This window comes from Cheilinus undulatus, linkage group 21 (genome assembly GCF_018320785.1).
Source record: "Cheilinus undulatus linkage group 21, ASM1832078v1, whole genome shotgun sequence".
Lineage (NCBI taxonomy): Eukaryota > Metazoa > Chordata > Actinopteri > Labriformes > Labridae > Cheilinus > Cheilinus undulatus.
This window is the reverse complement of record NC_054885.1, coordinates 28,767,597-28,911,775: the sequence shown is the minus strand read 5'-3', so window position 1 is coordinate 28,911,775 and position 144,179 is coordinate 28,767,597. Positions and strand designations below refer to the sequence as shown.

Genomic DNA, 144,179 nt, shown 5'->3' with positions numbered 1-144,179 from the left:
TTGTGTTCACATCCTGCCTCCTTCTACAAATCATCCAAATTGCCTCACTTGACAGTCTTGGTGATGAGTTGGATCCCTAAGTTTTTACATAGACTCTCAAAATTAACGACAAATAATCAATCAAAATAATGTTTGGGGTATAAAGATATTAAAAAGATACATTTTACAGCCCAAAGTCAAATCAGCCATCACACTGACACACCCATCCCCAGATGTAAGGTGCATCAAACCACTAGATGGCAGTAGATGACAAGCTTTCTGCAGAATCTCAGTGCCTCACCAACAGCACCAGCCCCATATATAATTCAGTGGACAAAATAAAAGCCTTTTTTCCATACAAAAGCACAAAGTGGTGACTAGAGAAGATTTAGTCTTTTCTTCTCCAGGAAACAAACAAGAAAAAACCCAACAATCTGTAAAAAGAAAAATGACTTTATACAGACAGAGAACAGTGAGATCAATAACCCCACTGGTTTGTATTGACTACAGCGATCAATATAAATGGCCTGTTTTTACCACAAGTGTAAGAATAATGACTTTTCCTCGCCCTCTGGCAGATTGGACGCTGGTCTAATGTGACTGTGAAAAACTAGAAGTGGAAGGAGATTAAACATGTCCCGGAGAGCGGATGAAAGATGGGATTAAAAATAAAAAAGATAGGAAAAGAAGAATGGAGACGTTATTTTGGCACACGGGGAGAGACCTTGTACTGTCTGCTGACTAAGCAGAGAGCAATGAACTTTGAGCCTGCAGTGAGGGGAGGGGGATGACCGGGGCTCCGAAAACAAAAAGTTTAATGGAAAAATCAAAGAGGGCAAGCAGATAAATGGGTGACAGGAATTAAGCTGTAACATAGATCATCTTATATGTAAGTAAGGGCTCTTAGCATTAATGCATCAATTAACATTTATGACGCAGCAATATTTCTAATTGCATTAACTGCATGCTTTATTGGCCCTTTTGGTGCACTGTGATTGAGCCCCTGCAGCATCTCCCTGCAGCCACAGTGATATAAAGTAAGTCCACCACTGCTTCTAAATGTCTCATTTCACTTTAAAAAAAACCTCAGAGACAGCTCAGTGGGTGGTCTTGGTGGTTATGTTCAAGCTTGGACCCTCTACCAGAGGCCTGGGAGTCTGAGGGTTCTGCATGGTATCTTAGCTGTCCCTGGGATGGCTCTTTTCTGGACAGATATCTCAGAGGTTGTTCCACCTGCTGGAGTTTTTTTCTCAGGTTAAGGGTTATGGTCCTGACTGCTCTGTTCACTACTATCCTGTTCCCTGTTGCCTACTTGTCATCAGGTTGTCCTGGTTCCCCAATATTTGATGCAAGCCTTGTGTGATTTCCAAGCCGGTATAGCTCTTGCTTTGATTGCACTCATACCAAAGCTATAAACTGGTACAGGGAGTTTTAAGGACCTGGCCTAGGGAACCACACTGGATACTGACTGTGCCCTCAAAACCCTGGTCTCCTGCATAACATTTGACGCACAACTACGGGCGAAGGGGGGTTGGATTCTTGAGAAGCCTGGAATTAAAAGTTTGTTTTGATTTTTTATTGTTTTTTTTTCTTTTTTTTTTTTTTGTAATTATTGTCAATAGAAAATCAAGGGCACCAAAATATCAGTGGGCATGAGAAAACAAAAAAAGAAAAAGAAAACCAAACAGTTGGTATCTTGTTCAAACAGGAAAAAGCCCAGCTTATTGTTTTATAAAGCAGATGAATGTAAGGTGGATAAAGTTATTGGTGGCAAGATACATTATGCAGTATTTTATGCATTTTTCCAATACATTCTCATACTTTGGGAATAGGCTAATAAACACATTAGTAGTACAAGTACATTGAATTTAACCAAAGTAAAAATAAATATAGAGGAAAAAAGTATTTAAATTCATCAATATTCATATAACGGTGAAACATTTTTTGCTCGGCTGGCCAATTAAGGGGGACCCTGTGCAATTTTCTTTCCTGGGGCCCAAAATCCCCAGCTTTGCCCTTGCACACAACCATCTCTAGAGTTTACAGAGAATGGTCCAATTAAGTTAAAGTGAACAGCATTTATCTGTATCAAAATGCCTTGTTAATGGCAGAAGTCAAAGGAGAATAACCAGACTGGTTCATGGTGATATAAAAGTAGAAATAACTCATATAGCTACTAGTTACAACATAGGGATGTAGGAGCACATCTCTGAACACATAAGATGTCAAAACTTGAAGCAGATAGGCTATAGCAGAACCACAGCAGCTGCCATTCATGTCAATGTCACAACCTGGCTTAAGGGCCATGACAACTTCGGGAGACATGAGTTGATGGCAAATTAAAAACATACCAGCTCAAAAGTTTACCAGTACAGGCAATCAAAAGACCAAATGGACCTGAATGCATGAAGTGAAATTCCATCTTTACATGTCCAAAATCTACAATGTTTCAAGCACCAAAGCACAATCACCACTAAAGTTATTTAAATTGATCACAAATTGCCCCAAACAAACCACAAACAAGACCATGTAACTAAGTTTCAAACCACGCAATGTAGACCAGAACTTTCTTACCTAGAACCCACGGACAAGCCCCCACAACCTGGCTGAAGGGCCATGACAAATTCGGGATGGACACAAGTTGATGGCAAATTAAAAAATATTCATTACAAAAAAATATACAATCAATGAACAAAAGACAAGATGTGCATGTGCCAGCTGGAATCAGTCTGGCCAAGTGGAGAGAGACCAAGCATCAGGGGGACTGGGCTCTTAGATGTATTGAGTCAGAGTGGCCGATTGTAATTGGAGCAAGGGACACAAAGGGTGTCAGAGCCCATCTTCAAAGATAAGGCAGTGGCCATCACATCAACTCAAGCATGAAACTTTGGCTACAATTCACACAGGCTCGCCAAAATTGAGCAATACAGAAACAGCTGCCTTATCTGGTTAGTCCCGATGTCTGCTGCTGTTTAAAGTCACCTAAATCACTTTTTCCCCATTCCAGTCTCAGTTTGAACTCTTGCATGGGAGCCATGCTATTGGCTGATTGGATAATTGCATTAATGGGCAGTTGAAAAGGTATGCCTAATGAAGTGACTGATGAGTGTGTGTGTGTTTGTGTGTATATATACATATATATATATATATATATATATATATATGTAGTCGAATTGACTTCAACTAGTCATTGATGACATCATGAATAAATCCACAGGAGAAGGGAATAGTTTACAATAATCAACAATATACACATTATTTAAGCAAATCCTAATAATCTACTGACAACAGGCTACTTAGAAAACTTTTTCCGGAACACATGTGAACAACAGATTAATATCAATCAATCAATCAATCTTTGTTTCTATGGGGCCAATTGATAATTTAAGTTATCTCAAGACACTTTACAATGGTATATAATATAGTACATCTACACACCTATTGCATGGCTACTGATTTTCTGCAGTGGCACATCAAACACCTCACCTGTTGTCTTCTTGGTGTCCATAATGTAAATGCCCAATCACATGTGTTACTAGTTGACTTCAAGCACAAAGGGCCATCACACAGTAGTAAAGTAGACTAGCCGACTAGTCTATGCAATCCCTATTCTATGTATGTACATGAAAAACTAAAACAAAACAGTCATGTGCAAAAGTTTATCCATGTAGGGTGTTAATGATTGTCTCAGTGTGCCAAACCAGGGAATGGGAAGGGGGCAAAGTCAGTAGATATTTTTTTTTTTTCACTTCAATAAAAATAAAACAAATAGAAAGAAAAATAAAATGAAATTTTGTAAATAATTTTGGTCACATCTTACCCAGGCATAACTTAAAGTGCATAAAAACTAAATTTTCACAGTTGTAGCTACAGTTCAAAAGGACGGTTTATTCTCTGAATCTTTGGGCTACTTCTGTCAGCATCACTAGCCACAGAGTGTTGCATTCATGGTCTGAAATACTGTGGGAATTTATGAAAACTTGCAAAACAGGTTGCCCTCTGCATCTCTGGCATGACCACAGGCAGGGCCACTTGGGGGTTGGTTCTGGGCTGCATGTGGCCCCAGGCCGCTAACTGAATAGGCCTGCCCTAGGCCATGCTTACTTGCCACATCCTCCCCTTAATCCACCCTAAAGGTGTGGAATTCTAATTTTTTCCATCAGATTATTTTCCTCTGGTAATATGCAAGAACATCCAGAGTACAACTTGGATTGTGTCAGTCCATCTTCCCACCTGATGGCGCTCTCACTCGCTACAGCTACGCCTTACTTCAGCCTTAATTTTCAACTAGAGCATGCCTAAAAGTTCTGCACAGTACTACAGACCTCTATAAGGCATAAAACAGCTGTATAGAGCTACAAAGTCTTGTCTTTGACTTGGTTGCATTAAGGTCACATTAAACATTAGTATTATTTGGTCTGTATTACTAACTAAACTCCAGACAGGAGCTTTCTTTATGGAGCTTTTATCGAAATTTAACTTCAAAGAACCAAATAAAGGAAATATGCTACATTGGAACAAAAATAAAGCTACTGCTGTCTATCCACCATGACCAAAAAGTTAATTTTTAACACAAATCCTGCATCTTATTTGTAAAACAACTTTTAGTGTTTAGGATTAGGGGGTCAACTTGGGTGAGCAATCAGATCTCTGAGGTGGTCCTACAACCCCTGCTAGGCATCTAATCTGATTTCTTGTTTGAATCACCAAATATTGCATGCCAACTCCGGTACACCATCTAAAATTCACTACTGAAACATTAATAAAATTAGACTGTGCTTTCTTTTTAAGTTGCCGTAGCTTTTGGTTGAAAATATGCCTGAAGATCAAGGGATTCTTTGAAGTTATTGATAATATAAATCATTAAAGAATGGAGAGTGCACTGCATGATACCGATGTATCTACATTTTTGAAAACCTCAGTGTTGAAGCATGCAGTTAAGCTGCTCTGTGAGGGAATAATGTTAAACTTAGCCTTTACACATTTACCCCCCCTCTCCCTCCCTCTTGCATGCACAGACACACAAACATTAAGCCATGAGTCATCCCATCAGCTTGTATGGCTTTTAATACTTAAGAGACGTATCCAACTTGTTCTCGATTGCTTCCTTCCTTCCTCCTGTGGGAGAACCAAAGAACAGTGACAGGAAACAGAATCGGCACTCAAGGAATTCCTTTGTTAGGGCCGCTGATTGAGTAGCACTTCGTCTGCGTTATCCGCTGATGCAATGAGACAAAACAGCAATAAAATATGCAGCAGCAGAGACGTTAAGGATTTCTTTTTATTGAAAAATAGAGGTTATTTTGGATAATACAGAAAATAAGAAAGAGAGAAAGAAAAGTAAGGCGTAATATTCGACATTATACACAAAGGGCGACACGTAGACAATTCCCATTTGCACAAAATAGTTCACCCAGAAATTACCTGAATATATTATGTAGTGTTTGAGTGACTGGGAATATAAATATCCAGTTATGCAATTTTATTCTTTTTGCTTTATTCCTGCATGATATGACATCTTAAAACAGCTTTTATTTTTTTTTTTTTAACTTAGAAGCAGACGCTCATATTCAACAGTGATTACCCATACACAGGAGGACGTGACTGACAGATTTGACAGGCTCTCCCAAAAGTCAGCCGCATAAATGAGAATTATTTTTGGCTAGAAAATTACAATTTGGCACAACTTGTCAGAGTCATTTAAGGCAGTGAAATCAATCAGAGCAACTAAGCCTCCATACTTCTGGCCATGGTTTTTTAATGATGCAAGAGATACAGTGGAGCTGCAATGACTATGCAACTTGCATAAAAATAGATTATCCCAATGCTCTTGCATCTATTGCTGGCTGCGTCTTTCCTTTTCATCCACTTTTCAAACAGATACAACACAAACATAGCAAAGATTTTTTCTTTTTTTTCTTTCAAAGATTAAAACAACAGGTATTAAACACCAAATACTAGTAGTGTCTGGTTTAATTGTGCCTGCTGGTGCACTCAAATTTCAATAACACACACCCTGAAGCCCTCTTCATGAGCAGTAGTGGAATCTGTTTGATGCATTAAGGCAGCCTCTACACTAATGAGGATGAACATCCTTTTTTTTTGTGAATTTGCAGTGCTGCAGCTGCTCGGATGTAGCAAAACAAGGAAGGAAGTGGTTATCAAACGGTTTTCAGTTTCAGCTCTAATGACAGATTAAGAGGAGAAGGATGGATGATTTATGTCAGAATCAAAGAAATCTGCAAAATCATCGTTATGGAGTCAAGTTGGATCTGCTTTTTTGGAGAAAAAAGATGACAAAAACTGGGCCACAACCTACTCCCACCCCTCTGGTTTCCTGTAGTAACACCCAAGATAGCAGTAACTGCAGGCTAATGTGTCTCCGCTTGCTTCTCTCAAATTTACATTGAGGCTCAGCCTGTGTGGCGCTCAGGGGGAATCAAAAACAGAACAGAATTTTGGTTTGGGGCTTTGTGGTCCGGCTCTTTTACTGCAGGAAATGGCAGCCTTTGAGCAGCGCAACAAGGATCCTGAGTTACATAAGGGAGAGAACTCTGATAGATGTATGGCACTTTGCTGTAATGTTTTCAGATGACAGAGGCTTAAGGCAAGGCTTCAAACTCCAGTGTCAAACACAGCCCTCTTTTTGTTGTGACAAGATACCTACTAGTGATTGTGCGGTGACAGAGGCCTCTTCAGCTCAGCTCAGGCCTCTTTATGTCCCAGAGGCAAAGAGAGAAAGAGAGAGAGAGAAAACAAGAAGAAGTGGCGAGGGGAACATAATGAAAAAAGCACATGTGACATGAAATAAGAGGAGAGAGAGAGAGAGAAAGTGTGAACCAAGCTTTAGTTATGGAAAGTGTTTTTTTCCTACAAAAGTTTCTTTCTAACCCATCCTCCTTGCTTACTTTTGGAATGTTCCAGAGTCAAAAAGCGGCTGTTCTTCCACGTCAGTTCCCTCAGTGTTCAAAAAGTGAAAGTCAGATTGACAGACAAACATAAAGAATGGAGGGTGAGTCTCCCTGACAGACAGTTTGGGCTCTTCCTAAAGGAGCAGTCACTCTCTCCGCACAGAGAGTCCTCCGTCTTCTTCACTTCTCCAGTCTCACAGCACTCGACAGCAGCATCTTATTTCCGTTCAAGTGCAAATCCACACTGTCAAGGACTTGCTAGTCTCGCATAAACTCCTTCCAGATCTTGGCGCTATTCTCATACACGGATCTCATCATCTTCATCCTCAAGGAAAGATGAGAAGTTGCTCTCCTCCTCTGGCGGGGCGCTGAAAGTGGCGCTGTCTGTGTCTCCTGCATACGTCTGACTGTTTGGTTTCTCGTCCAGGGCAGCGGAGCCAGAGCTGGACATGGAACAGCTGTCTAGGTGCTGCAAATGTTTGGGCCGAGTCTCTGGTGTATACTCTGGCGTGTAAGGGCCCTCGATCTCAGGTTCCAGTTCAGCTGGATGCATAGAGGCATCCTGCAGCTCTGTCTCCTCTACCTCTTCCTCCATCTGTTCCTCTGTAGCCTCCTCTATAGCTTCTTCTTTCTCTCCCTCAACGCTGTCATCCTCCTCCTCACCATGGGCACTGAGAGGGGGAGAGGCCCGACCCTCACTGCTCTTGCCCTCCTCATAGCCGAGATCATCATCCTCTTTCTCCATCACCCCGAGGATGTCACCCAGCATTGAGGGCCCGAGATCTACATGGAAAGACATGACAGAGTCTGCTCGCTTCATGCCGGCTCCATAGTGATGGGAAGTCTCCGGTAGCTCAGTCAGCTCGCCAAAGCTTCTCTCCTCCAGTTCTAAGAAGTGAGCAGCTGTAGCTGCAGCTGCACCTTTGCCATCCACCTCACCAGGCTGCTTTAAAGGACTCGAAGACAGACTTTTAGCCACCATGCTGTCTCCCCTGCTTTCATCATACAGAAAAGGCAAAGACATGGCGTTCTTCACATAAGTGGGTGACCCACCAGGGACCACCAGGGTGCTCTCTTTCTGCTGGTCCACTCTGGTCACCGACTGGGAGCGCTTGCTGCTCCTGAAGGTGCGAGAAAGCAAGCCGGGCCGGGGAGAGCTAGGGTAGGAGGTGGTTTCTGGGGGAGGTTCCCCTGAGCGGCTGCTGAGAAAGGAGGTGTCTCCGAATGCATCCCCACTCCGGCCTACATGCATAGTGTGGCGGAAGTCGCCCAGAGGGGCGCTGATCATCTCCCTGGTCAGGTCCATGCGGGAGCGGCGCTTGGTTTGGGAGGAGCCGGACACTAGTTGTTTCAGGATCGGCATGGCAGCTGATGTTTCTTGCTTTCTTGTAAAAAAAAGGTAGTCCAAGATGCAAGAGGTCTGTGTAAGGGGATTCAAAGTCTTAAGTACAATCTCTGTTTGTGGCTTTGGATTGAAACCTCAGTTCCTCTTTAACTGCAGTCAGCCTGGGAACCTGGAATAAGAAAACAGAGTTAAATATTTAATACTTTAAATTAGGGCAGCAAGATCTCAGTAAAAACTGACACTGCAAATACAATGTATGCCGATGGAACTCTTTCAAATAAATACAGTGCCTTCTTATTAATTTAAAACCTAAATATGAAATTAGCATTCAGAATTTGGGTCTGTTTTCTTGTAACACAACAACCTCCTACTTATTTAATGCAAATGTGGTGAGACACAGGATGACAACTGTGAAAATTGGGGCTGCCAATTGTCATTCTGACATTATTGTTTTCCTCATTGGATCTTTTGGTCTAAGTCCCCTGCATGCCATCATTTCCTTTACATGGCTGGCCAAGGCCAAGCATGGACACTGTGGAGCATGTGTAGGACCTAGTCCAATCTGGGTCTGAGTGAGATGAATGCATTCAAGAGTAAGTTGACCTCTAACAGGGTTATCTAGGCTTTTTAAGCCATGGTCAATCTACATGCTTTTAGCATGGTTACAGCCGAATCTGACAGTCGTAGGATGTCGAGACCCGTTGTTTCATCTTGTGTAGAGTCATAGTGAAGAACAATCAAGAAAATGCCTGAGACGACTCCTAACAAAGTGCTCTGCAATCTCAGCAGTCCCAGATGTAAACTAAGCAAATGACAATGCAAAAGAAGAATGATAATGGTGTTCTGAGATGCAACTCCGAGACAGAGGGAAATTGACAATGACATCCCTGCCTTTTAGTTTCAGAGACAACCAGGACAGACTGAAATAAGAGGAATTTTGGAGAGGAATAATAGATGCATTTCTGCAACCCAGTAAGAAAATGCCATAGCATTAGCTTCAAGCTAAGCATTCATAATTTTTGGATAGATAGACAAACAAATACGGTATAGTACAGTGAATGCAGTACATTTGTGTAAAGTCTAGTCCAACCCCGCTTCTTTCCAACATCATTACATCAGCTGCAATGATTGATCACATCCTTCACACAGTGACACAGTTGTATCAGACAAAAAAGTCATGTGGTCTGACCTCGTTTTTAGTCAGACTTTGAGAGGCAAGACAATTTCAGCTGGATTAACATGCTGACACATGTTTTGACTAACCAGTGAATCAGCTTTATAAACGTCAGGGGACCAAACTGAATGATGTAGTTTTCTTATAAATTCATTTAATATTACAGTAACTATAAGCAGCATGAACATTATAAAGGGGGAAAACCTAGAAGCTCTTGGTTCTAGTTTGAAATTTAGCTGTGCTAATAAGCCTTACTATTCTCATTGAACCACTACAATTGGTTAGTCAATGTGCAAGCTAACCATGATTGGTTGTTTGATTCCTGATGTGTTTTTAGAAAAAATGCATGAAAAGTTGGGTGCTGTCTAGGGCTGCCAACCATTCTGTTTTAGCTGGAACATCCTGGCTAAAGAAACACCCTTTGTCCTGTATATATCAACATCACTCTCTGTTTGCCAGATGATGCTTTACTGACCTTCTATCACAGCCCCTCGTGCCTTGAACACATCATTCTATCATCTAATCCTAGCCCTCCTCATATGCATCAGATCTACAGCTTAAAAATCCCATTGAAATAAGTTACTCTCTACAATAGTGTTGTTCAGTTGTGCAGTGTGAATAAAAGTACTTCTACAGCAGCGATAAAGAACAGGCTTTGCAACTACAAAAAAGCAATAGGAGGCCAGTTAGCAGCTCAATGAAAGCCTCCTGCACTTTATACTGTCAGGAAGTAATAGCCAGCAGAGGTGACCTAAATACAGCATGCTGCTTCAGAGATGTACAAGAGAGACACAAAAGGAGCAAACAGTATGAGCAGACAGCTTCACAGTGTGAGTGGAGTAATCTATTTCCACTGTAGTAATTTCAACTGTGAGTAAAACAGAGACAGAATGTGAAACTGTTGGTCATGGTTTAATGCATTCTATGTAAAATGTAAACCAGGGCTGTGAAATGATGCCATTAATCCAGTATTTTCTAGTTACTTGCATACTTTGTATCACATTTTAAAACTCCACTGTTTGCATTTGACACTGCTTTTGTCATGTTGGATTACTGTACTGTCAAAATGTTTGAATAGAGATCTGCTTTTATAGGTTGATCAGAGATTCAGACATGAACTTAACCACAGGAAAGGAAATAAGTGAACAGAAAAAGAAGTGTTTGATAACACAAGGTGCAGATGACTTCTGACTTGTCTACTGAGCTGTCTGTAAGGATTTAAAGTGAAATGAGACATTAAAGAGCAATGGTGGACTTATTTTACATCAGTGTGGCTGCAGAGAGACACAGTGGCTTAGCCAAAGTGTGCTGAAAGGGACAATAGAAGTAAGAAATTAATTGCAATTTAAAAAAAGGATCTTAATAATCTAGTTTAATGTGATTTATCCTGATTCTTGGCAGCACCTAACATATCAGCACTCAAATAGGGCCTCTTGTCACAGCCACAAGATGACATGTGGTGACGTTTCCTGTCACGTATGCAGCCTTCCAGCCATTAACTTTCCCTGATCTAGGGCCGGGCTGTGGTGGCTACAGGCAAACAAGTCAAACCAGGCATCCCTTTCCAGGTATTCAATTATCCAGTAGGGGTGTTAAAAAATCTCAATACATTAAAATATTAATATATTTCCCGGTGTGATACTCTATCAACATTTCAAAATGCTGTATTGATATTTCATTACTTCATAATTTACTTTGCTGTGTGGGTAGTTTTGTGATGTAAATTTCACCTCAGACTGCTGGTTAGTAGTACTCCGTTTAGACAGATCACGCGAGCCTTCTGGTCTGAGCAAGCTGGTCACTCGTGTTTATCCAGCAGAGCTGCTTCTGCTGCATTCAAAGCAGGCTTATTTCGGCTTCCAAAATATTAAAGTAGACTTACTAATGCAGACTTAGACAGGAGCCTGTTGAAGCTACTGCCAGTCTCTACTCGTGCAACTTTAACCCTTAGAGCTCACAGTTATTTTTTTCACCATCATGTCTCGACTGGACTTTTTTCTTAAAAAGCTTGTAAAACATCAGCCCTGTGGTGTACAGTCAAGTTCTACACATCTTTTTTTCAGGACAACCTGGGCTTTAAGAATATATCTACAACAGTAATGTCACTAAACAATAGTGAAAAAGCATTTTCTCTGCATAGATTTGTTCTCCCATCTCTTGGGGACAAAACAGTGAAAAAATAAACATTCTGTGGCTAAAGGTTTTGAAAATATCTAAATAAATACAAGAGAAAGTCCAAGCGCTTTCTTGCAGTTATATTCATTTGCCATTCCTTTAAGCAGTAGAGAATAAACTGGTCGACCACAACTCCCACAATGCTTTGCAACTAAATTGTGCCCTCAACAAATATGGCTCTGCCCACCGAAGAAAGCCAAAGTACTTGACCGAAAATGGATTAAAAATGGACAAAAAGACGTTATTATTGGATCTAACGCCGTGGATTTAATATTTAAAGACTCTGAAAAGTCACTGAAGTTTTGGGCTCGCTAGAACGGCTGCCCTAAGGGCTATGGAGACATCGGGTAGCAAATGAACAGCAAAATGGTCAGCTTTCAGAGGAAAAAAAAGAGTAGGTGTCCATGACGCATGGTTCGAAAGTTATTAACGTTTTTCTAAACTGTGTCGCTTCTGGTTGTATACGACAACCCTGTCTTCAGAGACCCAGGAAGTCAGCCAAGTTCTGAGCTCACTAGAAAATGTTCGGTAGGAGCTACGAATGCATGAAGAACATATATAGAGAGGCACAAAACACAGCTTTCACAGGAAAAAACAAGTAAGTGCCTCTGACTTACGGTTCAAAAGGTACCAAGCAATTTACAACGGGGTGTGCCTCCGGCACGGATCCGTGCCGCTGGAGCTCTACATGCTGTCAATACTTCTTTGATTTCTAAGGACCTGAACCGTCTTAAGGCCGGCTCAGACTACATGAATTCAGCCAGATTTAATCCCGACTGTGACGTCGCAGTGTGTCGTCAAAACTCAGGCCTGATTTTGAGAGTCGGGAACGTCAAACCGTCTTGTAGTGTGACATTATTAACGACACGTTCAAGACTCCTTCCTTCCTAGCATGTCAGAATTTTTCGTACATCATCGTCTAGTTTGACACCCTGACCTGATGTCAATGACGTGAATCTTGACGTCTACATTTGCTCTTCATCTTTGCATCATCATTTACAAGATTTACCACTTTTGTCCCCTTTTATTTCCTAAAACTATGTGAGTTATGTTTTTTTTCACGCTATCACATGCATAGGCTACCTTAAGTTCTATCTGAAGGAGAGCCAGGCCATATTGTCCTCCTCTTGATACATCCATACTTATTATCCATAATCTAATCCATCATTGCTTCTTATTTTAATTTTTTGAGCAAAAAACCGCTACAATCACACGGAGCACTCCTGTTGTAGAGTGGCTGACACTCTTTGGCCCGCCCCCCGACAACCTGTGAACTCGCACTCAGTTGCGGAGACAGTGGTAACGTCAGCATACGCTGAGCTGTCTGGATCGGTCTGGATCACTCTTGTAGTGTGGCCAGGCTGTCGGCCAAGATGGGACAAGATTTTGGTCGCATAGTCTGACATGGTGCTGTCATGAACGACCAAAAAAAAACGTGTAGTCTGAGCCGGCCTTTAGTGTTGTGAAGAATGATGCTTCTGTAAAATGATAGAAACACTGTAGCCTTTAAGGTTATGTCTTCCCCACAACACAGTCCAACAGTCCATAAAAGCTGGACATGAGGACCAGCTTGTCTCTAATCTCCCTCCCCAATAACCTTGGCATTACATACAAACTGATACAACAAAAAAGACTGGAGTACATTCAGTCTCTATTGATTTCTTTGTTTCCCTTCCCTGTCAAAGAATTTATCACAGCAAATGAGAAAAATCCTCATCTTCATATCGCATAAAGATAGTTAGAATGCTTGTTGATAGAGGACTAAAATATTGCATTATATCCCAATATATCACATCGGCACCCCTGTATTGCAATACATATAGTTTTTTCCAGATCTTATATATATATATGTATTTTTTATTGATGAGAAATTACAAGACAGACAAATGGTATTCAAGTAGTACATGTGGGACAGTGAGAGATGAAGAGGGAGAGGAAATGAAAAATAAATTTTAAAATGTTTATAACAATATATATCAATGATACTGAAATATAATAATAAATTAATGTATATAAAATAATAATAATATGAATAATAATACAAAAAAAGGCAGATTCTTGCCAATACATAGCCCTATTTTCCAGCTTCTCCTGAGGGATACCCAGTCAATCCCAGGCCAGATGGGATATATAATCCCTCTGGTGAGTTCTGGGTTTCTCAGGGTCTCCTCAGTGCCCGAAAGCCCCCCAAAGAGAGAGGACCAAGGGGCATCCTCATCAGATGTCTTAACCATCTCAGCTGTCTCCTTTTGATGCAACGGAGTGCAGCTCTACTCTTAAAAACCTCACCAGGTGTCTAAGCTCTCCACCCCATCCCTAAGGCTGAACCCTGCCACCCTGCTTAGACAGCTCATCTCGACTGCTATGAGTGATCTCATTGTTTTGGTCATTACCCAAAGCTCAATGCCATAGGTGAGGGCTGGAGCTAAGATCAATCTGCAAATAGAGAGCTTTGCCTTCTGACTCAGCCCCTCTTAAACACGATGGTCCAGTACCATGCCTGCAATACAGCTGATGCTGCATCAATGCACCTGTGCAAGTGAAAGAAGAAATGCAATGCAACTACAAACACAAACGTTAACTACAAATATATTTATTTTGTCTGCATGTTACTTGTATTAATGCATACACTATGTGTACACACTTTGATGTTATTTTTGTGAATGCATATTGTGTTTCTTTTATTTAATCCTCTACACCAACAAGTCAGCTGCAATCTTATTGCCAAATCCTGCAGGAAGCATGACAAACAAACAATACTGTATATATATTTAGGAAGATTAATTAAAGATAACAACATCTTACACTGTTTAAGAGCACAACTTCCTCATTACATACTGTGTAATATTTGTTTTTGTCTGTTTAATCTCATAATGTAAACAAGAAAATCTCCAGGAATTCAAAATGTTCCACTAATGAGAGCTGAGGCTATCAATTATGCATACCAATAATGATAAGCTCCACACTACTAACATCTCTGTGAGATGACCTATGAAATGTTGGAACAAAAAATGGAGAGAACCACAGGACCATGCTTTCAAACTGAATTTTAATTGAAAGCAAAAAGCCAACCACAGAGCATCATGAATGGACGGTTACAGTTGAGTCCTGGCTGGGGATTTTCTGGTGCAAAAGTCAACTTTGACAGCACAGCAGAGAGTAAATGTCCAAAAAGTAATCTACAAGGCACAGGGAAATTCAATTATAGAAACTGCAGAGAACAAAAACTGCCCCATCAAGCGGGGAAGCTATTCAGCAGAGTTTTGACAAATGTATAAGACATTGTGATCAGGGAAAAAGGAAGCTATATATCTCAAGCTTCTCCTCAGACACAGGGTTTTAAAACCCCTAGAGGTTTTGTTTTGACTGACAGGTGATAGAAAACGTGCTTCTGCATTATTGAAACACACAACCCAGACAGGAAACTTCACCACACGCCGCCATGCCTCTTCCTCAGGTGCCACACCGAAGTAAAGAAGCAGGACGTCTCATTAGCGATACACCCCCACATTTAATGCACATCAAAAGAGTGCTGCCATGGTGGTCTGCGAGTCAAGTGCAAGCGTTTTCAGAGCCGACAGACATCATAAACACAGGAACACCTCTGACGTGGGTGGAAAAGCTCTACGGTTTCATGTGAGGAAAACGCTTACCTTGCCGTATCCAGCATTCACCTCACATAGTGCCTCTTTCTTTGTTTACTCACGCTTAACATGAAGAGTATCATCCAAACAGTCAGCAGCTTAACCTTGACTTTGGATTTCTTGCAGGCGAGCTTTCAAAAGACGTTTAAGTCAGAGTTGTTTTCAGTGGAAATGCCAGCGGGAGAATTTGGCTGTTTCATGTGGCAGTCTTTTTAGTGCATTGACCTCGTTCTTCTGTCTCCACCCCCACCTCATCTTCGCCAGCTGAGCTTCTACTCCTCTTCCTGTTAATGCCCTCACCTGCTTTGGTTTCTATGGAAACACCCTCCTGCAAGCAAAGCAGCAGCATTTCCTGTCTGAGCGCTTCAGGCTTCATACTAGCGTGTAACACATGGCCTCCTTCTGTGTCCACACAATACGGCCTTTTATGTCTGCTGTTTTCTCTCAGTCACTCCATCCATGTTGTGTGTATTTTTGCGGAGAAAATGGGCATACATTAAAATACACACGTTACGCCGCTGGTGGAGAATCTATATGGAGGGGAACCAGATTAGGAATATTTGTATGAGGCAGAGACACGGTGTGAAAACTTTCCATGAACTCTCAGCACTTTTCTGCCAAAACACACAAACAGTCAATTTTTTTTGCACAACATGCTTATTATTGAAGCCGCATGCTCTAATCTGTTTTCTGAGGATATAATGAGGGGGACACAATTCACACCCAGCTTGTTGTTTCTGCCTTGTTGCTTCTGGGTGGCATAAACAGATAAAGAAAAACAACCAGCAGATGGAACAAGGGGAGATGGTGAAAGCCCGCCTCCCACTCCTCCATCTCACCCCCCAGGCCAAGATCAAGCTGAAAAGCTCAATAGTGCCCCATTGCAGGGATACGGGCTCTTCATCTGCCGAATCTAAATCAGATCCAAAAAGCTAAGCACAAACACAGGCCTTTAGCAACTACATCAAACCGGATCGCTGTATTTATAGCTTTGTGCGGCTCTGCACAAGTGTGTGTGCATGCACGTGTGGGTGTACACGTGAAATGACAAAGTGGAAAAGGGCCTGAGAAGCAGCCGTTAGCGTGGGAACTACGGGGTCCCAGCAGGAGGGGGGATTGACTTTATAAACAGACTTTCACAACACTCGAGGTCTGGCTGCAAGAGAGATGCAGAATGTGGGACAGAAACAGACAGGAAGAGAAAGGGAAGCGCATCTGTGTCATTTCATTTCGACAGCGGCGTCTGAAACCATTTACAAGCTTTTCAAAACACTGCACACTTCTGTCTGACCTACAGACCTCCAAGCTCTCGCAGGGATATGTGATTTTTAAGGGGACTGACCGGTCCTGATGCGGTATTTCTCAAGTCATGCAGTGCATGCATGGATGTTTGCACACAGTGATAAACTTGAGCACAGTGGGAACATTCCCAAACCGAATGCTCTTACTACTCTAATCTTTTTTACATCTGTTTGGGTAAATGATATTCCAACCCATTTCTCCCACATGTATTTATGTCATGGGAATGTAAAGTGAGCTCTGTTTATAGATCACATAACCCAATTATCAGTGTAAATACCTAGCCTGCCGGGGCTAGGGAGGATTCTAAGTCTGCTAAAATATCTTATGGTTGTAGCCACCACTTTGTGGGAAGAAAATACACACCCAATCCCTCAGAGGGAGAAGCACAGAAATAACGTAGGAGGAAGATAAATAGAAATGAGTTCTTTTACAGGAAAGGGTGAGAAAGGGAGCGCTAAATCAGACGGTAACCTGGGAGAATTCACCTGGGAGAATTTTGTATTGCTACAGTCATTCTTTAACAACATAAGAGGAAATGAAGTTAGCTGAAGCTGCAATTCAAAAAACCCTCAGTGCTACAAAACTGAATTTATGTGCTTAACAAAATGGTTGGTAAACATTTATAAAAATATTGACCTCTTTGATAATTAGTGCTGGGAGGAGCATAACTTTTCACCTCTCTTGCACTCACCCAGTCAACACTAAACACACTCACATAGGACTAATGGTCCATTTCCCTAATTGAGTATTGATGCAGCGTCTTTGTGCTTAATTCGTCCTGTGTGTATTCTCGTGTCTGGGAGAGGGCTACTGCTGCCATGTCGGGGGGGGGGGGGGTCTGTCTGCTTCATTTGAAGTCACTGACCTGGATGGACAGCTGAATGACCCGAGGGTGAAATGACATTTAGGGGGAGTGAGGTCACATGCAACCCAAAAACTGTGACTGCAAATTGCTGGTTTCCTTTCTACCATAAATGCCCAGGTCAGACTACACAGCCTTGTTGTCTATTATGATGCTGACTGAGTCAGATTAGACAATCACTGAGCCTTGAATTTATGCTATGACTTGACCAACAGACATAACAGATAACACAGTGAAACCAAACTAAAATTCACAGCAGCGTTATGACATTGAAGGAAGAGGGCATGGGCTAGATGACACCCAAATAAGACTGTAAGCAAACATCCCATATGTCACTGTTAACCATGGTTTTAAAAAGTCACCCAGTGCCGATCATTATTTTTGGCGCAAGCTGCACAGAAACATTAGCTTGATTTGACAGGTGAACCAGTAAGAAAATGCTTGCATGAAACCATCACAGTCACTTTGTATCAATGACCACAGAGTCATTCAAGATGACACATGCAAAACTGGACAGAAAATTGCAACTAAAGTGTCAAATCAGTATTACACAATGACTGAGGGATACTACATCAGCAAAAAGTTATTAAGTGAAACATCAAGTTTGTTAGAAATGGTGCACTAGTGTGAATCCCTATTGCTAGCTCCATGCTAATGCTAATGGCACTTGCCATTACTCTAGGATGCTGAGGTGCATCTGTGTTAGGAGTGATCAGCAGCATAAGTTCCTTATATTTTCATATGGAACATAAAGAATGGGCTTGATCTGTGTTGAAATGGCATTGGGTTGTTAAAAAGTCTTAAATGCACCATTCCTGAGGTACATGCAAAGTAGGTGACAACACCAGACCAAGGTGAATGGCTCTGCTGAGAGGACGCGAGCTTGCAGAATTGACCATTCTTGTAGGAAAAGTCATAATTGCTCTTATAATTTAAGGCCCAAACTAGCGTTGTTCAAAGTGATACAAACGGTTTATTATACTCCAGAGAAACTCTGTTGGCATTGTAAGAAACATAAAGGAAGTTTATTTTTTTATTCATTTATTTTTTTGGATATGTGACTTACTCCTGTCATTTTGGATCTCTGTTATCAAGTCGACATCTCAGTGTTTATATGTCTCCATTCCCCTTTTACCCTGTTTATGTCTCCTGGGAACAAATATGTCAGACAAGTGTTATAAGCATGAATGTAGGTACTTGGATCTTGCCTTATAGCAGCAGTGAAGTGCATAGCTTTAAAGTGGAAGGAATCCAAACCTCTAGCAATAGCCCACTGGTGGAATGAACTTTCAAGCTGCCTTGTCTTAGACAAAATGTATTATAAAGGCAGAATAAAGGCAGAACCTCAGACTTTTAGAATATATGGCAACCTCATATGGACTATGACTTTAAAAAAAAATCTTACGTCAATGTTAGGGATTACAACAACAGTGGGATCTAAATGCATTCATCATGTTGTTCTATTGGCTTGACTATGTTTTTGTTGGTGTTGTATAATTGTTGCTATTTTGTCCTTCATCTTGTTTTCTGTCTCTGTGTGTTCTGTATTTTGTTTTGTCGGTGCTTAGCTCACATTTTATTTTTGCAAAATATTGACACAATATTTTTTAAAGGAGTTGCCATGCTCAAAGCTGACCCACACCCATGAACTTAAATAAAATTATTCTCTTTTTTTTTGTTGAAACTTAGACTGAACTCAGACACAGCCTGGGCTCACTGCTCACTTCAACATCATCCAGAGTCCAGCTCACCTCCATGCAGGTGAGCTCACCCAGCTTGTGTTTCCTGCCATAAAACCCAGTCCCTTCTTTAAACTGTCTCTGTCTTTTCTTTAATTGACACATCAAGTCAGGACAGTCAGTATTGAATTTTTATCTATGTGGCTTGATTACATCTTGTCATGGTTGGGCATGTGCATCACATCATAAAGGCAGGGATGCTGTTGCCATTTGGTTCGTTTACATTTGTGTCTTCAGCACATGAAGAGTTCTCTGTGCTCTCATTGGTTACTGTCACTGACTTCACTGAACAAATCTGGAGCAGAAAGAAAAATCAAACATGCTAGACATTCTTCCAACTAGTTTGTGAGGCAGCCCAGATGTAGTCTTCATTGTTGTGCACTATGGCATGCTAGCCAGGATGAAACAATAGGTTCTGTGAGCTGATTGGTCCTGAAACTCTAGAACTAGATCAGACAGGTTTGATATCATCACAATGCCAAGACTGAAGAAAGACCACCTTAAAACTGCTAAAATCGAGTCTTATGACCACCTTACACCTAACGAGTGACAATGAGAGCAAGCTGCGACTTTAGCAAGACTCCCATGATTTTACTCCAACTTTGGAATTTTGTCTGCAACTTTAAAATCAGAGGAAAAGTCGTTAGGTTTAAGGCCGCCTTTAGTTGCAAAGTGCGGTACCTTTACAACATTTGGTACCAAAGCACTGTTTAGACAGCATCATCACATTTGAAACCTTTAAGAAATTAAACCCTGGGTCACATTTTGGCACTGAAACACTGCCAGTGTTTATATGAAGTTCATACAGTGGCAGAAGTTTGCCTGCAGTTTTTGGTCATTAATTAAAACAGGAAGTTCAATATTGTTGCCTAAGGCTTCTATTTTGTTGCTGTGGTATCAAAACAGGTATTAAGGATTGTTTTATTTCTACAGTATCATACTGCAGTTTAAAGCATCTGGTATAGTGACAACTCTATTCCTACCATTTGCAGACATTTGTTAGTGGAGAGGCATTCACTTTTATGTTCAAGCACACTCCCACACACTCACATGTTGCAGTAATTAAGAAGACAAATGGCCTCTGCGAGATAGGTATCTGCCATGCAACTCAGTTAGCTCAGCTTAATATCTCATTTAGGAAGGAGCAGCCCAAGGACAAACAGCGGAAATCACATTATCTCTCAATCACACAGACGGGGAGCAACAGACATCAAGCTGACACTGCCCTTTGAGATAAATACAGCAAAGGGAAAACACAGTGCTCCAATAAAAAAATTACACATAAAGCTCTCCTACTCGCATAAAAAGGAGGGCTGAGCAGTTTGCCTGAAAAGGCCCATTTAGGGCACAGGGAGCAGCGTGCCATTTGCTTGTGGTGTTGTGGATTCAGATCAAGTTGTTTTGGACCCACAGGGTGTCTCCGGTGAACCTCCTGCCCCGCCACGCATTTCCCACGCCTTTCTTCACAACTCCGCGCCGATACGGTGAGAACGGAGAGAAGGCCGAGGGCCTCTTTCGGATCAAAGTGTAAATCCGCTGTGGTCTAAAGAGCCAGGCAAATCCCAAATCTGTTACAGTGAAATGCTGGAAATGATTGAGAAATGCAGGGCTTGGTAACAGAGACACCATTAATTTTGACTTGTGAGTGTCTGAGTAGTTTTAGTGACCCACACTTTAATAGACTTAGAGCTGAATCAGTAGTTTATTGATTACGGAAGCTCAGAAAGGTCAAATACGGGGGATTCAGTTCATCAAATTGAAAGATTTGCTGCTTTTCTCTGATTTATTTTAACATTGTCACTGGTATAACTTTAGTTTTTCTACAGTTAAGCACACAAAACAAGAATGCTGAATCTGCACCATGGCTTAAGACATTCTATAATGGCCATTTTTCATGATTTCCTGCCCTCAAAGACTCAAAAAATGTTGAATTAATCAACAAAATAAAGGCAAATAGTGTGTTGTCGCACCCTTGTAAGGACACTAGGCCCCCATAGACACAAGTATTTCCAAAATAAAACAAAAACAGAGAGCTGTCCCTAATCAGAGGGAAATAAAACACCTCACACGTCGCTTTATTTGCAGTCCCCACTCCTACCTGGCATGTTGGTGTGAGGCAGTCTGTTATGCTAATATCACACCTCTCCCCAGCAGGGCGTCTTGCTCGGTAAGGATCAAAGCATGGCTGACTTTTAAAGCTTTCCTGCTAATAAAAGGGCCTGTGGGCTTTTGAATTGGCATTCATATCAACCAACTACTAAACCTGTGGCAATCCTTAGATCAGTAAGCAGCTTGGGCTGGGGGAACAAGCTTACAAGAACTCAGCAGTGTTTAAAAATAACATTTAGTACACTTGGAAATGGAGTGAAAGACTGTGGTTGCTGTATAATCAGAATGGCACTGTGGCTAGATAAATGAGGCAACATCTAAAAAATTGAAAGCAGCATCATAATTATCGACATGCCGGCCATGAAATGAGCTACACGAGCAGACGAGACAAGCTCGAGGGGAGGAGTAGAAGCGATAGACGGACGATGACCAGGTCAGCAAGGGGCAGCAGACACTGTGGCTTTAAAATGAGCTCCGACAGCCAATGAAAAGCTTCCCGGCAGAGAAAAGGCCCGCAGCCAGCAGTCAGCTCGACGTGTACCAGCTGACCTCTGCTACCCGAGAGGAGATGACTTGTCTCTTTCACATTTACTGCCAACACAGCCTCCAGACACGACACTCCATCTCTTTCCCTCACTGTCGTCCACTTTGATGGATCCGGCAGCTTTTATTGTTGCAGACTTGAGTGGTGGAGGGAGCCTGTGGCAGAGGAAAATAATGTCCACCAATTGGACACATTGAAGAATGGAAAGTATTCAGTGGGCTTGAATACTATCTGATACCACAAGTTTTATATCAATATAATCTCCATGACTTTAATGAGTGATAGTACTGAAAACAGGGATGGCAACAATACATTAGAGAGCTCATTGAGAAATAAGAATTACTCCAGCACAGGTGTTTGTTTAGGCTAGAGGAAGCAGCCCTGTCTGCAAAATTGGCTGGGTCCCTAAAGCCAGAACATGGGCTGTCTACAGTGGTGATTTATTGACGATATCAGTGTGAGCTGGATCAGTAGCACTGGTGCTAGCGTCCTGGCCAACAGCGACCTCGTTTTGGAGAGTATCAAGCTATTATTGGGTTCTGATGTTTGAATATTTTTTTCTGCTATTCTCTAACCACTTTCGGCCTTTTTTTGTCCACTTTTTAAACTCTTTGCATGATTTTTCTGCCTTTTAATTACAATTTCAACCAATTTTTTGCAAATTTAAAAATCTCATTTCATCATCTTTACTGCCCATTTCTGCCACTTTTCCCCATATTTGACACTATTTAACAACTTTTCACCACCTTTTCTGCCTGTTCTTGCCACATTTAACCCATTAAGCCATTTTACATCTTTTTTTTCCTCTATTAATCCATTTTGCCGCATTTAACCAATTTTATTACTTTGAAATCATTTTAACACTTTAAACTTATTCTTTTGCCACTTTTAAACCTCCATGCACTATTTTTTTGGCAGATTTTTGCCACATTACATCTATTTTTGTCTCTGGTTACCCATTTTTGCTACTTCTAACTGCTTTCCCTATTTGTTATCCATTAAAGCCTATTTTTGCCACTTGTTACCCATTTTCACCACCTTTAGAGCCCATTTCCTGCCTGTTTTTGCCACTTTTACCCACATTTGCCACTTTTTAACAACTTATTAACACTTTTCTTTCCTGTTTTGCCAATTTATGTCTGTTTTTTTCCCTCTGTCAACCCAATTTGCCACATTTAACCCATTCTGTCACTTCAAACCAATTTTCAACATTGTTAACATATTTTTTGCCAATTCGTAGACTTCTTTTTATTGTGTTTCACTACTTGTTATGTCCATTTTTCCTATCTCAAGCCTATTTTTGCCATTTCTAATCCATTGTCACAACTTTTTAGGGCCCATTTTTGCCACTCTTGTTCACACTATTAACCAAGTTTTGCATTTTTTGCCCAATTTTGCTTTTTGTCTCATGTCTATTCAATATTTTCCCCAAAAACTTGTCTCAGCTTCACATTATTTTCTGGCATTCTGATGATCATCATGGCTTAGCTATGAAGTCTGTTATTCTTTCCAAATGTTTTAGTTTAAGACAGGTAATTCTGGTCCAAGAAAATTAGTTTACACTTTGAAAAATGCTAAATACTTTGGCAAAAATACATTTTCAAAAGATGTTGCTTTAAAAAAGGTGGTTATTATTAAGGAGAAAAAATAAATATGGTTATCACAGCTTAACATTACAATGGACTCTTTTCCTGAGGTGCAGAACTGTAACTGAGACGACGACCGGTGAAACAAATCCAGCTACCTTGCTAGCACCTACAGCGAACGGAACTCTTGTTCAAAGGTAAAAGGTCACCACAGCTTGTGTGAGATTACAGTCGCTGAGCCAGAGCATGGCAGAAATGGCTATGAAAACAAGCAGCAATCAATGAACAGATCTCTAATGTTAAAACCAGTCCAAAGACCGGTTCGTGCCGCATTTTTGCCGGTCCAGGGCTCCGCGGACTGATGCACTCAGACCGCTGACATCAAGATCGGTTTATCTTTACACCACTAGTAGGATCAGTCCAGGAGGATCTTAAATAAATGATCGATGAAAATAATGTGTTTCTTCAAATATTGAAATTACTGAAATTTCTGTCTGTAATTCAAAAGTACTGAGACTTAAAAGAATTTCATATTTTCTGTCATATTTTTCACAAAAGCTGCTAGACAGAAAGACCACTATGGCTTTACTACAAAAAAAATAAATAAATAAATAAAAAAATCATCACATGCTCTGTACAAATTTGTGCAGAGGGCCACTGCATGCTTGTCCCAGCCTGCAATGAGTGATGCTTTCAAGTCAAAGTTTCCCTCAACATCTAACCAGGCTAAAAAGAACACAAGAGCACTTTTATGCTTTATTTGTAAAGTCTTGCACCCTTAGAGCTTGTTTGATAATGAAAGCTCCAGGCAGCTGCTTAATGAGTGTGAGTCATGCCGTTTAATCCTCACTCATGGGTTCAGAACAGAAACTCTGGTAACTAAGTTTCTATGTAGATGTAAAGCAAAAAGACAGCCTTGTAATAGAAAGGGATGTATGGTTAAGTGAAAAAATAAAATCATATAAAAAAAGGAACAAGACAGACAGCACAGAGGACTATTTTAAGTTAAAAAAACAGAGCAATTGCAATTAGCGTCCATGGACACTATCAAAAATGTATGTGTATCATGATACATATTATATCATGACCTTTGTAGGGATGTTCTTATGCATCTATTTCCCCATTCGGCCAAACATCAAGTCAGAATGTGTTTAAGTGGGTGTGATGTGTGCCTGATATACTGTGAAGAGTGTAGCTAACATTAGCAGCTAGCTCTGCAAGCCTTTGTTCCCCTTTACAGACTAATTTGATATTTGGCCTCTATTCACTTTGGTTGAGTTGTTAAACATGCGCTCAACCTTCGACAGCCTACATACCACTTTATTTCCATTTATTACTTAAAAAACTGTCATATTGCGCTGTTTCTGCTACACGCTAACTGCTGAGCTTCTCATATTTACGTCAGGTGAAGTGCCGGGGTAAAGCTCAGACAGGAAAGCAGCGGGTATTAACCGAAGCTACAGCGGCCTCTAGTGGTGGGAGGTTCATCACACTTTGAAAGAGCATAATAGACCGGAATTTAAAGCCTGTGTATATCAAAGGTAATAGCTAATAAGTCTACCCAAATCATAAATCTTGTGACGGCTAATTTGACAAGCGAATTTCACTGTTTTACCACGTGCACGCCCCAGTAAACACCTTACCATGGTCTCTGTATCGAGGTAAGTATCAAGTCATGGTCTGGGACAATACATGCCCTTTCATTACCTGTGCATCACAGCATGTGCCTTTGAATCAAAAAAATTAAAATTAAAATTAAATGGTATCTGCGTCACAGTACATGTTGTATTGTGTACTCTGTATCAGGATGCCTTATTATTATCTCTGTATCACAATGCATACCATATCATGATCTCTTTATTATGACTAGCATTATAGCATGGTCTCTGTATCACATTATGTGCCATATCGTTATCTCTAGCCTATATAACAATCTGTGCTATATCCTCATCTCTGCATACTATTTTCATAGCCTCTATTTCACAATATGTGCTGTATAATGGTCTCAGTATCACAATATGTGCCGTATGATGATTACTTTAGGACAATATGTGCCTTATCATAGCCTCTGTATCACAATATATTCAATGTATCATGATCTCTTTATCACAAAATGTATCATATCATGATATCTGTATCACTATATATGGTATAATGGTCTTTGTATCATGATAAACATCATATCATAGTCTCTCTCTCACATTACATACTGTATCATGGTAGGCCTCTTTTAAGGAGCTCAGTATTGTGCTATAAATAGTATCATGGCCTCTAGATTTTGACATCTATTGTATCATGACCTCTATCATAATACACATTGCTTCATGAGGTTGCGGGAAACACCCAGCCCTAGAGACCACTGCTGTAACTGCAGGGATACATTAGCTGTGTTATGAAATGTGGTCGACAAATTTGTGCAAATTAGGCAACTTGCTCTCTCTTTAGACTGTGCACAGGAATTTGCTTGCAATCTTTGGCAATTAAAAAAAAATGACCCCAGAAGGTGTGCCTAGTGCTTCTGTTATTGTTGCCCTGTTACTCAAAGGTATTAATATTGCTTGAATTATGCTAGAATGGTATCAAAGATTAAAATCCAATATTGCAGCAAGCTGCTGATGGCTACAAATAAGACTGACTGATATTATTTCTAGGAGATCTACAAATACCTCCACACATAAACACTACAAACATTCCTGCTTTTTGCTATCGCCTCTGATCTGAAGAAAAGCTACAAACATGCAACAGAAATTCACAGCCAGCATGGCTCTGCATCAACGTCAGCACTGTGCTGGGCCTGGCATCTAAATACAAATGCATGATGGGAGAAAATGGCACAGTGCCAGCATTTAGAGTGTCTTATAATCACAGAGAATGAGCAGAAAGTGAGTTGACACTGGCAATATCAACATGAGAGTGTGCCAGAAATAACCACTTAGCATTATTTTTCAATGTTTTTTGTGGTAATGAGACATGGCAGGAACCTTTTCCCAGCCATTTTTTCATTCTCATTTAGCTGGACATGCGAGGTCAATGACCAACTCAGGGTCATTATTGACTCCCTAAGATGTTTGAGTAAACTACGAACCCACAGAATCACAAGAATGTGACTAATTAGCAGAAGTGGGATAAGTGGCACACCAGTAAGCAATTACTGCTCCTCAAAAGTAACACAAGCATGGCCACACATGATGCACATAGAGAAACACTTTATCGTGTCCGGGGGTACGTCCACAGGAAGGGCCAGGAGAAAATAATGCAGCAAACCCTCCCATCTCTCCGGAAATCTACTCAGCCTGCCCTTCCTGGCCGCTCGTAATGTAAACAAGGCTGTCCTCCATCATACTGTATTACTGGTGGGCTCGGCAAACAAACACAGCTCATATCTCCATCAACACACAGCTTTAATAACCTTCAGGGGCTGCGGGGCCAGAGCTGGGACTGTGCGCTCAACAACAGCCCTGAACAGAACATGTATCAGGACACAGAGGGCCTCAGGTTCGGTGACATTCGTTATTTTCAAACCTGATCCTGCAGAGAGCTGCAGCTGGCAGACTGGAGCAGATTGGTGGGGTCAGTCTTTAAACTACAGAAGAAGAGGAGCAAGGGTACATTTTTAAAAACCCTCGAGTGGAATCCTGCGCTCTTCAATGGAAAGAATGCAAGGAAAATTATGGGATGCAAAGAATCTTGCTTTAAAGTGCGAGAGTGCTATAATTATAGGGTCAGAAGAGCAGAAAAGCAACAAAATTTCACAGGCTGGAGGGAAGCCAAAGCAGCAGCTATCAAACAGACGAGGGCTCTTAACGTCAGAGGTTTTTATTCCTTTCAAAATAAAACAAACCACTTAACTTGTGTTTGGCAAGAGTCTGGTTCTTAAGTGGATATTAAGTGCACTTTGCATTAGAAAATAATTAAAACAAATAAAGAGAACATACGACTTTTATGAGTCTTCCAGATCAGTGGATCTCAGCTTGTGGATCAGGACTCGGGACCCAAAAGTGGGTTGTTTTCAGTGGGTCGTGTATGTGCAAAAAATGTGGCAAAAAGTAAAGTCAAGTGAATGTAGTTTTTACTCCAAGATTTCAACTTTTTGATCTGCTTTTCTAGGATGGTGAGGCAGTCAATATAAAGAGGTTCTTCCTAAATTGTGCAACTTCATGGGAAACTGGAGTAATTTGTCCTTTCCCTTTGCTCAGTGATGTTTTTTTATCCCAGGTGTAAACTGCAAACTTTGTATTGACTGAATTTAAATGCTTGAAAGATGATCAAAAAATATGGGTCACAATTCTCATCAAAAAGGTAGCTGTGAGTCCTGTATCTCAACCTGTTGAGTGCCACTGCACTAGACAGCATTTGAGCACTTAAAATTCTAAACTTGTCTTCCTCTCTGATGTCAACACCATCTAATATTTACATCCATTGACAAGGAAACAGGATGGTTGAGAAGAATAAACATTTCCTCCAGCTCACAGCACCAACCCCGGCCTGCAGAGTCACAATGCAGCACTCTGGAAAACAATGCCACCAAACAAGAGATGCAGGAACAAACACGGCATTCACAAAACGACACATGAGACGCCCTTAGAAAGAGATGTCAGGACAACAAGGTCATAAAAAAGGAGGGTGGAATTCAGCGTACAAATGTACTGATGCTTGAACTCCTAAGAAACACTCACAAATCACACCGTGCTGTGAAAAAGTATTTGCCCCTTCCTCGTTTCTTATGTTTTTTGCATGTTTCAGATCATCAAACAAATTTTAATATTAGACCTAGATAAGCCAAGTAAATACATAATGCAGTTTTTAAATGATGATTTCATTCATTAAGGGGGAAAAAAAAACATTCTAACCCACCTGGCCCTATGTAAAAAAGTAATTGCCCCCTAAACCTAATTCAGTCATCTCACATTTGTAACTCGTTCAAGCATTTGTTATGGCAGCTTAGCATAGTCAGGCTCCAACTTTATCACTCCTGCACATTTATCTTATATAAAGAACTGGGGAGTGATAAGATAACATCTTAACCCCCCAGTTGGCACCCATGGGTGGATGCTGCGGTGTAGGTGGGTTGAAAGTGAGAGCTCAGTGCTGATCGATGGCTGGGAATTCTAGAGCAGAGGAAGAGACCGGAAATCTTGCAGCTTAAGTAGACAACTGAATAAGGAGGATGTGAGTCATGAGATTTGATTAAGATGCCTGTCAGGTCAGGTATGAATCATTAGCTTGAGAGGGCGCCTAAACAAACTTGCGGACTTTGTTACATTATGTGCTGGTTCCACCCTTGGTTGCAACTGATGCTAGCAAGCATTTGCGATAACTGACAGTGAGTCTTTCACATCGCTGTGGAGGAATTTTGGCCCACTCTTTTTTGCAGAGTTGTTCAATTCAGATGCTTTGGTCATGCCAAAGCATCTGAACTAGATTCAAGTCCAGACTTTGACTAGATGTAGTCCCAGGACTTGAGGGATTATATTTCTCATCTGGCCTGGGAATGCCTCAAAATCCCCCAGGAAGAGCTGGAAAATGTTGCTGGGGCGCGAGATGTCTGAGTGGACTTGCCTGGCCTGCTGCCACCACGACCAGGCCCCGGATAAGCAGAAGAAAATGGATGAAAGAACTTTGATGAGGCCACTCCAAAACCTTCTATTTATTTTTGTTAAGCCACTCAGAGTTTGACTTGCTGGTGTATTTAAGATCATTGTCCTGCTGTATAACCCAAGTGCACTTGAACTTGAGGTCATGAGCTGATGGTCGGTAATTCTCCTTAAGGATTTTCTGGTAGAGAGCAGAATGTATGATTCCATCAGTTAGAACAAGTCATCCAGGTTCCAAAGTAGCAAAGCAGCCCCAGACCATCACCCTACTACCACCATGTTGGACTGTTGATATGATGTTTTTTTTTTTTTTGCTGTGTTAGTTTTAAGGCACATGTAACAGAATGCTTTCTAAAAAGTTCAACTTCTGCCTCATCAGTCCACTGAATACTTTCCTAAAAGGGGATCATCAAGATGTTTTTTGGCAATTGTGAGATGAGCCTTTGTGTTCTTTTTGGTCAGCAGTGGTTTTGGCCTGGAACTGCTCCATGGAATCCATTTTTTCCCAGTCTCTTTCTTATTGTTGAAACATGAACACTGACTTTAACTGAGTCAAGTGAGGCCTGCAATTCTTCAGATGTTGATCTGGGTTATTTTGTGACTTTCTGGATGATTCATCTGAGTAATTTTGGTAGGCTGGCAACTCCTGAGAAGGTTCACCTCTGTTCCAAGATTTTCTCCATTTGTGGATAAAGGTGCTCACCATGGTTTGCTTGAGTTCCAAAGCCATGCAATGGTGTGGTACCACTTTTCAGGCTGATAAAAAAAAAACTATTTCACATCTGTTCTTGATTATTTTTTTTTTTTAGATTGCATGATGTGTTGCTTTTTGAGATCATGTAGCGTACTTCACTTTGTCAGGTTTTATTTAAGGGATTTCTTGATTCAGAAGGTCTGGTGGTAAACAGGCTTGGATTAATTGAACTTAACAAAAATGTGGTTAATCACAGTTGATTCATGATTTAACAAGTTACCTTTTCACAGGTTTGGATGGCTTTTTCCCTTGATAAATGAAATTATCATTCAAAAAAATTACATTTTTATTGATATCTTTGTCTACTATTTAATATATTTGATCATCACAAAACCTTTATTTCCAAAGTCTGGGTCATGGGAAATTTTTTGGGTCACTGAATGAGTTTTCAGAATTTCTTGGTACAGTATTCGATGGGACATTTATGTCTGCGGTACACATTATAGCCATAATAGGGAGCTCCACCCTAACACACCTCCTCGCTCCACCAAAATAAAAACACATATCAAGGCTCACTGGATGGGGGTAGAGTGACAGTCATAGTCATGGATGCCTAGCCAATAATAAAGAAATGTATTGTTCCAGACCAGACAGCCACTGAAAGCCCAAGGGGAGAAAAGCCATGGAAAGAAAGCCTATGAGACAGAGGTTAAGTGGTCCCTTCCAGGTTTATAAAATGGAAAATGCCAGGTCAAGACCAGATTCAATCTGGAATTAATGTTATCCAAGATAGCACTGGCCATCAGCTCAAGCAACCAGCCAAGGATGGAGCAAAATTGTTGGGTCAAAATGGATTTTACCTTCTTAAATGAGAGTTACCAGGAAAAGAAAGTTAGGGAAACACTGATCTAACACATTAAAGTGTCACAAATATGCAAAAAATAAGTAGCCAGGAAGGGCCAAATACTTGTTCACAGCACTGTATCCTTAAATAAGAGAAAGCTTTACTACCAAGGTTAGCATTTGCAGGCCTGTGGTAAGAGCAATAACAACATGCTACTTAAGCTGTACATCCCTCAAAATGAGCTGTCATGTCCCCTATAATAATCCCACAGTTTACTATCCTGCTTCTCACAGGCATTCCAGGAAAAAAGTGACTGTTTATATCGGTATTTCCTGGAATGTGAGGGGGCCGGACAGGACGCACACATCGCCTAAAGTGAGCACACAGACATGTTCAAACACAGAGCTACTGACCACAAATAACACATTAAAGCTGTGCAGCATAACAGGAGGTTTATGAGACGCTGATTGTCTACAAATTGAAAGTAAGGTGCACAAACTGTCCTCTCACTTTTGGAATCCCAGTTCTAAGCAGGCAGCGTTTCCTGGGCTACGCGCCAGAAATTGCTGTCTGTCTTCGAAGTGCTGTGCCCAATAACAGAGTGTTTGGCACAGTGTTGAACACCACACTGAGGATGGATAACTTTCACCTTCAGGCACTAAACACATGTCTGCTGTAGGCAATTAGAAGCTTTGTAATTTAAGAATTAGAAGAAAAGTAGAGCCTGTGCAGGCTGCTTTGAAAACATGTCGCCTGCTTTGAGAGGCACTTCTGCTTGAAAAAGTCAACACGCTAATATGACATAAATCTGGGCGATGAGGCTAGCTTGTTTGCTGTGTCATCAACATAAATCCATCACCGCGGCCAGGCAGAGTGAGCTGACATCTCACAAAGCCCTTCTGCGTGTTTCTGGATAAGGCAGGTCAAATGTCACATTGAAACAGGCCAAAACAAAGAAAAACCACCCAATTTGCCTCCCGAGGAGAGACTGCAGATAACATTATCTCCTCAAACAATTGCTGAAGAGTTCTTATCAGCATGGGGATGATGGAGCGATGACCTGGGGTCCATCACCTTATTATTATCCCGCTCAGTGAGCTCATCTGAAGCCAGCGTGACACCAATGCCAAGCAAACTGTGCAGGACTGCCAAGTCAACAGACCCTGGGAATAATGGGTAATGAAGTGGACAAACAGGGCAGGCGTGCAGTGCATGCTGGGGCAGAAAGAGGATTTTGTTTAGTCATCTGATCATGTCTAGCTTCAAGTAAATATGCAATTTAAGTTTCTCTCCTGCTCAAATAACATTTTTTTCCTCTTTCTTTCATTAATTTAGAGTTATTTTAATAATGCATAGAAAAAATGCATCATGCAAGTCAACATTTTCAGAATTTTTAGCATTACTGGAATATTCTGACGACTTTATTTTTGCTCTCATGAGGCCAATAGAAATTTAAAGTAGAAAAAAGTGAATGCTCTCTTAAACTGCACCCATTCCAGGTTAAAGCATGCCCAAATAAGCTTATATTAGCTCATGTGAGGGCAGGATTTATGTGCAGACAAATTAGCTCAATTCTCGCGACACCTCGACTCCATAAAGAAACGCCCCAAAGAGTGAATATACAGCTTTCTAAAGGTCAATTTAACAGCACTTAATCCACCTTAGCATTTATCACTGTCTGCTGACTCGATCACACTACAATAAAGCTGTGATTCTGGGTGGGTCAATGGCAGGAGAACAATAAGTAGCCTGACCACAAAAGAGTCAGCTGCCTGCCTTGCGCACGGTGCGCCCTGGCTGATCCGCTGAATAAAGACATTCTGGTCATTAAATACATATTTGTGCTGTATGATCAAATGCAATTGCTGCAGTTTTGATGAAGTTAAAGAGAGAGTACACACACTGAAGCGTTCATACACTTACCGAGCATCCCCATTCATAAAGCCGGGTGCTGCTTCACTTTAAGGCCCCCAGCAGGTTGACAATGAGGGTGCATTCATCAAACGGAAGGAAGCGTAGAGCGCTCAGATCGACTCTCGGATATCCAAACGGCACGGTCAGACGCACAGGTCTCTCCTTTTTTTTAAGCGTAGAAACGTCGCTGCTGCTGTCACCGCATCCTCATAAGCGGTGCTGCTGCTCTGAGCGCAATAAGTCACTACAATGCCTCCTGCCTCGGTAGTGTGTTTGAACACGCCCTCTTTACATGGCTCCTTAAAGACACAGGCTGCCAGCATGGGGCCCCTCAGATAGCCTCAGTGTTGCTGTTAGAGGCGGAGTTTGAGGCAAAATGGCACAGCATGAGCAGAAAAAGACCTTTAATACTGAATCATCATAATGCTTACATCAGAGAACCAATGATACAGACCAGTTTAATATGAAAACAGAGTAGAAAGGCAGATTGGGTGAATTCAGGTACGGGGCAGTTTTTGTAATCCTAATTATTGTCATGAATTAAAAACTCCCAGAACAACATATGATATTAATTTTTAAAGGTTTCTTCTTTTTACTAAAAATGTGTGTCCAACATGTTAGAAGTCTGGCTCAACCTTTTGCCCCTTTGATCACAAAATAATTTTCAGTGACATGTTTGTTTTTCATAGTAAAAAGTATGGCTATCAAAAAGAAATGAGAATTATGCTGTAATACAACTGTTGCACAAAAACATTTTTCAGTGTGTTTCTCCACACAGCTGCATTCAGTGCTAGATCAGGTGAATAGGACGGGTGATCAACCACTGTGATTTATTTTTAGGCTAAAGCTGTTTAACCAAGGGCACAGTGTGAGCTGGCACGTTGTCTGAAACCATTTTTTCCACAATTGTGCTCTCTCTCTTCAGACTTTCTCACAGTTTTTTTTATAGAACCTGTTTGTAATGGTGTTGATTCATCCTGGAATCCACTTCTCCAAAATTATACCCTGTCAAAGAAAACAACCAACCTTGGTGCAGATGGTGTTTTCCAATGCACTGACTGTCGTTTTGTCTCAGGATCATATTGCAAGATTCAAGTTTCATCACATGTAATCACTCCTTCTAAAAAAATTTTGGTTTCCTTAAATTTGTTCCGAAATGTCTCCACAAATTTGCATGCATTTTGTCTTTTGATCAGGAGTTGGAAGTTTTGGCTCACATTTTTGTTATGTTCAAATTTTACTACAAAATTTGACGGACTGTCTATCAGTGGAGATGATTTCTGCTATCATTCTTATACTAAGTCATTGATCATTGAAGAATTTATTCATGTTGAATGTTTTTAGAGGTTTCTAATGTGCATGGGCCCCCAGATTGTCATTGTCTTGGACATCCTCTCTGCCTTCACAAAATCTTAAATCAGAATCAAAATCAGTCTGTTAGTCTGTCAGATGTTATAGAAAATGGCTGTTTTTCACAGCAGTAGAATTATATGAATAAAAATCATAAATTAAACAGGATAAGTTTCTATTCAACACAACACAAACTAAGGAAAAACCAAAGAGGGTTAGGTTTCTGGTAAATGGACTTGAGCTTGTATAGCGCTTTTCTAGTCATCCGACTACTCAATGTGCTTTCACTGCAGGTGACACCTGCCCATTCATACCCATTCACTCACATTCTCTCACTAATGGCTGAGGTTGCTATGGAGAAATCAGTATTAGCTTCCATACCCATTTGCACACCACTGACGCAGCAATGGGAGCATATTGGGGTTGTGTCTTGCCCAAGGACACATTGATATGTGACATCAGGAACTGGGGATCAAACCCACAACCTTATGATTGTGAGAGGACCAACTTTACCAACTGAGCCATAGTCGCCCAGGTTTGGGCCAGACCATAAAGGTTAGGGTAGGGTAAGGGAGAGGGGGACAAAATTAGAAAAACACCACAAACTACGGCAAAACCCAACACGGGTTAGTACGTCACCCCCCACTTCACGGTCGAGGCCGCCCCATTATAGACGTTTGCAACAGGTGACCCCAAAACATCCCACCATTGAGGTTTGCAGCCAGATGCCTCTCCATTTCTCTGAACTCATCAATACTGTTGCTCCCTGCTGCCTTTCCCCATTCTTCTTCTTTTTGGTTGTCCTTGTTTTTCCACTCCCCTATGCAATTTCTCCCCCCATTGATATTTTGACAAAAACATTAAATCATTAAACCAGCAGTGTTTGATATCTGGGGCTCAGCCTAGACATAAGAGGGTCCTGGGACATGTTTCTCCAGCAACTGTTAGCTCATCTGACTGTTAAATACACTATTTTCAAGCAATTTCTAATACAAATGGTCAAAGTTATGCAGTTCCATCTTTAAAACGAGATACTTTTACAACAACATCATTACTTTTAAATGCTACTGTTCTCAAGTGTACTCATTATTCTACAAACACACTGCACTGTGATGAAGATCATTCATTTTTACTTTTTCTACTTGAACAAACTGCCTAATATTTAATCTTTTAGATTTACAAAACATGGTAACAGTGTAAATTCAGTACAAAAGTTTACAATTGGAAATATTCATTAAAAAAATACCATAAAAAGCAAAATGGTGGGTTTCACATTTTCAAACATGTGGAAAATGTGCATTTCTGATATGATATACTTGCAGAATGTGTTTAAGCTTTTAGAAGTAAAATAACAAAGTTATTTGCCTACAAGAATGAGATTTCCATGCTTTGATCAGTAAGGTCCATTTGGTTGTTTTGATGGATTTCTTTCTGCATTTATCAATCTAAAGCCTCAGCAGAAACAAACTTTTAACCAGTCTAGAGGATTAGGGGCTTTTGAGAAAACTTTTGGGACTGATGCCCTGTAAGCCTAACCTGACACGCCAGATGGATGTGTGAAACACAAGGCTTAAACACAGAGCTTCATAGACAGCGCTTGGGAAAGGGCAGAGCCTTTGAAAAAAACTTGGAGGGTGATTGGATGAATGTTCTGTCTGTCACGTCTTTACAGGCAGATCAGATCAACAAAACACGTGACGTCATCGCCGCTACCGAGATGCGCGTGTGCAGCTACTGAGGGATAAACTCCATAGAGAGCTGTATATTGTTAAACATGGTGACTATATCAGTACATGACTATGTCGTTTTTGGAAAGAAACAACTCACTGCTGTTCTTTGTTGTTCTTTTAACAAAGAAATGTTGTCAAGTTCTGATAAAACTGACACTTTAGTAGCATCCACGCTAATGTCTTCCGCCGTAACAGCATCAGCCTCTTGGTGCTGCTTGCTTACGTCACGACTCCACCGTGCCTGAAAGTACTGCCCCTCGTCGCTGATTGGTCCTGTCACTTTCTAACCGGGCCCAGATGGTTCAGATGGGAGCTTTGCAAGATGGATTCGCCAGTGAGAAACAAGGAAACGGGCATATCCATCTGCTTTCCAAGATTACTCTAAGCCACCATCTCACTCCATCTATGACCTTAAGCATGGGTTAGATAAAATGATCCAGAGACATACTGGAAAAACCTGCTCTGAGTGTCCAATGTTGTCATTTGGTGTGATTCTATTTGTAGTGATAACATACTAGTCCATCTTTGGTAAAACTTTTTTTTAACCATTTAAAAAAAACAAACAAAAACAGCCTTTTAGAAAGGCTGATGTGTCCATACTGTAGGATCTGCTATTACATGGAACTTTTGAGATCAACATCAACTTTAAGACTATTCATAAACACATGAAAATCAATTATATGTACTTTAAAGGGGCTTGCATCTCTGTGGTTTGTGCTCATAAACATGTGATCTTATTTTTAGTGGGATACATTAATATCACAGTGTTGCACATTGATTTATTTGGATGTTAACACTGTTTCAAATAGCTGTATGTCAAACAATGTTTGGTAAACAGGGACGCCCTGAAAATGTCCTGATCTTAAACATATGACTCTTTCAAACTGATATGTTTACTTAGTTTCTGGTTTTTCGGGGTCACACTCTTGTTTGATGCTGGCCACATTCACTGATGTGATATCAAATAAAGTTTGTGAGGCTTTTTATTGGGAGGTCTGAGCCCTTCTGAATCATGTCAAATCAATTTAATTTACCACAGGTGGACTCCAGTCAAGATGTAGAAACATCTCAGCATCGATGAAGGGGAATGGCAGGCAATGGGTCTGAATACTTGTGTCAATGTGATGTTTCAGTTTTCTATTTTCAATTCATTTGCAAAAATGTCTAAAATTCCATTTTCACTTTGTCATGATGGTGTACTGAGTGTAGATTTATGTGAATAAAACTTTTTTTTTTTTCCACTGATACATAAAGCTGCAAAAGTGAAAGGGGTCTGCATATTTTCTGACAGGACTGCACCTGAAATCAACCTGTGGAATGTGCTGTTCTTCAAGCTATGGAAGCCCAGAGTGGACATGCATAGCACATTTACTTTAATCAGGTTTTTCTGTGTTAACTTCTAAGTTTTGTAGCTTTCTTGAGCTCTATGCATGTTCCTCTTGTTTCCTAAGATAATAATGCGTGTTTATGCTCAAGACTTTATTCTCCAGATATTGAGGAAATAACTAAATAAACATGTTATCAGGTGACGACTGGTGCAGTTATCTTAAAATTTAGAAAGAAATGTGTAAACAAATGTTGTTATCACAGGAAAATTTGAAAGAAAATATATGGATGCATGTCCATTAAGGGCTTCCATAGCTCTTAAACCACCTTTGCAAACATTAGTTGAAATATTCAGCTTTAAAGCTGCGTTTATAATGCTGACAACAGCGTCATTCCTTGCTGCGCTGAGCTTTAAATGTCACAGAATTAGATTTTTGCCTTGGTATGATAATATATGCCGGCAGTAGGACTCTGGGGTATTGAGCTAAAGAAAGCAATGGCTGCTAAAAAAAACATGAAACTGTAAATAATGTATCAACTTGCTGTATATTACTGTTGGGGAGGCATATGGCAGCATTTGTGCTTGCCCCAGCATCCATAGATCTGTGGAGATATTAAAACTAAAGGCTTCTTTCTCATGGGAGTATAAAGCATACGAGTGTAGTCAATGTTTGAAAGGTACAAAGTAAAAAAAGTTGAATGTTTCCTTCAGTTCCAACATTTTTAGATAGACAGTTTTAAATGTACCTCATTTGTAAAACAGATAATATATTATATGAGCTTATTAGGCTAATAGGAAGCCATTATCTCTGTGTTCTGACAGTTCTTTAAAACTTCAGGATGGAATCAGGATGTTATCAAATGAGCTTAGAGGGACTGAAGGCAAAGTTTAAACTAAAGTGTTCATTAAATTTAATTACAACCTACTACTTGTATTAAAATATTCCAGTTTAAGGAAAAAAGCCCAAAAGCTATCATTGATTTCTTTTACTCTTGGTTGCTGCAGACTTTTCTGAATTTGTGAAGCGCTTTCTTTCTCTCCTTTCTTCCTTGTGTATTCCAGTTTGATCAGCTGCCCTCCGCTGATGACCGCTCATTAGTACCTTTTGCCATGGAAATGAGAGGGAAGCAGCTACGGTGCACCCCAAGGCTGTGCGTGCTCATCGTGAGCTCAGGAGAAAGGAATGTGTGAACGGTTGATAATTATCAAAGGGCAAAAGTCATTGGTCTAAACTACCTGGATGGAATAAGCATTCACTTTATTCTCAGTTTTTAGTCAGAGCCTGTCTATCCCTGCTATCCTTTAAAGCCTCAGAATGTAAAGAGCTGCTGGAAACCGTCCATCACACATTTTCTAAAGTTATTTCCTGCCTTTGGCTACATTCCCAGTATGTTCTGTCCCACCAGCTGATGGGAGAACAAAGTTCTTTATGGTGAGAATGTGACTGCAGTGGCCTTTTGTCCCACATCAAGCTGCGTTCAAATGCTATAAGTTACTTTTTCACATCCTCTTATCCAGAACTGTCAGGAACTCTTTGCCGTGGCCATACAGATATAAAACTACCACTAATTGCATGTTTTTACTCATTTTTTCTCAATACACTGTTTATTTCCCTCTATCTTACTCTTTCTTGCTGATTCAGGCAGAATATCAAAGCATGCAGACACGTATTTATTTATCTAAACCATGTGTTTGACTGCTCATTCATCCAGTTTTTCTCCTGCATGGCTTATCTGACATAAATGCATTCAGTACATGTGACGTTTGCTACTGCAGGAAGCTCTAAAGCGCTAGAAAAGTTCAATGTTAAGTAGAAAAATGTTGATCAGTGCAGTAGAAGTCTTTGCTGGCTGATGGAGGGCTGCTCAGTTTTCTGTGCTGTTGTTGAAACAACACAACAATCTCCCATTGTTGCAGCACTGCGTTGGCAGCTTTGACAGCTCTGTTCAGCTGAGAAGAGGCTGTTTGTTTAGACGGGTCTTTGCCTTTGACTTTCTCCTCGCTGCTCTGTTAATGTTTTTGAATTGTCAAAAACTTCTCCTGGTTCTGGCGTGGTGGGCTTTCTACAAAATGTCTGAGACTATTTCCTGGATCTGCTTTCACTCTTATGTGGTCAGTGCTGACACTTCTCCAAAAATGAAGAGTTGTACCAAGGGATGGCTGGTGTAAACGGGCAAGGAGAGCTTTCTTAGACTGGTGGTTTCCAACCTTTTTCTCCCTCCTACTTGCTTCTAAGTAAGCTGAGACCTCCCAAGACCAGTATGATAAAAAAATAAATAAATAAAAGCACAGCAGTCAAAAAGATCCATGATTCATTGATTAGAGCTTAAAGGTACAGCCCTGTGGAGGGGTAGGCTTCACTCACCTCTGTCACTTACACAAGAAATTTACCTGAGTCAATTTAACTTCTTTTAAATAAAACTTTAATCTTAAATATATAATATTTGGTCCTCGTCAACATTAATAGAACAGAATTTACTCTGCTTTTACAGTTATTATTTTTACTATAAAAGGTGTTTTTATTAACTCCAAATGATGATTATGTCCTCCATGACAGTAAGCCTTTAAGCTCTGGAGCTGGTTATTATAAATCCCTCTGGGGTCCCCCAGAAAAGCACACACCAAGGACCCTTGGGACTCAAATGGGCCCCTTCACAAAAAGTGCCTTAAAAATCATCCTTTTTTTTTTTTTTTTTTTTAATATTATTGTTAACATTTTCTGGCTTTTTTTCATAATGGCACCTCCTACTATAACAACAACAACAACAAAAAAAAAAAACAACAACACATAATATTGAATATTTTCTGACTATAAATTGCAGAGTTGAATGTTTGGGGCAAACTTATTAGAGTCTTGTATATGTCAATAAATTATAACAAAATTGATTTTTTGCATTATTATTTTTTGATCAGTACAGGTTTATTTAAAAAATTAGACTCAGGACCCCAGGGACCCAAATGGGTCCCTACAGAAAAAGTGTTAAAAAAAATCATGTAAATGATTTTTTTTTTCCAGTTTCAAAGCTTAGATCTTTTAATAAGCTTCAGCACTATTCAGAACTTAACATTTTTGATTATTTTTTAAAATATTATTTACATTTTCTGGCACCTCTTACTATAACAACCCAGGGACTTCACATTGGTCCCTACAAAAAAAGTGTATAAATCTCTTTTTTCCACTTTCAAAGCGTGAATCTTTTAATCAGAAAACCACATAATATGCCTTTGTCAGTGTCATTTCTCAAGAAGACACAAGAAGAGGTGGGACTTCTGACAGCGACAGAGTGGAAACAAATATGACTTTTCTTTTCAAGGGTAGTTTTCAGGTCGACAGCTGCTACTTGAGTCAGGACAGGATATTGTCTTCATGTTTCTGTTTGATATGTCCTTGAATTACAGAAACATGAAGCACACAGCTATTCTAAAACAGTTCTAACTGAGGAAAAGTGGGGGTTATTTTTTGGATAACATAGCAACAAGGAATGCTTGTTAGAAGTGCTCTAAAACTGAGGTTGTGGGGCTGCTAGTGTGTGTGCACTGGCCCTTATACACAGCAGCTAACCTTTCAGAATGTTTTAGTGTTTAGTTCTGAGTTTTCCTTTTTGGTTTTCACAACATAACCAAGCTCCGCCATCATTACCACATTTCTATTAATGCCGTTTCAGCGCAACATTGGTGTTCATGTCTACTGTATGAATTCTCATTGTGTTACAGCATTGGAGGATGACCCACAGATGCACACAGAGCTGTTTCTACTTCTGGAGTTCTCCCTTGCCTCAGCAACATTCATATTAAAAGTGAGATGTCACAGAGTTGTTCATATCCAGCCTTGAAAGTGCAGTCTGAATCAGCCAAATCTTAGCAGTCTAACCCAGACAAACTTAAAATGTTGCTTTTTTTTTCATGGCCAGAGTTGGGTCGCTGCACAAGTTGCCAGAAGGAGTGTGATGTTTGTGTAGCCACATGAGGAAATGAGACTGCATCTAATTATTTTAACTAAAGATTTTCTCAGTCTCAGTGCTCCATGTCAAGTCTTCTTTGGTGTAGTCTGGTGATGTTTTGCAAATTTTGGGTAAAACTGACAGTAAATCAGTGTGCTTCAGGGCATGATTATCCAGATCAAAGATGCAATCAGCAACCTGTAAACCAGGACAGGAATTTATAATGAGCATCCAGCCTGCAAGCAAAATGTGGACACTTCAGGCTCCAAAAAACAAATGATGATGGCGTAAATGGCTAACTCAAGGATTGAAAATAATGGCCCACCAGCCAATGATTGATGTCACTGATGTCACAGGGGCTATGTTTACTTTTTATATATGGCCCATGGTAAAATTATCACAACATCATATGACAGCAGATCAGACAAGGAGCTGTGTAATGAGACATCTCTCCTGGAATGGATTGGAAGACAGCTCAGATGTTGCTTGCACATTTCCAGCTTCTGCTATGTTATCTTATGTCAGAGGGCTTAAAATAAAAATGGCCAAGCTGGAGGGAGAGAAAAGCTTTAAACTGCTCCAATCAAAATGTCTGTCACTCTGTGGACAGCAATTTAGGAGCCGATGGCCTTCTACTTTTTTATTAGGATGAATATCAAAGGTGCAGGCGGCACTGATTGGTGGAACGGGTTCATGCAAATTTCAGCAGGGTGCCTCACAGAGGACAGTGGGGAATTATCCAGCACAATTGAGGGCTTTGATAGTGCATACAAAACTGGGTTTATAATGCGTGCACTTTATCTAACTGACTGTCCTGACTGTTCTGGAGAACTTAGTGCACAGTGATGGATCTGTGATCCATTAACACAACAAGCAGAGGACAGCTGCATGCTGACAAAATCTTTGTTCATCAAAACTTTTCAAAAGCAGATTTGTCCTTTTTCCACCCTTGTCATACTTTGTGGATTCGTCCTATTTTAGAGTTTCCAGTCAGGATAATTTATCGGAGTTGTAGATGGGCTCTGATGCACCACAACAAGCAGAGTCAGAATTAGGACGTATTCTGCATTAGTCGCTCCCGTGAGGTGATAATGACCTAAAATGCAAAAATGTAACAGATTTGGTGATGTAAGATTGTCACTGCATTGTCGCTTCCTGCAGGGAACTGTTAGCAAGTGAAAAATCCTTATGTAAGCACTGAGCTGGTAAAAATTCTGTTATTTAAATTCAATAACAGAATAATCTTAAATGTGACAAAGCATTGTGCTGTGTTTTTTCAATAAATGATGTCGAGTTTGTTGGACATAAAAACTCACCTCTCAAGTGATTCTCATGATTTCTCTTCTGCAAATGCAGACTCTAACTTAAAGAAAACATGCAAGTGTGACTTCTCCTCACTGTGATGCACTTTAATGAGCAACATCCTGACCAAGGATCAGTGCTGCTCAGAGGAGAAGTTCAGGAAAAAGCCAATCACTACATTAAGCATGCTAAGACCCCAGAGACACAGAGTTGATTTGAACACCCTCTTACTCAAAAACTATTTTTATTCACTGAACTTTCTCAAAACTTTTCCAATTAAACCTCCAAGGCATGAATTGTAAAATAATAAAAATTAGACTTAACATGTTGTGTTTCCTTCTTGGAGCATGCAAATTGATCTTGATTTTTCTTGTCAAAATAATCATAATTTTGAGCAAGTAATGGAAGTGTACACAACAGTGGAAATCACACAGTGCCACAAAGCAACACCAACTTTTATACTTTGTTTAATGCATAAACAAAATAATTGATTTTTTCCTTTTAACAAACATTTTCGGTTTGTTACATGCTCACAGAAGTGGATAAAATCAATTCCGAGTTCTTGAATGTGAGGTTTGAAGGTTTGCTATCTGTGAGTTTGAAGTTTTCATGCCTTTTACTGAAAGAAAGACACTTTATTAGGACAAACTACCTCCACAGATTTTGCCTGGAGGCTGCCTGAATGGCACAATAGCAGACATTTAATGGGAGAGCAAATATTACAGGAGAGCATGGATTTGAATTAGATTTTGTCCATGTAAACACACTGAATGAAATGATTTAAAAACATTTTTTTCCTAAAGATATCTTTTGAAGAGAGATGGGAAATATAGGGAGAGAGAGGGGGGTGGGAAATGTAAGAACCAAACATGCAGAACCTGTCCATCAAGGACTACAGCCTCTATAAATGAGCGCCTGAGCTACCAACTGAGCTAAATCAGAGGAAAGATGAGGAAAGACCCACTGAGACTGAGGTCTCTTTTTCAGGGGTGCCCTGCAGATCATGCCAGAGGTCAGAGGAGAATGAGCAGACTGGTTCGAGATGATAGAAAGGCGATAGGAACTCAAAAAAACACTTGGTACAACCAAGATATGCAGATTACCATGTCTGAATGCACAACACACATTGAACCTTGAGGTAGAAGGGCTACAGCAGAGGAAGACCACACAGAGTGCTACTCCTGTCATCTAAGATCAGAAAACTGAGTCTACAATTCACACAGGCTCACCAAAATTTGACGACAGAAGATTGGAAAAATGCCACCTGGTCTGACGAGTCTTGATTTCAGCTGCAACATTCAGATGGTACGGTCAGAATTTGGTGTAAACAATATGAAAGCATGGATCCATCCTGCCTTGTATCAATGGTTCAGGCTGCTGGTGGTGTAATGGCGTGGGGGATATTTTCTTGGCACACTTCGGACCCCTTAGTACCTTGAGCAACGTTTAAACACCACAGCCACATCCTGAGTATTGTTGTTGACCATAGTCATCCCTTTATGACCACAGTGTACCCATTTTCTGATGTCTACTTCCAGCAGGATAATGCACCATGTCACAAATCATCTCAGACTAGTTTCTTGACCATGCCAGTGTGCTCCCCACAGTCACCAGATCTCAATCCAATAGAATACCTTTGGGATGTGGTGGAATGGGAGATTTACATCATGGAAGTGCAGCTGACAAATCTGCTGTAACTGTGGGATGTTATCTCTCCAACACCTTGTTGAAGACCATTGGTGCCTGTCCTGTGCTGATCCACTGTAGTAAAGAAGGAGCTGAAACGGAAGGCAGAGTTTGATTTACCAGGCGATCTACCTCCTAACTATTACCCATGGTCATGATATCTGGAAAGAATGAGCTCACAGATACAAGTGGCTGAGTGGCTTTTGTCTGGAGGGTGTCTGGGCTCAGCCTTAGAAGTAGAGTGAGGAATTCTGATTTTCTGAGGGAACTAAGAGTAGAGCTGCTTCTCCTTTGCATCAAAAGGAACCAGTTGAGGTGGTTCGGGCATCTGATCAGGATCCTGGGTGCCTCCCTTTCTTCCAGGCATGTCCAGCTAGGTGGTGACCTCAGGAAAGACCGAGAATGCGCTGTAGGGATTAGATATCCTGTTTGGTATATCCCCAGAAAGTGTCGCTGGGAAGATGGATGTCTGGGCTGACTTGCTAGGCCTGCTGCCACCATGACCTAACCCAGGATAAGTGTAAGAAGATGTATGGATGGATTTTTTGGTCACAAACACACACAGAAATTGTATAGAGCTTCTTATTGCACCGTTACATGTTCTGATATAAAGAATTTTAAAAATCTACAGATTTTTTTTATGTTGCCAGCATAAACACAGCCAAAATGTTAACTAAAAGAAAATAAAAAACAACCAATGATTGAACAAAATGACTTCAACTCCCTCTAAGGGTTAAACTTCCATGGTTTTTAAATGGACTTGCACTTATATAGTGCTTTTCTAGTCATCTGACGATTCTAGTCATCCCACAGCTCCAAGCGTCCGATCTGTAAATTAGCCATCTGTATTAACTTATCCCATTTGTACGTGCTCGTACGTCACTGATGCAGCAGTGGGAGTGATTTGGGGTCAACTATCTTGCCCAAGGACACGTCAACATGTGGCTGCAGGAGCTGGGGATTGAACCCTCATCTTTCCATCAAAAGGACAGCCAATAATATACTGAGCCAGCTGCCCCATTAAGGAAGTGTGCAGGCTTGTCCTCTTTTTCTTGCTAATGTAACTTAATAACCCATGACCAATTCAATTTGTATAATCAATCAAATATCCATGAATGATAATCCATCCACTTTTGCTTAAGTGATCAGGGCACTTAAAAATGTTCCAACACCAACTATCCGTACCCTTGACATGACTTTCTTTCTTTTTTTCCCCCCTAAAACCTTGCAGCCTGATCCGTCTGTTCCTCCCCCTTTGCTTCGGTTGAGATCGATGTTTTCCAGCCTGAAATAAGGAGATTACCCAGGCACACTCTTCCACCCTCCCCCAGCTTTTCAGCATGCTTGCGCTGGATCAGGTTCTTCTCCAAATTCTTGCCTGTAACTCATGCTCTTCTGCATCTAAATTATGTCTCTATAGCAGCTGAGGGAATCAGGTCATTTCTACACCTTGGGATCAAGTGTCACCTATACTCCCTTTGTCTGCAGACCATGCAAATATGCCTACTTTGGAGTGTCTGCAGGGCCTGACATGGTCTCGGTTTTCTCTTAAACCCCTTATTTAAAGCCCATTCTCACTCTTTAAATACATACATGCATACTATTCCTACTATCATCTGTTGAGGCATGAAGAAAAAGTCATTGCAAAATAGAATAATTTATTCAGAGAGCTACCATGAATAGGTCCATAGTGTTTCCTTCAAGATGTATACAGTGAAGTTCACATTGTAAATCTGACAGATGATATTTTCTGACCGACTGTCTAAGCTTTATACACTATGGGTCCACCTCCAGCACAGCAAAGTCCCATTCAACTTTATGTAAAGATCCAGCATATTCAAAAGTGTCATAGAAAACATCTTATGTAACATATGACTGAGCATAAAACACATTTTTCAGTCATCATATCAATGCCATGTTACACTGTAACATGTTGAACACATAATCACACACGACGGTCCTCGGTGATGCATGTACAATACCTGTGTCCTGTCATCGCAGACCATTAAATAAAGTTTTTTCTTCATAAATACACAAGCAAGCTGAGCCTTTTCTCCACAAGTATGGAGAAGAAAATCAAACAATATCAGTGCTCATATTTAGATTTTTAAGTGAAAGAGTAGCCAATTTTATGTCATTTTTAGCAGAAAGTACCAAGACAGTTTGGATTTCTTGCACTTGCAAACCTAGTTAGCCTAATTTGCTAAGTCATCACACCTTTTACAGCTGCTACTGATGTTTTTAGTAAGCTCTTCAAAGATAAAGGCAGCTATTATATCAAAAAATGTTCAATGCATGTGTTTTGATTTGAACCAAGAAGATTTGTGCATTTGGTCCTCAGTCATAATCAGTGAAAAACATAAAAGCGAACAGGTGCACGTTAAGAAAGTTGTCTTAGCTTGTTTATCTACTGACATGAGCACCAGCACACGATCAACACATTCCCCAGACTACTATAAAAGGTGCCACAATGCTTTAATGTGATTCATAACATTGTCACTAGCGATGTTCTGAAAATGTCTGAGCTTGAAGCTGATTGATATAAATATCTGGTAAACAATAAGAGACAAGTACGTATAGTAAACACATTATGCAGTTCCAACGATTAGGCAGAGTGAAAAACTCAAAGGCAGCTGAGGGCTATGTCGACCTCATGGCGCCTCTTTCTCTCATTCAGAGTCTGTTTCTCACTTTGTCCTTTGTCCAAACATCACATAATTCCGTTAGAGTTTGGTTTTCCATTGTACAGTCTCAGCAAGCCAAGTGGTCCATTCTCTATCTGCTTCTAACGTGGTTGTTTTTCCATAAAGCTCTCATTGAAACAATAATACAGTGGTTTTAAAACAAGGATTTCTTTTTTCAGAACCTCAGGTTCTCCCTTGTTTACATACCTTCAAATGAGTGTTCTCAAGCTACGCATAAAACTTTCAAATGATTGTCTTTCAATAAAATACATATCACATGAATTCACCAACCATACGCTCAACACACAGTCGTACACTCTTCACAGAGGAGAAAACGCTTTTCAAGATGCCTGCAATGCTTAATAATGAGCAACAACTCTGTCAAATAGACAGAAAAAAGGAGAAATTAAAAAGAGCAAAATACAAATAAACCAACAACAACAAAGTGAAAGATTCGTCCCCAGGGTCCTGTTGTTATTGGAAAGGGAGCTGTGTGTCAAACAAAAGAGGAGAAGCCAGCGGTAGGTGCCTGTGCGGCACAGCCCATGCTGCTGGGGGGCCTGTACAAGGTGCCGTGCTGGCTGGGGGGGTCGGAGGACAGCAGGGAAGGGGTGGGAGTCCGGCTTCCCTTCGACCTAAACAGGGTGCCCTGGCCCTGGCCCTGGGGCTGCGGGGATGGGGCGTTCTGGGGGAGGAGAGGGGGCAGTGGGGGTACGGGTGGCGGGTGCTGCCGTGACTCCTGTTCGACCAAAGGCTCGGGCTGGGCGTAGCCATACGCTGGCGGACGGGAGACGCCCTTCTGCTGTCGCCGCCAGGAGTTGTAGTAGGTGGGGTCGCTGATGTAGTGGTTGACGAAGGAGTGCGTCTTTTGTCGGCTCTGATCCATCTCATATTCGCTGTCGCTGCCCTGGAGAAGGGAAGAAGGATTAGAAGACATGTCAGAAATGAAAACATCAGAGTTATTACAAAGAAATGTTTAGGATACTACACTATTATGCTGCAAATGAGGGCTGATTCTAGCACAGCATCTTCATTGTTAAACTGCACAACGCTGAGTCACAGAAAAAAGGGGTTTATCTACTGAGAGACGACTGGAGCTCTTCTAGTCCACATACAATATTAATAAGAGATGTTCCAATACCATTTATTTTACCAATACAGGTTGTATCTGATATAACACACTCAAAACTAATTTACTCAGTGTGCAACCCCAATTCCAAAAAAGTTCAAACAAGCTGCAAAATATAAATAAAATCAGAATGCAATAATTGGCAAATCTCAGAAACCCATATTTTATTCACAAGATAACAAAAACAACATATCAGATACTGAAACTGAGACATTTTACCATTTCCTGTAAGTTTGAGTTCATTTTGAATTTAATGGCATCAACACATCTCAAAAGAATTGGGACAGGGCAACAAAAGGCTGGAAAAGTAAGTGGTACTAATGAAAAGCTGCTGTAGGTGTATTTTGCAGCTAATTAAGTTAATAAACAACTGGTCAATAATATGACTGGGTATAAAAGAAGCATTTTATAGAATTATAGTCCCTCAGAATAAAGATAGGCTAAGGTTCAGCAATCTGCAAAACTAAAACTTGTGGAACATTTTCAGAAAAATGTTTCTCCATGTAAAATAGCAAAGACTCCCTCCATTTGGATGTGGCACTGCATTAAAAACAGGCATGATTGTGCATGGGCTCAGGAACACTTCCAGGAATCACTGCCTGTCAGCAGTTCACTGTGCCATCCAATTACAAGTTTAAGCTGTATCATGCAAACAAGAAGTCATATGTGAACACAATCCAGAAATGCTGCCATCCTCTCTGGGCCAAAGCTGATTTAAAATGGACTGAAGCACAGTGAAAAACTGTTCTGTGGTCAGATGAATCAACATCTGAAATCCTTTTGAGAAACCATGCTGTGTCCTGCGGCCCACAGACGAGAGGGACCATCCAGCTTGTTATCAGCACAGTTTAAAGGCCTGCATCTCTGATGGTACTGGGTGGCATAAGTGCCTTTGGTGTGGGCAGCTTACACATCTGGAAAGGCACTATTAATGCTGAAAAGTATATAGAGGTTTAAGAGCTACATATGCTCCCATCAGGACAAAATCTCTATCAGGGAAGGCCTTGCATCCTTCAGCAAGTCAATGCTACACCTCATACTGTATACCACTGATTTTCAAACTTTTTTTGCACAAGGCACACTAAACGTCTAGCCAAAATCTCAAGGCAAAATAATATTTAGTTTTAGTAATAAATTCAATTTTACAATGCCACAACATTTGAGAACAACTGAGTTACACAATAACGTGCTTAAATTAATAGTTTTGCGGCATACATTTCAGTCATATCAGCGTTATGTTGATTAAAGCAATATGCTGTAGCAAATCTGCACCTGTTACGAGTCTTTTTACACCAAATTACCCTAAAACATGCATATGAAACAAAAGCACAGTAAGAACACACCAGATATACTACAGAACATGTTCATTTTCTAAGAGGCTGTCCAGTTTTTTGAGAGTTGTATAGTCACAGTAATCACACACACAGACGTGCCTTGCCACACCATTTGAGAACCACTGCTGTATACATCACGACAACATGGCTTCACAGTAGAAGAGTCCAGGTGTTGAACTGGCCTGCCTGAAGTCCAGATCTTTCACCAATGGAAAAAATTTGGTACTTCATAAAACAAAAACAGTGGCAAGGAAGACCCAGGACTGTTGGGCAGCAAGAATCCTGTATCGGACAAGAATGGGGCAACATCCCTCTACAAAAAATCCAGCAACTGGTCTCCTCACAGCAAAGATGTTTACAGATTGGGGAACATGGCCGTGTCCCTTCTTTTTTGAGATGTGTTGCTGCCATCAATTTCAAAGTGAGCTAATATTTTTCATGAAATGGTAAAATGTCTCAGATTCAACATGTGATATGTTATACTCTACTGTGAATAAAATATGGGTTTATGAGATTGAGAAATCATTGGATTCTGTTTGTGTTTACATTTAACACAACGCCCCAACTTTTTTGGAATGGAGAGGTGTGTTTTTAAGATTGTTCTTTAGGCCACACGCCTCTGACCACTTGGCTTTCAGACTGTTAGCATACAGAGGTGCAAAGTTAAAGCGCCTGTTCCTATGATAAGGCTGAAATATTTGATTATGGGCCAAAAAACTAAGCAGTACAACAATGCTGCTTCTCATGTAATGCAGTAATATTCTAAAATACCTGTAAATGGCAGAATTGCAAATGGCTTGTTGAGTGATAAGGATTTGGTGCGTTGACTGGCTTGCTCATACAGCATGTTAGGCGGCACTGGAGTTGCATCAGAATCAGACCTGGTCTCTATTACTGATAGTGGTATCGGAACACCTCTAGTATTACTCACTGCTACTGAGCACTTTCATTCATAGAAGCCTACCCATAGGTCTGTGGAGCACAGAAGTGATAACAGTACACAAGTGTGTCCTAGAATTGGACAAAAACAATGTTTCAATGATTAATTTTCTCACATTGTTGTCTTTAGCTGAAGGTCTCGTAGGTTACAAATGTTTGTTTTGGTTAAGCCTGACATCTTTCTAGTACAAACTGAGAGACACAAACAAAGAGCAAACTGCTCTCACAGACAACACAACCACTTGGCACATTTGTGTGCTTGTCAAGTGCCTGCCCTCTTACTGCTCTATAGAGACAGCGCAGCTTAACAGATGTTACAGCAGCATTTATTTGCACAAGTGGCAGATAAACAGTGGGGGGCCATGCAGAAGAGAAGAACAACAGTGATTTGTGTGTCCCAAGGGAGCAGCGTTTGTTCAAACCAGGTTGAACAATGTTTTTAGAGTGCAGGTACCGGATAAATTGGCCACAGAGCCTCAGTGTGAGTGTGGGAAGACAGATGTTCACAATCGGCAACTATCAGCGTCTCTGCTTTTGGCATCCATCATCCCACATCTCTTCAAACCCTCCTATTTCTTCACCGGACCTCCCTTTTCTACTCACACTGAGTGGCTCAGATCGTCACATGATGAGACAAGCAGGCCCAGATTAACATAGCATTTCCTGTTTGAGGAAAATTAATTAGTTTTGAGGACATTTCAGAACACATGGGACATGAGAATCAGCCCAGCGCTAACTTCCCATGGGAGGACTCAGTTTCAAACTCAGATGTCAGCTTTGATTCGCCAACGCTAACAGATAATATTTAATTTTGTGATGATACAATTGAGGCAGATTGTTCTTCTGACCGTCATTTGTTTATTCTTTGAAATCTGCTTCATAGCTTTCTAGCTTTTTGCGTCTAAAAAAAGCAGTGATCAGGGTAAAACAGAATAAAAGTTTGTAAGAACAGAGGGAGTGAATGGGACAAAAGAAAATCAGGGTTTAAAGTAAGTTTTGTCTTTGTTATGCCGGAATTCATTACTATAAGTAGTTCATAATCTAAACTTAGAGCAACAGAATGGAGAAATTTGTTTAGAGTGCTGTGGCACCCATCAAAGGTCTTTGAGTGCAGCTGCAGTGTTGTGACACACACAGTGCCAAGGCCCTATGAAGGGGGGGATAAAGGGGAGAGCTTTCCAGGGCTCAGCCAAATGGGGGGCCATGGAGGTCAGGAAAATTATGGTCCATTGCAAAGTTAAGCTGCAACAACCATATTTGATGAACAAATAATTGATCATTTATTTAAACTGTAGTATAGCCTTCCTTAAAATGTAAACCCCTTTTCTTAAAAACAGAATAAAAGCAGGTTAAAAGAAGCAAAAACATGTTTATAGGGGCACAGATGGGTTAAAAGAGGCAAAGATGGGTTTAAGATGGCAAAAAATGGTTACAAGTGGAAAAATAGGCGTTAACAGCCAAAAAATAGTCAATAAGTGTCAAAAAGTGGATAAAAGAGGCAATACAGGTCTCAATTGGCAAAAACAGCAGACAAAGTGGTGAAAAGGGGTTTTAAAAGTGGTCAGAAATAGGCATACAGTGGCAAAATGGGTTAAAAGCAGCATAATTGGGTTGAAGAAGTAAAAAGTTGGTTTTAACTGGAAAAAAATTACAAGTGAAAAAAGCATTAACAGGCAAATAATAGAAAGTGGAAAAATGTGTTAACAGAGGCAAAAATGTCAGGAAAAGCTATGAAACAGGGTTAAAAAATGGCAAGAGTAAGGTAGAACATACCAAAAATGTGTTAACAGTGGCAAAAATGTGTTAACAGAGGCAAAAATGTCAGGAAAAGTTATGAAACAGGGTTGAAAATGGCAGGGAAAAAGGTAAAATATGCCAAAAACTGGTTACAACAGAGGCAAAAATGGGTTAAGGGAGGCAAAAACAGCAAAAGTTGTGAAACAGGGTTACAAGTGACACAAATGTATAAAAACAGGCAGATTGGGTAAGATGTGTGCAAAATAGATGAAAAGTGGCTAATAAAAGTGACAAAAATTAGCTCATAAAGTGGTTAAAAAAATGGCACAAACACATATTTGCAACAGCAGACTGAATAATAGCTTGACACACCTTGCAGCTCCAGTGTAGTGAGGGTCTGTATACAATGCTGGTGGAGCTGGTGGAGCAGCTAGCATTGTGGTAGCATTGGTATAGCAGCAGTTTAACCAGAGCTGGTCCACCTTTCTTTATCAAAACAAGAGCAAAGAGCCACACTGTAAGCTCCTCTTGGCAGAGAATACGTTTTTGCTCTGCTCCTGACTGGCCGCAGTGTTTAACCCAAATCGTAACCCGCAGTTCCTTAAGTACAGCAGCACTCACCAGTAGGTTTGTTGCAGAGATGCACATGCGTGCTACTACATCACATGTTTTGTCACTCTGATTGGTCCGTGATGAGTGTGACAGACAGGGCATTTATCACCTTCGATCACCCTCTGAGAATTTTTTAGTAAGTCGTGCCATTTTCAGAAACATTCAGAGCAAGCTTTCCCAGATGAATGTGAAAAGGTAAAATGTTGCTTTCAAAAATGGGTGGATAGAGTAGTGAAAAGATGTTATAAAGTAGCAAAAGTACATTAAAGGTGGCAAAAAAAGGGAAAAATGTGGAAAAATGGGTGGAAACTGATGAAAATGGGTTTAAAAGTGGGACAAATAAGTAATTAGAACATCAAATCCAAAAAATGAATGAACCCTGGAGAGTCCTAATGTTTGGAAAATTGCCACAAAAATGCCCTCCCCGATGCCCCTGTAGGTGGGCCAACATGATAAAATGCCCTCAGTGGACAAAATTTGACAAAGTGCGCTGAAGGCTGCCTTTTAAATGGACAGTACATAATAAATCGACCTCCATGCTCCCCTTCAAGTGGACAGTAAGTCTAAAATGCCCTCAAGGGTTTGGATGCATGTCCAACAGTGGAGAAAATTAAATTTTATTTCAATCCCTTTGGTATAAAGTCTACTTTCACTAACATCCTCCTTTGTGCATCTTTGTGAAAGCAGTGGTGAAAAAGTTCCACATCTGTTTTACGGAGTTATAATAGATGCATTATAAAAAATGTAGAATTTTATCCATGTTTTGTAAGTATTTTGTGTTAATATTTGACAACTTTCTTTACACTGGTATCCCACCACATGTATCAGGTGCCCTTATTTTCTGGCCCTTAAACATTCTGAGTCCACCACCGAGTTGAGATGGGTTTTTAAAGCGGCAGACATGCAAAGCTAACTTGAAGATTAACAAAGAAAGAAACAGCTCTTTGCGTAAGATGGATTTATTTATTTGTTTGTATGTATTGTACCAAACTACCAAAATGGGCTTCTTTTTAGCTGCAGGCTGGTGTCTGAACTAGTTTCATGAAGTTGTACTTGGAAGAGAATCACAGCCCTCTGCCAAAGTTACACAGTGCTCTATGGGAATAAGATAAGCTCCACTCTCCCTGTTGAAAGTAATTGTACGATTAGATCCACTTTGAAACTACTATTTCAAGGTAGAAAAGTTACAATGGGTTGCTTTAACTTTGTAACCTCAGGTCATTTCCTGCTTAAGATTTAAAGGACGAAACCTGCAGGTCAGGGTCACTGCCTACCTGAGAGTCGGATATCTCAGAGGGTTTCTCCGTCAGACTGCTGCTCTCTGCTGGGATCAGGTCGTTGTACTTAGTGCTGACATCCTCATCTGAGTAGTGCAGACTTCCAGGGCTCGGTCTTGGTGGAGACCTGTGCAGTTTCAGAGAAAAGTAGACAGAGAAAAAGTAACTGAAAGATAGAAAGAGAACTGTGGGAGAGAGAGAACTAATGGTTATATAAGGTTTTGATATTTGATCATCATCATATTTCCCTGTAGGGATCTCAAGCTGATTTTCAAGAGCTCTCTCTCTGCTTTGATAAGTTGTTTGAGTAAACATAAAAGGCTTCATCACTCTGGTGACTGACAGCACTCAGATGACTAATGGGAGGCTGCAAAATAGGTCTTAAAAATGAAGAAGCTTCACATCCAGCAGGGGGTTCAGCTGGATCAACATGCAAGGACTCATTGATTATGGAAATAAAAATGATGGCCTAGTTCAGAGAGGCAGAGAGGGCTATTTGTGCATTCCAAGAAGCCACTTATTTAAGCAGGGACAGGATTATAATTGGTCTAATTTAGGACAGTGTCATTCCACAGCTTTGGCAGGGGTTGAGTTCAGCTCACCTCAAGCGTTCTGCGATGCACAAACAGGATAATACCTAATGTGCATCTTCCTAAAAGGGCTTTCTGTGGTGATTAGGGAGTAACAGAATGAGTCAGTTAGAGATTTAGACCTCCTGTAGAAAAGCTGCGTAACTAAGCATGGCCTTGAGCTCGGCAGAGTATTATAAAGTTCTTTTATGAGTGCAGGTCAAGTAAAAAGACCCCCAGCTTCCTTCAGCTGCAGTCATTAAGCCCATAAAAGTGAAGCAGAGAAAAACATCTGCACGGACAATTATTTCTCTTCTTCTGCAGTAATGACCGCGGCTGTGTTCAAGGTCTGCTGAGACTGAATCAGATGGTCAGAGGGCTCAAAACGGACCCTGACATCACTGAGCTACATCAGTGGACTCAGTATGTAACTAAGGCTAACACAGCATTAAAAAGAAGACTGTGCCCCATTGCTTTTAAGGCAGAATTATAAAAACCAGGATGGGCTCTAAAGCAAATGTTTAAATGACGTGAAATGGATGAAAAACGTGGGATGTGGGGGCAGAACAGACGAGCATAAAATGCTGCAATGTCAAGTGTAATATTCAGGTACAAAGCAGACAACCTTGACTAGCTCTCAAATAAAAACTAACATGAACTAAGAAGTATATGCGGGAGCTTAATCCCTAGGAATGGCAAGAACAGGAACTCTGAAGACGCAACATGACAACGGCCATGAAAGGGCTGACACAACAAAGGGACATCTCCTCTGGGTTAAAGGGGATGACATGTGGGGGTGGACTGTGAAAAAAAAAAAAAAAAAACACCCAGACTGCTTAGGATTCAGACAAGGTTGAGTCAGACATTAAAAGGACGAAGCCATGTGATTTTCAGGGGAGGGGCCATGGATCCTGCCACCGATCAGAATCCTCCAAGTGAGCTGTGAATTATTTAGAAGCACCGTATTTTCCCCTTGCATTATCTGTCTCATTCATCCTTCTCTCCATCGCCCTTTCAAATATCCCATGGGGAGCCCTCCCACTCCTCATCCTTAGTCCACAGATCATTAGCAAAGAGTATGCTAGCAGACTGAAGCTCTTCAAAGTGCGGGGAGCAATGCAAGACCCTTTGATCCCCTTTCTTGGGGCTCTGTGGTCAAGGAGAAAATAGCACTGATTCCCCCCGTCTGCCCTTAGTGCAGCCCTTCTGGCACATTCCAACATAATGTGCACAGTTATGTGCAAAAAACAACACCTTTTCGCTCTTTTACTGTTACATAAAGCACGCTTTTAACTCCCATCCCCCCACGCAAGCACGTGACCTTCCATCCAGTCACCAAATGTGTGACCCATGACTCTGCACGGGACGCTTCTCTTTGCTCTATGTGCTTTGTGAAATTCCTCTTATCTAATGTTTACCTGAAAGCACAGAGCTGGCATGCCAAAGTCCAGCCTGGCAGTGCAGAAGGACATGTTCTTGTACTGACGATGTAGTGCTCTTTCAGCGCCACACTCGAGAGAAACTCTGGGCTGAGGGCCAAAAGAACATGCCGGATCAGACCCATAAGCACCCTTTGTCTAAAGCGGTGATGGACGGACAAAGAGCGCATGCACAAGCACATGAATGCTAATTAGCTGCTATTGTCCTGGCCCTTTATATAAATTGTTGCTACAGACTAACAGTGAATATCAATGCGGGGAGTGGAAGGAGGCCCAAATCAGCAGATTGGCGCCTCGAGGTTTAGTTTGTTCTCTCAAGACTGGCAGACTATAATAAGGGAAGAGTGGAGCACAGCAGAACTTCATTAATTCCTCTCAGAGCCACAAATAACGCGCTGAAAGACTGAGCTTACAATATGCTAGAGAGGTGAAACTTAGCATGCAGGAAGTGAGTGCAGTGGTCATGGGAACACCCTGGCTGTTTGTTGTCATGTTTACAGTAAGTGGGACTGACCGTGTGTAGATGCCGTTCTTGCGGCAGAAGGAGTTTTTCACTGAGAGGCGTCTGTTGTTCAGCTCCAGCGCTGGGAAACGTCCCTCATCCAGTCGCACCATCTCTCCATGGGTCAGAGGCATAGCCGTGCAGTTGGAGTGGTTGCCTGTAGAGGGGTGGAAGGGTGAAACTTTGTGGGTTGTGGAATGAAAGAACAGATTTTTGACCCTCTCTCATAACTAGACTCAATCTCTGCCTTATGCATCATTTCAAAATACAATGCTGATTTAAAAGAAAAGTACTCACCGCGTTTGATGTTTTCCATTTTTATTGATTTTATGAACCAATCATGATCAATATATTTTTGCTTTTTTTGACCAAAAAAAACCCTTTAATGTCAAAGTGAAAAACAAATTTCTAATCACAATCACAATCACAGCCAATCACATAAAAATACATAAATTAAAATAAGTGAAAATGAATTAATATTCATCCTCTTTAAAGTGACTGATAATTCAACAAAGGTCCAGCCAACTGGTGCCAGTAGTCTCGCAATTAGTGAAATAGGGATAATCTGGATGCAGGGAATGCCTCTCAAGTGATTGTAGTATAATGACGCATGTGTTTGGAAGGTTCAGTCACTGATTAATCAGTATTCCTGGCTACCATTACACCATGAAGAAAAAAGAAAACTCCAAGCAACTCAGAGAACAAGTTATTTAAAAGTACAAGTCAGCAGATGGATACAAAAAAAAATCCATCACCAAGAAATGGAAGGAATATGGCACATGTGTAAATCTGCCTAGATCAGGCCGTCCTCACAAACTGAGTGACAGTTCAAGAAGGAGACTAGTGAGAGGTGCCACCAAGACACCTATGTCTGCTCCAAAGGAGTTACAAGCCTCAGCACCTGAGATGGGAGAGATGCTGCATCAACTGTTGCCTGGGTTCTTCACCTGTCAAAGCTTTATTGGAGACAGGGAGAGAGAGAGCCACTGTTGAGGAAAACTCATTAAATCTCATTCACTAATAGGCATGTGGGAGACTCCATGGTCAAGTGGAAGAAAGTTTTTGGTTTGATGATAGCAACACGGTGCTTTCTGGCCATCACACAAGATGCTACATTTCTTGGACACTAAACACAGCACATCACCACAAAAACACCATCTCCAATGTGAAGCATGGTGGTGGCAGCATCATGCTGCGGGGATGCTTCTCAAAGGACAATCTTATTCAGACTGCAAGAGAACCACGGCTTAGGAGAAGATTTATTTTCCAGTAAGACAATGCCCCCAAGCATAAAGCGAAAGCTTCAAAGAAACGATTTAGAGACAACAAGGTGAATGTTCTGGAGTGGCAAAGTCAAAGCTCAGACCTCAATCCAATAGAGAATATCTGGCTGAACTTGAAAAGGGCTGTTCACACCTGATCCCTGCACAACCTAATAGAGCTTAAGCTGAGGAAAACTTCTTTACTCTAAAATTGAGGTTCAGTCAGACAACTCACACTTGTATGTTTAAAGCAGAGAAAAAAAGTTTGACATCTAACCTTCAACTTCATCACCTCTAGCAGAGTTATCTTGTGTTCACAAATGAAAGAGTGACAGTATTATATCTAAAACTCAAGTCAAAGCCTGCAGGTGAATGCTGGGGAGGTGGAAGAATCTTACAGAGCAGTACTGGTATGAGATGCCATGCTGATAAAAGAAGAGGCAGAGATAGAGACCAAAATTGTTGCAGTTTACATAAGCTGCCAAGTCAGGAAAACGACAATGCTTAGTATCAGTGTAGCTCAGTCCTTCACTAAAAACATGAAAGCTTTCCAAGTGTGGTTTTCTGATTTCATGTACCTCTCATAAAACTCATCCAAAGCCACAGTCTTCTGAAAGTCAAGACAAACATCTTATTTTGGGATGTAAAAACTGCACAAGTTGTCACTTACTTCAAATCAGTAAAATATAATGCTAATGCAGAAAGCAAGTATGACTTGTTGAATGCTAAAACAAGATATACTATCTAAAGTCATTAATGGGCATTTAAGGCCTTATTTAGTTTTTTTATACCACATAATAAGAATCAAATTTGAACTGTCAGGTGAATGGGGCTCAAATTAAATCAGGTATAGCATATGCTCAATCAGTAGGACTATATTCCTGCACCGTTTCATGCACTCCTCCACACATGCACACTCATTGTCAGCTATTCACATCACCTGGTCATATCTATCCAATAGGCTGCTCCACTCCCTCACTGTTATCCTATCATATTACTCTGTCTCTTTTAAATGTGGCTTTCTCCTTCACCAGTTCATTAATGCCATGGTTTCACGCGACCCTCCACCTCGCCATCACTGCCAAGTATACAAGATGTCATCATCAGCCATCAACCCTAGTATTCACCGTGGTCATCCTCTTTACTGCATCATCCTCAGACATCATCTCTTCAACCCCGGGCTTTACAGTTAAACCACTTTCATCTAATCAGCCTCAGATGACATCATCAGCCAACACTACCATCAGTGTCTGGACTCCACAGGGGAGATCTCGCCGCCAATCAGGGCAGACACCCTTTGATCGCACTATGTCCTAGTGGAGTTCAAGGGCCAAAGAGACACTGACAATAATTCAATATCACATCTATGATAATAAATATAATCCAATATGACATGTGAAACAAATGTTTATCTTTGAATCAGTCACTAATCTCTCCTGATTGAAACGCAATGACATAGTGAGACCATAAATAGGAAAAATGCAAGATTAAAGTTTTAACTATGATTTTTGTCTGTTTACTAAAATTTTTCTTGTTAAAAAGAAATTTTACAGACAAATATCTCTTTGGAAAAACTACGTATACAAAACTATCAAAAAATAACTTTTCTAAATAGACATGCATTGATTGAGAAAATTAGGGCTGATACAGATGTTAAGCACCAATTTAGCCAATGCCAGTGCTGACACAGAATTTTTTTTATCACTTCTAACTGGTGTACAAGGAATGCACTTCACTGCATCAAACTTGATCCTCTACTGCACCAGCCTCCTGATGACGATACCCCAGTCCTGCACCAGGCCATGCCCCCTCCATGATGCACGCAGTCTGGACCAGCCCACCAGGTACCCTAAACCAAGTATGGCCCGTAAAAGGGCCAGGACCCATTCCTGTATCAGGCAGCTAACCCTTCCCCTCCTTGCTCTCCTGAGCACGTGTGCAGTAGACACACGGTTTTGCCTATGATACCTAAAGATACATCCAGGCCTCACACGAGTATAGTAAGACCAGGAGGACTAAGAACAGAAAGACTCTGACTGTTGTCCACATGCTAAGATACTGGGAACACCACACTATCAAGCTCAGCAAACCCAGTGCCCCATGCAAGAGTCCCAGTGTGCAGTTGAGCTCAGCCTCGCAGTCAGAATATCGATGGTTACGCTACCAAGGTAGGCGAACTGCTCTACAACTTTCAGGCTCTTACTAATCACAGACACAGATTCAATGGCGGCATCCAAAGCATCCCTGAATGCCTGGCTCTTTGTTTTGGCCCAGGAAATGTGCATTCCGAACTCAGCAAGTTGAGAGCCCCCAAAAGGACATCTCCAGTCTCCACAAGGATCACAGCATCATCAGCAAAGTCCAGATCAGTGATCTGGACATTGCCAAATGACACTCCACAGTTTGCTGCCACATTATCCAGTCTAGAGAGGTATTGAAGAGCTCTGGGGCAAAGAAACACCCCTGTCTCACCCAGGAATCAACTGGGAAGAAGTCACAGGTAGAGCCACCATTAGCATTAATCAGATAAACACTAACTAATGATAACTATTTATGCCTTGTGATTTATCTGGTGGTTGATGCTTGTTAACAGGGCTATTATTGGCAACGGCATCCCTTTATTACAGAGAGTTCAGAATGCCCCCTCCCTAGAAGATCAGTCGGGCTGATCTTATTAAACTAACCTGATTCAAATGTAGGCATAAATGTTTCAGTAACAACAGCCTACAACTATTCTTTTAACAAGTGTATCAGTTTAGTCTGGTATGTCCCATATAAGGTGATCTCTGAATTTAATGCCCCTTAGAGACCCCTGGAAGGGGTAAAAAACAAGGCAATGATCACTAAAATAATTTGAAAAGTTAATTTCTAATTATTTGTAGTCTTATTATATAATAATTTAAGTCACTTTCAAAAACATACTTGATCAAAGCTGCATTTTTTATTAATTCCAGTGCTTTTATATTAGCCTTACATTATGTTCTTTTATCTACTCCTTTTATTTATTGCGTTTTTCTTACACTTTTATCTGAAATCCCCCTGCAATCACTGCAAAGCTAACTGATGCATTTCTTTGTTGAATCCTTGCAACTGATAATCTTTTGTTTTGTTGCTTTGATCCTAAAAATGTTACCCAAAAATGAAGCCACCTATATTAGTATCATAAACAGAACATCATCAGTAAGTCTGTTACAACCCACTGCCAAGTCCTGACCTCTACCAGCAAAACAAACCGCCACCAGTAGCACAAATCAGCTTCATGGCTGGGAAAATTGGGGAGGGGTTGTTGGGGCTAAAGAGGCCCTCTTTGTGTCCCTGCACAGACACAGTCCTCATCTTTGTTGGTCTCACCCAGCCCTGCTTACTAACTCTGCTGGCAATGTGCCAAATGCTGACTAAGCCACAAAAAGTCAAATATTAGTGAGTGTATTTATCTAATTTGTGATCAAAAATGCCTCTTTTCATTTTTCATAAGCCATATTCACACGTGAAGTCTAGTTAAGCATTTCATATTCAAATAAAAAAAGAAAAAAAAAGGCTTGAAGTGCTTAAAACGAGGACAAATTTCTGCAAGTGCAGCAAGCAAATTTCACTTTTTGAGCTTCTTGAAATGAGATGCACTCATTTAGAAAGTACACCTCATTTCAAAGCACTCAACGGAGAAAATATGCCTTAATGAAATGTTTTTGACTAACAAACAAGACACTCACTGATATTCAAAATTTTCCATTGCAGTAAAAGACTTCAAGTTCGCCTTTCTTCTTTCTAACCCATGGATCTATGGCTGCTCTGTGCTGCTGGGTGATTTAACCATGTCAAAAAAGCGTAGCCTCAGATGCTCTCTTTGTGATTGCTTGCCAACATTAATGTGAAGTATTAACAATCAGCACACAAACATTGATGTAGAAGAGAGAAAGTGTGATAAAGGGTTTCTAAGAGCAGCAGTGTCACCTGGGATACTTCACAATCATGAAAATCGGCTTCTTGATACAGTGCTGTGGTAACATAATTACTCTCCGCCTGACTAATGACCTGAGCGTTAAACCAGTGCCAAGCCATTTATCCCACTATTGATTCTCACTGCAGTTAAACATGAACAATAATGTTTATTCACCTGCCTCATGAAGCTGTTTCAACAGTAACCTTTACTCTCATCTTTCCCCTGTCAGCTAAACAATGTCCAGGTTGTCCAGGTAATTTGTCTAATTGTTTGAGCCTTCGAGCACCCATTTTTCTCTAAGAGACTTTGAATGTGAAATCCTTAAAGTGCAATTCTCAGCAGGCTGTCCATGAGGAAGACAGATTCTAGTGGAGAGCTAGAGTTGCAGAAACAGAAAAAGAAACTGAGCTACTAGCAGGGAGTTCAGAGGGTGCAGCATTGCCTACCTGAATCAGCTTTTTTGGTGTATTTTTTGCTCTGGCCTCGGATAATGAGGATGAAAACGAGGAGGAGGATGAAGATCAGGCCCACCAGAGCGATCACAACCAGGAACCACCACTCCTCATAGAATGGAGACACTTTCTGGGCTGAAGACATGACAAACAAATATTAATAATCAGAAATCATAAGAAGTTATTGGCATGTTTTTGTTCAGGATAAGTACCTGATATAGAAGGGGAGGGGGCGCTGGGTGACCCATAGCCATAGTCATTGACCGCAATCACTCTGAAGTCATAGGTGACTCCTTCTCTTAGCATTTCAAGGTTCAGTGTGTAGGAAGTAACTTCTTTAGGAATGTCTTTGACAAGAATATCCCATAATCCTTCATCTGAAAAACAAAATATATTAATATTTTAAGACAAATCAGAAGTTTTTATGGTAGCACTTCACTATATGGTAGACAAAACTGGCACAGTTACAAGGTAACAACTGCTACTTTGCATGCAAATGAATGCAAAATAAACTGTTAAGTAATCAATACTTAACAAGTGTATAGTACACAACTCTTCAAATTTTATACAGTATCTGATTACTTTTAGTTGATCATCATACACAAAACTCAATACTGAATCATTGCTTAATGATTACCATGTCATTAGACACTCATTTTGTGTCCTTTACTGTAAAGGGAAGCATCAAACTGAGTGGTTATTCATTTTTCACTCTACACTCTACACTGTGCCCAAGCCACTTGAGCCCCAACGTCTAGTTTGCTTGGCCAGTGCTCTGCACAGCACTCTCAGTAAAATAATTAAGGTTTTTGCACACTGAGTTCATCTTTTTCTGAAGTGTTTTTCAGATGAGTTAAAAAAACATAATTCAACCAAGCCAAACCTTGTACACTGTGTCCAATGAGTTTCTATTTTTTTTCTTTTCAAGAAAAAAATTCACAGTACAAGGCAAAACTGTCTTAAATGGCTAAAAAACAAAACAAAACAAAACAAAAAAAAAACAAAAAAAAAAACAAACAAAAAAATAAGAGACAGACTGTGGCTCTTTCACTCCATTAAAAAGGAAACACTGGGTCCATCAATCCTAACAGAGATCTTCTTATGGGCAATTTGCACAGGATTGTGTGTCACGGCACTGTCCCAAGTCTGAGCGAGAACACAATTTGTCAGCTCAGTTTCTGTTATGTGGCTGTGAGTACACATTTTTGCCTTTCTGTCTGATGATTGATGGATGATATCCACATATTACATGCTTAGCATTACTTAAAGAGATGTGAAAAGGGTAAAAATAAATCAAACCTGTTCCAAAAAAGGGTAATGACAGACGAAAGTTTTGGATTTAGTGTGCAAACATGATTAGCATACCATGACATTGTATTTCTTTCTTTCTTTTTTGTCTTACTGTTGTCAATTTTGAACCAATAAACAGACTTGGGATAAAAAGGATGAAATTTTAGACTTTGCCACAGTGCCATGCACGAGCATGCAATGTGGATTTGAAATATAACTGATGGGACGATTTCTTTAAAAATCATTAGAAACAATAGTAGAGCATTGTCTGCCCACAACAACTCAAAATCAGCCACAGGAAATACTGTAGCTGTCATGTTAATACTGTAATTCTCCATTGTGTTGGCTCTTACAGTCTTCATGTCTTGAAACAATGCGTGTGTCATATTATGACCTGATAACATACAGTGATGTGCAGGACTTTAAGAGATGTTTGGGTCAAAAACTGAGGCTGAAGTAAGGCATGTAGTGACAAGAAAGTCTCCCTTAGGACACCACATGGCTGGAAGGAGGATTGACACAACCCAGGCAATGCTCTGGATGTTCTTGCATGTTACAAGAGGCACTGTAAAATAATCTGTTGAAAAAATAACAAACCCCACTTTTAGAGTGGAATAAAGGGTGGATGTGGAGAGGAAATATGGCCTAGGGAACCATTTTGGTGGGCAGCAGTGTTTATCACAAGCCCCTGGCCATTCAGTGGATTTCCCAAGGGCCCAAAATCTGCTGGTGGTCTCTGGGCGTATTACCAAGGATAAAAAAAAGTTGAACAAAAGAAATGCTGTTGTGCTTGACCTTGGCTGTAGAGTGAAAATCATGTGTGTTGACATGTGTCAAGCTTGACTCCTGCCACCTTGTCCCCCCTTTCCAGACCTGGGTTGATGCACATTGGGCCGTGTGATGAAATCTTAGCGCCCTACATGCCTAAAACTTATGCACATGACCTTATCTGTTCTAAGGCCTGGTTGGAGCCGTGTGAGGGCAGGCCAGCAGGGAGCTGAGAAAGGGGGACAGTGTGGCACAGTCCAGGGCAACTGGACCAAGTGTGGCTGGACCTGTAATTCTTACCTTGCAGTAAGTTACTTATTTGTTTCCAAGAAACTACCCCAATTTTGGCATTGGTTTACAAGCACTTTTCTACTCATTGGTGACATACTAACTGTGAATTTTAGTGCTTCTTACTGGCAGTTAGTTACTCATTTGTTCCCTGTTACTTAGCAGTTAGTTACTTGAATATAACCAAGTAACTATACCATTTTTTGTACATTATTGTGTTACTGTTCCTATTAAAGGATCAAGGCAGTGAGTCACTGATGTATTTTCTGTAGCTTACTGAAAGGGTTGCAGCCTGTTTAGAAAATACATGATGAAAATACATGCATCTTGAAAGTCTCTTCCCACTTTAATTCAATCAAAAATTCAAAATCAAACTCCCAAATCTCTAAACTTCTCAAATTCACAAAAATGGAGGTAAACCTAATGGCTCTCTGCAGGAAAGGAGAAGCTCCTGCCAAGTTTGTTGATGTCTAAATCGAACCAGTCACAGCATTTTAGAAGCAACCTCCAGCAACATGCCAGGTCAGTCCCATTGTTTAAGCTTAAATGAAGTGTTAAGTGCTGTAAGTAATCCTGAACAGCCAAATTATGATGGCCAACAAAGGTGACTGTGCCAAGCAAAGCAGAAAACTTTTTTTCTCGAAGATTAATAAAGAGATTGTTTTCCCAAAAATGTGAAGGGTTAGGGTTAGGGTCAAGCTTGTGAGCAGCATCTTTGGGATCAGAGCTCCACTCAGCAAGAGAAGCAGCACACTCGTCCACAGAAACGAAAACAGGATCTGCTGCAGGTTGCACAATATGAATGCTGTAAGAAGCACTTAAATAACAACTTTATTCACCCAAACAACATTGAAGGCCAATGCAACGTCAGAGGCATGAATAAAGTGGTTCACATCCTAACAAAGTGCAAAAAAATCATTCACCAAATAATGAAGGACAAGATGATCGCAGTGGCTGAGATGTCATTCAGAATGCACAGAAGTAGAACTTAAAAAGTGTTTGTTATTTCTGACAAACAGTTTGGAAATTTAACAATGGAATGGAGAGTCTTTGTACTGCATAAGCTTTGGGTATTGACAATCAAAAAGTATATAGAAGAAGTTGATTACTTTAGCTTGTTAAACAAGGTAATGTGAGCTGTGCTTGCCATCATCTTTTTTCTTGGTTTGGATCCAAGAGGAAAAAAGAGAGTTGGAGTCAGTGTTAATTTTGGCAGCTATTTTTAATTTTAGTTTTAGTTTTAGTCTGAAATAAATTGCATTTTAGTTTTAGTCACATTTTAGTCATTTCTATCCTTTTTAGTTTTAGTCTAGTTTCACTTGACGAAAACTCAAATCATTTTAGTCTAGTTTTTGTCCATAAGAAATCCTCACATTTTAGTATTTACTTTTAGTCCAAGCATTTATTTTCTTGCCTAAATTTGGTACCAAATCATGGTAGGGTGCTCTTTGCACCCTGCCAAACCTGGGGTCCCTGCTTTCTACAGCTTAGAGGCAGAATAGCGACAGAAGCATTGTTTTTGACAGATTTACCAACAGTGGAGAAATATCACAGATTTAGAATGTCCGACGAAAACTACATCACATTTTAGTGCAGTTTTAGTCATCACAGATCTATTTTTGTTAGTTTTAGTCTAATTTTTTCCTAGTTTTTGTCATGGAAAAAAAGTCTGTCGACAGATAGTTTTAGTCATAGTTTAAGTCGCTGAAATTTGTTAGAGTATGGAAATCCAGAAATTATGAAGCTCACCGCTTGGTCTGGCCTCAATGACGTATCTTGTGATGGGCGCACGACCTTGATCACCACTCGTCCAGTGCAGCGTGAGGGCACTGCCATACCTGGAAATGAAGGGCTCGCCAGGGGGGCCTGGGGCACCTTAGGAAAAGAGAAAGGGATAGTCAGAAAAAGTATAGGTGGATAGGTACTCTAAATGACTGTATGAAAATATAAAAGAGTATTCAAAGTGGGTTTTTTTTTCGCCCTCCTTTGTGTTGTTGCTTTGCAAGTTGTCAATATTTGATATTATTCTGAAAGTTTTAGGCTGAGCAAAAACGGGGTAGCAATACATTTTTTATCATTCCAACCTTTTTTAGACATAGTCTGATTAAAAATTTAGATTTGCAAAAGCTCATAAATATTTTTTTCCCCTACATTTTTTAAATATATATTTATCTAATATATATGAAAATGGTATGAAACAACATTTTGTTGACCAACCTTCTCCAGGCCCAGTAGTGATGTTTGCCTCCACCTCTGGACCATATGTGAACGTTTTGGCCCGGATTCGGAAGTTATAGGTGACGCCATCAGCCAGATCTTTGATCTTCATCCAGAGTGGAGCGCTGCCCTTCACATCTACTGTCACTATCTTACTGACACCTGGAGTGCGAGGAGAGGAGTCTGTACAGAAAATACTAAGACTCTAGATGCTGCTTGCTACAAGCCACAAAAAGCCAAGCTTTGTGCACAGGATAGACACAGAGTCATATGGATGCATTCACTTTGGCAGAGTTAGAGCACTACACAGACACAGTCACAGGCTATCACAGACAAGACATCTTTGCATATTACACAAAAGGCTCTGTTATTCTAGCAGCGAACTAGATTCCCTGATAGGAAGAGGCTGCAGGACCTTTTAGAAGAGACGGACTGATACTGCCTGTCTGTACCGCTCTGCTCGGTTTTGCTCTGGGTCCATTAGTGGATAGCCCAGGGACCACGGCAGCCTCAGATCAGCATTCCACCTCTGCTCCCAATTACTTGACAATCTGGTCCAGGGAACCACACTTAGCCAGCTAATAGCCATGTTTCTCTGAGTGAGAGACAGGAAGCTGTGCACAGTCTCACCAGAGCATTCCAGCACATTTTTTTTAATCAGCTTTGCCATATATGCAACTGCAGGGCCTATACTCATCTGTTACAGATTAGAGCATGAGCTTAAGTAGCGTGTGTTAGAAAAAAAAAAAAGAAAATTGTAAGTAGGCAAGGTTGTAAATCAGTGTCAGAGAAGGCAAGCAGAGGAATGTCAAGACATGGCAGAGTTATTAGGCTCCAGGCTGAAGTTTCTCACCATCTACTGGAGTGCAAGGCTCATAAACCAGACGATAACCTTCGATGATACCATTGGCCTGCTTTGGCTCTCCCCAGGACACGTTGACCGAAGTGGTGGTCAACTCGCTGAAGTGGATGAAGCTCGGAGGGCTTGGCGCTGATTGTAAGGAAAGGGAGACAAGAGGTGATGACAGTAAGAGCTGAGAAAGCTACAAAACTGCTGTGCAGGAGAGAAATTGTCAATAGTTATAAATAGCTATAAACACTGTGTAGCATATCATTTTAATACTTTCATAAATTCTCTGTTATCATCCCTTTCAATTAGGGATGCACCAGTAGGAATCAGTGCCGATACCCAGCCTAAGTACTAAAATAATGTACTATGTATAATTTTAAGCATAATATTTGCCTCTCAATCAACATCAGTGAAATCTGAATGAATCTGGATCCTGTGGACATATGAAAACCCATTTTTTTCGGTATTTTTACACCCATCTTTGGGTATCCGGAGTATTTATTGACCCACAAAATATGAAATAAGCCAACCCAGTCCCTCATTATGGTCCGCCTATGTCTGAAAACACAAAACCTGTTGGACTATTTAGAATCTTCTCCCCTTGTGACATTACAGTGAGAGCCATTATAACAAAACCTCCATTTACATGTTATCTGCTCTTAGTGTTTACATACTAAACTTCTACAAAGGTCTGCTATTTTTTTCTAATAAGCATCAGAGTCATCACAGACATGTATTAATGTGGTCAATCACTGGTGGAAGATGAAGGAAGTGTTGATCGCTGTGGCCAGTATAAAGCACAAGATGACAGTCATTATATCATCCTAGCTAAGCTGAAAACTTAAAGTTGGTTTTTACAGGGTTAAAAACAACCTCTGGTGCCTTATCCATGTATATTTTGACCAGAGCACAGCACAGGTGTGTCATTTTGACCACAAAGGATTTTGTTAAAAACTGGACAAGGGCTATAATTTAGTATGCCACATTTAACCCTTGTGTTTTCTTCATCTGGATGACCTGGTTGTTGTCCTTCTGGGTCAAATTTGACCCTGTCTGGTTTCACTGTTTTTCAAGCATGATAGTACAACATGCCATCAAATTCTCTGTTACATTATTTCTCTCATCTTTATTTCAGCACTTTTAGTTTATAGTTTATGGTTCATTCAAAGGAAATTATTATTTGTGAAACCTCCTAGCTCCAAAATCACTACTTTTAAGGATGTGAAAAAAAAAAAAACAGAATTTTTTTCACTATTTAACTCTGAATTTTCATTGTCAGCATTATGCTTGACACGTTTTATTGGCTTAAAATTTGTAAAACCCACACACAGACCTAAAGGTTGACTGAAGGCACTGATTTACTAAAAAAAAAGAGAAATAGAGAGGTGGTTTTGGCCCAATGCCAATGATATAAACTCAGAACATAAAAAATGAAAAAAGAGACTTTGTGTTTGGCAACATGCATTGTTGGGATGAGCAGCAGAGCTGAGCATGTGGGTTGCACCTCTAAAAAAATTGCCAGATCTTCTCTGCCAATGCCAAACAGCTTATTCTGCTATTATATCTTGTTTGGTGGACTAGATGACTTAACTCTGAAGAACTGACTTAGGTCTAACAAAATATCAAACACATTTCGTATTATCGTAACGCCAATACTGAAGCAAGACCGCTTCAAAACTGCTAAAATCGGATCTTAAGACCACCTTACACCTAGCGAATGAGATAATGGGAGCGAGCTGCGACTTTGGCAAGACTCCTATGATTTTACTCCGACTTTGGAATTTTGTCTGCTACTTTGAAATCGAAGGAAAAGTCGTCAGGTGTAAGGCCTTCTTAGTCGGCCTAACTTAAGTCATATAAATGTTCAAGATTAAAGTATGTGATAAAGGGTTACACACAAATGAGCACTAGTTTTAAACACACACTTGAATAATTCATTTGAAACTAGTGTAGCACAATAAAAAATAATAAGTAAGCATCAGTATTTATATAATCAGAAATCTAAAGTAAGTGTAATTACAGTGCATTTAAGATAGACAAGTTATTTTAACTCACCAATATCAAGTTTAGTTTACTTGTATTTTAGAAGCAATAACATTTAAAATGTTTTTAAGTAAGCTCAACCAATTTTATTTCACAGTGTAGTAGGAGACGCTCCATGTTTCTTTAGACAAGTAAGGTGAAGAATTACAGATTTATAACCAAAAATTATTTGGAAATCATCTGAATTGAGCTCAGGACAATATAAAGTTAAGGCCAAAACCTGGGGCACACAAATCTGATAAACAAAAGTCCTTTTCAGCAGGCAATTTAAAGTTTAGCATATGCTTTACACTCTTCAGTGTTTCCTTGTGTCAAAGCATTATTTTTTAAACATTATCAGCTAATAAAGATCGTTCCATTTGCATGAAACTCCCAGGACAGTCTGGCTAATTACATTGGCAATAACAAATAGCATTACATAAACATAACATAATGAAATCCAAAGGCAGACCTCTTATTCTGCAGAAAACAATCTGTTGTATTCATTAAAGGAAAAAAGTAATGCTAGATGACATGAAACAGAAAAGCTAGGAGATTAAAAATGAAAGCAGTTTCATTGTTCATTATCTGAGCTTGAACAATAAAATGTTTTGTGCATGTAAAACAGGAAACCGTGGTGTTTACTCTTTAGGCAAATGAGTCATTGAAAAGCATAGATAAGACTTTGCAGAATCACTGTGACCTTGACGGAAGAACAAGAACTGTGAGAATCCTGTCTGTTGACCCAACCCAGATACGGCTCAGTGTCAGGATTTTTGCCCCAGTTCTGCATAAAACTCACAAAAGCTTGTGTTGGCTCACTTCCCGGTGCCCTGTGGAGCACAGAGCCAAAAATTCCTGCCTGTGTTTTTTAAATTCTCAGCACTTTGTACCCCTCGCCAATGTCACAGCCTTCAAGGGGGTGGATAAGACAAGAGAAATTTCTACTGTAAACCATTTTTATGCTGAAACCGCAGAGGAGGGACTCTCGCTAGCTGGTAAACACAGACGTCTTTGTGCAGCGGCGGCCAAAAAACTAATCTACATGTGTCCCCCGCACTCTGTATTCATTTCTCCGCGGCTGTCATTAGGCCTCCACCCCCATGACTTCTCCAGGAGGAGGTGCCAAGAAGACTCTGATCTCTTATGCCATATCTCCCAGGATGAAACTAAACTCTTTAGGAGAAATGTTTCATTTCTTAGTGAAAAGGAGGAGCAGTTCTTATTTTATTAGTCTAAAAGCTGCAGTGCTTTCCTTTAAGTCTGCAGTTTTTGTGTAAAGATGAAAGCTCTCATCACGTATTCTTTTGAATGCACCATCTGTGACTAAAGAGAGGGCCCACCTTGAGGTAGTACTTCACAGAAGCACTTGAAAAATATGGTTAAATAATAGGAAGAAATATTGCTGTGCAGACAACAGAAGGAGACAGATGGAGGTCAAGAAGAAGGTATAAAAAAGAGCTACGGATTCCAAGACTGTGAAATGCTACATGGGGTTAGCAAAAGGTCTGCTGCAAGACAAATGCCCCAGGAAAAGACTGTAATCTCTCTGTCACATCTGGAGCAAGAGTAACTCACCTGCTTGCTGAGTGCGCCCTCTGGTGGGCAGGGAGCGGGGTCCATCCCCTGCAGCATTAAAGGCTGCCACACTGATCATGTAGGTGGTGTAGCCTGTCAAGTTTTTAAGCTTCACACCCAGCTCTGGCAGGAAGAGAGTACGCAGACGCTCTGTCTCATTCTGCAGCTGAAACTCCCAGAAATAGATCTAGAGACAGAATAAAAGAATTCAGGGTGCGGAATTCGTGCAATTTCTTCTAATAAAACAAGAAAAGCATGATGTAAGATGAGCTTTCTTGCAGCAACACAGGACAAGACATGTTATTGATACCTTGTAACCTTGTATGTCCCCATTCTGAGCATCCAGAGGCGGCGGGTCCCATGTGACATCCAGCTGTGTGGCTGTAGCAGCCTGGATCATCACATTTTGGGGAGGAGATGTTGGAACTGCAGCGGGTAGAGTGTAAATGAAAATATTTAACTCTTTATATGTAAAAAGGCTCATTTAAATTCTGCAGATTAGTTGATTAACACACAAGCAGCACAGTGAGTAAGAAAACATACCCGCTTCTCCAACAAACACTTCCTGTGGTGCACTGCTGGGACCCTCTCCCACAGCGTTGTACACACTGAGACGGATCTCATAGCGTTTGTGTTTACTCAAATCTGCAAGGAGAGAAGCCACAGCAGCATTACAATAGAACAGTTAGGATAAAAGAGCCGAAAGAAGTTACTCCAGAGAGACCACAAAGTCGTAGTGATGCCTGTGGCAAGACGACATCACAAAAAAACGAACAGAAAGAGGAACGGGTGGATTTATAACGCAAACTGATGAAAAGATGGGGGTTGTTGTGGGGACACGCGAAAGATTTGTCAGTGATTAAAAAGACAGAAAAAAAGTGGAATAATGACAGGGCAGCTTGGAGAGATTAAAGTCACACAGACACATCATAAGAATTGGTGGTGGCCCCTCAGCGGTTATGGCTGAGTGGGAGGATGGCACAACATGAACTTGCTGTAAACTATCATACAAATGGCATATATCCAGATTATTTAAATACAGATAATTGAAAGAGAAGCTTCAAGGAAGTTTAAGACTTACTGTCCAGTTCATATTGGGTGAGAGTGGACTCGCTCAAGTTTCTGATGCTGTAGGGAGCTGGAGTTTGGATAAGGGATGAGCAGGGTGGGGGAAAGAGGATAGGATTACAGTTAGTGACATTTAATGGCAAATCATCCTACAGTAAAACAGCCAGAAAGATTATCACCATCATCATCATCACCATGTATTCATTTAGGGTTGTTTCACATTCAGGACTCAGTGTGTTATCCTGCTAACTTTGGTCTGGGAGATTGATGGTTCAAATCCCTGTCAGGTCCTTAACTTTGCATAAAATGTCTGCAACATAACAACAGGAGTACCACGTCCATTTCCTGAGAGGGGTGTGGTCAGGGGCAGAGTCAGATCAGTAACATTTAAAGGGATACTTCAACATTTTGGCAAATTCACCCATTGCCATAATCCCTATAAGTTTAAGTAATAGGTTCTTTACCTTTAGTTATCGGTGCAAGCTATTTTTAGATCGGCGGGACGGAGATACAAGCTGCTCTGCCAGCTCTATGGAGTCTTATGGTAATTTTGGCTTTCCCTCATCAAACTCATCAAATACACAATTCAACAACTCCAAAACGCTCTCGTGGACAAGTTGTAACCTGCACATTCACCATGCTATGATATAATAATATTATGACACATGAAGCAAATACTTATAACTACTTTCCGAGCAAACCACTGGGCAGAGTGACAGTGCATACCTGAGGCAGTGTCGTAGTTACTTGGTAGTTCTGGCTTTGCATTTGCCTTTCAAACATCCCGTCATGTAATGTTACATGATTATTTCATAAAGGGGTAAAATACGTCCCCTTTAAGTGTGCCCACAAGTGTACTGTATTTGGGCGCTGTGCACTAATGCAACCCCCAACTAATGCATCAAAGATGCAGGCATTTGAACTGTGCACTGCTAACAAGCTGGCTGGTCCCTCTCCTTTTTAAGTCTGTATGACACAGCAGCCATAGTTTCCAAAAATAGTTTCAGATTTTGATTAATCTGACCACAGAACAGTTTTCCATTTTTTTGCCTCAGTCCATTTTAAATGACATTTGGCCCAGAGAGGACAGTGGCATTTCTGGATTGTGTTCACATTTGGCTTCTTCTTTACATTTGTGGAGGGCACGGTGAACTGAGATGACAGTGATTTCTGGAAGTTATCCTGAGCCCATGCAGTGATTTCCAGTAAAGAATTATTTTTAATGCAGTTCCATTTAAGGGTCTTAAGATGATGAGCACTCAAAACTGACCTTTGGTTTTCTCCAATGCGTGAAGAGATTTCTCCAGATTCTCTGAAACTTGATGTAATGATAATAATACTATGTACTATATATGGTGGGATATTCAAAGTCTTCACAGTCAAAAGTCTTAGAAATTTTACATTGAGGAACATTTCTCCAAAATTGTTCCACATTCTTTTTCACTTTTTCTCACAGATTGGTGAACCTCTGCCCATCTTCACTTTTGAGAGGCTCTGCCTCCCCAAATGCTCCTTTTATGCCCAGTCATGTTACTGACCTGTTGCCAATCAACCTCTTAGTTGCAAAATGCTCTTCTTCATCAGTGCCACTTACTTTCCGGTCTTCTCCTGCCCTGTCACTACTTTTTTGAGATGTGTTGCTGCCACTGAATGCAAAATGACCTAGTAGTTTGAATGAAATGATAAAATGTCTCAGTTTAGACATCTGTTAAGTTGTTTATGTTCTACTGTGAATAAAATATGGGTTTGTAAGATTTGCAAGTCATTGCATTTTGTTTTTATGTACATTTTGCAGAGCATCCCAACTTTTTTGGAAATGGGGGTGTTTTAGGATAAACCAATATATCTATTTTCAAAACACTGTGATTTGGATGGACTATTATTGATTTATAATAACAGTGCAGAGAGAATTGATTGTCATTGGTTGACTTTTAATACGAGAGAGAGACAGAGAGAGAAAAAGAGAGAGAGAGAGAGAGAGAGAGGTGCGGTGTTCTGCACTGTCTCAATGAATGTCTCATCAAAGGAAAGATGGTCATAAATCTTTGAGAATTTGTCTGACTTTTACCTGGGTGAAAGTTATGTCCCTGTCCTTCTCGTTACCTACTCTCTCCCATCATCTGAGCCTGCTGTTCTGCTGCTGATCAAAGTAACAGGACGTTCCTGCTGGCTTGTTAAAGCAGGGGTGCACCCAGACTTTTTGACAGTGGTGCCTATATAGGATCCAGATTTAAGTAGGGGATTTATAAAGTTTTTGTGCACAAACACATAGGAAAAATTATATACCCTTACAGATATAGTACGTAACATTTCTAAACTGAAATACCTCTATAATAAAGAAAAAGACACAGTGAACTGACAAAGTTAATTGAACTCACATATAGTTAAATTTAACACCTTAAAAGTGTCTTTATTGGTCCACATTACATATAGTTAAGCTACACTTTTTAAGTGCTAAATATTTAACAATATGACAGGGCAGTAACTCCAGTGACTCAATCTCACAGCAAGACAATGCATCCTAACGAAGAACATGCACCACTTGTCATTTAGGATCACCTAAAATTGTAGACAGGAAGTCTAACTCAGGATGACTTCACTCATAGTGCAAATGTGTCTCAGAGCAACAACAACAAGAACCAGAAACAAGAGCCAAAGAACCCAAGCAGTGATCACTGTGCAACAGAAATCATCCAAACACAACTGAACACATATAAAACACATCTAAACATGATGGGAACTCTGCTTACAGATCCCCCCTGGATTTGAAATCACGGAGCATAAATCAGTTTACTCTACAGAGTTAAACTAACACTGATATAGGACTGAAATGATTCCTCGAATTATTAGGGTGATTCGAATAAAAAAATTCCTCAAGGCAAATTATATGCCTCGAGGCTTCGCTTAAATCCGTCATGTATCCATATACGCCCGTACTGTAACCTGGACATCGCGCCATTTGTTGCACGGCGAGCTGTGTTTCACACGGATGGCTATTTGTGTTGCACAATGTACTTGTTTTCGCTGTTACTATAACGCAACATGCATAACACGAGGCGTGAAAATCACGAAAGAAAGAAAAGTTGATGCAGTGATGCTTACAGGCATGCGTCCTGTGTTTTTATGCAGCCACTGCCTGCGGCTGGCAGATATGACACCATGCCGTCACACGTCATACATCAAATTATAAATGATCTAAAATTCAGTACACTGACGTCTTGATTGCAGCGTATTTTTCAAAAAGTGTCAGCATCCCAAATAATTTTATAAGACTTATATTGATAATAAATTGACACCAATTGCCATTGCCACAGACATTGACTGAGACTAAATAGGTCAAAGTTCATTGTCATATAGTCAGGATTCAACAGGTCACAGAAGCAGCTTTATCCCTTAAAAATGCGTTCTCCATGGCAGTGGGTGGTCTTAAAAGGTCGAATTTTATGGTGGATGAACTCATAAACAAAAATGTGCAGAAATTAAAAGTGAACACGCTTTGAAAAATCGTCCATAATCCTGTAATCTAAAGGTTCACTTTTCAGACATCATCAGACCACTGTGTGAATGATGGAGCTTTATTGTTGCTGTAATGTGAAATATTACACGCATGTATAAAGTAGATGCATGTTAAAAAGATTTTGTCCCTTTACTTTAACGGCATATTGGAAAATGAAAATAAACTACAATAGAAGAAATGTGTTAGCACCCAAAATTTCCTAAAACCCCAAATATGGCATAATCTAATGTCATATTTTAACTTCCTTTCCTTGTAACGTTAAGAAGTGTAAACTGTCATCAGAACTTCATTGCACTTTGTAAAATATATTTTCTTTAAAGAACAATACCAATTTTTAATATAGAAGTAGTTTATTTAAGGGACCCAGTTTCTTTTCTCATTTCTCTAGTACTACTTCTCTTGAAAAAAGCCAAAGTGACTGATTAAAAAATGCAATATTTCTTATTAGATTACTCAATTAATCGCCAGAAGAATCGATAGAGTACTCGACTACGAAAAGAATCTATTACTGCAGCCCTACACTGATACATCGATACTGTCAAATAACTCTAACACTGAAGATTATTTAACTCAGAAGGAAGTTGCAATTACACGTTGGGAGTTAAAATCAACTCTTAAATGTGTAACCCTGAGATATCAACACTCCTGTTTTTGCTGTGCACAACAGCTCTTTTGGGATGTAATGAGAAACTGTTCTCTTGTTATGAGCTACTGTGTAGTCAATAGAGGTGGACAAAGTACAAGAGTACAATACTCAAGCAAAAGTACATTTACTCTGGCTAAAAGTTACTCACATAGAAGTAAAAGTACTTATTTCAAAATGTGCTCCAAGTCCCACCAAAACACACAGTAATTTGAGTCAATGTTATGTATTATGTTCCACCCATGATGTTGTTTGAAATTGAGGTCTTACAGTATCTCAAATATTTTCTAAAATCTTAAAAGACAGAGAATTTCTTGATTTACATTCAGGGCTTGACATTAACTTTGTCGCTCACCAGCCACAGTGGCTGGTGGTTCTGCAAACTTACTAACCACTCAATATTTCCACTAGCCACAACTTTGGTGTTTAGTAACTCTGAGCTATATGCCAAATTTGGTACAAAGAGTGAGATATGACACACGTGCTCTACTTTCCCTCACCAATATGATCAATATCAGCTTTCCTCTTAATAAAGCACTTCTCCCTGTACAATGAAACAGCACACTACTGAGATATGGGTCAGACTGTTAGAGACAGTCATCTAAGAGTCAGAACTCTTAGATTTTTATTTTCTTAATGGGTATCAAGTTTATGCTAAAATAAAATACTGTTAACTGGCTGTCCAACTTCTCCTGTCCTCTGCTCTATACTGTATGGAGGAAATGTTTTCATACGTGTGTCTAATACTAATTAAATTATCTCTTCAAATAATAGATGACTTACATTTGGTGGTAAAGCTCACATTTGGAGGACATTAAACAACTGATGTATAATATAAGAGGAAAAAAAATCACCGTTTAGTTGAATTCTCTTGGACTCCTAAGTGATCAGTTACAGACTTTTATCCTTCTGCCTCTGTTTCTCACTGCCTCAGTGAACTGATTTAAAGTTTCAGAGTTTCTCTCGTCTTTTATAACCGTTAATTATCAATTTATGGCAAATTTATAATTAACCCTGAATATACAAACATTTAAGAGTTTCAATGACATTTAAAGTATGTGCACCTTTGCGGAGGTTTTTATCATTTAGATCTCTCTCAACAAACAAAGAATATAGATGGAGTATTAATTAAACAATATTTAGACACACCGCCCGCCCTGGCTCGTACGAGCGACAGAGACACACAGCTGGAGAGCACACACACATAAACGGTGCTGACACACATGGACAGAGAGGCACTTTAAAGCAGAAAGAGAAAATTCCGGTCTGAGTTTATCCTGCAAATTCTGAAACATTTTCCCTAAACATATAGAAGCCTTCAGTCTAACCAACACGTCAGTGTGAGTGTGTGTCCGTATATGTCTGTGAGTGTCCCGTTTGTGTGTGTCATACAGCATCAAAGCCCTTGGCGCTGCGTAAAATATGCACAAATGGATGAAGAGACCAGCCACTTTTCAGTTATTTTGGAGGGAAATTTGAGCTTTTATGTGCCGAACAACCTCTCTGTAACAAGTCTAAATCATAAGGACTAACTGACAAGCACTTCCAGAGTGAAGCATAAGTTGTGACACTAATAAATTCAACCTACCATCGTGGCTAGTGGGAGTCATGCTGCTACCCGCCATGGACGAAATCCACCCGCATTTGGCTAGTTGGCGGGTGTCAATGTCAAGCCCTGTTTACATTACATAATTGTAAGAGGACATGTATTTTTATGGAGGCTTTCACAGGTTGCGAGTTCAATCACCCAAAGTTCAGTGCCGGCCACCTCTGTGGCCTCCTTTATGTCCTGAATAGAGGACTCTGTTTAATAACAATGGCACCCCATAAAGCATATTCACAAAACAGGAAACCAGTGATTTGTTTTCATTGAGAAATTCCCCATAATGAGGGAGAAATGCACTGAAAAAGGCACTTCCAAGTTCGTGCTAAGGCAGTCCCAGGTTGCACATGTGCTCTAGTGTTGCTTCCAGCATGCATGGGCGTTTGACATTCTGCATTTGGGGTGGTCCCAAAAGTGCTTTTTCAGTTAGTTTCTCCCTAATTATATAATGCTTATGAATGAAAACAAAACGTCAGTTTTCGCACGCAGATGGACTAGTGGTCAAAGGCGCGACCCATGTACACGGGCGACCTGGGTTTTGGATTCTGCCTTTTAGCCCTTTGCCACATGTCTCTCCCCACTCTCGTACCGTTGCTCTATCCACTGTTTTCCTCTGTCAAATAAAGGCACGAAAAGCCCAAAAATAAAAATCTTAAAAAATAAAAATAAACAAGAAGTAAACAGCGGTGATAGGCAGAGCTCGTCTATATTCGTCATTTTCTGTTATTGATTTAGTGAGAGCCCCCTGGTGTCAGATTTTTTCATATACTGTGCAATTAATGTCTCTACTTTCCATATCTACTGTAACATTTAAGTATTTAAAATATGTTATGGTAGGTTATAATCGTTGTTGTATAAATTAAACGCACATTTAAAAATGTGAATAGTAATGTGTTTTGTTATAGTTACAGACTGGGCAAAAAATTAGGAATATCTATTGTAAAATAATGTACTCCATTACACCATCTACCTTGACAACGACTTCAGATGCAAAAATAAAGTGCTTTTTTTAATTTTCTTTTGAGGAAAAGTGGATTTGTTAAAAGCTTTTTAAAGTCAAATTTATTGTAGATTATTCTGTATTGGATTGAAGCTGTGGAACAGTGGTGGCTGGTCATCTCTCTCAGATGGTTGGGGGTTCAATCCAACCTCACATGTCTAAAAGTAACTCTGTCAATGAACCCAGAATTGCTGTAGATAACGTTCACAGTCGTGTGTGAATAAGATCAGTCAGAGGTGGTTACAGCACATAGCATTCTCTGACATAATGGTGAGTGTGAATTGCATTGTAAAAGTACTTTGAGTGGTAAGAGGACAAGATGAACAAAGTAAAAGTCCATTTATCTTTCACTGTTAGATTTCACAGGTGGTTTTAATGTGTTTTATCTGTGGATATCTGCATGTTTACTTTTTGAAAGTAAGAAGAGCATTTGTTGCATAAAGCATGCAAAATGCTGGGAAAAAAAGTCACTACCCACTTGAAAGATCAGCCCAGTTATTAGATGGGCTGTTAACTGTGCGGATCGTGAAGCTGCGAAGTCGGTCGTAGTGTAACTCCCGGTACCGGACCCTGAACCCGAGCAGGACTCCATTAATGTGATCCTCAGAGGGAGGCTATAAAGACAAAGGTGCCAGTTATTACTAAAGAAGACAAATAATCACATTATTTCTGCTCAGGGAATCATCATTCATCCCTCCATTCATAAAAAAGTCATTAAGTAATCTAACTGCGTACCTGCCAGCGCACCAGTACAGAGGTGGTTGTGTGAGGTGTAACAGACAGAATTGTGGGGGCTTTGTCTGGGGCTGGAGGAGATAAGCAAAGTGTAAGCGGACTAACACAGCTGAGGAGAGTGATATATAATTCAAACAGCCTGGTGGGAGAGTAAACACACGGCACTGTTGATGCAAAGTATCTGCTGCAAAAATCCAAAGTCAAAACATGGACATTTAGGCATGCCCACACACTTATTACCCAGATGTTCTTGTACATCTCAATAGAAAAATCAGAGAATTAAACTTAATTCAAGCTCTTACCATCCTGCAGTGTAGTTATAGCCTCACTCTCTTGGCTGTATTCACTGTCTCCAATGTCATTGGTGGCTTTTATACGGAACTGGTAAGAAGTGAAAGGCTTTAACCTTTAAAGAGAGTGAAAGAGAAGTCTTTTTCTTGTACATTACAGCATGTTCAGACTGTGAGAACTATAATAAAAGCTTTTGACACCTAAAGGAATAAAAGTGGGCCTTCACATTTACCTGTCTACGATGTAAGAGTGTGTCTCATGGCTGACTGAAGCAGAGTGGACGGTCCAGTTGCTGTCTGGCAGCTCTCTGTACTGGACTGTATAGTAACGAACCGGAGAGAGGCCGTCGCTGCCTGGTTCCCATGACAACAGCACTCTGCGAGCTTGGACTTCCTCTTGAGGCACGATGGGACGGCTTGTGGGTTGTGGTCGGGCTGTAAGGAAAACACAAAGGAATAAAAATACAAGTCACTTGTTGAATTTAAAGTTCATGTAAGGAGTTTTTTTGCTGGTTAGTAAGCCAGCTGAAATTGATAATGATGATTTATTACGGCCTACACAAGGAACAGAGACCGTCATGCCTCTGTTGCCGCAGGATGGGAGTCACATGGACTGACAAACAGCATCCTGCCCAATAGTGTTTGGGGCAAATCAACACATTAGAGAACTTTGCAGTACTTTTTTTGGTGTAACAGCAGTTCTACATTTTAAATCAGCTTTTCCCAAGCCCACCAAAACCCTTGTACAACCAGAACATGAGAGTGAAATATTTGCCTTCATGTTTTTATTTCATAAACAGAGAATTTCAGTGCAAATGTTCCACTGCAGAGTCCAATAAAGAGCCACTGCCAAGTCACCTAAAATGTATTTTCCAGTATTTTTCTCTTTAAGGTGCTTTGTGTCCTAGCAAACTCTTTTACTAGAAGCATTAATGTCTCCAGACACTTAAAAACTCTCTAAATTGGGGCTGCAGGTTGCTTTGTGGTTTAAGGTGCATCCCACATACGCGAGTGCCCTAGGTTCAAGTCGCACTGTGGCTCCTTTCTCAACATAGACTGTAAAAAGAACTGGTCAAACCCTGTGTGACATCACCTGTCTGCTTACACTAGACAGACTCAAACAGCTTTTGAAGCCAATCCGCGGCGGCTTCCATATTGAAATCGCTATCTCAACTAAACTTTTGATCAACCTAACAACAGGAAAGAGCACACACACTAACTCAACTTCTTGTCAGCTAACTAGCTAGCATTCTGGTTGACAGAACGGTAGCTTCTGTCTGTCAAGCAATCTGTCAATCAAATGAGACATGCCAATCAGTGTGCAGTGAGGTTTTTCCTAAATATAAATGAAATGATTGTGGTACAAAAAAATTCACCTGCTGTACAGTGATAGGACATGAAGACATTAGCTAGTGTGACACGTTTCGCTTTTTGAACAAGGATGTAAACCAGTTTATTTCTAGTGTAAAAAGAAAAGGCTTTTTAACATGTATTGTGCACAGGACTTCCAGTGTTCCTGCAGCCAGTCTCAAGTGGGCACTTGCGGTATTGCAATTTTTTGCATTTCTGCATTGGCTTCATTTTTCAGGACCGGAGGTTGATGCTTGTTTTTTCACGTTGTTTTCTCACTCTCTCATCAGTTTTTGGGTATCAACACCTTGTTTCAGGTCATACCAAAGCATCTCAATCAGCTTTAAGTCCAGACTTGGCTGCACCCAAACCTTCATTTAGTTGTTATAATGGCGTTCAGATGTGGATTTGCTGGTATGGTTCAAGTTACTCTCCTGATGCATAACCCAAGAGCACTTAAGCTTGTTGTCATGAACACCTGACCCACCTGACCAATGAACCCAAATGACCAAACATCACCACCTCCAAACATGCAAACAAAACTGTTTATAGAAATAAACCATTATTACAAACATACACAAAAACATCACCAAAATGACTCACAGGAGCTTCAATATTCATAAATGAAACATTTTAATTACCTCTTTTTTCTGTCGTGACCACCAAAGCCTCGGCAGCCTCCCCCCAACCCTTTCGTGTTTGAGCAGTGAGTCGGAAAACATAAACCATTTCTGGCTTGAGTCCAGTTGCTGTGTACTGACGCGCGCTGGGGCTCAGCACGTCTACAGTGGCGGCGTTACTGTTTGATGAGTTTTTCCGGAATGTGATCTGATAGGCTAAAAAGGCAAACATATAACACAAAGTAAAAACAGCATGAGCAGAGAAAACACTTCGGCTGCTCTGAAAAATCAAACAATTCTATGGAGGAATTTGAAGGACATTTCTTTTTATCGGACCGGCACAAAGCATTAAACGCCGTCTGATGATAATATCTGAGGTCATGGATAAAAGTGTGTGTATTCACCCAGGATGATGCCGTTGGGCTGTGCAGGAGGCTGCCAGATGAGCCTGACGGAGGTGGTCCTGACTTCAGGGAAGAGGATGCCGACTGGTGGGCCTGGTACTATCACACATAAAAGGACCGTGACAACAAATCAAGCAAGGGTACCCAGGAATTAAAAAATGATCAAGGAAAATATCCTCCTAAAAATGCAGGAACACTTTTCAATTATTAACGGAAAACAGAGAACAGAACTCTCTAGAAGATGTTTTTGTCCAATGTTGAGTAATAAGGCAGAACATTGCAATCATTTGCTGAAAAAACATTTTAAACAAGAAAATTCTCGATACAAATTGATCCGCCACAAGTGAAATTATCTCAGCTTGGGGAAATGACTTTTTAAATTTGGTTTGGAGAGAAACACAATTTGGGAGATAACAAGATGTAACAGGTAGATAAGACTGATTTGTTTACCATCATCCAGAGTCCTCTCTAAAATAGACGGCGAGCTGCTCCTCCCGTCTCCTATCCGTGTGTAAGCGAGGACTTGGATCTCATACAGGACGTATTTGCCCAGACCGTTGAGCTGAACGCTGTGGGTGGTGTTTCCCTCCACTGTCCAGAAGTTTGGAGCTGTGTCTGAATCCTTCTCCTTATACATCACCTGAAATACACCAAGACAATACATCAAGTGCATGACTTAAAAGGTCATGAATAGAGATGCAGTAATATTAAATATTAACATTAGGGTTATAGTGACCTAAATTGGTTATCAGACTTATCATAGTATCATTAGAATTTGCAGGAAATCTTCAAATAGCAATGATAGGTCATTAAAAAAAAACAAAAAACAAAACACTATAAATCAAATTAGCAGCACAGGAAATTATACACTTTTTATTTTTATTAAGATTAAATAATTAACATACCAAAAGTGAATCTAAAAACCTTATCAAATGTGCACAACATAGGCACTTTGTTAAGAAAATTGTGAAATTTGTTGATACTTTTTTGAAATCACATGCTTCAAATGACACATTATCTCTTATTTTTACGTTAGATATGAAAGAAAAATAGTAAAGGAACAAAAGAAAAACAAATAGCCATCATCTGTTCAACCCAAAGCTCCGTATAAGCCTGAGTCCTTATCAATACTACAATAAATGCAATAGATACTACTATAGTGTTTCCATTAGCTTGTATTTACTGGTCTTAGGCCAGTTTCACAGGTAGATGCCCAGCAAATGAAAACATTAACGGCAAAATGTCTGGCTGAAAAATATGCCAGTTTCCAAATGAGTAAGTAGTAAATAATTATGCATGATATATCAGGTTACCTAGAAGATATGTTTTCAAGAATCCTTTAATGTAAACTCAAAGTAATATAAACAAAAGGCAGTTTTATTACAACCTACTTTCTGCCTGGGTAAGTTTAGAGCAGCTGAAAACTATGCAGGAAATTCGATGATGTGGTAGGATTTTGAGTTAATATAGCTGCAGGTAATGAAGAGGCCAAAACAAAGGGACTTGTAGATAGTTGAGCAGCATCAACACCAATGCAGCAGCTGGGGTGAGGATGGGCCTCAGCCAAGCAGAGAGCTATAGTGGATTTTGATGGGTGGGTAATTCTATCTATGACCAGTTCTCTGATGAAGTGGAACTGTTTTCAACCCAGAATAACATCATGCAGAAAGGCGTGGGTCATTAGGACCGATGGCGAGAGTATGATCTCACTTCCCGCTGATGGTTGTTAATGCTCATGGCGTCCAATCATCACCAGCAGTGTTTGAAAATCCATCAATGAGAGGAGGACTGTAATGGACTATCCACAGCGGACGCTTTTGTATTTCTTAAGGACAACTCCAAAGAAACCACAATGGTTAGATTTACTGTTTAAGCAAAGGTTACATTTGAGATCATCAGTTCATGAGGACTAATATGACAAAACTGACAGCAAGATTTAAGTTTTATTTAAAATGCTGAATTTTTATGTGGTGTTTATTTAACGGAGCACTGGTTGGTTATTTGTTGACTAAATGACTTGTGGGTGTTTTCATTGGAGGATGGTATTTGACTGTTGTAAGCTGCTAAGTTATGGTAGCAGCTCTTATGCTAAGTGAAGCTGGTGAAGCTAAGTGCTGTTGTTTTTTTTATGTTAAATGTAGACTAACATCGTGCAACTGAGTGCATGTGTATAGGAAAAGCTCACAATTTTCATTATGTTTATTTGAATGACTTACATACAGACAAATGAAAGAATGTCTTTTGGCAGTCATTTCCAAGGTCTGGTTATGTGTAGTATGTATAAACAAACAGGCTGTAATTGGGTAAATTACTCGGGTTTACTGTCGGTTCAGTGTCTACTGTCTTGCATGATGTTAAAGGACAAACAGTGTCTTTGGGAACATGATCTGTTCCATCAGAATTAAAGCCTGAATAAAAAGGCCACTCAACACATCATATGATAACAATAGTCATATTAAACTAAATCCTTAAACATTTCTCTTAATTTATTTAAAAAATATTAATAAATGCCCAAAAGCAAATAATGAAACACACAAAATAATGTAAAAAAAAAAAATGCAATAAATACATTATATTCCCTACAGAAGCTGACACTTCATAAATATAAAAGATAAATGAGTTATTTATTGTTCACTTCCAGAAGAATTACTTTATTTTCAGAACTTCTATGGCACTTTTTCTACTTGGACTTCAGTGAGCAATCTTTCTGAGATTTCAATTTGGGCATTCCTGACCTCTCTGCTTCTCCTTTCAGTTCCTTATGATTGTACACATGGCCCTGCATTCTCTGCCCTGTTATTGGCAGCAGAACTATTTGTCTGTTCTAACTAGAAATGACTGACATGAGCTTTAAAGATACAACGTTATGGCATTTATCAATTTTAGACCATAGTCCAGAACAGTTTGGCAGTTTTAACAGAGGGCCTTGAATTTAAGAAAGACTGTTCATGGACAATTTCCTCAGTAGAAATTCAAGTCAAAAACTCAGCTATTGAGGTATAAAAACCAGTATTTCTACATAACAGAAAATTTTAAGATGACAGGTACAAGTCTGACCTTGTACCCCAGGATGAGTCCGTTGCGGTCTGCCTCTGAGACTTCCCCCCACCGCACCAGGATGCTGCTGGAGGTGGTGGCGAAAGCCGACACATTGGTAGGACCGCTGGAGGGCACTGCAAAGAGAGGTGAAGGACAGAGCTTAGGACACGTCAAACACGCCTGCATGATGAATTACATCATGTTTATGTATATGAATATATTTCCTTCCTCACCAGACTCCCTTGTCCTGCCATACACTGGCTGGCTCCAGGGCCCAGAGCCGATTCCATTGATGGCCTGAACTCTGACTTCATACTCAGTCCACTCCTCCAGGTCCTCGATAGTGAACTCCCTCTCCAGTCGGTCCATGATGACATGGGAGAGAACGCCTCCTTTGGAGCCCGCTTTAGAGTATTGCACTCGGTAGCCAACCAAATCTGGATTCCCGTTGTACTCCCACTCTGGAAGAGGCTGAGAGGATTGTTTTTGTGTTTTGATTCACCCAGTTTGAGCAAAATCAATATAAAAGACATCATAAGCGAGCGCATAATGAAGCAATAAGCCAGGAGAGGTTGTACTCTACAGCGATTTTAACAGCGGGTAAGAGGCACTAACAGCAACTATGAGGAGCATTATGGGAAGAGAAGCTAAGCCCTCTCAGCACTTTATTGAGTGGTTTAACAAAATAAGGTAAAACTTTATTGTCTAAAAATAATAGCGCTTTCACTAAATCTGCTGAAGCCCTATTAACATAATCCTTTAATGTAGATATTTTCATGCAGCAGTTTAAGAATTGATTGCTTTGCAAAGCTTTACATAAATGCATGTTGGGCTAAATCTGCTTTATACTACATGTAGTACAAGCCCAAATTCCAAAAAAGTTGGGATTTTATGTAAAATATGATTAAAAACAGAATGCTGTGATTTGCAAAAGCTTTTCTTATATTCAGTTGAATAAAGCAGAAAGACAATATATCTAACATTTAAACTGATCATCATATTCCAAAAAAGTTGGGGCAGGGCAAGATTACCACTGTAACATCACCTTTTCTTCCAACAAAACTCTGCAAGCATCTGGGGACATCTGGGGAAGTATTTGATTTTTGTTTCACTTTTGCTTTAAATACATCCTTAGTAGCTCAACAGTGTGGGCTTTCCATATTAAGCGCTTCATAATACATCATACATTTTCAATGGGAGACAGGAGTGGGCTGCATACAGACCAGTCTAGTAATGCATTTAACTCATGCAGAATGTAGCTTTAGCATTGTCTCATTGAAATAAGCATTAAGGACATCCCTGACAAATTTTGTCTCGATAGAAGCACAAGTTGCTCCAACACCTGCATAAACCTCTCAGTATTAATAGTGCCTTCACAAATGTGCATATTACCCATGCTGTTCGCACTAATATACCCCCATACCACTACAGCTGCTAACTCTTTTGAACCTACAGTCTTGGGCGGTCCTTTTCCTCTAAGCCTGAAGGACTCAGCAGTCATTATTTCTAAAAACAATTTAACATATGGACTCATCAGACTACAGCACACTTTTTCACTCCAGGTCAGTCCATCTCAGCTGAGCTTAGCCCTGAGAAGTCGGCAGCACTTCTGGATGCTGTTGATATATGGTTTTCACTTTGAATGGTAGCGTCTTCACTCGCATTTTGCTAGCATCAGGCCAAAACCTCCTATCGTCATTTTCCAATGATTTATTTTTTCATAAATCTGTGCTATTGGCCACTCTTTACATCTGTTAGTCGGCTAATTTTAAACCAATAAACATGTCAAAAAGATGCAAGCTATCACCATTCAGATTCACCAGTTAGATAACTGGAAAAATGTAGCATTTTTTTTCATTCCCTGAAAAGCGGTGATTTTGAAAATATGAGGTTTTGGCCCAACGTCAGTGGATGCAGTGACTTTGGGTAACTGACTGTGGTTTTCTGAAGCCTGCATCTGAATACCCATCACAGAATGATGCCGGTTTTTAGCGTAGAGCTGTCTGAGGGATCAAATGTCCCAAACATTCAGCGTCAGTATTTCAAGCCTTGCCCTTTATGTGCAGATATTTCTCTAGATTCTCTGAATCTTTTGATAATATCATGGTCTGATGGTAAAATTTCTATATTCCCTGCAATTGCAGGCTGAGGAATCTTCATAAACTGTTGGACTATTTGCCTGTGCAGTATTCTATAAAGTGGAGAAACTCACACCATCATAGACTCTGAATGACTGAGCCTTTCAGTAATGTTCAATCATAGCGCTCACTCTTGCTATCGATGAACCTATGTACTTGTGGAATGTTCCAGGTGTGTCTTTTCTTGCTCCTGTCCCATTATGTTTTTAACGTGTTTCAGGCATTAAATACAGAATGTGCCAAACAATAAGAGAAAAAAAAAAAAAAAAATCAGCACTTTATCAGATCGATCATCAAATTCCTTTGTATTTGTGCTGTATTCAGTTGAATATGGGTTGAACAGGCACATGTATCCAATGTCGCCCATAAGGGGAGGACTTTCTGGGGCCCAGCCAAATTGGAGGCCCACTGGAGGTCAGCAAAATCATGGTCCATTGTTCAGTTAAGCTGTGATAACCATGTATTATTTTTAACCTGAATGATAACCAAAATGGGCAAAAATGGTCAAAATGCTGCAAAAATGAGGAAAAGTGGTTAAAAGGGGAAAGAAATGGACAACAAGATGCAAAAAGGGTTAAAGATTCTTAAAAAGGGTAAAAAGCCATACAATTAGGATAAATTGGAAAACAAAGTGGCGAACGTGTGAGAAGCAGTAAATGAGTAACGAGTGGAAAAAAGAATTTTATTGTTTGTAAAGATGCAAGTATGGGTTACAAAGTGAACAAGGGTAAAAAGCGGCACAAATGGGATAAATTGGCAAAAAAGGCAAAAATGGGCAAACCCCCCCCACAAAAACGGGTAAAAAATGGAAAAAAGAAGTGGATAACATGGGCAAAAAAAATGCAAAAACTGGTAAAAAGTGGTAAATAAAGGGTGAACAGTGCACAAGTGGGACAAATTAGCCCAAAAGAACTGGGAAAAATGGGTGGCAAGTGGCCAAAATGGGAAAAAAAGTTGCAAATATGGGTAAAAAGTGGAAAGTAGAAGTAGAAAAAATTGTTAAAGCCATCAAGATTCAAAATTGGCAACAAGACATGGCCAAAATGGGAGGAAAGTGTTATAAAAGGTTAAAAAGTAGCTACAAATTTTCATTAGAACCAAATTATAGTTTGTAAAACTTTTCAGCTCCAAGATGAGGTAAGTGTTAGCCAGGACGCTAGCAACAGCGCTACTGATCCAACACAAATGCATTGACATCATCAATAAATCACAGCAGGGAGGGCACATTCTCTGGGTTTTCAAGGGCCCAGCCAATTTCTGTGGGCCTGCATGTACCTAAAGATGAACTGACTTTGTTTTTATCAAAGCGCTTATGTTCTAGAAATTAATATAGCCTTGACTCAAGACTTCCATGACACAGCCATGAAGTGGACCACAAAATTTTACAACAGTTTAACACCCAGCTCACGAAAAGAGCCGCAATAATTGAGCTGTGTGATAAATTTTTAGAACAGTATCACTCAGCTGACACCCCTCTGCAGTTAAAACCAGGTAACATGCACTCATTACAGTCAGAAGGACCCTGCCTCTCACTGCCTGGCAAAGTGATGATAATGGACAGATGCAGCAAAGAGCACCCTGGCCAAACGCTGACACAGACAGAAGCACTAATCAAGGTTTGAGTGCATGCAGCTTTCTAAACATTATCAGCACCATCGCTTGTATTCATCACATAACAGCAACAGGACAGTGCAGATTTACCGAAATAGGCAACCTTTCCCAAACAATGATTTTATTGTTCCAAAAAGGAGTCATTTGAGTTGAAAGCAAGTCACTCGTGATTTATTTTCAAACTCTGATTGTGTGAAAAATTGAATTTCCATCGATTGACAAAATGAAGTAGTCTGAATGTAATTTTACAAAATGTATTTTAGAGACATTGTTTTCAATTAATATTCCAAGGGCACTTTACTGTCTGACTCGCAACCCATCTAGGAGAAGCACAAAGAAGAAAAAAGACAGCAGAGAGGATAAGCTTTCCTAAATCAACAGGGAAGCATTTCTATAGCCCAAATCAGAATAGGAACAACTCAGACATGCATATCAAGCCCTGATAGTAATCTAATAAAACTCCACTTTACCTTCATAATGCTTTGAATTTTGATTCATTCCCAGTGTGTAATGCTCCGTGACAACTTACCACCCAGCGGAGCCACAGGCTGGTCTCACTGGCTGTACGCAGCGTGACATTAGCAGGGGAGATGTCCGGAGGGGCCTGCAGGGTCTGGATCTTCCTGGAGGGCTGACTGGGAGGACTAGTTCCCACTATGTTTACCTGGCGCATTCGAAACCTTGAAGCAAAGCAGAAAAGCTGACGGTGGATAATTCATGTAAAGGTGGGCGTTTAATCATGATGATACGGGGGAAGGATTAGATTACTTTAGATTAGATTAGAAGAAACTTTAATGCTGTGCAAATGAAAACTGGGTCATTACACTACCAAAGAATGATTAATCTTATGAGTGAAGAACAGAGGAGATAAATCAAAGAAAGCAGAATAATCTGGATAACAGTTCAGTTATTGTTGAAGATCAAAGATAATCGTGATAATTTCATGAAAAGAGGATTTTCACAGACTTTGTCTTTATTTCATAACCACCACAAGTATAATTATAATGCTGATAATCATATAGTGATAAACTTTATTCTTAAAGCAATGTTTTAAAGGGATTGTCAACAGGAAGTGTATTATCCAACTTGTCAACTCCATTGTGCAGGCATGGAGGTTCAGCTATGCAGATGCATTAAAAAAGTATATGGGAGTTTAACTTTCTATGTTTTGTATGCTCCATGTAATATTGCTGTCTCATATCCAGATAGGCAGCTGCGGTAAGTCTGATTGCTGATAAAACTGCTACTGCGGCTACATTCAAGCAAATCACTCCACTGGCAGCCATTGTTTACCAGCTTGTAGTCAAATTAAATTCAACCAGGAGCTACTGCCTTGTTTTCCTCAAATTAAGCTGATTGGTACAATCATTTCAGATTGAAAATAGGTCGACTGGATGACAGCCAGTCCATCAGCTTTGCAATGTAAACACCATATCACAGCGCTTTACTTTTCTGCTAGGAAGCCCTCTTGTCTTAGCACTGCTGATGAAAACCATGTACATCTTTGACCACCTTTGGGGCTTTTCCACTATGGCTTGGCTTTTGGCCACGCCGAGCCAAACCAAGCCGTGCTGATTTGCTTTTCCATCACCAGTTTGGCCGAGCCAAGCTACGCAAAGCTGAGCTCAAATGGCCCTGCTCATGAGCAGGGTGTAATTTGATGGGTGGATTTACCCCTTATGCTACTGATACCTAAACTGACATGTCAGATGGATGTGTTTCCAACATCCATCTGGGAAACCTTCAATATACAGTGTTTGGGAAAGGGCAGAGCCGAAGGGTGATTGGATGAACGTTCTGTCTGTCACATTTTACAGGCCAATCAAAGCAACAAAACAGGTGACGTCGTCTCCGCTACCGAGGAATAAACTCCAACTCTATGTCAGTTCATGAACTTTTGTCGTTTTTGAAAAGAAAACAACTCACTGTTGTTCTTTGTTCTTCTTTTAATGAAGGAATGTCGTCAAGTTCTGATAAAACTGGCGCTTTAGCAGCATCCACGCTAATGTCTTCCGCCATAACAGTGCTGGCCTCTTGTTGCTGCAAGCTCGCGTCACTTCTCCGCCGCGCCTGAAAGAAATACTTCTCCTTGTTGTCGATTGGTCCTGTCCCTTTCTAACTGGGCCCAAACAGTTCAGAAGAGAGCTTTGCAAGCTTGATTTGCCAGTGAGAAACATAGAAACGGGCGTATCCACCTCCTTTGCAAGGTTAACTGATACCCCTACTCCATCATAATTTTTTTACCCCACAGGGAGATGGGGAGATATGTTTTATCCCTGCCTCTGCTCCAGTTGTCTATAACTGTGTTACAGTGGTGGTTTAATGTCAGCATTCACTGTAAGACTTAAACATTTACAATACAAGACCAAAACTCAAGATTTTTGTGCGTACTATGTCCGATAGTCGTGCACAGCTTCTCACATTGATGAGTGAAATCAGGAAGGACCAAGCGCAGATCCAGGATTACAACTTTTTCTGCACCCACTAATAACAAAAGTTTGATCCTTTCCCCTTCTGGCAGACAAATAAATTCTAGACTTTTGAAAAATCAAATGCTAAATTGCATAAAGATACAACCCATTGTCCTCACCATGTAATAACTTCATGAAAACACACTACAGTGTGTTTTTGAGGAGGAAAACTGAGCTAGAATAACTAACCTCACAGCCATCACTGTGTTGTGTGCCATGTAAGTCTGATAATACTTCTTGCTTTAGATGATCTTAATCTGGGATGCAGTAAAATCAAAATTATTGTTATGATCATGACTCAAGTTCAATTTAAGTTGTACACTGTAGACCCAAAGGGCTGATTAGTGCACTGCCCATGAAAGAAGATATGGATTATGTGGTGTGCTGAGTACTGTTATAAAAAATAGGTTTTCCATTGGAAAAGTACAGCACTGTGGTGTACCATGGTGATGTTTTTTATCTCAGCTTTTCTTAAAATTAGCAAGATTATGTGGAGCATACATACCCCTCTGTAGCTTAGCTTCTGTGCCTGCACCCCTGCCAGGTTGTTAATGGAGCGCCTGAGCTGACCGACGTCTCCTGTGGCTAAAATACTTACTATTGACAAGTTACTCATAAAACCCTGCTTCAAAAATACTGAACTATGTCCTCAACAAAGTTATAAAGTGTTTTATTATTATAATTTAGGATAGTTCCCTCCTGTGAAACCAAGCCATAGAAAAATAGCTTAGACCTGGAAGCCATCAGTGAGACCAACAAGCCATAGAAATATAGCACACAATTTATGTATTAACTTCCATTAGCAGCTTGTATTCCTTTATCTTTTTTACTGATGATGATTTGGCTTCCTCCTAATAGTGGTTTATTTTCTACCTTGTGTTTTTTTGGTACGGTTAACCTTTCAGTGTTGAGCAGAGTTGTCACTTTATCACATCTTGTACTGTTCAGTGTCTTTAAAGCAGACAACTGTATAAACACCTTACTTTATCTTAGCTTATTTGGCTGATTAAAACAAAGAAGTAAGTGCACATAAAAAGAAAATACTGTGTGTGCTCACCTATAGAAAGTATATGGGTTTAGTTCCAGGACCTCGATTGATCTAGCGTCAGGCTCATTAGCCAGCTGATGAACCATCAGCCACTCTTCATTCTCTCCTATTATACCAATCTGAAATGCAGAGAGAGAATACATGACAAGCAGCTGAGCAAATTTAATAAATTAAGAGGTATGAGAAAAGAAAAAAAAACCTTGAATGAGGACTGTGACATCTTACAGCTTGTTAAGGAAGGATCATGGGCTGTTTTAATTATGCGTAAGGGCATTTTCCCATTAGGCACAATTGTTTCGTACCATGCCTGAGTATGGATGCTTTCCCCTCTCCTATCCCCTGATTCCATATTAGAGGCAATGTTTCATTTCGAAGCACTCTTGTGTCCACTTACATGCATACAGTCCAGTACAGTAGGTGCAAAATTCTTTGCAAATCCCCTATTAAGAAAAATCACTGCAAACACTTTGGTAATCATCCATATGACAATAATTTTCCATGGGGAAATGGAGTCCAATCCTGCTACTATGGATAAGAGGTTAGATCTACTGCCAGAGATCGGCTCTGGAACCATGTTGGGCCAGGATTCCGGCCCCTATCCTCAGTCCCAGACTAGATTGGGCTCAGGGGAATCAAAGACATCTTTTCAGACATAGTGGCATAATTCTATTATTTTACTTAACATTTACGAGTTTCTGTCACTTTCTTCTATGATAGCGTCTAAACTACTCCCTTGGTGCTGACCCACTACACAAATCTTGACTAGAGATGTGGTGCCCAGCCTTGGTTTCTTGAATTAAGAAGCCTTTTTAACAAAAATTACACCTTATGAGGTTTATTTACTCAACATTTTATCACTGTTTTCTTTAAATCTACCGTATGATTATGACATAATTAGGGAAAAAAGTTGCTAACAAGTGACACTGCCAAACTGCTCCACTCTGCAAGCACACAGTGAAATAGTGCAGTTGGAGACAAGCAAGAGAGAGAGTGCTGTTAGCAGTTACACAAGTGAAGGAAAAGAGGAAAATACTTTCGTTTAGATGCAGTTTAACTAATGAAAAGTTCCAAACATTCAGTGCACAGTGATTATCTGTGCGTCTGCTCCTCATCCTCACTGTTCCTTCTATCATTAATAGCACCTTAGCAGATTTCTGTCATTAAAACAATTTAGAATTGTGGCTTAAACTTTAATATACCAGCCAACCTACTACAAATGTTGCTCAGGCTCATAAATACAGTTTATGGGACAGGATAGAATGGGCTGGACAAGGATCAAACATGTATAGACTTGGGGAGGATTAGGCTGGAATTTTGCAGACCTAGGGCCGGATCTTAGTGGATCTGGCCCCTAGTCTTAAGCCCAAAACACACCTGTGCCTTCAGACAAAACAATTGCTGTCATAACTTTCTGTGAGTAAACCCACACAGCCAGATGGATGCCCTACATCACGGCACTTTAGGCCACTGCTCTATTTCCAATGCTGCTTGCCATGGCTAGGCCCACTGAATCCATCTACCGCTCCACCCAACCCTGTTGCCAACTATCTTTTTTTGTAGAGGTGTCTTTCATTAAAAACTGAACTGTATCAGGTGTAACACTGTTCCCATTGTTTTTCACTTACCAAAGTAGGAGAACCCTTACCCAGGCGGGCTTTCAACTCTGGAATTACACACCTGGCCACGCAGTGGCTGGTGGGGAGTTTAACCATTGACCCTGCTGTTGTTGTGTGTTAAGGACGACTATTGAAGTGCATCAAATGACTCAACATTCTGGTCTGGCACTGGTGTGTTTTGGGCTTGAGCTCTACAATAAATGAGATGGCAATAACACCCATAACACCCCTCTCCCTACTTCCACATCTACTGAGTAGCTCAGAGGATAAAACTCACCCATGCATTGCAGATACAATGGTTTTTGAAGAGTCAGGTCATGTTTAGAATTTAGCCTTTACAGCTCAACTCCCTGACCACTGCCCTGTGCTCAGACACAGTTGAGTTCACGTCTCCAAGAGACAGTGCTACAGTACACACAATTATGCCCGGGACCACATCTCCAAGCAGACTTGGGCATGGTGACATGTACAGTTCACCTGAGCTCCCACTGATCAGATGAATCAGACTGTGGGGTCAGGTGTACTCAGATTTGGGCCTGCTCCCTGATGTCAAACCACACTGAGTGAAAATGAAATGCCTTACCTGGGCTTCCACCAGCCAACGGGAGATGGATGTCTTGCCATCATAACCCGGCTTGAACTGCAGGGTTACAGAGCGTGGGCCGATGTTGGAGATGGCTAAATTGGTTGGAGGACCAGGCAACTCTGTGGTGAAGAAAAAACGCTTAAGAAAAACATTCAATTATTACTGCTTTCAGAAAAAGTTGAGCAGGAATCAGCTGAGGAAGACTGCAGCCCTTTGAGTGGACCCTTCATAGTACCTATGAATTCTCAACTAGAAGTCAAACAGTTAATCTCCTCATTTAAAAACTGACCTGGCGGTACACCAGAGGAAATAGTGGAGGCGGAGAGCTGGCCTTGGCCCTTTGCGGTCATGGCTGCTACTTGGATGGTGTAAGTGGTGAGAGCAGTGAGTCCTGTCACCTTGTACTCCTGAGTCAAGTTGGGCAAATAATGGGTCACTCGAGTATTGGTTCTATTGAACTCCTCCCAGGAGATGCGATAGCCTGGAAGAAATGTCAAACAGTGAACTCTCATTTAGTCAACATATGTTTGGGACTTTTAAATTGGTGGAAGACATGTTAAGAATACAGAGTTATCTTTTAATGGTCACCTGTGAGGACACCGTTTTTCTCCTGTGGCTCCTTCCAGCTGACTTTTAGTGAGGTGTCCAAGATGTCAGTGAAGCTGAGGTGACCCACAGCGCCAGGGGCTGTAAAAGAATAATAAAAAACAGGCAGTAAATGAACAGCCTGACATGTAATTATCTGCAAATACTACATAATATCCAGAATGTGGGCACTTACTATCCTCATGGGTGCGTAAGCGCTGAGGCGGGCTGCGTGGGCCGTCTCCTGGGGTAGTGAAGCACAGCACTGATGTGTAGTATTCTGTGAATTTTTTCAGGCCAGAGATGTAACCAATGTGGACACTGTCCTGGAAGTTGGGACGCACTGTTACCACTGTGACCTCATTTTCACGACCCGTTTCCCATGCTAAAAGCTGGAAATGATGCAAGAGAAGACAAATGTGAGCATTTTAGATTCAGAAAAGAAGTTGAAACACCACTAAGTCAAGATTTACTGAGGCTTTAATAAAGCAGAAGTGCAGCAGAGCTGTGAACATCTGTTAAGTTAATGATTTATGGAGAAAGTTAGGCTTTAAGAACAATCAATCTGACAACATAATGAGACTTTGTCAACAGAGTGCTATTCTGCCTCCGGCCACTAGAGTGCACCAGTTGACAGAAAGGGGTTGCTCACCTTGTATCCCTGGTTGATTCCATTGATAAACTGAGGACTCGGGGCACTCCAGGTAAAACGCACCGTGGTGGAGTTGACAGCCTCGACTTGAACATTTCCTGGTGGCACAGTGGGCACTGATCCAGAGGAAGGAGAGATGGAGACCAGAGAGGGGGGAGTAGAGAGAGAGAGAAGAGTCAAGAGGGAGGGGGGGGACAGTCAGGCAAGCAGAGGGAGGAGGGAAAGAATAGTGATGAGACAGGGAAGGAAAGAACTTGTAAATGTACAGCAGGCAATTTCAGACCAGAGCGTGAGAATCAGGCTGAAGCGATTTTTTTTCTTTTTTGTATTTTGGCTCATTTGGGGAGGTAAGAACATGCCAATCAAACCGGGTGTGAGAGCGGTTGCCTCAGGCAGCTTCCAGGTGAACCCTGCAGCAGTTTGTTTGAAGTGAGCGTGCGATTCTGATGTAACACGGGAAAAACAGTCGGGCAGTCCCACTTTAATGAAGCTGATTGGCCGGCATTGGTCCTCTCATCCCTATGCTCTTCTGCATTCTCTTTGAATGGATTTAAATTCAAAACATGATCTGCTCTTGTGCATTTAATGGAGTGAGTGACTGGAACATGCAGCTAATGAGTGCTGAGCTAAACAACACAAAGCACTTGTTTCCTGTCATTTTCCACTCACAGGGACCAGGATGATGAAATAATATATAGTTTTTAAATTATGGAACTATGATGCCATACTTTCTAGGTGACAAGTTTTCAAGCTGAAGTTGTGCCTATAAAAAGTACAACACTCTTTTGCTTTGCTAACCATAGTAGAACGTCTGTTTATTTTTAGAAACATACTCAACTCTTTCATCAAATGATTGATCAGGCATCACACAACATATGCTGAAGTGTCTAGGGTTTTATTGATAATCTATGCTGGAAAGAATCCAGCAATCCTGGAGTAATTGAAGTATTTTGTCACCATCCCGCCAAAAGAAAATGATAGAAATTGAAGCCATCTATTTACTCACATTGACAATAAAATAAAAGACAGTCAGAGCCAAGGCACATTATCAACAGGAAGTAAACGGTCAATGTGAGTTTTATGCTTAGCATGGGGTCCTAACTATCAGAACTTACAGCTGTCAGATACCTTTTTTTTATATTTTTCTATTGTGGTTTATTTTAGTTATACCTATAGAATTATAAACAGAAAATTAAGGACAATTCATACACTGATTTCCCCATAATTAATGTCATTAAGGTGTCTTGCTTTGATTTTTCTAATTTTAGATCCAGTATCATGATGCCATACTTTCCAGCTAAGTTTGAGTTGAAGTTGTGCCTACAAAACATTACAAGCTTGTTGTTCGTTCTCTATAGCAGCCTATTAGCAGATACACACTTCACTTTTAAATCAAATGATTGACCAGGCATCACACATCACATAGCAAAGTGTCCAATGTTTTGATCATAACTTGTGCCAGGAAGAATTCATCAGTCATGACATATCTAAAGTGTTTTATAAACATCCTTGATTTCTGTCCATTGAAATTGAAGCCATTTTTACACACACAAGTGGTTGAATAGCAGAATAGAGCCGAGCGGAGATTTCACGCATACAAGGGGTCATAAGTGCAATTATACAGGTGTATTTTTTCCTGTGATTCAATTCAAATATTCTAGATTCATCCCATGCAAAGTGAAATATTTAAATAATTTTTTTAAATCCATAACCTCAAAACATTAGAATATCACAAAATACCAGTCTAAAGACAGTTATAATACAGAAATGTTAACCCTTTGGAAACATATGCCCATCTATGCACTCAGTAATCGGTTGGAGCTTTTCTTGCACAAATTACTACATCTATGCAATGCGACATGGAGACAATAAGTCCGTGGCACTGCAGGGGTGTTATGAAGCCCAGGTTTCTCTGACAGCAGCCTTTAGCTTGTCTGCAATGTCTGAGTTTCATGTCCCTCATCTTCCTCTTGACAGTTCACCATAGATTCTCCATGGGTTCAGGTCAGACTTGAGCTTGAGCCAGTATAGTTCTTTTCTAGTCATCCGACTACTCAAAGCACCTTCACAGGTCACACGTACCCAGTCACACCCTTTCACACATGCATTCATTCACTGATGGCAGAGGTTGCAATTGGCCATTAGTATTAACTAATCCCATTTGTATGCTCCACACCCATTTACACGTTGTCCAAGATCCTGTTTTCATCTGAAAACAGGACTTTGGACCACTGAGCAAGGGTCCAGTTCTTAGTCCCTTCAGCTCAGGTGAGAAGCTTATAACATCTGTGGTTCAGGAGTGGTTCAAAACTAGGAGCAAGACACTGGTAGTCTATTTCCTTGAGCTATCTGTGTGGTGACTCTTCATCCACTGACTCCAGCCTTGTGAAGTTCCCCTAAGTTCTTGAATCTGCTGAGCTCATCCCTTTCAGCAATGATGTTATGTGGCTTATCCTCCTTGTGGGGGGTGTCAATTATTGTTCTCGAGACAATAGTCAAGTCAGCAGTCTTCCCCATGTTTGTGGTTGTGTGAACTGAACCAAAGAGTGAGAATGAGGGCTCAGAAAATCTTTTCAAACTGGACCTTCTTCACAATATTCTAACATATAGAGATAGTGGATTTTAAAGTTTTTGAGCTGTAAGCCTTAATCATCAAGATTAAGACAAAAAAGTCTCAAAATGTAAACCAAGGGGAAAAAAACCTTTTATACAATATTGTATTGTTTTTAGATGCACCTGTATATAGATCTCTGGGAGCCTTTTGTCTATGTTTTGTCATTTTAATTATTTTTCAGCATAATCGCACCAAAAGCACCAGGGGCAGAGCAAGAAGACTTCCTGTGCGAGACATAAACCTATGAGGGCCCAGGAGCACGCTGCCCCATACATCTACAGGTCACCTGGCAGTTAGTTCTATGCACTGTTCAAGCAATTTTAAAAGTTTAGATTTAAGATACCAAAAAACAACCTATACATTGTTTGACATAAAAATGTGCAGTTCCAACTTAAACATCCTTTAAAGCCAAAATAATTTTCTAAAATCTGTTTTCAAAGTGTCCTCTTCATGCTAAAACTGTAATACAACATGTATAAGATCCATACGTTTCTCTTTACCTCCTAAAATTCGAATAAATAGTAAAATATGGGTCCTAGATAAAGGTTTTTTTTAATATGAAAATGCTGAAACAAATTAAACCTTAAACATGTTAAAGGCAACTTTATCTTGCAATGTTTGAATTCGTTTTTTGGGGAAAAAAAGGAAAAGTCAAATTTTTTATTATTATTTTTTTTTTAGTTTGGCTGCAGTATGCATTTGGCTGCATGTTTTGATCAGCATGGTTCATTACTTTGTAATAATCTTGCTCTATTTTTTTGGCCTCCATCTGTCATAACACTCAGCTGTCACATAATTTTACCAACTAGAAAAATTCAGTGCTTTTTAGAAAATATTAGGACCCCCCCCCCATCTGTAAAGCACTATGGAGAAGGCAACTCTATAATTTTGACACTGTTTCCACTGATCAGCATCAAAGCATCATAAAAGCTGCTATGACAGAAGCATGTTGTGAATTGTTGTAAGCATTTACATACTGAGTTTGTCACTGGTTCACAACTTGACCATGCCCTTTTGGGGTTTAAAAGGCTGAGTCTGCTCTGAGGTTGTCAAAATGATATTTTCATGTACTCACTAAAACGGTGGTGACACACTCACTGGATGGCTTATTCAAAGGTTTGTAGATAAAACTACTCATTTAAGGTCCTTTAGACCTGATCCAAATGTAGAAGGGCATTTCTGAAAACAGGGTTTTTCTATGTGTTCTGGCCTTTTGTACTCCTGCAAACTGCATTCAAGGTCACTGAAAATGTACCTTTTGGAAATCGCCTTCCATCGTTCAGAATTTTTGAAACTTACAAAATGAAATTACATTTACAGCCTTGATGTGTAGATGAGGATAACAGAGTTTTGGGCTTGTAACATAAATCTGCACTACGGTTTTTTTCTCTGTTTGATGTCACCAATATGCGACATTCAATTAAATTACATGGCAATGGCAGATGCCAAACTTGTGTGTGTGTTTACGTTGCTACCTGGACTCTTGAAATGCTCACACATTCACAGCTGTTCTCAAACTACGCTGATGAACAAGACACCTGAATGGACTATAGCCGTCACTGCTGTTTTCATGCTGTTTCATACAACACTTTGCGCCAACATTGCTGCCAAAATTTTTGCAAGGCAAGGATTTTACAAAGCTGACGGATTGGCCAGATTCCATGTCTGTCAGCAGGCATCCATCTTGTAAAGATTTAATCTGAAAAGTTTGTGTCTGGTATGAAAAATGAGCGGACGATTCTGCGTCAATTTGAGCCGGCTCACTGGGCTTCCCTGAGAAGTCGGAAATTAATCAAGCGTAACATTTAACCACTAAAACTCATTTTTCTGTTCAGGAATGCAAGTAAATAACTATAATTCGACGTATTATCAAGAAATATTATTGTGCTTTACTATTTTTTCAGTTTTTTTGCAAATCAGTGAATTTTAAAAAATCATGGATAACAATAATAATTATATTTTAGCATTAAAAATATAATTTGGGTTAAAGAGCTTCTACATATTGGTGTATTAACCATTGCAGAAACATAAAAAATGATTTTGGTAATTACCAATGCTGTTAATTTAGGGCAGCAGTGGCATAATCCTTACTTTGGTTAGGGTTAGGGTGGTCTAATAAATTTGTTAAGCACTGTATATATCCCATACAATGGGATATTATCTAGCATGTTAGGTCAGGACACCCCTGTGGTCTGAGGGAGGTGCTTCACCAGCACAGTGAAGGACAGGCTGTCGACATACTGTAGCTCCTACTCGACACAGAATGTAACAGTGGGTTTTGTGTTTTCTGTTTTCATGGGAATAATATGGAGTATTTAAAAAAAAACAAAAACAGAAGAGGAAAACCACCTTTGTCAAAGGTACTTACCTATGATAATGAAACAATTAACATTTATATACATATTTTAGGTGTTTATATATGTGGCTCTTTGAGGGGCTTTGCTAGAAAAGCAGTTATTGCGGAAGGGTCTCTCTTGAAAGAGAAAAGTTCTTGATCTCAAATGGACTTCTTTTTAAAATAAATGTAGATATAAACTAAAATAATTAATAACAAGTTGAAAGGCAGTGTAGCTGATGAATATAAGGATTTATGAGTACCTGCAAAATTAAATTAAATCAAAATATCTGCTGATTCACCCTCTCTAATGGCTGTATGTGAGCAGAGAGTGGAACAGAATAGGAAATGGAAACACTCCCCAATTTTCTCCCGAGTGCTCTTGAGAATATTTAGGGAGTCTGGCGCAGAGGATCTCTGTTCATGGAGTGGATTTAACATGACAGGGATTCAGAGATATGCGAGTGTGGTAAGCCTTTCAAAGCTTTATGTACAAGTTAAAGGAATTTCAAATCAAACTGGGAGCCAGCGCAGCATATCTTAACCAGGAGCCATATCCTTTTTTCTTGTGTTTGTTAAAGTCTAAGAGCTGCAGCAGCAATTCTTACGCTCTGTAATCCATGAATTGACTTTTTAGGAAAGCTAGAGAACAGACCTTCATTCAGTATTCTGGTAATAAAAACAAGGCTTAGCTTTTCAACATTCTGATGCACCAAAAAGCTTACTTTGGCTTTAATTTGTCATAAAAATTACATTTTAATGTCATATTTAAAGGCTGGGTCATATTGCAACGGTGCGTTTGGCCTTCCATCTATTTTTTCTTTGTACCTATTTTCACAATCCGTGTTCTCTGTTGCAGGAATATAACCTGAGAATTGGTTAAGTATGCTTTCACAGAGTCAAAATGTAACTCTCACCTTCTGTAGACTTTTCAGCCATGTCTATTCAAGTTCCCATCTTTTCAAAGAACATAAGGTGTCGGAATCAATGGCCGTGACAGAAATACATAGCTGCATGACACTGGGGAAAGTTCGCAATGTGTGCTCTAATTATGCTGCTCAGCATGTTCAATGAGAAAAGAATTCAAGCGAAGCAGCTTTCTTTGGCAGCAGTGAAAGGTATGCTCAAAGCCTGACGCACATCATCACCTGGTAATTTACGCACACAATCAATTAAATACGTGCTTAGAGAGGTCGATGGACATCTCCGGGTGGTCAGAATAGAGAAAGAAAGGATTCTTTTTGCTGGAAGAATGCAGATGGAAATAAATCCCTTAGAGGAGAGTGTGTTTTTACCATTGTTAAAACAAATCAAACATTTAATGCTATGAGATGATGCAGCAAAAACCAGATGATTTTTCTCTGATCCAAAGTAAAAGCCTCTACAGAAGTTTTAAAGGCTCTTGTAGGCAATCAGCTCATTCCTGCACATGATTTGTTTTGCTGTACTGCAGCCCTTACTGCAAAAATAACTACATCGAAGCCGACAAAAACAAACAAGGAGCGGTGTTAGGCAAAAAGCACTCAGACGGCCTTGTCTTCTTTACATCCCTTTAAAAGCTTTGCTGCTGGAGCTTTAACTAACAGCTGACATCTCTTATGTCTTCTGTTCAAGGTGAGAGACAGCATTTATGTAGCAGGGAAAACGTGACTTTACATCTCTTAATATGATGTTAAAAAGATTGGATTAGCAGTCACAGGGTTGAGACTGAGATGATGAGGCTTCGGGATATGAATGGAATTTGTTGAACTGCACGAAAGCATCTTGCACAAAACTTTCAACCCGACATTTTTAAAAGTTGGGCTGCTGACAGGCTTCCTTTGGGATATACAGTGTATGATGCACGCTGTATGTGTGTTGCCCTCACCTCCCTGCAGTGTCCATTCGGTGACTTTATGGCTGTAGGTGCCTCGTCCAGCTCCATTATAAGCTGCTACCTCTATCTCATAGTTGGTCCAAATGATTAGGTCCTCCAGGAGCAGGCTGGTCTGATCTGGGCTGGTGATGTTTTTCATCTGACAATCAACAGGAAGCCCTGACAGACAGTACCTGGCAGCAGAGGAGGAATCGATAGACAAAAGGAGGGAGAGATGGACAGAAATATGGATATTAGACGGATTCTCTGTGAAAAAAAAGGCATGAGCGGGGAGTTTAAACAGAAGGGAAGCCATGCAGAGAGGTTATGAAATGGTAACTAAAAGAGAGGTGACAACAGATGAATGGAGAGGAAGGTATTTAATTGGCACCAATTATTCTATTGCAGCAGCGAGCGAGAATGAAGTGAAATGGAGAGGAAGAAAAGGAGCTGACATACCAGTTATTATCACTACTGAATGGCACTGGCCCAGACAGGCACCTATCCCTGGGTAGAAATTAGGCAGGTTGTCACGGTCTTCTTACCTGATGATGTAGCCTTGGAGCGGACCATTCTGATGGCTCTCCGGGGGAGGCTGCCATTGGATCATGATGGACTGATTGGTGCGGCCACTCGCAATGACTGTCTGAGGGGGGGCGCTGGGAGGCTCTTCGGGGAGAGTTAGTCTGCAGCAGCGAGGGAGGAAGAAGGAAAAAGAGAGGTGAAATAAGAGACAAGAGAGAAAGCATGCATTAATTATTGTGAGTTTCTGCATATTTCTATCCCATTTCATCATAGATATCAAATCATAATAATGCTGTTTTTTAAGAAACACCATAAAGGAAAGTTGGGATGAGCAGGGCTGTGTCTTTGTCCAAAACGTATTCTCTATACTGTCCGCAGAGGGACATCTCGCTGTGGCATGGCGAGGATCAAAGAGGCCTTGGTGAAAATGGAGCAGCACAATACAAAGACGGCGACTGAAGGGAAAGATATAAAAGAACAAGAAAGAGCGATCCAGGCAGACTTTTCCCTTAAGTCAATTTAAGATGACATCTTGATTTCTTCCCAGTGCACCGGAGCAGTGCTCTAGAGGAGATGAAGCAGAGTGTTTAGGATCAAAGAGGTGTGCCCGAGAGATGCCTTAGAAAAGCCCAGCACTCTATCTGACGCTCAGTCACCCTCCTGCGGTGTGCTCTTGTCTGGGCACATTCATACACGAGCACAGCCCTGTGACTGTGGTGCAGACTGATGACTTTCAGATTGAAGACGTTACATCCTGCAGGTTCAATAGCAACACTGTTTGTGTTGATGCGGACAAGGTCAAACAGCATGTGTAGGTGTATTGTGATTAGTTAAAAACCTAGTAGGCGGTGTATGAATGGTTGTTGCAGCTCCCTCCTGCTAGTCAGGAGAATTTAGTTAAGATTGGACTCTACTTCAGCTCTGCCTCTTTTAAGCCGCTCTGCATTGCACTCATAAAGTACGGCAAAGACTGTTAATAGAAGGGAAAGAAATGAAGTTAGGTCAGCACACCCATCAAGTCTTCACAAAGCACAATTTCAGCTCATTCACAGCTTTATCTTGAAAAAGCTCGTCCTGAAGCTGCTTCATCTCTCACTCATTCCCACAGGAGAGAAGACCAAAAAGTGGACTTGCAGGAAATAATCACAGGGTTTTCTATTGAACTGCCAAAAACGAGGAATTGGGGGGGACGGGTTGTTCTAGAGCTGTGAAAGCCCTCGAAGTGCAAAGCTGTTCTCACCGCCGGCGTCAACATTAAGCCACACAGACTGGCAGCAACAATTTTTATATGCAAAGGATGCAGAAGCTGCTAATAAGCTGCACCAACCGGTCAGTCTCCTTGCTGAACTGGCCTCTGCCCACGTCGTTGACGGCACACAGCCGGAACTGGTAGGAGCGTGCTGGGATCAGGCCACTGACAGCAACCCCGGTGGACTCTGGTTCAATATTGGCCAGCAGCACTGTCCAAGGGGCATCTGAGGTGGAGAAAACAGGCAGAGCTGTGAGCCAGAGTAAGTGAACAGTAAATGACCTTGAGAGAACATTTACATTCTTGGAAAAAAATCTCCTCAGCAAAACTTTAATTTCAATTCAGTGTTATCCCTGTCTATTATTGCCTTCTATTGTTTCATTTTCAATAATAATATGGCAGATACAGATAAAAAACAAGTCATTTATTTTGTATACACTCCCTCTAAATATCAGATTGAAATTCAATTATCCAAAAAGCAGATCCCATCTGCATCTTCGGATTCATTTTCCTCTTAATGAGTTGTCATCCTCTCAGTTAGCCTGAGCTTCGATGAGAAATGGATGAACGATTTACTCTCCATGGGTGAGAGTTTTCCGACTTCTTTGATTTTATCATCCAGAGGAAGCTGGAAGCATCGGGCATCAACGCAATTTTGCTCCCCTGATCATTCGCAAGGAAGGCAATTGGGTTTTAATGATTGCAGAAGGTAAGCGGAGACTTTGCAGGCAATTTTAGGGACTCAATGGAAATATATTACAAAAACAGGGCTGGAAATACGTGCTCTCAGGGAGTCTGAAGAAACAATATTGCCTTTAAAAGACTGGGAACAAAAGCAACATGCATTGTTTATGAGCACGCTGAGCTACTCACTGTTTTCTGAGACTTCCAGGATGTAGCGGATCAGGGGGCTGTTGCCATCGAAGGCTTGGGCCCACGTGAGGTTGATGGCTCTCTTCTCCATGGTGCTCAGAACTGCTATTGGGTTTTCTGGAGCATGTGGCAGCTGTCTGTATGTGCATATGTGAGCACGGCAGAGGGAAAAAGTGATAAAACGAAATAGAATCAGACAAGAGAGGCGGCAAATAACAGAATTAAAGAGGCAAACGGAGGGCCTTGCATTGTAAATATTAGAGCGTTTGATGGATTAGAGAGGAGAGCAGAGATAAACCACCACAGCGGAGAAAACATCCATCCATCATGTCTCCATCAGACATAAATAAGAGGGAAAAAATACAGGAGGCAAGATAAGACAAGGGAGACAAAAATGCAGACCTGACTCTGAGGTGGGCACTGCGGGAGTCGTTGCCACCCACTGAGGTCACCCTGCAGGTGTATGTTCCGATGTCGCCCGACCACGTTTGGGAGATGTGCAAGGTCCCGTCGGGGTCCAGCCGCAGGCGGGGCGAGGTGTTCACGTCAATCACAGAGCCGCTCTTCTCCCAAACATGCCTAGAGGTGTGAACGAGTGTATAAAAGAGTATTTAAACGATGTGTCAGTGACAGTTCGCTTTGTGTCAGGTCAAATAGCAAAACACAGAAGGTGCTGACACCGATGAAAAGACTTGCAAGTCTGATGGCGGAGTGATTTGAATTTGAAAACCATCACATATTCATACTCCACCTCTCAGCCTTGCATTCCTCTCCTTGTCACACACCCAACAGCACATATGGAACCCCCCCTCCAGCCCCAACCCAACCCCTCGACAACCCCATACACACGCACACGATAGGAGCTCCGGTGATTAATTGCGACTGTTCGGGCTTTCCAGCTAATCTCCTCTGTGTTGCGTTTAATTAAAGGCGCTGTCTGAAGTTATTACTCTGTTTACATATTCATCTGTTTACCCCGCGATCTGATCAATGCCGTGGGCCCACAGGTGACAGGCACTCTAATCACTGGGCTCCACAGACATCATTTTGCTCCCTCTGAGACAGATGCATGTATACACACTCTATCATGCTCGAGACGGTCTGAAGAGCGAGGGAAAGCGATGGACTAATTCCTCAATCAGGCTCTCTAAGAGTTTCAAAATCTTCCCATAGGAGGTTGTCTAAGGGTGGATAAACACCATAAGATCGCTCACAGATTTCATAAACTAATTAAACACGACAAGATACTTGAGCTAGTTTTCTAGACAGGGGTTGCATAAAGAAATAGTTACCATATAGTCTGTAATCTAATTTTATTTGAAATGGCAAGAGCTGGATGGCACCACTACCTTTGACACTCAGATCATCGGTCACACTGCAGGTCATATCAGAGCTAAAAGTAGTACAGAACCCAGATTTTACTCCTAAAACTTGATGATTTTCTACATTTCTAATGAAGTATCTTTGGAAACTCTGCAAATCAAAATGGTCTTGAGATTAATTACTCCAAGTAAAGCCATTTGTCTGCCAGATTCCATGTCTGTAATCAGATGGATCCATTTTTAGAAGCTTGGTGTTGGTCAGAGAATGACTGGACCAATCAGTGCTCTATTTGAGGAGAAAGAGATGATAGCTGCAGATTTACCTGTATTGAAAACTGGGGACAGCTAGCTAAATGGCTAAATATTGATATCAGATGGCTGGCACAAGATTTATGAGTCTGTTAAACTAATTATCCATCATGTTTTTATAAACACTGGCATAAAACCCTCGTCTCATGCTCCTTTAAAATTGTAATGAAGCCTCCTGCTATTAGTAGATTCAGTTAACTTGAATCTTTAAAAAGTTACAGGACTATAAAGAGAAAAGTAAAAGCTAAACAGAAATTAAAACTCAAATATTTTTCCATGTGACACACAGTAAACTTTTGGGGTCTGTTGGGGGCCAAAACTAAATGCAGTCTTCAAAATATTGATATATTTACATAAAAAAAGTCCTTGCATTTTGTTGTATTGGCTCTATTTATGCCATTCCTCAAAGCAGTTTCTGTCAGCAGTGACACACAGGGCCACATCACAGGCTCTCTGTCTCTCTTTCGCTATCTCATATGAGCTATGCAGGCCGTTTCCACCATGACCTACCCAGTTAGACGTGCAGTTTGGCAAAGCATGAAGTACAGGCCCATCACAAAGCATTCTGGGAAAACAATATTGCAGTTAGCATTAGCCACTAGTAGCATGAACGATAAAAAAACTGGATTGTTGGATTTACCGGAACTAAGTGGCTATGAATTATGCTTCAGAAGTTATTTAACTTTTAATAACCTTGTCTCTTTTCTCGTATACGACAACATCACTGAGGGCTAATGGCTGCTGCCTTACCGCCAGAGCTTTCCCCCGGCACTTCACCGGACATATGAGAAGCTTAGCTTTTAAAATGTCACAGGAACAGAGTGGTATAGCACTGTTTTGAGCCGGAAAATGGAAATAACTACATATACAAAGTGATTAGTACTTACATTAAACATGATATTAATCTGCAAAGAGGAACAAAGGTTGGCGGAGCTATCTGCTAACTTTAGCCACACTCTACTTGGCAAACCACCCTCACATCATATCCTCACTGACACAATGACCCTGTGATAAATTTGATTGTTTTCTGAACATCCCTACTGTTTAGTCTAGTGGGTTACACACAATTTAAACATGCTTTTAGCAGGAAAACAGAAATAGCCACCTTACTACATCCTTACTGCAAAGCTGTAAACAATGGCAGCCAGTCAAGCGTTAGCATGGAGGTAGCAATAGCAGCAGTTCTATCAGAAATGCAGAACACGTCTTTGATAAATGTTTTGGAAAACATTCACTCTTCTCCTGACCTGCTTTGGTGAGAGTTTGATTTACCAACTGGCTCCACTGATAGTGAACAATGATAACAGCTATCTGTAGCGTACTCCCCTGGACAGCAAACACCTTCCAGCTCAGTTATAATCTGGCAGGGGCCATACCAAAGCTTCCAACCTGACCCCCAAAAAGGCTAATAAATCAGTATAATGTATAGTTCCTAGGATGTGTTTTGTATTTGCATCCCTGTGGCTATTAAATTGACCTTAAAAATTATCAATATTGAAACAGTTTTATCAGGAATTACTTACATTTGACCTGTTACTCATCATTCAAGTCAAGAAAAGACACATTTCCTGCATGTCATCCTCACCAATCAGGACATGGCATTGTAGTGTCCAACCCAGCACAACAGACAAAATGAGCTCAAATGCTTCCTATTGGTTAGTTACAGTATAGATGGTAGGGGCTGATCTTATAGGTAATGTCTAAAATTGAAGGAAATACAAGCAATAATACTATAATGTTGATTAAACAAAGTATTTATTTAATTTAGCCCATCTGAATGTCTGGCTTCAACAGTGTCTGTAAATCTGGTCCATGTACAAATGTAGTAGATGACCCCTGTATAGATCATCTGATTTGCTCTGATTGTCAGGTAATGGATCCAATCCTCCTTAAAGTTTTTATTATTAAAGGATTCCCACTCACAATCACTGTCTTTGAGGTGTTGCCCAGGTGGAGGCAAAATAGATCCCATGCCATGGTGTTATGATGGCATGGCATCTGCATGCCTTGATATGTTAAACGGTCCACCTGGTGTGTTAGGTTCACTTGCAAATGAGGAGCTATTTGAAAAAAGAAATCAAATTAGAGCTCTGGTTACATTTACATTCCTTTCTGAGATACATGGTAAAGATAACCTGAGTCACTATCAATTAAATCAACCAAATACTCCAGGAAAGTTTCTTTGAAGATGTGGAATACATTAGAAGTGAGAGAAGGAGCTGGAAATAATTATACCTGAAAATGAGAAATCAGAGCTTCAAAGACATTCATCTCTACACAAGGTCCCCTCACTGGCAGGACCAATGCTTTTCTTTACTCAGTTGCCACAGTCTGCACAAGTATTGACAGTTTATCATATTTACTGTGTTTGGGTCAATAATGCTGCAGCTTGCTCGTGTTAATGATCATATCAGGAGCACTGTCAGCTATCAGTCCTGCCCTATAATTGTAGTTAAAAGAGTCATATTCTGCTCAGGTTAACACAATATTTAAAGACAGGATTAAGAGATGTCTATTCAGTATTGTTCTCTAAAGAAACAATAATGCATCTAACAGCATTAATCCTCTTTTTGCTCATCTCCGGGTTTTCTTTCTCTGATAGCGTTCTGTAGAAGTCTAACCCAGGCTCGTCTCTTCATCGGATAATACCTCCTGCTGAAGAAGAGCTTTGTTTCTTTAAAGAAAATAAAAATAAAACAGACTAAAACACAACATGGCCAAAGAGACAGTCAACATTTCTATAGTGTACAGCAGTAGAAAGCTTTTCTTGCACACCAGGAGGTTCCATAAGTGTGAAAGGGATGAATAGGACCATTCTGCATGAACTGCCTACATATTTATGTTCTTTACTGACTCCACAAAAAATAATAAAATAGAAGTAGCTGGAACCTCCATCTGCATGGGTTCATCATGTTGAAATTCTAATGTTGCTTCTCCATCTTGGTCTGAGCTACAGGGTCACCTTAAACTAAAGTGTTGTACTACAACTCCAATTCCAGAAAAGTTGGAGCACTTTGTAAAATGAAAATAAAACAGAATAAAATAACGTGCAAATCTCAAAAACCCATATTTTATTCACATATCACATGTTGTAACAGAGACACTTTACCGTTTATTAAAAATATTAGCTGACTTGATATTTGGTTGAGCAACACATCTCAAAAAACAAGGAACAGGGCCATGTTTACCATCACCTCTTTTGACAACAGTCTATAAACGTTTGGGAAGTGAGGAGACCAATTGTTGGAATTTTGAGAGAGGAATGCTGTCCCATTCTTGCCAGATTTAGGATTCTGACTGCTCATTAGTCCTGGGTCTTATTTGCCAGATATTTTGTTTTATGGTGTAGCAAATGTTTTCTATTGGTAAAAGGTCTAGTCGCAGGTGACCCAGTTCAGCAACAGGGCTCTTCAACTGCGAAGCCATGCTGTTATGATGGATGCAGTGTGTGGTTTAGCATTCTCTTGCCAAAATATGCAAGGCCTTCCCTGAAAGAGTCATTGTCTGGATGATCAAGCAATTGGCAGTAATGCAGCCTCATACCATCAGACATCCAGGTTTTGGGACTGTGCACTGACAACAATTGCAATGGCACCTCTCCTTTTCAGTCCTCAGGACACTGAATCCATGGTTTTCAAAATAAAAATCAGATTTTGATTCATTTGACCACAGAACAGTTATCCATTGTGCCTAAGTCCATTTTAAAGGTCACATAATTTACTCTCTGAAGTTTGTTGGTGAACAAACACTTCAGTACAGCATTTTTGCATGTTTAAAAAAAACCCTCTGATTCAGTTCTGCTCAAAATGAGCTGTTTCTGTGTTACGCGGTTTGACTCAGCCTCTGACCCCGCCCCTCTCACGAAACTGATGCGACTCAATGGATGTGGCTGTCCTGATCCTCTGAAAGCAGGATCAGCAGAGGTGGGCGAAACTTTCTTCCAAGCAGGGAGGGCCATCCAAACCTGGGGGCAGTGCCAACTCCTCACATGACATCATGAGGGGAAAATCTGAGAATGGCTTGCTTCAGCACAAATTTTCTGACAGGTGGAGGAGGGGGGGGGTTCTGATTCTGCATATTTTTGCAAGAAAAGCCTTAAAAAATGTGAGCTTTAAATGACCGTTGGCCCAGAGAAAGCGGTAGATTCTGATGTCGTTAACATTGGGCTTCATCTTTCCATGGTACAGCTTTAACTCGCATTTAAGGATGAGCCAGTGTATTATTTTCAAACAAAGAATTATGGCTGTTTTAAACGCAGTGCCACCTGAGGGCCCCAAGATCACAAGTATTCAATACTGACCTTTGGCCATGTCCAACGTGCACAGGGATTTCTCTAGATTCTCTGAATTTTTCGATGATATCATGTACTGTAGATGGTGGAGTATTCAAAGTCTTTACAATTTTATACTGAGTAACATTTTTTTTATTCTCCCACAATTCTACGTTGCAGTTTGTCACAGATTGGTGAACATGTGCCCATCTTGACTCCTGAGAGGCTCTGCCTCTCTAAAATGCTCCTTTAATACCCAGTCATACTGATCTGCTGAATTAACTTAATTAGTTAGACAATGTTCATCTGAAACACCTGATATGTTTTCACATACTCTGTTGAATAAAATATGGGTTTTTCACATTGAAAATCACTGCACTCTGTTTTTATTTACAATTTACACGGGGTCCCAACTTTTTTGGAATTAGGGTTGTAGTTTCTGATGTTTTAAAACTAGAGTTAATAAAAATTTGACCAGTTTATTTTCCATTTTTTACTGTTGAATGCTGAAAATTTATTAAGTGATGTGATGTAAGCTCCTGTCTTGGCTAGGACTCCCTTTTTAAATCTCACTGGGAAGATTCCAAGTGAAGCAGAAAATAGAATAAAAAATAAATAAAACATATAAAAAATATATATAAAATAGTCCGAGCTGGCACAGCTGGATGTCATTACCTGACAGTGACACTCGGATCATGGGTCACACCACAGGTCATAACCGCCTTGGTTCCTTTGATGACACTCTGGTCCTGTGGCGGTTTCGTGATGCGAGTTCGTGCTGTGAACACACACAGAGGTTGTTATTCAGAGACTCTGTTTGAACAGCGGATTGAACAGAGCTTACTTACTGGACTCAGTCTCATCCTTCACTCAACGTCTTCTTGAAATAGGGTGAATCATAGAGAATTTCTGATAGGTGGAGTATTTTGCAAAGCTTTCAGGGGCTGATAATGTGAATTTAAGCAGCAAAAATGAGCACAAGGATGAGTCATTAGACCATGGACAGAAAATCTCGACAATGACCTCCAGAATCCAAGCTTCTTCAAGTAAACAAGTCATGGATTTAAAAAAGAAAAAAAAAAAGGAGGACATTTCTTTGTATTATTTTTTTATTTTTTCGCACAGCTTGGACTCAGACATTTTTGGTATTTTCCACATGTGCCAGACGAGGAAGAAATAAGGACACAAGGGGTTTGAAGACGGAACAAACATTATGAATGATGCGGAGAGAGTTTCTGCAATGCTCACCCCAGACAACCAGGTCGGCTGAAGCCTCATCAATGCCCCTGGAGTTACTGGCCATGCAGGTGTAGGTACCAGCGTCAGATAGGTGGGAAGGGCTGATTAGCAAGCTTCCTGATTCCAGCAGGGTGAACCTGGGCAGCTGGACCGAGCCACTAGCCAAGACACGCTCACCTGCAGGAAAGGGCGTGGGTGATTGATGGTATGGAATAAAAGATGGGTGGGAAAAGGAGGAGGAGGGATTAGGGTTATTGGAGAAATGTCAGGATAAACAAACAGGAGGGAAAGCAGTGCAGTTAAAGTAAAGAAGTAGAGCTTGTAGGGGGGAAATGCATATTCTGAATCCTATCCATAACTCTCGTCTAACTCTGACAGCACAGCATAATGAACCCCATGCTGTTTGCCCACGCACCTTTCTGCCAGGTGATGGCTGGCCTTGGGGCTCCTGAGGTCTCACAATGCAGGATGACTGACATGCCGTCAATCACGGCGCTGTCAGAGGGGCCAGCGGTGATGTTTGGAGCGATACCTGAGAAGGGAAAGTTCAGTCATACCCACACAAGCACGTGCAGAAACAAACACGCACATGCAAACAAAATGAGGTGAGACAGAGGTGATAATGAGGGACATAAACAGCTTTCTCTCTAATAAAGCAGACGGCAGCTGAGAGCTTAATAGACTTGACAAAAGGGGCGGCTGTCAGGTCTCATTCTCAGGGACAGCTCTGAGAATCTGACAGGGCACCCCCGTCTCTCTGCTTCCCCTGCACATTCTCTGATTCAAAAATAGCCGATAATTGCCCGAGCATCCAAGGTGACAAATCTGTCAATGCGAAGAGATATAAAGATAGATGGGTGTAGGAGGCAAGACAGAGAGAGGCAGAAAAGAGGATTAGGGAGCGAGAACAGTGAAGCGGATTTGAGAATAAAAAAGAAGGGAGGGAGAAATGAGCAGAATTAAGCAGAAGACGTGAAGATGGCTTTGAAAATTTTCCAAGGGGACGTACTAGTAACAGCTAGGTAGGTGTTTGTCTGGATCTCCCCTGCGAGATTGCGGGCAAAGCACTGAAACATCCCCGTGTCATCCGGCAGGAGACCGTTGATCTGTAGACTGCCTCCTACCAATACCCTGTACCTGGGGATCTTCACCGGGCTGATGGGCACGGCATCTTTATACCACACTATGTCTGGCTGTGGTGTGCCTGCAGAGGAAGGAGAGGATTAATTTCTTTCCTTGCCACAGTGACCCTTTATTTCTGTTTTTGCTCTTCACACAAACAACAGTAGGAAGAAAAACAAACACGGCTAACCTCGTGCCTGACAGGGGATATCCACTACCTTCTCCATCTCTGCGCTGATGTGACTCGGTGGCTCCTTGACGAACAGAGGGTACTCTATTTTGGAGAAGGGGAAAAAAATAGTAAAAGTCTTTAACACCAGAAAGACCATGGCAAACATTTTGACTGCTTTCCCCATTTCTAATACGTATTACTTCCTAAAAGTGTTTAACAAATTGAACTAAAGGCAAAAAAAAATATGATCACTTCTACCTAGGAAGACCACAGACAGTCATTCTGACTGCACAGATTTTGATACAATTAAACTGATACATTTTTCTCTGCCGTGGCAGCTGTATTTTGGCTGTGTGACAGCATTCATTGCTCTTAAAGCTTAAGCCGTCTATTGACATAGAAGTACCGATCTGGGTACATGGCTAAACAATGAGAGCACTGCCCCATTCTTGATGAAAACATTCTATTCAAATGAATGGTGGTAAACGCGGAAGATTGGGCCATTCACAATTTAAAGGTTGAATTACATAAGCCATACACTTTAACACTTATTGAGAGCCCAAATCTAAAAGCAAGTGAGTTATGCATGAAAATATGACATTTCAGAATAATAACGATACCAATTCTGTCAGTCAAACTGGTAAAATGATCCCATCTTGTGACCGGAGATGTCATTAACTGACATCACACACCTTATGTGTGTATTCTAACAATGTTTGATGATTTTTAACTTTAAAGGTGACATTAATACATTGGTGAATGTGGACAAAAATCAGTTAACAGGCAAGCAGACTTGATCTCCTGCCGTTACAGAGTGATAACTACCTTAAAGTCAGTAGAAACTAGAGTCGTTCCGATTCTGGTACCGGTATCAGAAATACATCCAATACTGCTTAAAGTGCAGGGATTGGTATCGGCGAGTTTATGCACCGACCCAGTACCATTTGGTTTAACATTATATTTTGCTTCATTTAGACATGCCTAATGTTGGCGCGGTAAACTGTAAACCAATTCTTCTCCGCTGCTGCAAAACACTGCATGGATGAGCTACCATTTTGAGAGCAGCGAAGAAGAACCAAAGGACCCCCTGCAGCAGCAAAGAATGGTGGCCACGTGACATTTTTTCTCTAAATGTGACTGTTAAAATGACTTCTAGACTGGTGGTGTCATACTCGACAAGAAGTCAACTTTTGAACCATAAATCTTTGCCTCTTGCTTGTTTTTTTTTTTTTGTTTTTTTTTTTCTCTTGAAGCTAGCCATTATTCCTTCCTGTTGACACAACTAATGCCTTTAAATCCCTTGCCGCAGCATTTTCAGCGAGCCTGGAACTCATGTGACTTTTGGGGACTTTAATGATTAAATCCTTACCAGTAATCCGGATATTGAACATCTTTTTTATTCATTTTAATCCATTATCGCTAGCTTGAATGCTAACTACATTGTTTACCCTTTGTGAAGGTCAGCCAATGGCAGGCTGCTCCATAATCACGTGTTGCTGCCAGAATAGAGCATAATAGAGAGAGAGAGAGCCTGCAATGCAGCCCCCTTTATTATTGTTATTTTAATATTTAGCAATAAAACTCAAAAATCAACAGAAAAACAACTTTAGGGTCATGGAGATGGTGTACATTATGATTCTTTGTGCTGAGCCATGTTCTGAGTCAAATATAGGTCTAAAATAATTTGCAAGTCTGCACAGTCAGTCCAAAAAGTTCACACTGGTATCAATTGGTGATCTTTACCAGCTGGTACCCAACACCTTGGTATCATATTGGGAAGGAAAAATGGTATTTTAACATCACTGGTATTTCTTCATGAAAAAAAGAGCAAAGAACCACACAGAGAGGTTTTCATGGTGGAACAGATGTTTTCACTCTTTTTCTGACCTGCTTAGGCATGAATTTGCTATTTCTACAGGTGACGTTAAGTTCTACTGAAAGCAAGTGTACACAATAGCAGCTACTGCTGGAGCAATTAGCTCAAAAAGCAGCCGTTTTATCAGAAAAGTGCCACATTTATCAAAACAAGACCAGAGAGCCACACTGAAAGTTCTTCTTGGCAGAGAAGACATTTTCACTCTTCCCACTGGCCTCAGCAGAAGTTTGATCCACATCAAGCACCACTGTTCATAAACTATGGCAGAGTTTCCTGTCAAGCTTATTTCACTACTGGAACTGTGCATGCATTGCTTTGATTGGCCTGTAATGACTATGGCAGAATGAATATCTGTCCAATTATCTTCTAAGAATTTTCTGAAAAGGCCTGCCCTTCCAAAATGATTTCTATGAGCGCTTTTCCAGATGAATGTGAAATATATCCCTGCAACGGATATATAAAACAGTCTGTCTAGTGTGTCAGGTTAGAGAAATCTCACAAAACATGCAAATTATAATTGACAAAAAACATAATAATATTCATAAATAATGATATTAACAACAATTTGTTTTTCTGCATTCCTTTCGCTTAGCTTGTAACATTTCTCACTGGTGAATCTTTCATTTGGTGAAACAATTTTCTGGAGAACTAATAGCTTTAACAACTTCATCACAAAAAACTGAGCAGATGACTGTGTGCTTTGAAGTGAAAATACTGGTTAAATTGATGACAGTAGGTGGTAACAGCACGGCTGTATTTATCTGGAAAGTCACGCCCAAGCTCTCCAGTGATCAGGACAACAATCCTACCCCCAAAATACGTCTTCTAGTATTCTTTGATCATACTTAGATATGATTTCACCATAAAAGGGGATCAAAATTGAATCATCATCAAATGAGACACAATTAGTTGTTATTTTCTTGTTCTCAGAGTGCTAGATATGTTTGATTACAGCAGGGGTAATTAACTCAATGTGCACATGGGCTAGCTTTATCTTGACAGGTGCTGCAGGGGCAGGACATTGAAATAAACTTTCAATGTACTATGGAATACTAAAATAATTGCAACCTTTTATAAATGGCCTTTAAAAGGCTGCAATAAACTAAAATCAATAGAAAAAAAAATATAATACGTTTCCATCCAAAATTAATGGAACTTTAGCCTTAACAGTGAGATCAGTCCCTATCACCTATACTACAGCCAACCACAAGGGGGCGATTGAGATATTTTAGCCACATTTTTCCTGGAGCCCTGGTGATGTCTATCACTGAGTTTGATGTGAATATGCTCTGTCGTGATTGGCCAGAAACACATGCAAGAAACAGATCTTCTGTGAAGATTCTCAGACAGGGAAACTGCCCTCTAAAAGAGCCTTATTTGGAACATTGATGAGAAAAAAAAACGTGGCTTTAATTAACTTAAGACTGATAAGTTTTCATTTGCCATCCCATGTTAATAAATACTTCACTTGTGTGCTTCTTGTTTGATAAGTCGCTAGAGCTCTTAGATTTAATAATCCTCTGGTGGCCGGATGGGAAGATGTGGGGGGCCTGATGTGGCCCCTGGGCCGCCAGTTGATGATCACTGATTACAGTTTGCTGTGGTTAATGACAAATAATACTGAAAATGTCTACATCACTTGGTTAAAATGTACATTTTCTGGTGTATTGGGTATCTACCATCAGAGAAAAGAGTTTGTAATCCTGCAGTCAAAGTGACCTCTCACGGTCTTTCTAGTAGATTTTAAATTCTGTCCTTTATAGTGTGAAAAACAGCTCACATATCATCAGATTTTTCATTTTTACTTGGCCCTTCTCCGGTAAATAAGCAAAGATAACGACATCACTTCATTACTGTAGTCTAAAATGGCAACAAAATGCTCTCTCAACATGGGAGTTTGCAAGCTGATGCAATATTTGGATGATTTAGACACAGCTGCTCTGTCAAGTTTGAAAGGCAAACTGCAGCTTATTTACCAAGAACATGCAGAAAAGCCCCAGCAGTCACTGAGGGGACGCTGCTGCTGCGGAGTGAAGCCTCACACTCGTAGTAGCCGCTATCGCTGACTGCAGGCAAGCTGATCACCAACCTACGTCCAAAATCTCGGATCCCTGTATTGACCACCACTCCGTCTTTCCTCCAAGTAATATTCATCTTGACGAGTGGTCTGGAAGAGGGAAAAAAAAGATGAAAAGGAGAAAAAGAGAGCAATAGATAGCGAGTCTGGTTTTTAATACTGATTCATATTCTGTTTCAAGGTTACAGAGCATTGGGGGAGCAATGCGATACATCTGTCATTCTGATTAAGTCTTTGAATTGGAGATAATAGTCAGAATTCAGGGCCGGGATGGCGCAAGATAGGGAGAACAGAGTGAAGCCTTGAATCAAAGGCAAGAATAAAGCCCAGGTGCAAAAATAATAGATGAACAAAATACTTTTCTATCATGTTCAAACAAAGGATTTCGAGATTCATTCAAATGGAATACACCAGACAGCGGCGGGAGAGATGGTGGGGCTGTTTTGATAATGTGTGCATTTGTATCTGCATCCCTTGAGTGTGTGAAATATTACCTTGCATTTGCAACACACTCCATGATCGCTTCGTTCCTGCCCATTGTTACACTTGTGTTCTTGGGTGGGATGATGATAGACGGGGCGATGGGGTCTGCAGGTCCTCCCACATCTATCACACAGAGGCAGAAGGAGAAAAAAAGTGAAAAATCTATAAACTCTATGCACACCTCAGATTAAGCTCGTGCATGTGCCTGATACAGCCAATTGAGCATGACCAGATCCGTACATGGAGAGTGACAATCTGTCACTATCACCAGCAGGTAGCCAGCACGCTATCAGCCAACTATTAACACCCCTGTCTTTACTTTGGATCCTTTTTCTAGTGCACACAGCGTTTCCTGAGCACGGTGTTAGCCCAGGTGTTAGAAGCCATTATGTAGCATAATTGAGACAAACACAAAAGGCGATTAAATGCAGCACCATCACTCACGGGTTTCACGGAGCCTCCAGCCAGCCATCGATTCACTGCCCTCAATCAGTGATCTCTCTCTGAATCTGATCTCATTTTCCCCCACCTCCCCTGTGTACGGCTACTGGAGCCTGTGCGCTTCTATGTCTTTGACTGATTGTGCGTCTATACAGTGTTTTGCAATTGAACACTGTGCCCACGTTTTTTTTTTTTTTTTTTCAGAGCTCCTCCAGATTAATAGGGTTCCTAATCCAGTTTTTATCATCATTGTTGTTATTTTGTGCCACATCATTGTAAATCATACCCTTTGAAGGCCATGTTTTGTGGGAATATCAGCAGTGAAATGACAAAGCTTCCTCTACAAACACCAGCTGAATGTGGGAGCAGCCCTCCTGGTGGGTTATTGCTGTTTGGTTCTGCTCTCCATGTGATTGCTTCATTCAAGTCTCCAGTGCTTTGGCTGTGGAGTTTCCAATCATGATTTCAATTGCACCAACATTCCACCAACCCCATTCAACACAATAAATGAAAAATGCGCTATAAAAATGTTTTTTTAATGAGTGACTAAACACTCAGACAACCTTTTCAGATGAAGACCTGTGCAAGGACACCATGTGGATGGAAGTATTCGGCCACACCTATTGCTTATTGAACTCAGGTGTTTCAATCAGACCTGTTGCCATGTGTGTATAAAATCAAGCACCAAGCCCTGCAGTCTCCATTTGCAAAAGTCTGTGCTACAAAAGGGGTCATTCTGAAGAGCTCAGTGACTTCAGGCATGGTACTATGATGGATTCCACTTTTGCAGTGAGACGGTTTGTAAAATTTTAACCAAGCAGGATTTTCCACAGTCAACTGTAATGAATATTATTAGAAAGTTGAAGCATTTAGGAACAGCAACACCTCAGCCATGAAGTAGAGGACCACATAAAATCAAAGCATGGGGTCAGTGAATACTTCATTCACGTGGTGCATAAGAGTTGCCAACACTCTATGGCTGAACAGTTCTGAACTTCCACTGATGTTAACGTAAGCACAAAAACTCTGTGGCCAGAGCTTTGTGGAATGGGATGGTGTAAAGCTCACAGACGCTCGACTGTGAAGCTTGGAAACATGCTCTTTGGCAGTCAGATAGATAAGTCTTGGCAAGTCTTGGTTTTGCTGCCTGATATGCAAATAAACGTGATTTTCCTCAAATCAATAGAAAAATATACAAACAAATGTCCTCTATAGTGGTGGTTCAAAACCTTTTTCCCCTTTAAGCTCCCCTGCTTGTATCTAGGAAAAGCTGATTCCAGGATTTGTGTAGAAAGGCATAAATGAGCCTTGAGTAAGGTTTCTTAAACTTCTTTACAGAAAAGACAGTAATTAATTTTGCCGCTTCTTGACCTGAAAAAGTAAATTAGATTATCAGAATGAAGATGATTCCTTGATAGATATTTTTAATGAATGAGAACACCGCCGCAAGGTAGGTTCCAGACTTGAAGTATGCTGTAGATACAGCTTTAACATTTTCATTGACATAGGTTTTCAATGACTGATAGATTTGAATGTAGAAAGATATATAGACACAATTTTATACATTTTGTCCACAGGGGGGGCAAAATCCAGACAACTGAAAGTCATTTAACTGCAATACTGGTCTTGTCCCAGTGTACAAGTGGGAAACCACCAGGGCTTCCAGGCCAGTGGTTCTCAACCTTGGGGTCCAGGACACTGAGAGGGGGTCTCCAGTTGCCCTTAAAAAACTAACAGTATTTTTTTAAATTACACTGTTGCCACTTCACACCAATTTTAACACATTTTTACCACTGAACACCTATTTTTGTCAGTTTTAAACCTTTCCACCAGTTTTTTCTGCCTGTTTGTGCCACTTACAAACCGAGTCTTTTAACTCTTTTAACTTACCATTTTTGCCATTATTAACTCACTGTAGCAATTTCTTAAACCATTTTAATTTCTTTTTTAACAAAGGGGATTAACATTTTTAAGAAGGCTATTTAGTACACAAATGACTAAAACAGATATTTGTTTCTTTGACAAGAAAGGTTATTTTTTAAGGTTAAATATGAAATATGAATATCACAGCTTAACTTTGCAATGGACCATGGTTTTGCTGACCTCCATGGGTCCCCAGTTTAGCTGGGCTCCAAATAGCTCTTTCATTTACCCCCCTTTATGGATGGCCTTGTCTGCACATGACTAATCCAAATTGTGCATGGTTGTGTTCAACCACCTTCAGGTACAGTGGGGGTCCCCGGTCTCTGGCACTTTTATTTTGGGGGTTGCAGGCTGAAAGGTTTGAGAACCACTGCTCTAGGAGGCCTTAGGTGTTTAAAAAATATTATCTGAAATGCCATCAGCTAAAATTTCATTTTATCATTTCTGAATTGACAGGAAAAAAAGAAAGAAAAAATGTTCTAATAGCAGTCTGTGAACATTTTTGTTCGGAATATGCCAGACAGTTGTGACAGGAACCTAAAAATATACAAAATCTTCTTTCTGATGGTTATTTTGTCTCTTGCAGCTCATATAACAACCTAAAAACTTTATTTTCCATTACATTACCAGAGAAAAATGAGTTTAAAGTTTTTACATTTGAAAAAAAGCATTTCCAGTAGTCTACAAGCTGCTTCTCTTGATGATTTATATCCTCTTACCTATGACTGTACAGCTTCATGCACAAAAGCAACAAAAACAGGAAGAAAATTCAAATTAGGCTGCTGCTGACATTTTGCTGGAACATTTAGAGAATGCATTTAACATTTTAGAAGTAGATATGAATTAACCCCAAAGCATACTCTATACCTACACACAGAAAGACAAGATAATTGCTTCTGTTAGCTTGAATTGATAAGACTGGTACAGTTAATGATAAACCTCTACCTGTGAGAGCTTTTAATGATGTTTGGAGGTTTAAAGGGAGGTTAGAGACAGAAGGTGAATAGCATAATGTGTCATTAGCTGTGTTTTATCCACAGGATGTCAGTGAAAGCAGAGGATGCACTGATTGATTGATAAGTGATGCGTTGGCTGATGAAAAGGTTGAAGGATCCCACCGGACCTCCCAGTTCATCCATCTCATCATTGTATGAGCATCTTCTTGAGGGCGTTATTGACAAGATCATTAATTAACATAGCGCAGAACAATAAATCATACAAAAACAGCTCCCTGTCAAGTCATCAGAAAAAAATTAAAATGTGAAGAAATCAAACAGCCTTCAGTGCTGCTAAGGTTCAGAGGATTTGTGAGGAAAAATCTTAATCACTCAGATCAAAATTTATTGGCTCAAATGAAAGATCACAGGCGCCTGGCTGATCGGTGTAATTCGTGTTGCCTTATTAACATCAGATTATGTGGAAAGTTTTATTGTTGGAAGTCTTGTGGTCTCTGAGTGTCTGTTGTAGTGGAGAAAAAGCAGACAGTGAGGGAGGAAGTGATGAGAGAGGAAGAATCAGTCAGAACTAATATTCAATAGATAAAGACAACATAAAAGAAGTACAGAATATATAAAAACTGAGATTTATTGATTGTAACTGTTGATGCAGTTAAACATGATATATGCAGATTTTGTGTGAAATTATCCCTTTTATAAAGTCCTGATAGAATCCTTTAATACCTTTTTAAAATGTATGAGACATCCCAGTGCATATAGACAAGCTTAACACTTACAGTATAGTACATACAGTGCCTTATTTTATAAATCAATCATAGGTAATATAATTTGGCTTTTAGACCAAAAAATGCTCTTTAATGTTAATGTGGAACAGGTTTTTAAAAATAAGTGACTGCATAAAAATTCTCCCCCTTCAAGTCAGTATTTAGTAGGTGCTCCTTTGGCTGCAATCACAGCATTGAATCTGGTCTCAATCCGGCTTGCCCATCTGGACACTGCAATTTTACTCCATTCTTCTTTGCAAAACTCCCCAATCTCTGTCAGGTTACACAGAAATCATCCCTTTAAAGTTCTGTGCTAGCCAGAATTTTCCTATATTTTGCCACATTTGTTATACCCTCTACCTTCACAAGCCTTTCAGGGCCAGCTGCCTGGAAGCATCCCCACAACATGATGCTGCTACCACCATGCTTCACTGTTGGAATGGTGTGTTTCTAATGATGTGCAACGTTGTCTACTAAACGTAGCGTGTTTTCTGATGGTCAAAAGGCACCATTCTGGTCTCATCAGACCAAAGAATTTTCTTCCACTTGACCATGGAGTCTCTCACATGCCTGTTAGCAAGTCATAACTCATTACTCAAGTCATAAGTGTTGTGGCGGCCTCTCTCACTAGTCTCCTTCTTGCACGATCAATCAGTCTGTGAGGACGGCCTTATCCAGGCAGATTTACACATGTGCCATATTCCTTCCATTTCTTGATGATGGACTTGAACTCAGAGTGATCTTCAGTGCCTTGGAAATGTTTTTGTATCCATCCCCTGACTCTTACTTTTAAATAATCTTTTCTCTGAGTTGCTTGGAGTGTTCTTTTGTCTTTATGGTGTAATGGTAGCAAGGAATACTGATAAACCACAGACTGGACTTTCCAAACAAAAGGTGTCTTTATACTACAATCACTGCACGCAGGTGAACCCCATTTCACTGACTGTGAGACGACTAGCACCAATTGGCTGGACTTCTGCTGAATTAGGTAAATCACTTTGAAGGGGCTGAAGACTTATGCAATCACTAAGTTTTTAATTTTGTAGAAATCTGTTTTTACTTTGACATCAAAGAGGATTTTTTGTTATTTATTTTCGTCAAAAATTAGCCAAATTACATCAGCCATGACTGATTTATTAAATCAATATAAGAGGTAAAACATCCAAGGGACCGAACACTTATTATAGGCACTGTATTCTATGCCTTCACAGTATAGTACAAAGCAATTTTACCCCATCCAGATATTCCTTCATAACAAATTTTCAAGCCAAAATTCAACTACAAATCTATTAAGCATGCAAAGTCTGTCTTACATTGATAAATGGAAAATCCATACTTAATATTTCACAGAGGGAGAGCATGTTTTTTATGTTTTCCAACACATAGTTTCAGAGAAAAGCCTTGTATTACACAGCATTGTTTTCTATTTCACCTATCAAATGAAAACATAACAGTTTTAAACCCCACACGCATCAAACTCCTGAAAAAATCAGATTTTTTCTGATTGAGCTGTGGGTTTGAATGTAATCAGATGAATTTTTCACCCATACTTGACCCAACAGAAACAACGGTCATGAAAAAAACATGGCAAGGCTCTGACAAGCTGCAACACCTCCTTTACCATAGAGGGCATGCTGTCCAAGAAACAGTCACAGTTATTTATTTACTTGAAGTTTAAATGTCAAAATCTCACACTCATGTCAGTCTGAGGTAAGGAGTTGATAGACGTCATTAACCCCTTTCACATGTACTTTTCCTGATAAAGTTTCCTAGCATACTGTCCACACAATGGTGGGTTGAGCTGATGTGTGAGTGCAGCAGGAAATATTAAAAAATACACCTCCATATATTGTATAGCACCTGACCAAAACATACAGCATAAAAATGCTTCATTCAGTTCATCAGTATTTCCTTCCTCCTTCTTTTATACTGTGATTCTGTCCAATTGCCACAGGCATAAAAACAAAGAGCAAGACCCAGGTGCAGAAAATGAAAATAAGTTTTAATAAACCAAAGAAGCTGAACAGTTAAAATAAAAGCTTCCTTAACTAAGTCCAGGGAATCCAAATTCAGAGTAAAACAAAAGGTCCACTGAAGGCCTTGTCCGCACGTGGGCGTGCATTATTGAAAACTGAGGTTTTCCTCCTCCAGCTCAAAAATAATACCATCCACACAGGCTACAATCTTAAGAATATAGCTTTGCCACATGAAAAGCAAAAAAAAAAGCCCTGTTGCATGCTGGAAAGAGCAGGCCATGTCAAAGGTAGTCCGCCCTTCGCTGTGTGGGTGAAGAAATTACTCAGAGATAGCAAAGACATCTCTGGTTTGCAAACATTTTCTTACCATTCCTCTGCACTGACCATTACATTTCCAGTTTTCCCATCCACCCAACCAGGTATCCTCTATATCCACCACCGTTAGGGTTTGTGTTTTCAGAAAGTTGACTAAAACAGCATAGCAGTGTGTAGCATGACAGCAACACAGACACCACCAGGTGCTCAGAAAAAGGTTCATTCTGTCTTAAGAGAGAGCTTGGTCTACATAGTCAAAAACTCGAAGTAATCAACGAAAGAATAAGACTGTGGGTTCAAGCAATGGATACGAGATTCCTCAGGAGGGTGTCTGGGCTCAGCCTTAGAGATAGGGTGAGAAGCTCGAACATCAGGAGGGAGCCCGCAGTAGAGCCGCAAACATACTCCTTCACCTCGAAAGCAGCTAGCTGAGATAGTTCAGGCATCCGATTAGGATGCCTCCTGGTTGCCTCCCTGTGGAGGTCCTCCAGGCACGTCCAAGTGAAAGGAGACCCCAGAGTAGACCTAGGACTCTCTAGAGTGACTGTATGTTTCATCCAGCCTGGGAACACCTCGGAATCCCCCAGGAATAGCTGGAAAGTGTTGCTAAGGAGAGAGATGTCTTGGGTGGTCTTGCCTAGCCTGCTGCCACTATGATCTGGCCCCGGATAAGTGGATGGATGTATGGATGGATGGTTTACATCTTGAAACCTACAACCTTTAAGTAGTAATATCAAAGGCCAGATAATTCCCATTCTAAACACAAATTAAACAAATTAAACACAAATTGTTATTGTGTTTAGCAGACTAGTTTTAAGTCAACAGTGCAACACCAAACCTTAACGATGTGAAGTTTGTTTACAGAATGTGGCTAAAGCTAGTAGAGCTAGTACCGCCAGCCTTTGATGCTCTTTGGAGGTGAATGTCCACATTCCTGTTCTGACTATCACCACTCAATACTATTACTAAAGGACATTGTCTTTTCTCACTCTGTCTGTCGATAACAGACACTAACCTGATGTGAACATTTTAATGGCATGATAAAGGGACTTAACACTTGAATTCACTAATGGGTGAATTAAACAAGCCGCAGAACTTGTTGCTTTGCAGCAGTTACACTCAGCAGTGCTACTTCAGTAGGCTAAAACATCCTCCATCTTTCTGATGAGATTAACACATGCTATTTCTAAGTCATATACAGTAACCACTTTGATAAAATCATGACAACAAACATGTTCTGCATCACATTGCTTCTCTTTGTGTCCTGCTGTGCATCTCTCAAACAGTCCTGCTGTTTTGTTCTCACACACATGCACACATACATGTGTGTGACCAGCTGAATTGCAGGATCCAGGCCAGATGAGAGCCCATCAACCAACCAGCTGACCAACCACATGGAAGATATCAGCCCTAACTAAAATGTAGCCATCATAGCTTTACAATAGACCAAGCTAACCACGATAAACCCACTCCCAAACTCTCTTCTTTTTTTCCAGCTTAATGTGTTTCCTTCAACACTAGCACAAATGTGGCTACGTCCCATTGCCATGTGAATGAAAGTGATCCTGTTGCACACCAGTTACATAAAACAGAGAAACAGAAATTGGCACACACTGGATGTTAAAAGCCTAAATCTTGACCTTCCGTCTGCACTCGAACGCTGCAAACAGGGCTTCTAAAAATCTTCATCTTGGACAGAGTTTGTCACAATGTGCATTCTCAGTGACTTTAAAACACTGTTTGCATGTTTACAAAAGGTACAAAAGCACAGAAAAACCTCCACTTTCAAAACATCCGCCTCTCTGTGGACTAGGCATAAAAAAGAGATGGTTAAAATCTGAGTGCAAAACTACAATAAAGTATATTTCCATTTGGTGATTTTTGGCTCCTTTTTATAAAAGGCATCCAATTTTAGGCTAAGACAATAGATTTGTAGTGTTTAAAGCTGTCAAATGTAAAAACAGAGCAAAGTGTGTATACATAGGTCAAAGAAAGTTAGCTAATTCTACAGTATTTGTTTGCCAGTAACACAATGAAAAGTGGAATCCATTTGACTATTCCAATAACTCATTTTATTTTCTACAAGACATGACTGGTTCCTTGGCAGACACTAATTAATGTATTGCAGTTCATAACTCTCAGTGTTGAGAATACTTCAAGTGTGTAATCTCCTAATTAAAAGGGAAAAGTAAACAAGGCGGTGACCTGCATAGCAAATTCTCACTACTAATGTCACCATATTGTTTACATGTGTCCCCGTCTGCAGACAAAAGCAAACCCAAGTCAATTGTAGTGAATTTCACACTCTGAGGAATAAAAGGAAAACAAAATGTCTGCCCAGTTGGAGTATTAGCCTTTGTCAGTTTGCCTTTTACTATTAGACTCAGTTGTGTCTCATTTGTATGCTCCCTCTGGATCAACACTTTTTCCTCTACTGCATATTTTCCCTCTGCAGAATCGCTAAAATGAACAAATCCAGCTGTACAAAAAGGAGAGAAAAAACCTTATTGACTTTCAGATGCAAAATCGAATGTGATCCACAAGGCCAGTCTCGGAGAGATTCTGTGATATCTGGTCCCTGCAGATTGCTGTGTCATGCCTATTGAGTTCTGAATTACAAACACTGTATTAATGGCATGATGAGCCGAATAAGCAGGCGCCAGTAAGATATTAAAATGTGCAGCACTACATTTGAACAGGTTAAAAAATCTCATACACCGGATGAATAATGCAAATCATGAGGGATCATTTGCTATCTTTTTCTCAAAGGTTGCAATGTAGGTGGTATAAAATATCATCCTAAATAAGAAATTAACAGCAGGCTGGAGATTTTATTCGACTTTGTTTTGATGAAAGGTGGCAGAAGGAGGGGTGAAAGGGAAGCTACCCGTCCACATGGAACCATGCCTGCATGAAAAATGCCAAACCTTATTTAAAGTTCTGTTTACAAGTGAGGCCGACCTTCTAATCCGAAGTGTGCGTTAGCGTAGGTGTGAGCATGTTTAAATCATTCCCTGTTCGCTCTGTGTCATTTTCATAAATCTGCTTTTTGCAAGGAGTGATTAAACTGAAGGTCCACTTTATGGGGCCTTTACATCCAGGCAGCTACAGAGGTGCTGCTGGAGCTAAAACACACCTTATACGACCGTGATTCACTGCTGGAGCCGGGGGTTATAGGAGCAAGAGGACAACTATTGTGCTGAAGGTAATGGACATGATGACATGTGTAGGACAGGGGAGAGAGTGATGAAAGGCTCTGCCAGTAGAGGGTGCTATCTCTGCTTCTATTGTCTTCCTCTGACACCTGTTGTGTAGATGCTCTAATGCAGGGGTATCAAACTCAAGGCCCAGGGACCAAATCCGGTCTCTGGTGCAGTTATACTCGGCCCACAGGATCAGATCATATTTTAATTATATCTGGCCCACTGGTATAAGGTCTGCAGATTTCCTCCCTTACAAAAATGAAAAACTTAACTTGATGATTTAAAATATCTTTTTAAAGTCCAAAAAACTTGAAATAGTAAAAGAGAAAAAAATGATTAGAATGTGGGATTTTTTTTTTCAATTTTACATCTCACAATTAGGACTTAAAACCCATTATTTTGTATTTCCAATTAATGTTTTCACCTTTTCAATTCATAATTTGACATTTTATCTCATACTTTGACCTTTTAGACTCATGACTTTGAATTTTATCTCACTTTTAGACCTTACAAACTCATGATTTAGAACTTCATTATATATTTTGACCTTTAAAACTAATGATTTTGAATTTTATGTCATTTTTAGGTCTTTAAAACTCATGATTAGGGTTACCTCCTATTTTCACCAGTACAACAATCAATATGTTGAATTTTATCTATTATTTTGACCTATTATACTCATGATTTGAATTTTATTTCATAGGTTGCCATTGTACACTTAACATTTGGAATTTTATCTCAGATTTTGATATTTAAACCTCTTAATTTTAATTCTATCTATTTTTTCCTACCTTTAAAACTCATAATTTCAAATTTGATTTAATAGTTAGACCTTTAAAACTCATGGTTTTGAATTTTATCTCATATTTTTGCCTTTTATAAACATTATTTTGGCTTTTGGCTCAAGTTTTACCTTTGGAATGACTGAATGGATTTTTAAATTTCGGTTATATACATGCTGATTAAAAAAATAAAAAAGCAAGTATCAAACAAGATAATTTTTACATAAAATGTGTCAGTCAGCAACCAAAAGAGGAATAGGCTGAAGCCAGTGGCTTATTTTTGCCTTTCCTGTACCATCCTAGGATTAACACAGTAAATCAGTAATACAACATCAGTACTAAAATACATGATAGTTTATATTAGAAATCAACAATTGAACAGTAAGCTTGACTTTTTTTCTTTTTATCTCAGATTTTGATCCTTTAAAGTTATCATTTAGACTCATTTAGAGTTGTTTTTTTTTTTTTTGTTTTTTTTTCCTTCATAATTCATTTCTGGTGAGAATGAGGTTGACAGTTTATGGTTAAATGTTGATCCTGTAAGGCTTTCAGTTTAGACCTAAATTCAGAATCCGGCCCCTGCTGTGACTGAGTTTGACACCCCTGCTGTAATGCATGAGTGTTTGAGCACTGAGCTGAAGAATAATATAAAAAAATGAAACTTTTATTCTGTCATCTGCAACAACCTGTTGATGCAATCTGTTGATGACACAAGCAATCTGGTAGCGTGGTGTCTGGGTAAAAGCATGTGTTGCTTCAATTTGTGCACATTTTTAGGTGTGTGTGTGTGTGTGTGTGTGTACTTACTTTCCACTGTCAGAATGATGGGCTGACTGGTTTTGTTCTCCCCGTTCTTGTCATTGACCGCCTGGGCGTAGTAGCGTCCCGCATCAGGAGCCACAGTGGACAGGATGACCAGCGTGTTGTCCAGCGTGATGGCACTGAGTGAACATCCATGCATGCATTAGAGGAGCACACTTTTAAAGACATTGCATCACCTCACATTCATTCCCATGACAAGTGAGTAGCCTAAGCCCTAGCTTAATAAAGACACAAAAAGCTTGAGGTGGTGTTGAATGTAGTTAAATTAAAATGGGATCACCAATTTGGCTCCCAATTAAACAGACGTCCCCAGTCAACTGGTGTGCATTGAAGAATTTGCCCCTGAACACATCAAACTGCATGCATACACGCATTAAAAAAGCACACAGACACACACTCGTATCATTAAATCAGTGAGAAGTAGGTTCTCACAGTCAATAAATCCTGAGGGTAAACTGACTCACACACGTGTGTGCATATATTATCTCTAAAAAAAGTGCACAAAAACAAATTTTATGAGCCCTTCCATCTACAAGGTATTGCAGAGTCTTGAAGGAATAGCTCAGAAATTCTCTCTTAATTTTATTCTAACTGTTTCTGCATAACTTGGTTATTAGTACAAATTTTACTGTAATTATAATCACTGTGAAACCCAGGGGGTTGAGATCAGTTAGGCTGGTCTTGTGAGATACTGGAGGTTCATAGAAGAAGCTCCGCAGTTCTGTGTTTTTTTTGGCTGAAAAAGAATCCTAATAAATCCTGACAAATTAATTGGTCCCTCAACAGCTTTGTGGAATTGATGAACTTAGATGTCTGCACATTTGAAGTTTATTTGTAAGATGTAACCACAGTTGAAGTCTGGACATAAATAATTGCTAAAGACACATGTTAAAAGGAGTACAAAAGTCCCTTATTTAATGATATACAGAATTACAGTGCTGTGAAGAAGTATTTGCCCCTTCCCTGTGCCTTACTTTTGCATAGCTGTCGCAATTTAATATTTAAGATCATCAAAGAAAGTTTAATATTAGACAAAAATAAACTAAGGAAATGCAATAAGTTTTTAAATGATGATTTCATTTATTAAAGAAAAAAGCCACCCAAACCTACCGAGTAATTGCCCCCTAAATCTGATAATTGGTTGTTTCACCCTAGGTGGCAACAACCGGAGCAAGTTTTTGCACTAACTGGCAACATCACTGTGGAGGAATTTTGGCCCGCTCTTCTTTGCAGAATTGTTTTTATTTCAGTCACATTGGAGATTTTTTCAAGTAACAGCCTGTCTAAGGTCATGCCACTGCAATTGGCTTTAAGTCCAGACTTTTACAAGGTCACTAAAAACCTTCATGTTTTAAAGCCCGTCAAGGGTAGACTTGCTGGTGACTTTCCAATCATTGTCTTTCCTGCTACAAACCCACGTGCTTTAGCTTGAAGTGATGAACTGATGGTTGGACATTCTCTTTCAAGATTTTCTAGTACAGAGAAGAATTCATGGTTCCATCAATCACTGCAAGTCATCCAGGTCTGGAAGCAGCAAAGTGGCCATGGACCATCTAACTACTTCGACCATGTTTGACTTTTGATCTTTTTTGAAATGCTTTGTTAGTTTAACTCCAGATGTAACTGGACACCACTTTCCAAAAAGCTCAACCTTTGTCTCATGAGTCCACAGAATATTTTCCCAAAAGTCTTGGGGATCATCAAAAAGTTTTTTGCAAATATGAGGCAAGCTTTGTGTTCTTTTTGGTCACTGGTGGTTTTGGCCTTTGAAATCTCCCACGGATGCCTTTTTTGCCCAGTCTCTTTCTTATTGTTAAATCTTCAACACTGTTCTTAACTAAGTCAAATAAGGCCTGCAGGTCTTTAGATGTTGTTCTCGGTTCTTTTGCGACCTCCTGGATGAGTCACTGATGCGCTCTCGAGGCTCATTTATGCTCTGAAAAAGATCCATGCACTTTGAACTTAACAACAGTTGCCCTCATACTGATGTGCATCTGCTATGATCCGACTTCTGCTCATTCAGTAGCAATGGGGATCAAAACCTGGGTCCTTAAGGAAAATCAAAAACGTTATAGCTTATCGATACTGCTCTCGAGTCTCACAGGCTCTGTGACGTAACTTTATTTTAAGATACAACTGGTGTAAAAAAACAGCAGTTCCTATTAGTTAAAAATATGAATCCAGTGTAGAAAGTTATTCTGTAATCAGCAGAATTGAAGTTAATTAGCTAATTTATCCAGCCAAAAGACAGAAAATATGATGTGTTCAGGTAACTTCAGTGAATTAGAAGACTGTGCTCTATGTGTTATGATGTGTTCAAATGTCACATAAAGGGAAAATTTTAACCTTGCAAAGCAGATGGATACGCCTGTTTCCAGGTTTCTCACTGGCGAATACATCTTGCAAAGCTCCCGTCTAAACAGTTTAGGCCGGGTTAGAAAGTGACAGGACAATTAGTGTAGTGGGGCAGTATTTTCGGGCGCGGCATCATGACGTAAGCAAGCTGCAACAAGAGGCCGATGCAATTACAGCCAAAGGAAAAGATGGCCCGTAAAGATTTGACAGACACAATGTTCATCCACTCACCCTCCAAGGTTTTTTTTTAAGGCTCTGCCCTTTTCCAAATGCCATCTGTGAGTGGTTTACCAGATGGATATGTGAAAAAGGTTAGGAAAATTAAGGTTTTGATGAGAAACTTCAATAAATACAGTTGTGAATATGAAGAATGTGATACAAAATAGAGGTTTGCCCTCATTTTGTCTGTCCACCAAACTGTAAAAAAGTATTGATAGCGGTATCGATAAGGACTCGGATCAATAAGGGTATCAATATCAACGAAAATTAACGATCCCCATCCCTACTGCTCAGTTGTGCACTTGTAGCTGTCTTTGTGCCCAGGTGAGCCAACATCATTGATATGTTTATATATTTTTAAAAGAACTCACTCAATATTTTTTGCTATTTCCTCAGAAAATTGGATTAAGTTTGGCCTTTTTTTTCCCAATGTTTCTTCTTTGTTACGTTTTGCTCCTCTGGGTAAAACTGCAAGCCATATTGCTGAACTCTGCCCTGTTATTGGTGGTGGTATTGCTACATTTGATCCATATCCATAAGCTTTTAGAGAACGGATGAAAAACAGATGAAATGAATGCAGAGTGCACACAGAAAGCTCTGTCTGTATCCACATGCAAGCACAAATGAACCTTTCGAGTAATTTTGGTAGGCTGGTAAATCCTGGGAAGGATCACCAATGTTCAAAGTTTTCTCCATTTGTGGATAATGACTCTCACCATGGTTTGCTGGAGTCCCAAAGAAATGGCGTTGTAACCCTTTCCAGAGTGACAGATGTCAGTGACTTAGTTTCTCATCTGTCCTTAAATTTCTTTACACGGCAACATGATGAGAGATCTTTTAGTCTACTTGACCTTGTCAGACAGTTTCTATTAAATTGATTTCTTGATTCAGCAGGTCTGTCAGTAATCAGGTGTGATTGCTGCCAGAGAGCAATCTTTCTTCACATTTGGCCAGGCAGGTTTGGATGGCTTTTTTCACATTATAAATAAAGTCTTTCTAATTAAGTTAAGTGTGACTAATATGCAAAATAATAAAAAATCAGGAACAGGAAAATACTTTCCCAAAGCACTATAGCACATACTTCTTTAAATTTTGGCACTTTTAAGCTCTCTACAGGGTATTATTTTAGTAGCATCCCTTATGATGTGGATAATGGTCAGCACATTTCAAAAAAGTAAAAGGGCGAACACTTGCATAAACTTAGTCAAGCATTTAGCCTAAAAAATACCAAGCTACTCCACTGAAATCAACATTTTAGGATGTTCTGGTTTCAGGAGCTTTGATACTGAAGAGCTGGTAAAGCTGATGGTCTGAAGCATCTCTGAAGGACCCGTTAAACGAGAGCTGACACTAAGCACGCAGCTAGATTAGACTCTCTATATCTGCCAGCATCTGAGCGATCGGTTCAGGATAAACAGACACTCTCCTGGACAATCATGAGCCACTCAACAGACACTTACACAAACACAAAAACAACCATGTACACACAAGGCCAGGAATATCAATGTGGCCTGACACAAAGCGAGCAAACAAGCAGTAAATGCAGAGTGTCCTGTCAGTGCCTCTCATTGTCACAGAGCAAAGCTTCAGCGCTTCACTTCTGATAAGAGTCAGCTGCGTAGTAACCAGCTCTGGAACAGGTCCAAACATTCATGGAGGTTGAGGTTGTTTTTTTCTGCATTTCAATTCCCCTCACTGCTTGTACTCGCGTTTTTGGAGCCCCCAAGGCAGACGATGCACGCACCAATCCGACCTTCAAGCCGGAGCATGCAGCTCAGAGTGAAAATCTTCATGTCAGCTACGACATGGTAGAGCTCGCTGATGAATAATCGATGAGGAGGTGGTTTCGGAGGAGTTGTGTTCTGCCTTCCTCTATTTGTCTGGATGGCAAAATTAATCTCAGGTGATTCCATTCACAGAATGTCTTCAGGAGAAATGCATATCTGAACAGATATGAATGCTACACAGAGACAAAAAGAAGTTACCATGCTTTAACAATGGGAGCATACAGATGCACAGTCACTAGCAGTACTTCCACAATGCACATGCAGCCTCACACAGATTCTTACCACATGCACACCCTTTCACACGAATCCACCCAGGGGTGAGCGCTGTCAGTCAAACATATCATCAATTGAGGCCTTTTGTCCAATTTTGTCTAATTGGTTCCCCTGCTGCCTGCTCTATCGCTACCCTTCAATCATCCTGCCTCGCAGAGTCAATAGGGCCGATATAATAACGCGCTTTATCACTCAGAGGTGATTCGATGATGAACACAGGGCCTGCGCTAAAACTCCTCCATCAACCAGCTCGCTAAACTTTGCTTTCGGTGTGAGGGGGTTAACAGAAAAACTGCGAGCAGAAGTGAGAAACATTTCACCAGCAACTCGTACACGTAGACAATCTCGCACCACACAATCCAAGCTGAAAGGAAAGTAGACTCACATACGGCTGCTGGAGGGAATCTTACGTCCATCTCTGAACCACGTGATCTGAGGCCTGGGGAAGCTGTGTATGCGCGGTGCGTGGAGGAGAGCACCCTCACCCTGGGAGACAGTTTGAGACCTTTCACCCTCCACGAAACCACCCATATCTTGCAGACATGGAGAAAAGTTTGTAAGAAAAGGGAGGCAAGGGAAGTTAAAAATTCAAACTTGCAGAGAGTAGTGTTGCCAAAATGTTGTGAATGCATGCCAGCAACAAAGAAGATGAAAAGAGAGAATTGTCATTAGCACCAAGTCTTGTACCTTTTCAAAACCTAAGCTCCTTTACTCAGAGTGACTCATCCACATGACAAGCCTTCAACAAAAACACTGTCCTCCCCTTATTCTGTCAGAGCTGCGGATGTATGGAAAGAAGCCCACACTTACAGGCAACCTGCACTTCAGTGCTGCACTGCATTATAGCACCCACTCGATTCCTCACAATGCAGCGGTAGTGGCCAGCGTGTGCTCGGTCCAGCGTGGGGATCAAGTACCTAACAGGGCACAGAGAAAAAACCAAAGTGCCGTTAGTCATCATCAGTATGACAGACAGCGATATTTGTCATCTTGGCGCTTTTTGTCCCCACTCTCAAGGTGCTAAATTAATCGAGATGTTTCACTGGGAACCTTATACACAGTTTAAATGGCATTCTACTTAGAGCAGCCTTGAAGTGAGATTTGCTGCTGATGTACTTCAGGCCAGTAAATAGTAAACTAAAGAAAGGAAAATGCATTTTTCAAGCTAGCCTTGGAGTGAACGGCAGAGACAGCACAGCCTCTGACTGGCAGAACTCACAAAGCCTCATTGTTATCTTGTATCTCCAGTCAGGTGAATCAAATCATACAAGTCCCTCTCACATGTGCAGCCATAAATGTCTGTCTATCCCTCCATGTGCATTCACGTTAAATGGGCTGTGTGAAATGCAAGTGAGATAACCCCACAGCAGAGTCGCCTCTAATTGGTTTGCTACAGCCACCAAGGAGTGTGGAGTCCGCGCCTTGCCTGCCATGTTTCCCCCCCTGCACTGCAACCCGGATAAGGGTGGTAGTGGTGGTGGTAGTGGGTGGGTGGGGTGAGAGGGGGTCTGATTAAATGGATTCCAGTTCTCCTCTTTGATCAGGGCTGGTGAAGAATAACAAGCAGAGGGCTGGCCTGCAAAGCAGACCAAGAGACTAAGCCACGTGAGAGCTAAGCCAAATGCTGAGTAAAAAAAAAAAAAAAAAAGAAAAAAAAAAAGGAAGAAGATGAGGGGTGAGAACAAGCAAGAGGATTTTAGAGAGGGAGAGATGGATGGGGAAGGAATGAGTGTGTGGTTAAGGGGGGTTGTAGCTCGTGATAGCAATCAGACAATGCCACCAGAGAGTGTCTGTCCGTGTCGAGGGGACGAGTCGGACTGTGAGTAGAGAGGCCGGGAGAAAAAAAAGAAAACCTAGAGGAAGATAGAGACTGACTTTTCCTGAGAACTGCAACTGCAACCTGTTAACTCCACATACAGTACAATGGGCATACTGATGCATACTCAGAAAGTGAAGCCTTGTTAGCACAGGCTGAGGCTTTCTCCTGCCACACTCTGTGCTGTTAGTGAAACCAAGGCCGCCCATAAGGGGGGGAAAGGGGAGCCCATGGAGGTCAGGAAAATCATGGTTCATTGAAAAGTTAAGTTGTGATAACCATATTTAATGTTTTTACCTTAATAACAGCCACTGTTACCAAAGCAAAAATAATTTATCACCTTATCTATGCTGTAATACAAAGCTTCATCAAAATGTGAACACCTTTTCTAAAATTAAACATAAAAATGGGTTAAAAGAAGCAAAAAATTGTTTAAAAAAGAAAAAAAGTAAAAAAAAAAAAAAAGGCTTAAAAATTACAAAAAAAAGGCACAGTCAGAAAAAAGTGAAAAGGGATTACAAGTGGCAAAGATGAGCAGAAGAAAGAGTGAAATGTGTTTGAAGTCTGCAAAAAAAGGCATAGAAAGTGGTGAAAAGGGGTTAATATTGGCAAAAATGGGTTCACAGAGGAAAAATGGGCAGAAGAAAGTGGTGAAAGTGGTTCAAACAGGCCAAAATATGGGTGAAATAGGATTAAAAAGGGGCAAAAATCTGTAAAAGTAGGCAAAAAAGAGGCAAAAATGGCTAAAAAATGTAAAAAAAAAAAAAAAAAAAAAAAAAAGACAGAAAAGGTGATGAAAATGGGTTGAAGAGTGACCAAAAACTTTAAAAGACAAAAATGTGTAACAGAGGAATAAATTGGTCAAAAGTGAAAAAAATGGCTGAATTGAAGAAAAGGGGTTAGAATTTTTCTGCAAAAGTGGGCAGAAAAAGTAGTGAAAAGGGTTCAAAATGTGACAAAATGCCTCAAATGTGACAAAATGGTTGAAATAGGAATAAAAAGGAGCAAAAATGCTTTTAAAGACAAAAATGTTTAACAGAAGAATAGATTGGTCAAAAGTGGCTAAAATGGAAAAAAAAGGAAAAAGGGGTTAAGAAGTTGCAAAAATGGGTAAAGAGGGGAAAATTGGGTAAAAAAATATTGTGCAAATTTATGAAAAGTGTAAAAAGTGGCAAAAATGGGCAGAAATGTGGTAGAAATGGTTAAAAATGTGACAAAATGGGTGAAATAGGATTAAAAAGGGGCAAAAAAATGGTTTGGAATGGCAAAAATGGATTTCACTTGGAAAAACTGGTTTAGCAGTCGGCGTTAGCAGACAATGGAAAAGGTAGAGAGTGACTAAAATGGATTAACAGAAGCAAATGGGTCAAAAATGGCAAAAACAGCAGAAATAGTATAAAAATGTTTTAAAATGATAAGAATTGTTAACAGAGGAAAACATTGATCAAAAGTATCAAAAATGGCCAAAAAAGTGTTAAAGGTGTCAAGAAATGGCAAAAATGGGAAATAAGGAGAACAATGGGAAAGGGTTCAAAATGTGACAAAATTGCTTTAAGAGGACAAAATGGTGGAAATAGGATTAAGAATGGGCAACAATTTGTTAATTGAGGCAAAATGGGTTAAAAATAGCAAAAATAAGTTAACAGAGGAATATTCTGGTCAAAAGTGGCAAAAATGTCCGAAAAAGTCATTAAAATGGGTAAAAATGGCAAAAAATAGTTGGTGAAAAGGGTCGAGAAAGTGCCAAAATTGCTTATCAGCAACAAGATAGGGGCATAGGATTAAAAGGCACTAAAATCTTTTTAGAGTGGAAAAAGAATTAACAGCCAAAACATAGGAGTGGAAAAAATGGGTTAACAGAGGCAAAACTGGTTCAAAACTGGGAAAAATAGCAGAAAGTCGTTTAAATGGGTTAAAAACTTTGTTAACAGAGGAATAATCTGGTCAAAAGGGGCAAAAAATGTCAAACAGTGGTGAAAAAGGTTGAACAAGTCACAAAAATGGTTAAAAAGGGGCAAATTTGACAAAAAGTGCACAAAATTAATGGAGAGTGGCAAAACTGGGCAGAAAAATGGTTAATAGAAGTTAAAAACTGCCTTGATAAATAACTTAAACATCAGACCCATTAACAGCCTGACACACTCTTCAGCTCCAAAATGAAGTAAATGTTAGCCAGGATAGTTAGCACCGATGCTCCTGATCCAACACACATGCAGTGACATTGTTAGTAAATCACATCTGAGGAGGTCCAGTTCTCTGGGTCTGTCAGGGACCCAGCCACATCTGTGGGTGGTCCTGAGTAAAACTGTTGTGTTTTCAGGCTGGAGTAAGAGCGTAGAAGAACTCTCCGGTCAGTGAAACAGCGTCTGACTGCTGACATCGCAGAGTAGGGCCGACAAGCATGCTAGACAATCTGATAAACAATATGCATGGGGAGATTTTGTTGCAGGCGATGATACTTTGAGCAAACAGCAGAGAGTAGAATAGTTATCATCTCCCACCATCTCTGAATGTTGAATACAGTGAGAGATACAAATCTGACAATCCCCTGAACGCAGGTTGTTATGTCTCAAGGGAGACATGTAGCCAAATCGGTCTTGAATAAATCCATAGAAATGAGTCACGAATATGAATAAAAATGAGCAATCGAGCTATTAGTTACAATTAAATGCTGCTAAAATGTCCTTGTGTAGTAAGCTAATTATAGTTGATGAATAATAATAATAATAAAAAAAGAGATAATAGAATCAGGTCTAGCAGCAAGGCTGCATTCCTCACCTGTACTCCAGGGAGAACCGTGTGAGCTCTGTACCGTTGTAGATCCATTTGAATTCCAGAGGCCAGCTGCCCTCCGCCATGCAGGTAAGGACCAGGCGGTTTCCCTCCAAATGAACCTGTGTCTGAGGCGGCTCCATCTTGAAATAAGGCGGGACATCATCTATCCAGAAGAGGGAGAGAAGAGAGGCAAAAAAGAGGTGAGAGTGATATAAAAAGACAAGAAAAGACAGACAGAAAAAGAGCAGCAAGGAGTTGGTGAAAAAGGCGATGATTCAGTCACCCCTTCGAGCAGACACACAACACAATCCCAGCAATTCACAGGAAATGAAGGCTCAGAACAAGCTATTTCCATTTTTCTTGTGCACTGATTGGGAACTTGAAGGTCAACACAGAAGCCTGCCAAAAAAGCACATGGAATAAGTTGTTACTGCAAAAGCAGCTTACTCTTTTATTTCATTTGAAATGCGCTGGCAAAGAGGTAGAGGAGCAATTTGTGCAGCAGAGGGAGTGTAAATGAACACGTCCATACCTCTAGATCACTAAAAGAGGATGGGTAAAGAGAGGGAGCGAGAGAGACGGGGAGGGGAGAGGTAGATTGAAAGAGGTGGGAAGTGAAAATAGACAGAAAGCAGATGGAGAAAAATACAGCAGAGATTGTTCACAAACATAAAAAAAGCACGAGCAAGTAGGAGGAAGAAAGAGTGTAAAACTGGGAAGCCATGGGGGAAGGGGCTGGTTTAGAAAACACAAAGTTTCCCAGCCTTAAACCCCCTTCTCTGACAGGATGAGTTATGCTCTGTGCCTCCCTTCATTTATCTTTATAGTTCCCTAATGCAGCCAGATTATACAAGCCCCATCCGCAACACTGCACACAGGCAGTGCAGCCACAAAAAGCCTTTAAGGTGATACACAAGGTCCGGGGCTCAGCTCTGAGACAAAGTGCTTTCATTTGAGCTGATGAAAAAGGCATGATCAGACCTATTGATCTGTCTGCCTCACCAGCCACGGGCGACACTGAGCCGATTGTGCCAGTGTTTGTGGCGGGCTAATTAAAGTCTGTATTAATAGTTGCAGTAAGCCGCCAAGGCCTGGAGCACGCCTGGTTCTAGGTCTTCCACACTCACTCCACTGACTCACTCTCATGGCTGATTACTGGAGGCCCCTTCTTGCCGTCTCCTCCCTACATCCGTACACAAGTTCACACTAGAGATTTATGGAGCTAAAGCAGAGGATGGTGTGGTGGAAGCAGGTGCATGTGAGGGCAGCCTGACCGTGCAGGGAAGAGGAGACAGAAAATTGAACCTGATTGAAACTGTAAATAAAAGAATGACTCTGCACCCCTGTGTTTCACACAAGCAGCCATGCACTCGGTGTGTACATAGACATGCACGCGGAGAACAGGACACCACAAACACCAGCACACTTCCGAAAGCTGCAGCTTACTCCCCGATCTATAACCCACAAGCACAGCACTCATAAACACAGGCAAACAAACAGCCAATTCAATGCTCTCAGTTTCCAAACCAGTCCTTGCATTTTTCACTGTTTGGTTACAACAACACTCCTCTACCTGGATAATCTGTTCTTTCAACAGCCATCGCACAAACCCCTCAAAAACAATCACCAGCAAACCTCACAGGCTCTTGAAACTGATCCCTGTTTGAGCCCAAATGGAGGAGCCATCCCCATTTCCCCTAAGCACAGGCTGCTGGAGTGGTGGCTTTATGGTAATTCCATCCACCAGTAAATGCATTTGTGCTTGAAACTCACACAGATATGCACACTGTAAACACATACACAATCCCAGAACTGTCACTTATGCCTGAACAAATGCACACAGGCAACACCCAACCACTTCCAGCTGGTTTAGGGTCTCGGTGGCATCGTGCACTTAGCAGGGAAGCTCCATCAACAAGTCACCATTAGAGACCTGCACATGCCAAACTCAGACTTGCACATTGATCGTCTGCAGCAAGAAATATACATAATACCAAGTTACCAATGTGGAATTACATAACTGGAAACTGAGTGCATTGAAATCACTGTGGTTACCAGTCTGAGAGCAATTTTATGTGTTCACACAGGTTTCTGCCTTGAATTACCCATTTGAGCAGTGGCTATCTACAGAATTTGTGTGCAATTTCACTTGTAGATAAAAGTGTATATTTTCAGGAACAGATGCAGCAAAGGAGAGGGAAGAGTATGTTTAAGTATTAACTAGATTGTTCCATGGATAGCTTTCTAAAGCCTTCTCCCCCTGTAATTCTTCTAAACCTACCATTTCATATGCATGCACCTCAAAGCGGGAGTAACCTTACAAAGCTGATGGATTGGCCAGATTCCATGTCTGTCCATGCAGATCCATCTTGCAAAGTTTCAAGCTTAAACACTTATGCCAGGTAAGAGAATACATGGACCAATCAGCATAATTTGAGGAAAATGACACGGTAGTTATGGTCGGTGTTTAGTTGTACTGCATATTGCCACCAGGTGATAAGCTCCAATAGCTTTAGAAGCAGTTTTTATCATGCTGGATCGCATTTCAAGATTTAAAGTTGAGCGGAGAAGTGCACTGAAAGCTTTCCTTGTTGGAAGATATGTTTTTGCTCTTCTCCTGACTTGCTTTGGAAGGCTTTTATTCACCAACAGGCTCCACGAATACTAAGAAACAATAACGTCTGTTCTTGGAGGCTGTGCATGGTCACTATGTCAAATGTTTTGTTGCTCTGACGGGCCAGTAAAGAATCTGACACACAGAACAGTCATCTAATCATCCTATGAGATTTTTTTTCAAAGGTTCTGCCCTTCTCAAACATGGATATCTCATTCAAGAGCAAGAGATGTACATGATCCCGTTGACCCTGACCTTTGACCTTCAACATTAGACCAGCTCATCCTCCAAGATGAACATTTGGGCAAAATTTGAAGAAAATCGATCAAAGCGTTCCTGATCCATCGCACTGATTGCATCTGTCTCTGACCTATCATCTGGATGTTGACTGATGGCCAGAGACACTCCTTTCTTCCAACTTCTCTTTGGTGCATTTTTGCGTATCTTTGGTAAGACCGTCACCTGTTTGATACGGGAACGGCAGACGCACTGTTACTAGCACCTGGCTTGTTTCCAAGGCCTGATCCAGCTCACTGCAAACTAGGTGCCCAGAACCCCGACTGGTCCAAATGCTTAAGACCGCATGCAACGTGAAGGGTCAGCTGGAAAGACACCTGGAAAGATGGATACCTGGCACAGGCCTGGACCATGGCAGTCAGGAGACCAGAGCAGTACAGGACCAAGGCTGATGTGGTGAAGTGCTGAACCATAAGCTCCCATACCTGACCTGACCAGGTTATTATTAGCTTGTTACAGCTTGTTGTTACCTCAGCCTATCTTTTTCAGTTGCTCTTATACTGATACTGAGGCAAAAACACAACACAAACACATGGCATTGCTCCTCCTGTGCAATGTATTTTGCACTTGTATTTGTATTTTGACAGACCTGAAAGATGGACAGCAGACCAAATATGGATTTTGAAAGACCAGCTGCTCATCACTATTTTTTTTGACCTGAGAAAAAAGGTTTTAATTCCATCAGAGGTTTTATTATCAAAGATTTATCCGTAGTTTGCCAACATCTCCTCTTTTTTATGGAAAAAACATCTTTGAAGAACAATTCTGCTCTTATTTCTTTATTATAACTAAGATATTGCCATTATTGTAATGAATAAAACTAATATTTTTTCATACAATACTTATAAAGACAGCTTAAGGCAACCAAGTGCTTTTCAACACTCTGCTAAACTATGCATGTGACATAGTTTCTTGCCACTGCAAGAGACATAATAATTGCACAAGAGGATCAATCATTTATTAATAATTTTAATTGATTTTGTTGTTGTTGAGGCCCAAGTCCTTTGTAATACACAGTTTTTGGTTGCAGTAAATTTCAAGTATTCTTTAGGATGAAAGCACTCGACTGTATGTAACAAATACAAAAGAGGGACTTTTTTGCAGTGGCATGCCATGCATTTTACATCAAGGCCTTCAGTGCTACCCTGCAGCAATTAAACCATTCTGTGATAACCTCATCATGACATCACAGCTATGAGTTATTTTTTCTATATGATAACCTGATAATCATATATGAGGCTCGACACATCCAACCAGCATTTACTCATGCAACTGTCAAGTGGTTACAAATGCAATTACACCAGAATAACACAATTCAACAGACCTCAGCATATCACAGCCAAACTGCTGTGCTAAGGCACACATGAAGCTGTGCTCTCAGTGGAACAGCCAGACTTCTCATTCACATTTTAAGCACCAGCCATGAAATAAACAGAGATATGGTAGAAAGTAAAAACACATTAAATGCATTACACTTACCGAAGCTGCTTGTTAATTTAAGACAAAGTCCATTTAACTTTTTTTTATTTATACAGACCCTAATGATCTCATTATGGGGCTGCATTTCTCTGTGCACCTGTCCATTAACTTATAGATCCACTCTTTTTCCCCAAAAGTTTTTAAAAGCACCAATGTTTCTCTGAGTGTCTTGTCTTGCACTGATGTTGCCTCTATGAGGCAATTCATGCTTGCAAACCCAGCATGACTGCAAGTCCCTGTCTGTATATACATGCATCACAGTGGTAGAATATGCATCATTCCTTCTAATCTGTAAGTGTACCTTTTGTAGTTGCTGAATTAAAAGTATTGCACAAGAATATTTCCTAGGCTGGGTCAGGGCTGATAGCTGACAGGTTAGCCGACAATGTCCTGAAAAGTCCTTTTTAATAAAGGCTTTGCTGATAAATCCACCACAAATCTGTCTTGTCCTTCTGCAGCCACTGTATGCTCAGAAAAAAAAAATGTAATGCTGCGGTATAATGTCCACATCATCATAAGCATACCGTTTCATTTCTTGAGCATGCCAAGCAAACCACATTCTACTTTCTAATATGAAAATGTGTTAATATCTATCTTTAAAAAACAGCCGTAGGTTTCATTATCAAACTCTCACCCTCATTTGCCCTGAGCGTAGGTGGCCAAACTGTAACTTCATCGTTTGATGTAAAAATCCAAACACCAAGAAAGATGAAATGCTGCATACCACTGCTTTCACACTGATTTGAAATATTTGCCTTGTTAGTGTGACTTTTAGTTTGAATACATTTTACCGTGCTGCAAGACGCTCAGAGTAAACCGAGACACTGAGGTGTCTTCTCCACACAGATTTATCTTCGCCCTCTTGTCTCTGAGCCCATCTTCATCACCTGCATGTATTTAACTATGAGCTACATGTGTGAATGAAGCCTGGACAGCTCTCATTCTCATGATCTGTCATGCTTCGTTCACAAGCGCCTCAGTTTTGGTGTCAGAAGTTTATTTTCTTTAACATCTTTTTTGTTGCCATCATTTCATAAATCTGCATTATTTTTGGTGCCTGCCAATGTTGGGTTTTTGGCACACATGTAGTTTTGGTCTGGATTATACACACTGTTTTATAAATGAGAGCCCAGGTGTGGGAAAAATTCCACCCATCATGTCAAACTCAAAATCTGGAAGGTCAGAAACTATCAAAATCAAGACTACTGTCATTGACTTCAACTCCAGAGTGGATTCACTCAGAGTCCTGCAGGCCCTGGGGAGATTATTATGACCCATGATTGGACAGAGGCCGTAAACAAAACTAGCTGTACTTGAAGCAGTGCATATAAAGTCGGAGAAAGAAAAAGATAACCAATCATGGTCAATATAATTATCTAATCTAATTCAAAAGAGGTCCAGCAATTGGTGCTAGTAGGGCTGTACAATTAATTGAATTTTGATC

The 144,179-nt window shown here is 40.4% G+C and overlaps 2 protein-coding genes across 2 annotated transcripts; both read right to left on the bottom strand.

Moving 5' to 3' along the window:
- Positions 1 to 5,242: 5,242 nt before the first annotated feature.
- cdc42ep4a (CDC42 effector protein (Rho GTPase binding) 4a) lies at positions 5,243 to 32,646 on the bottom strand. The gene is made up of 2 exons (XM_041778652.1): positions 32,426 to 32,646; positions 5,243 to 8,404 (listed from the first exon to the last, which is right to left on the bottom strand). The coding sequence occupies exon 2, from the start codon at positions 8,251 to 8,253 to the stop codon at positions 7,189 to 7,191; it is 1,065 nt and encodes a 354-aa protein (XP_041634586.1). The 5' UTR covers positions 8,254 to 8,404; positions 32,426 to 32,646; the 3' UTR covers positions 5,243 to 7,188.
- Positions 32,647 to 46,903: 14,257 nt separating this feature from the next.
- Positions 46,904 to 138,500, bottom strand: sdk2a (sidekick cell adhesion molecule 2a). The gene is made up of 44 exons (XM_041777965.1): positions 138,349 to 138,500; positions 134,565 to 134,671; positions 134,140 to 134,287; positions 129,106 to 129,239; positions 117,950 to 118,061; positions 117,355 to 117,545; positions 113,521 to 113,604; positions 113,218 to 113,412; positions 112,624 to 112,740; positions 112,218 to 112,385; positions 111,645 to 111,747; positions 105,471 to 105,647; positions 105,069 to 105,205; positions 104,274 to 104,421; positions 102,967 to 103,107; positions 102,434 to 102,615; positions 95,618 to 95,733; positions 95,162 to 95,357; positions 94,969 to 95,067; positions 94,670 to 94,861; positions 94,378 to 94,499; positions 92,188 to 92,297; positions 89,189 to 89,339; positions 85,144 to 85,381; positions 84,929 to 85,044; positions 82,322 to 82,511; positions 81,872 to 81,970; positions 81,489 to 81,683; positions 79,731 to 79,932; positions 79,510 to 79,613; positions 79,208 to 79,278; positions 78,951 to 79,086; positions 71,723 to 71,779; positions 71,185 to 71,286; positions 70,952 to 71,067; positions 70,642 to 70,828; positions 67,045 to 67,182; positions 66,192 to 66,353; positions 65,724 to 65,849; positions 61,841 to 62,005; positions 61,623 to 61,763; positions 55,987 to 56,131; positions 53,462 to 53,591; positions 46,904 to 47,343 (listed from the first exon to the last, which is right to left on the bottom strand). The coding sequence occupies exons 1-44, from the start codon at positions 138,483 to 138,485 to the stop codon at positions 46,933 to 46,935; spliced, it is 6,498 nt and encodes a 2,165-aa protein (XP_041633899.1). The 5' UTR covers positions 138,486 to 138,500; the 3' UTR covers positions 46,904 to 46,932.
- Positions 138,501 to 144,179: the final 5,679 nt, after the last annotated feature.

Bases quoted from the DNA above. Each gene is read 5' to 3' on its own strand.
- cdc42ep4a (XM_041778652.1), bottom strand. From the start codon at position 8,253: ATGCCGATCCTGAAACAACTAGTGTCCGGCTCCTCCCAAACCAAGCGC.
- sdk2a (XM_041777965.1), bottom strand. From the start codon at position 138,485: ATGGAGCCGCCTCAGACACAGGTTCATTTGGAGGGAAACCGCCTGGTC. The intron at 85,382-89,188 runs GTAAGTTGTCAC...CAATCCTCTCAG, and splicing joins GCCTGTGGCTCCGCTGGGTG to CCTCTTCCAGAGTGGGAGTA. The intron at 79,087-79,207 runs GTACGCAGTTAG...TTGTCTTTATAG, and splicing joins CTGTACTGGTGCGCTGGCAG to CCTCCCTCTGAGGATCACAT.